We start from the raw sequence: 118,510 nt of genomic DNA, 5'->3' as shown, positions 1-118,510 counted from the left end.
AAGCCTTCTCGAGTACTCGGGGGACATATACAATTCCCTTTGGGGCCCTCCCCTAACACCTGTTGGCTGCGCTATGTGCCAACCCTCCCAGCGTGTCCGCCGCTCCGCAATGCCTTAGGTCTCCTAGTGAGCCTAGCACTTGATGAACGCTTCGGTAATGTACAACTGTATACAGTAAGCAATAAATGTACTCAACACGTGCTTGGAGCTTACACTTTTTCACTTACACGCATCTCACTTCAGATCCTCGCAATAACCCCCTGAGTGAGACTTTGAGCTCATGCCCATTTTACAGATGAAGAAATGGCATTTGGGCCCAGACCCCAAGGAGGCAGAAAGAGCCAGTTTTGGTTCAGATCTGGAGGCAGAGAGAGCTCAGAAGGAACACCTGAGAGCAGAACGAGGTTGGCATTTCGTAGGAACTACCCAAAGGACAGCGTGGCTGCTGCAAGATTTTTCTGGGGCGTGGGGTGGTACGAGCTGCCATCAGAGGACCGGCCAGGGACAGAGGTTTGGATTCATCCTAAACTTATGGGGGGGCCACTGCGGGTTCTAAGCAGGGGAGTGACAACATCACCGTGACTGCTCTGAAGCTTGTAAAGGGGGGATTCAAGGAACACTGTGTGTCTGTCCTTGTATTGTTGCCCGTATCAGTCTTTTTTCTTTTACTATTATACACAGGGCTTGGATGAATGTTAGTCGTCGTCTTCTAACTAGGATTTCCTGGTAGACAAAATTCTAAGGCTCTTGGTCTATCACAAGATATTTGAGGGGTCATTTAGATAACCCCCTATTAAGTTTCCCCACTAGTTCTGATGTAATTAACCCGAACCCTAAAATTCTGGCAGTTTCCCTAAGGTTTTGTTTTTTGGGGTTTTTTTTGTTTGTTTGGTTTTTTTTTTTGAAACGCCTCTAACGATTGGCCAACAACTTTTCACTCTAAAGAAACAGGAAACCATTGGCTAGTTACTCAGGAGGCGGCCTAAAGGGGGACTCTAGAATGTTAGGCCCGTGGTTTCCATAGCGACGGGGAGGCTGGGTAGCCCAGATTCAGCCCAGGGAGACCCAACGAGGTAGGAGGCAGTTCCTGTTTGGGAACGGGTGTCGGGGTCGTGGGGAGGAGGACCTGCTGGGCGCGTGCTGGTTGGTGTTCCATGGTGGGAAGAAGCCGCAGTCGGAGGTGCACCTCCCTGATGGTGTGCCCTCAAAGCCCCCACCTAAAGGGGTGCTGATAATCACGGGGTGCCCTCCCCATGGGGCTCCTGCGAGGGGCGTGGCCATCTGAATCCCCTCTGCCTCTGCAAATATACACACAGATGGGGGCTCTGGTGCCGGGCAGTGGGTGGACGAAAAAGAGCTGAGTTCTAACCCTGGGTCCGCTCCAGTGGGGGGGGAGGGGGGGGAGAGCTCAGCAAAATCTTCCCTGCTCTGTGCCTCAGTTTATCCATCTGTAAAATGAAAGGGTAAGATTGGAATTTAGCGGTCACTAGCCGGCTGCTAAAGCTCCTTCTCGCTCTCTGACATGCTTTCTTAGTTTCTCATATGAAAAGTATGAAGTGGATTGTTTCCCTGAGTGCGCTTTGAAAAATGTAAAATACTTTCAAGATGCACCATAGCATTATGTATAACTGAATTGATAAAAATCTCATGTCCTCAAAACTGTTCATGCAAATACCGTAAAATTCCCCATAAGGTATCAGTATACATGATTTAGTATGTATTGACATATACTGCACATTAATATGCATGTATAAATGTATAAGATATGTGATAATACTATAACATAAATGATAGTTTTTTTTTTAACATATAGTAGAGTGGAAACACATTTGTATTTATAGTCAGGTGAGTTAAATCCTTACAGAATGTAGCTCCCAAAGGAAAGAGTTGTATTATGACTACATCAGTATGCATTATGGCTAGAATATATCTACCCCTAGTATTCATTCATTACACAGATATTATTGAGCAACTACTATGTGCCAGGAAACAGACTGGGGATTTAGTGAGGATTCTATTCTATTGGGGAGACCATATACAAAGAAGTACGTATAAAATGTGATTTTGGGTAGTAAAAAGTGCATTGAGAAACATAAGGCAGGGTCAGGGGTAGAGAGAGAGGGGTGGTGCTCCTTAAGAGAGAGTGGCTAAGGAAGACATCCCTAAGACAGTTTGAGGAGAGACCCAGATGAATTTGATGACAGGGCCAAAAGATGATACCCAGCATAGGGAAGGAAAGAATCCCCATGCTACAAGGAGGTATTGCAGATGCTGAAAAGGTCCCATGTCTTTAGGTGGTGGGATATGACAGCTGCCTTCAAATACTTGAAGGATAGTCATATACAACCGTGGCTTTCAAACTTTTTGATGTGACCCATGGTAAGAAATGCATTTTATATTGTGGTCCAGCACATACACTCATGACAAAAATTTCACAAAAGACTGTAGGCTGTGACCTGCATTTTGAAAATCACCATTGTGGAAGAGGAGTGAGATTTACTCCAGGCTGATTCCAAGGGGTGGAATTAGGATGAGTGAAGGGGGAAAAAAATGAATCAGCTTTGATACAGGCAGGAACTTTCTAGTAATTGGAACTACACACCAGTGAATTGCCTCAGGAATTTTCAAACTGAGTTCTGGGGAAGCCCAGCATTCTGTGAAAATTCCGACAGCCTCAGATATTTGCTTTATATTTTGAAAACGCTATGCAATAGCCTAGTTTTAAAAAACCAACCATATCCACTCAGGGCTGCCAAATGTCAAAATTGAGCATGTTAACGTTTAGTGTATGCTGCCTTAGAGGGTATGATAGTGGTTAAGAGTGAGCAGAAGTCAGGCTTCCTGGGTTCAAAGCCTGATTCCACCTCCTACTTCTGCTGTGACCTTGAGCAAGTCACCTAACTCTTCCCTCTAAACTTCAGTTTTCTTATCTATAAAATGAGGATAATACCTCACTGGGTTGTTATAAGGACACCATTTAAGACTGTCAGTGTTCAGTAAATGATAGCTATTATTTTAAGCTATTACTACATTATTCCTGTGCACGTGTTAAAACCTAATATTCATAAAAGCCTACCATGGGGCGCCTGGGTGGCTCAGTCGTTAAGCGTCTGCCTTCGGCTCAGGTCATGATCCCAGGGTCCTGGGATCGAGTCCCACATCGGGCTCCCTGCTCAGCGGGAAACCTGCTTCTCCCTCTCCCACTCCCCCTGCTTGTGTTCCTGCTCTTGCTGTCTCTCTCTCTCTGTCAAATAAATAAATAAAATCTTAAAAAAAAAAAAAAAAAGCCTACCATGGACCAGGCAGCAGCATCTACTTCATTATATGGATCATTGTATTTAATCCATAAGCACCTTGAGAAGAAAGTACTGCTGTTACCATTCTCGGTTGATGGAGGGGGCAGTGGGCTCAAAAGATGAAATAACTCATCTAGAATCAGAACTAGGAAGTGGCAGAGCATAACCTTGAACCCAGGGATACTCTTGATTACCGTACAGGTGCTCACCTGGGAGTTGCTTGGACATATGCCATTGATAAGGAAGGTGGTATATCTTCATTACTCTTTTTCGAGATTGTAGGCTGTGACATCCTGTCATGAACAGTGACACAAGGAACTTCGCCAGTAGGGCACATCTGGGCAGTGCTCCATTCACACCTGGGCTGCACTGCTCTCATCCTGGCTTCACAGGTATGCATACCAACACTGGAAAGCATTATCAGTACATTATCAGAAACAATCAGTTGTGGATTGTTTCAGAAAGTCTTTTTAATTTCTTATCTTTTCTAAAAATTGAAGGGGCGCCTGGGTGGCTCAGTTGGTTAAGCGACTGCCTTCGACTCAGATCATGATCCTGGAGTCCCGGGATCAAGTCCCGCATGGGGCTCCCTGCTCGGCAGGGAGTCTGCTTCTCCCTCTGACCCTCCCCCCTTCTCGTGCTCTCTCTCTAGCTCATTCTCTCTCAAATAAATAAATAAAATCTTAAAAAAAAATTTTTTTTAATTAAAAAATAAAAAAAAATAAATAAAGCTTGAAACTGAATGAAATCAGCAAGGGAGTGAGTATAGACAGAAAAGACAAGAGGACCAGGGAGTGAGTCCTGGGCATTTCACTGCTTAGCAGATGAGGGAATGAGGAGACAACAAAACAGCAGTCAATGAAATAGAAAAATCAGGGCGGGAGACTGTCTTAGATGCCAAGTGAAGAAAGTATTTCAAGGAGGAAGGAGTGATCAGCTGTGCCACAGGCAATCTATAGGTCTAGTAAAATATGAGGATTAAGAATTGACCATTAGAATGGAAGGAATTTTGCAAATCATATATCTGATAAAGGATTTATACCTAGAATATATAAAGAACTCTTAAAATTCAACAATAATGTTAAAAATAATGTAATTACAAAATGGGCAAAGGATTTGACATCTCCAAAGACAGAGATGGCCAGTAAACACATGAGAAGATATTCAGCATCATTAGCCATCAGAGAAATCCAAATAAAGACCACAGTGAGATGCTAGTACCACCTCATACCCACTAAGATGGAAATAATTAAAAAAAACAAAACAAGGGGCGCCTGGGTGGCTCAGCCATTAAGCATCTGCCTTCGGCTCAGGTCATGATCTCAGGGTCCTGGGATCGAGCCCCGCATCGGGCTCCCTGCTCAGTGGGGAGTCAGCTTCTCCCTCTGACCCTCCCCCTCTCATGTGCTCGCTCTCTTTCTCATTCTCTCTCTCTCATATAAATAAACAAAATCTTTAAAAAAAAAATTGATAAGGTGCCCATATCGCCATTGTAATAGAAAGCTTAAATTTTTTCTAATCACTTGTAGTTCTAACATATTAGTGCATTTTAATTTATTATTTATTTATTTATTTTTAAGATTTTATTTATTTATTTGACAGAGAGAGAGAGAGAGACAGTGAGAGCAGGAACACAAGCAGGCGGAGTGAGAGAGAGAGAAGCAGGCTTCCCGCGAAGCAGGGAGCCCGATGTGGGACTCGATCCCAGAACCCTGGGATCATGACCTGAGCCGAAGGCCGACGCTCAACGACTGAGCCACCCAGGCGCCCTCATTTATTTATTTTTTAATTAAACTTTTGTTTGAGTGTAGTTGATAAACAATGTTACATTAGTTTCAGGCATATAACACAGTGATTCGCCAAGTTTGAACATTAAGCTGTGCTCACCTCATTAGTGCGTTTTTAAAATCAGAGCTTTGTTGTAGCTAGGGAAGTAGATGGTAGAAGTACTAAGTACTTAGTAGAAGTACTAAGACAACGACACAGCACTGTAGGGTGGTAAGGGAATGGTGGTTGCTTTTATAGATCCTAAAAGACATTTTTATACTGGAGTGGCCATGTTGCTGTGAGCATTATTGATTTCTGGTGCTTTGAATCTCTTAGCCTCTTGGAGTGTGTTGCCAATAACTCTCGTTAATATTAAAATTTCAGTATAGAGTGTTATACAGAGAAGCTTGAGCATTGCCACTGTGAGAGAGTCAAGTGAGGAACAAACACTGAAGGTGAAAAGGATTGGTAGAGCACGCCATCATTCATTCAGTCCTTCCTTAGTCAATAAATGGTGTGAGTGCTTGAGGAAAAAAAGATGGGCGAAATAGAACTCATCTGTCCATGAAAGATTAACTGCTATGGAAACTGAATCCTACTCCTGCTGTTAACAACTAAAACCCAGACTCTCATGAAGCAACTGGTTTTAGACATAAGATAGCTTGGTTTGGCATTTCCTCAGAAAGGAAAAACAAGGCGAGCCCTGCAGTCACCCGAGCTTCCTGCTGGGGGCAGTTTCCAGGCCACCGTTCAGGGAGAGGGGACCCAAACAAAGCCCAGCTTTCTGGGTTGGGGAGATAGAAATCAGAGTTAAGGGAGCCCAGAGAGGTTGGCAGGCGAGAATTCTACCACTGAACCACCCAGGTGCCCAGAGAGGTTGGAATCTATAAGGGAGAACGCCACAGAGGAGGGACCTGCACAGATAAAGTTCAGGAATAGGAAGAAGGTTCTCCTCAAGTATTTGACTGACTGGTGATGACCATGACAGTGAGATACTACCATTCAACCACTAGAATGCCTAAAATGAATAAAACTTATCAAACAAGTGTTGGTCAGGATGTATAGCAATTGGAACAACCTACCACTACACATATCGATGTGGAAGAATCTTAAAAGCTTTGTGTGAAAAAAGACAGTCACAGAACGGTACATACTATATGATTACATATATATGACGTTCTAGAAAAGGCAACTGTTGGGACAGAAAGCAAAGCAGTGGTTGCTAGATGCCACAGTTGGGAGGGTATCGAAGGCGAAGAAACACAGGAAACCCTTTGGGATGATGGATGTATTTGTGTGTGAATTGTGATGGTATTTCACACAATTGTAAACATTCACCAAAACTTAAAATTGTGCACTTAGAGCCAATGAATTATATTGTATGTCAATTATCTTGATAAGGATACATTTATAAAATTCAAGCCTTCAGTAGCTCTGTAAGCAACATCAACAATGAACCCTTACAGGATTCCTATTACAGGCAGTGCAATATGCTTGGAAGTTAGGGTTGTAGCACTAGGTAAATCTCCACCTCTACCCAGAAGATTGCTCAGTCTGTTCTGCAGATAGAACAGAACCCAATCAACATAGTTAACGAGAATGTGAAATGATCCCTACAAATGCTGTATTTTGCTGTTCCAGGTACTTAGAAGAACATGTAGTAGAGTTTTTCATCAAACAAATGGAACATATCACAGAACTTTGCTAAGATGGACAACTCGACACACAAAGACCAACACCCTGACAAAAAATATTCCAGCCATGCCAACAAATTACGGAAAGGTCTTGTGAATTTATTAACAGATATCTTTGAGGGGAGGAGAGAACTCTTTTTTTTTTTTTTAAAGATTTTATTTATTTATTTGAAGAGAGAGACACAGCGAGAGAGGGAACACAAGCAGGGGGAGTGGCAGAGGGAGAAGCAGGCTTCCGGCCAAGCAGGGAGCCGGATGCAGGGCTCGATTCCAGGACCCTGGGATCATGACCTGAGCCGAAGGGAGACGCTTAACGACTGAGCCACCCAGGCGCCCCAAGAACTCTTTTTTTTTTTTTTAAGATTTTATTTATTTATTTGAGAGAGAGAAAGAACATGAGTGAGGGGGAGGGGCAGAGAGAGAGGGAGAAGCAGGCTCCCCGCTGAGCAGGAAGCAGAACTTGGGGCTCCATCCCAGGACCCTGAGATCATGACCTGAGCCGAAGGCAGACGCTTTAACTGATTGAGCCACCCAAGCGTCCTGAGAACTCTTGACATACGTTCTTTCTGGCACGTAAGAACACATTTTAGAGGAATATTGTAAATTCTGCGTCATACCCACAAGGCCATCCTTAAGACATACCAGATAGATTGCTTTCAAAGGTGGCTCCTCACTGCTTCTTGGGTGATGACTGGGAAGAAACTGTGAAAAGAAAGGATGAGGAGGGAAGTAGGAGGAAGTCTATTCCCCACACTTGTTATTTCTAGGTATCTGGTAAAAATCTCAGTCCTCACACTTAAATGTGTAAAGAGATCTTACTTTCTCGATTCCTAAAATTAATGCAAGCCCCCCACGCTGCTGGGTTGGTGGCAAGTTGAACTCCAGCCATTATGGGTACAAATCCTATGTCCTCCTTGTTTCAAGTTTTGGATCTTTCTCAGTAGAAAAAGGTGGTGTGATGGCTGCGTGGGGGAGGGGAAGGAGCACTAGAGACATTGCTCATCCATCCACACGGGGGAGAGATCCACTGTCCCAGCCCACAGGCTCCCTTTGGTTTTGTTGGTATGTGCTAATTCTGGACCACACGTGGGGTTTCGGAATCCTTGCTGGGGCTGGAAACCTCATTCCAAGATCCTTACTCCACCACTTTTTCTTTCTTTTGGGGTATTTCCCCCTCTCTGGTGCACTTCTAGAGTCCCTGCTACTCTCCAACCCAGAGCCAGACCTTTCTTTCTTCCTCCCATCCTTCGATTTTGTGCTCTTTTTCTTTAATACTTTTAAAAATTGAAGCATGCAGAAAAAGTACACAAATCATACTTATACAGCTTAATCAATATTCACAATGAAAATACAACCGATAGAATCACTCTCTCAGACCAAGAAAATAGAATCACAGCAGTATCCCAAAAGCCCTGTCTTGTCGCTACCCCTTCTCGGTGAAAGAAAATACTACAGCTCTCCTGACTTCTAATATCATTAATTACTTTAGCCTGTTGAACTTTTTAAAAAAAAGATTGATTTATTTATTTTAGAGAGACAGAGACAGAGCGCACCTACACGGTGGGGAGGGAGGGACAGAGGGAGAGAGAATCCCAAGCCGACTCCCCATTGAGCTTGGAGCCCGTGGGGGTGAGGGTGAGCTTGATCTCATGACCCTGAGATCATGATCTGAGCCTAAATCAAAAGCCAGATGCTTAACCCACTGAGCCACGCAGGAGCCCCTACTCTGTTTTTGAACTTTAGATAAATTGGAATCATACAATATGAAGTTTTTCTCTCAGCCTTTTTTCATTCATGTTTGAGAGATTTAACTTCATGTTTCATATATCAGTTAATAGTTCGTTTTTGTTGCTATTAAGTTTTTCTCTGTTTGAATACAGCGCAATTTATTTATCTATCCATTCTACTATTGAAGGACATTTGGGTTGTTTCCAGTTTGGGGCTACTATGAATAAAAGTTCTTCTAACTAGGCTTGTACATGTTTTGGGGATGTCATCAATACCTCAGAGTAGAATCGATGGGTCCTAGGATGTGTTTATGATCAGCTTGGTGGATACTGCCATTTTTCCAAAGTACTTTTGCCAATTTTACTTCTTTACAAACAACGTATGAGAATTCCAGTTGCCCCACATCATCACTGGTATCTTTTGCACATAATGGTTTTAATTTGCATTGCTCTTTGATCAGTGAGATTGAGCAATTTTTCATATGTTGGTTGACCTTTAGAATATTCTCTTTGGAGGAGTGATTGTTCAAGTTTTTTGCCCTTAATTTTATTGGATTTTTCTTATTTTTTTTTTTAAAGATTTTATTTATTTGACAGAGAGAGACACAGCGAGAGAGGGAACACAAGCAGGGGGAGTGGGAGAGGGAGAAGCAGGCTTCCTGCTGAGCAGGGAGCCCGATGCGGGGCTCAATCCCAGGACCCTGGGATCATGACCTGAGCCGAAGGCAGACGCTTAATGACTGAGCCACCCAGGCGCCCCAAGAGTTCTTTAAACCATTCTAGAAATGAGTCAATTTGTCAGCTACAGGGAGAGTAAATACTTTCTTTCAGTCTGTGACTTTCCATTCTTAATGGTGTGCTAAGCAACAGAAGGTATTAATTTTAATATAGCCCAATTTATCCATCCTTTCCATTTTAGTGTATGTCTGTCCTATTTGAGAAATCTTTGCCTAGCCCCAAATAATTTCTTCTAGAAACTGCATTATTTTACCTTTCATGTCTAGAACTACAATTTGGTTGGAATTGTTTCTGTGTATGGAACAAGGTGGATGTGCAAATTTGGTGTTTTCAGGATCTGTATCCAAGTGACCCAGCACCATTTATTGAAAGGCCATTCTTTTTCTACTATTCTGCAGATCTGCCTTTGTGATAAATCAAGTGTCCATGTATATGCAAGGCTACTTCTGGATTCTTTATTCAGCTCAAATACTACACTTTTTTTTTCCCCAAATACTACACTGTCTTAATTACTGTAACTTTATTTTTTAAAATATTTTATTTATTTATTTGAGAGAGAGAACGAGAGAGAGAGAGAGCATGAGAGGGGGGAGGGTCAGAGGGAGAAGCAGACTCCCTGCCAAGCAGGGAGCCCGATGCGGGACTTGATCCAGGGACTCCAGGATCATGACCTGAGCGGAAGGCAGTTGCTTAACCAACTGAGGCACCCAGGCACCCCTAATTACTGTAACTTTATAACAAGCCTTGAATCCAGTAGCATAAATCTTTCAGCTTTGTACCTTATCTTGATGATTCTTGGCCCCATTGCATTTCCATATAAATTTTAGGATCAACTCATTAATGTCCTAAAGATAAAAATCCTTACTGTCATTTTGGCTTGGATTGCATTGATTCTAGCAATCAATTTAGGGATAATTTACATCTCTACAATATTGAGCTCTCCCATCCATGTGCATTTCTTTTATTTAAATCTTAATTTTTCTCAAAAATGTTTTACAGATCTCTATGTAAAGATCATGTGTATCTTCTTTATGTCTGTCTGGGCATTTGATTTTTATGCTGTTATAAATGGTAATATTTTAATTTCCTTTTCTAATTGTATCCTAATATAGAAATAAAACAAATTGACTTTTGTATATTGACCTTGATTCTAGTGACCTTACTAAATTCAGTGATTATGCCTCATAGGTTGTTTATAGATTCTCCTCAAATTTTTCCACGTATAATCTTGTCATCTGTAGATAATGACAGCTTTATTTCTTCCTTTCTGATCCATACATTTTTATTTATTTTTCTTGACTCTTGTATTGGTTGGAGTCCTTTGGGACAGTATTGAGAAGAAGAGTGACAGCAGTCTCCTGGTTTATCTATCTCAGGAGAAAGCTTTTAATGTTTCACTATTCAGTATTGTGTTTGCTATAGGCTTTTTAGCATAGATAGCTTTTATCAGATTAAGGAAATTTGCTTCTATTCCTAGTTGGCTAGGGTTTTTTTTTTTTTTATCCTAAAAAGACATAAGATTTTATGAAATGCTTTCTGTATCTACTCAACAGATACTTCACCAAAAAAAGATACGCAGATGGGAAATAGCATATGAAGAGATGCTCGGCATCATTAGTCATTAGGAAATTACAAATGGAAACCACAATGAGATACTACTACACAGCCCATGGGATGGCTGAAATGAAGAAGCCTGCCATTGTTGATGAGGATGAGAAGGAATAGTAACTCTCATACACTAATAGTGGAGAGGTGCAAAGGCACAACTTTGGGAAAGAGTTTAGTAGTTTCTTTTTTTTTTTAAAGATTTTATTTATTTATTTATTTATTTGACAGAGAGAGACACAGCGAGAGAGGGAACACAAGCAGGGGGAGTGGGAGAGGGAGAAGCAGGCTTCCCGCAGAGCAGGGAGCCCGACGTGGGGCTCGATGCCAGGACCGTGGGATCATGACCTGAGCCGAAGGCAGACGCTTAACGACTGAGCCACCCAGGCGCCCTGAGTTTAGTAGTTTCTCTAAAAGTTAAACATTTGAGGGCACCTGGGTGGCTCAGTCGGTTAAGCGTCTGCCTTCGGCTCAGGTCCCAAGTCCTGCGTCGGGCTTCCTACTCACTGGGGAGCCTGCTTCGCCTTCTGCTGCTCTCCTTGCTTGTGCACGCTCTCTCTCTCAAATAAATAAAATCTTTAAAAAAACCAAAAAAGTTAAACATTTGATCCAGCCATCCCACTCCTGAGTTTTACCCCAAGAGAAATGAAAATGTATGTCCACTCAGAAGACTTGTATTGGAATGTAAATAACAGCTTTTATTTGTAATATCCCCAAACTGGCAACAACTCAAATTTCCATCAGCAGTGGATTAATGATTGTCACATTTCTATACAATGAAATACTACTCAGCAATAAAATCAATGAAGCATTGGTACTTCAACAACATGGATGAATCTCAAAATAATTATGCTGAATGAAAGAAACCAGACAAAAAAGAATACATGCTACATGATTCCATTCTGCATCTACTGAGATGATCATATGGTTTCTCTTTTTCAGTTGATCAATATAGTGAATGACATTGACTTTCTTTTTTTTTTTAAGATTTTTTTTTTTTTATTCATGAGAGACAGAGCGAGAGAGAAAGGCAGAGGGAGAAACAGGCTCCCAAGGAGCAGGGAGCCCGATGCGGGACTCGATCCCAGGACCCTGAGATCATGACCCGAGCCGAAGGCAGACGCTTAACCATCTGAGCCACCCAGGCGCCCTGACATTGACTTTCAAACGTTAACCTATCTTTGCATTACTGAGATAAACTCCACTTGGTCATGATGTATTATTTTTTTTATATATTGTTAGATTTAATTTACTAAAATTTTTCTAAGCATTTTTGCATGTGTGTTTATGAGGGTTATTGATCTGTAGTGGTTCCTCCCACGCCCACCGTGACTCTGTCTCATTTTGGCATTAGGGTGATGCTGGCCTCCTGGAATGGATAGGGAAATGTCTTATCCTCTTCAGTCTTCTGGGATAGATTATAAAAAATTGATAGGTAGAGTGTTCTATAAATGTCAGTTAGATCAAGTTAGGTAACAGTATTGTTCAAGTCATATATCTTTTTTTAAATTTTATTTTTAAGTAATCTCTACACCCAACTCGGGGCTCAAACTCACAGCCCCAAGGTCATGCTCTGCTGACTGAGCTAGCCAGGCGCCCTCAAGTCTTTTGTATCTTTACTGATCTTCTATCTACTTATTTAAATTATTGAGGGAGGAACTTTTAAATCTGACTATAATTGTGGAATATTCTATTTCTTCTTGTAGTACTGTCAGTTTTTACTTCATGTATTTTGTATTTCTTGTTATTGGGTGTATCAGCATTTAGGCTTGTTATATTCTCTTGAAGAATTGACCCCTACCTGATTATGAAATGACCCTCTTTATTGCAGGTAATATTTTTTACTCTGAAATCTGCTTTGCCTGATATTAATATCTAGCTTTCTTCTGATTAGTGTTAACATAGTGTGTCTTTTCCCATTCTTTTATTTTTAACCTGTTTCTGGGATTATATTTAAAGTATATACATATATATATTTTAAGATTTTATTTATTTTATTTTTTTAAGATTTTATTTATTAATTTGACAGAGACAGAGATAGTGAGAGCAGGAACACAAGCAGTGGGGAGTGGGAGAGGGAGAAACAGGCTTCCAGCTGATCAGGGAGCCTGATGTGGGACTTGATCCCAGGACCCTGGGATCATGACCTGAGCCAAAGGCTTAATGACTAAGCCACCCAGGCGCCCAAGATTTTATTTCTTTTAGAGAGAGAGGGCATGCGAGTGGGGAGAGGAGCAGAGGGGGAGGGACAAGCAGACTCTGCACTGAGTGCAGAGCCTGATGCTGGGCTTGACCCCAGGACCCTGAGATCATGACCTGAGCCAAAGTCAAGAGTCAGACCCTTAACCAGCTGAGCCACCCAGGCACCTCTAAAGTATATTTCTTGTAGGCAGCATATAGTTAGGTCTTTCTTTCTTATCCCTTTTGACCATCTGTCTTTTGATGGGGATTTTTTTTTTTAATTTAATGTGAATATTGGTGTGTAGGTTTAAGTTTACCATCTTGCGGTTTGTTTGCTATTTGTCCCATCTCTTCCATTTTTACTTTTTCTGTCATCTTTTGCATTGAGTATTTTTTTTTTTGGTTTCTATTTTCTATTTTTTGTTTTTATTTCTATTTTATCCCCTTTGTTGGCGCCTGGCTTGCTTAGTCGGTGGAGCCTGCAACTCTTAATTTCGGGGTTGTGAGTTTGAGCCCCATGTTGGGTGTAGAGATTACTCTAAAAAAATAAAATCTTTTTTTTTTTAATTTTTTTTTTATTAAAGATTTTATTTATTTATTTGAGACAGAGAATGAGATAGAGAGAGCATGAGAGGGAGGAGCAGACTCCCCGCCGAGCAGGGAGCCCGATGCGGGACTCGATCCAGGGACTCCAGGATCATGACCTGAGCCGAAGGCAGTCGCTTAACCATCTGAGCCACCCAGGCGCCCTGGTCCGGCAATTTCTTCCTTTTTTTTTTTTTTTTTAAGATTTTATTTATTTATTTATTTGAGAGAGAGAGAGAGAAACAGCATGAGAGGGGATAGGGTCAGAGGGAGAAGCAGGCTCCCCGCTGAGCAGGGAGCCTGATGCGGGACTCGATCCAGGGACTCCAGGATCATGACCTGAGCCGAAGGCAGTCGCTTAACCAACTGAGCCACCCAGGCACCCAAAAATAAAATCTTTAAAAAAAAAAAAAGAGTAACTTTTTCTGGTGTTTTCTTAGTGGAGGCTTTAGAGCAAAGAGTTGGCAAGCTTCGGCCTTTGGCCGAATCTCACCCGCTGCCTGTTTTTATAAATTAAATTTTGGTTTTGATTGATTGTTTATCTTCTCATTATGAATTGCATTTTTTCGTCTTTGCGTGCCTATCAATTCTTACTTGAACACCATGTATTTTTCCTTTTATTTGTTGGGTGCTGGATCCTTTTGTAGTCCTGCAAATTCTTGTGCTTTTTTTTCTGCAGTTAAGTTACTTGGAAACAGGTGCATTTTTTCAAGTCTGGCTGTTAAGTGTTATTAGCTGGAACCCGGCAGCAGCATTTAGTCTAGGGGTAATTTTGCTCTATTTGTGAGGTAAAACTCTCTGCATACTCTATGTTCTAGGAATTATAAAGCTTTCCATTCTGATTCGTGGGAATAGGGGCTATTCCTGTACCTGTGTTCAGGTGTTATTGTTCACTTAATTCTTTCGGCTGATTTTTTCCCCAACCTTGGGTAGTGTTGTCATGTGCATATCCGGATCAATACTTAGGAAACTACCTGAGGGGAACCCCGGGCAGGTCTCCAGAACTCTTTCTCTGTGTTGCTCTCTTCTCTGGTTCTCGGCTTTGTGAACTCGAGAACACTGGTCTTTCTGGGCTTCCCGATTCATTTCCTCAACTCAAGAGGACTGCCTGGATTCCTCCTTCCTGGGCTGTGGCCTGGAAACTTCTCCAGGCCGTAAGCTGGGGGCCATCTTACTGCTGACCCATTTGCTTCCCATTTCTCACGGATCCCCATCCTTTGTTGCTTGATGTCCAGTGCCCGGAAAACCATTGTTTCATATATTTTGTCCATGTTTAACTTCTATTTCCACAGCTAGGAGGGCAAATCCAGTCCCATTTTGGTTGGAAATGAAAGTTCAATTATCCAGAGTGGTTTTTTAAAAATCTTATTTTTCTGGTTGTCTTCCTCAAGAGGGTTGCTTTTCTGCAGGTGGCTTCCCTCCACTTGTGCTCTCTGGCTCTAACTCTCTGTCAAATAAATAAATAAAATCTTAAAAAAAAATAAAACTTTAAGGGGTGCCTGGCTGGCTCAATTGGTGGAGCATGAGACTCTTGATCTTGGGGTTGTGAGTTCAAGCCTCAGGTTGTGTGTGGCGATTAGTTAAAAATAAAGTCTTGAAAAAATAACAAAATAAAACTTTAAAGTGCTCTTTGTTTGCTACATTTGTCAGTTCTCTGGGCTAATTTTTATTTTGTTTTTGTTGTGTAGGTTTTACTGCTGCATATCCAACACAATCCTCCATCCCTTTTAAAAGCCAGACTGCAACAATTCCGGAATCAGAGAAAAAGGGATTCAATAGTCAAGCGAAGAGATTTTATTATGAAAAGGTAATGACATCATTTTAGAGACTCTTAGTCTGGGTTTGAGCCTCGGGGGACAGGCGCACCAGTTGGGCAGGTGCAGACCAGTAGAGGGCAGTGTCACCCAAGGAGCCACAGCCTCCTCTCGAATCCTCTGCTTTGAGTTATAAGAATGAGTTGGGGAGGTATTAGATTCAGGGAGAACAACAGTGTCTGGACTTCCGGTGCCACATTGAACCCCCAAAAAAGTTTTAAGAAGGAATGTATTTTGAAATTTCTTATAAAAATATAAAATTCAAAAATTGCAGGTGTATGAAGTAAAAGGTAAAAATTCTTTTCTCTCCCCTCTCCCCCAGCTTCACTCCTTCTGACAGGAGAGGAAATAACGAGGTTTTCTTCAAATAACGTACTAGTAAAAATAAAAGAGTCAAATAAATTTAAAATTACCTTTGTGATGAAGGCCCCCCTCTTTTTAAAAACTTCCTTTAACGGTGTATTATTACTGTTCCTGTTTTTCCTCCATCCTCACCCTCTTCCCCACATATTTCTATGTCCCTTTTCCTCTTTGATCTGGAAAATTCTGCTTGGCTCCTGGTCCTCAGGCAGCTTGGGATTTCATTGGCTAAAGGCCCAAGGGTCTAACCTTCTCCTCTTTGACCAGCAGGGGGCTGAAGCACCTCACAGACGTCCATAGAATCTTTAAAATTCTTCATTCCTTCATTCATTTAACCAAGATCTTTAGAATAACATTTTTTTGAAGGAGTCATCATCTTCAGCTACCTTTTGCTGCATTCTGAAAATGTTTTTGATCTCATAACCTTGCCAAGATGGCGGAGCGGGAAGGAGGAGATGTAGATTTTGAAGGCAAGTGAGTCAGGAAGGACTTGCTCAGCAAGCCCCTTTGCCCCTAGGCCTGTTCCTGCTTTGTAAACAAGAATGCTGAACGAGAGAATGTTTAAGTTCCTTTTACTTCTAACATTTTAGGATTCTAAGAAAGCAAATAATAAAGAATATAGTATGTGTATATGCCCATGTGCAGACACACGCACACACACACTTTTAATTACTTGACAGTTTTTCCCAAAAATGATAAATAAGGTATTTGCTCAGGAGTTTTCTCTCTTCTCTCTCTAGTTTCTGTGTGTTTTAACTGTCCCTCTGTCTGTCTGTCTCTTCTGTTTGGTGTCTCATTTGTCAAGCCAGTGATAATATATTTTCCATCTCTGGAACACTGGCAATTCCAATAAAAATAATAGCAGCCACCATTTACTGATGCCCTCTATGTGTGCAGTCATTTTTAGACCATATCTCTAATCCTCAGAACAATGCTGAAAGGAAGGGTTTATTATCTTAACTTAATAGGAGAGGAAATTGAGGCTTAGGAAAGTTAAATGACCCACCCAAGGTCATGCAGCACAGGGCTTGGTACATAAGAGGCCCTACATAAATATTTGCTGAATCAACATGCAAAGAATTAGACCTCAAACCCAGGTCTAGCTCACTCCAAAGCCTCATGTTCTTTCCACACACTACCACACCCCCTTTTGTGGCCTGTGAAGCCACACATTTCATTTATGAAAGTCAGCACGTATGTTTCTGAATAGACCTTAGCAAAACAGCCCAAGCTCAAGAGAGGGAAAGATGTCAAGCAATGAGCGTAGGCACCATCCTACATGATCTAGTTCTGAAGACTCAAATCAAGAAACAGAATGGGCCCGTGTTTCGAGGTAGCTTTCCAGCTACTACTGCTCTTCAGAAAAGTTTCTGCTGAAGAAACCAAGGTGGCAGCCCGCCAAAGCTACAGGCAGCATCAAATATAGAAAAAAATCGTTCAGGGACGCCTGGGTGGCTCAGTCGTTAAGCGTCTGCCTTCGGCTCAGGTCATGATCCCAGGGTCCTGGGATCGAGCCCCGCATCAGGCTCTCTGTTCAAAAGGGAGCCTGCTTCTCCCTCTCCCACTCTGCCAGCTTGTGTTCCCTCTCTCACTGTCTCTCTCTGTCAAATAAATAAATAAAATCTTAAAAAAAAAAAAAATCGTTCAGAAATTCGATTTGCACTTTCCAAATGGAGCCACGTTGGTTTGACAATGTGGAAACTTTAAGTACTTGAACGCCTTCTGTAAATAAGTATGTAAATAATTTTGTGGCAAGAGCATGGGATCCGTAAATCAGGCTCAAATGAATGAATGCCCCCTTAAAGAGCTCTGTGCCTTTAGACGGGTCACTTGGCTTTTCTTTTTTTTTTTTTTTTTTAAGATTTTATTTATTTATTTGACAGAGAGAGACACCGCGAGAGAGGGAACACAAGCAGGGGGAGTGGGAGAGGGAAAAGCAGGCTTTCCGCCGAGCAGGGAGCCCGATATGGGGCTCGATCCCAGGACCCTGGGATCATGACCTGAGGCGAAGGCTGACACTTAACGACTGAGCCACGCAGGCGCCCCATCACTTGGCTTTTCTGAGCTTCAGTTTCCTCATCTGAAACATAAGGAAGATTTGGGCTATATAATTTTTTTAGGTTCTTGAAGCTATAAAAGGAGAAAAAAAATGTTCTTGTCCCATGCTCATTATTCTCATTTTTCTTGAGGGAAGCAGACATTGAGAAGTTAAAGATGTTGTTTAACATCACCCAATAATTTAATGAGGGAGGCAATACAAATTAAAAACAGATTTTAAAACTCTGGTGTTTCACCACCCTTCTTAGAACATTAATCGTCCATACCCTGTGCCTGAGCTCATAATTTGGTTGTATCCTCATATTAGTTCTGTGACCCATTTAACATCTTTAACACAGAGAATCGGTGTCTTGGAAAATGTGCACTTACCTTATTGGTCTAACCTGTGAGGAAACACTGCCCGGCTCACGTGCCCCATACAACCCTGAGTCCTGGGTACAAAGAATCCTTCACAGAGCTCGGCATCTTGACTGGCAATTTGCGCTGCTAGAAATGAAGCCTGCTTCCCTGCACAATTTATGATTGTTTACAGATGTGCTGGTGACTCCATGTGCATGAAGAGACATGCCTCATCTGGGACAGAACAGAGCCCAGGAGCCCGATGGACATTTTCTTCCTCCACCGCCCTGTTTCAATTCCTCTCTGGATGGTGGTCACTGCTTTCCAAGCCATGTAACACTAATAACGTCTTCGCATCATGTTAAGAGCAAGGATGTTATAACAGTTAGGCCCTTGCCGGGGATTACCGTTCCACGATTCTAAACCTGACTTATCCCTTCCAGGCTCAAATGAATGAATGCTGGTGGCATAGGGCACTGCATTCTCTAGATGGGCACAGCTTAAAAATACATGTTAATTTGGGAGGGTATGTGCTCTGGTAAGCGCTGTGAATTGTGCAAGACTGTTGAATCTCAGATCTGTACCTCTGAAACAAATAATGCAATATATGTTAAGAAAAAAAAAAAGAAGAAGAAGAAGGTAGTGGGAGGGGAAGAATGAAGCGGGGGAAATCGGAGGGGTAGACGAACCATGAGAGACGATGGACTTTGAAAAACAAACTGAGGGTTCTAGAGGGGAGGGGGGTGGGAGGATGGGTTAGCCTGGTGGTGGGTATTGAGGAGGGCACGTTCTGCATGGAGCAGTGGGTGTTATGCACAAACAATGAATCATGGAACACTTCATCTAAAACTAATGATGTAATGTATGGGGATTAACATAAGAATAAAAATTAAAAAAAAATACATGTTAATTTTACATGTAGCTTGAGAGTAAATCCACCTTTCCAAATGGTAAGCAGGCCCATGTTTAATTTGTGATGAAATAAAATTAATACTGTTTCACTCACTAACTTGACAAGGCACTGAACCAGGGATGTTTTACACGTCAAGGAGATTTAAGTGAAAGGAAGTTCAGTTTGCAGGGGCCACCATGTTCAAGGGGATAATTAGCCCAAGTGTGCACTCAGCTGCGTGTTTGAACCACAATGGGCTGTGCCTGACCCCTCTGCTCCGGAAGCCTGACTTCGCCCTGTGGGTCACCAGCACGCCTTCCTAAGGAGTCTGCAGTCCCTGTTCCTGGAAATAAACACTTGGCTGGCACTGACAGCATGCCAGGCACCCCTCGAAGACTTTTGCATTTATTAACTCATATAATCCCCCTAATAACCCTGTGAGCTGAGTCTCATCATTATCTCTGCTTTTCACATAATGACCCAGAGACACAAAGAGGGTTGAGGGACTTGCACAGCCAGGGTCAGGCAGAGCCTGCCGGACGCAGTCGGCAGCTCCTGGTTCCAGACACTGTTCCCCGCGTCTCCTGGGGACGGAAGCAGGGACACCCTCCTCTGTGCTCTGACAGCCACTCTCGTGCCCCCGGCCACCTTCTGCTTGGCCTGATGGTAGTGGGTGTGCACGGTCGGGACCCTCCATCCCATTCCTGGAACACGTGAGCTGCTAACAGGTCGTGCTTCATCCTTGCACCTTAGCCTGGGCTCTGGTCCGCCGTGGCCTTCCGTGTATGTTTGTTGAGTTCTTGCCGATATGCCACTCAGGGGACTTCAAGGGGCTGCTAATAAGCTGACATCAGATTTGAGCAAGAGGAGGGCTCTGAAAAAGAGAAGCAGGTGTACTCTCGGGGATAATACCCACAGTAACCAATGCTTCAAAAATGCAGGTTTGACTTCTCTTGTCTGTGTTTCCAGCCCAGCCCTCTGGGCCAGCTGTGGGCAAACAGCTGGTGCCCGTTTTCATCTGTCAGGTGGCCAGTGTCCCGCTGCCCTGGCTCCCCCAAACTTATCTGAGCAACGAAGAAACAATCTCTTCAAGAGACCTCATCCCATTTTCCTGCTTGCTCCCTTCGGGCTCCTAGGGACCTTTCATTGCTGACATCCTCCCCCATCCTGAACAAAACAGTGGTGTTTCCTCATGTGGAGTATGCTCGCTGCCTCTCTCCCTTTTCAGCCGTGACCAGAGGTGCGGAAACTTTGATGCCAGACAGAAATAGATGTGGGGTGAGGCAGGGAGGGAGAGAAGGCAAGAAGGGGGAAGGGCGTCTTATAAGGGGCACATCTCAGAGTCAGAGACAGTTTGAACCAGAAGGGCCTCAGTGACCTGGAATCCCCGGGCTCCGCAGAAGGGCCCTTTCTGTGACAGTGTCTCATGCTGAAGGCCACTGGTGGGCCAGGTAAAGACTGCTTGAAGCTGCTGCCAACTCCAGCCCCCTTTCCAGGCTCCCTGGTGAACAACAGGAATGTGGTCTGAACACCACAGATCTTGACACCCCCACGCGCCTCCCTGCAGGTTCACAAATGAGGGGCCTGAGGTCTGGGGAGGGGACGTGCCCTGGGGGCAGATGCCAGGTCTCCCACCGTGTAGCCCTCATCACTTTGGCCACATCAACCTGAGTAAAAGCTTTCTGACTTCAATGAAGTCAACAGGGTCGATGGACACATTGTCCTGAGACCTTAAGACTAGAGGCATTTGTAAGAAGTAATTGTTCCCTCAAGAGCCCTAAGTCCCTATGTGGTTTTACCAGTGGATTAACCACAGCACAAGCCTCTGCTTCCATCTCAGACATGTCCGCCTTCTGTTAGATACTTCTAAGCCCTTCAGCAGACCCCCAGTTTTCATTCATCTTGTGCACTCCTGAGAAATGCCAGCTCACCAGCCCCCAAAAGAAACCAAAGCAAGGTGGAATATCTTTGAAGAGTCAAAAGGCAGCTCTAGTGGGGTCTTTAGCCAATGATCCAAAAGAGACTACATTTCCCAAGCCAAGAAACAGTTTGACAAACCATTGATTTGAGAGTATTAATTGGACAGAATTTCTGAAATCAGGACTAGAAAAGTCAGGCTATGTACCTGGCTCCAAGCCAGTGGACTCCAAGCTTCCTATAACCTATGGACATATCTGGGGGGAGGAGATACATGCCCTGCTCCCTATTGCCTCCTCCTCATTACCTGTCTAACCTATACCAGGATCAAGTGAACGTAGACCTTTGTCCCACCCTTGGCACCTGCAGGGGCTGCCATTTGGGATTCTAATCCTTCAAAAGGGCTTTCAAAGTGCATTTCAACCAAATGTCACCCAGATGCATATTGGGTCGAGGGGTGGGAACACATCAGCCAGTCCTCCCTTGGTCAGTCCCAGTCTCAAGGTCTTTAACCCCCATGGGAAGGTTTGGCTCCGTTGCGGGCAATGGCAAGAGTAGCAGCCACACACTGGCAATGTGTTTCGATTCATTTAATCCTCACACGGTGGGGAAGGCCCGGGAGACAACAGTATGGCATCCACATCATCCTCTGGGCACTGGGCAGGCGGGCTGTAGAGCTCAGTTAAATCGTTCTTTTCTCTTCTCCCTCCCCACACCCATTTTTGCTTTGTTGGTTTATTTGGTTTTTGCCCTCTGGGGTGGTCTTGGCCAAGAAACCAAGGGTGGCTAAGTTCACCCCAGTTGCAATTACCTGGGTTCTTCTTCCTGGGATCTGCACTGAGAGGCCTAAACTCACCAAGTCACAAAAGGTTAGTCATCAGAACTGTTATCCCAGAGGTGAAAGGTCTGGATTTTTATTGCCCTCCCAGCCAGCCATTCACCAGCCCGTCCAGCAGTCGCAGGAGAAGGCCTGAAGGCTCTGCAGTTGGAGGTTTCCCTCCGAGGAGCTTAGAAACCTACCTGCGTGTTGTGTGAAGGTAGTGGTGTGCTGGTAAACCAGCTCTCCCCTCCACAAAGGAAAGTTCTGATTTATAGCGTTTGCCAATTTCTGGGGTGTAAATACTCCCACCTTGCTTTCAAGCTACCACTAGCAAAATCTCTGACATTCTAACAGTCACCCTCTCAAGCTGCCATCCATGGGCCAGCTCTGACATACTGCTGCCTGGACATCTCTTCTCAACAGGCAGCCCTCTGACTCCCTCCAGGCTAAGAGGTGCCAGCCCTCTTCATATTCGGCCTGGACTCAAACCAGTTTGCAACGCAGCAGAATTAAAACTTGATCAAGGTCCAGTGGGGTTGCTGGATTTAGCCAATAAGAACACAGGACTTCTAGTTAATTTAGAATTTCAGATAAATGACAAACAACTCTTTTAGTATAAGTATGTCCCAAATATTGCATGGGCCATGCTTACACTAAAATAGCTTTTCAAGGTTTATCTGAAATTCAAATTTACCTGGGCAGGGTGGGAGGGAGCAGCCTTGCACGCCTTGTATTTTATCGGGCAACTCTAGCTCCTCAGACACATGCCGGTGTCTGGAAAATGTGTGTGAGCTGATGGCCGTGTTGAGTGTGTGCAGGGGAGGACTAGAAGCTAGAGGTGCGTGTCTTCCTTGTTCACTGTTTAAACCTGGGAGAGTCATGGTGACGTGTCCTGCTTCAGCTCTTCCTTGATTTAGGGGCTCTTGCGAAGCTAAGAGGCACCCAAAGGCATTGAGTCCGATGTCTCTCATTTACAAATGAGGAAACTGAGGCCCAGCGATGTGACTTGCTCCAGGTCACTTAGCTAGTCGCAGCATTGAGACGAAAATTTCCTGATTCAAAACTCTGTGGGATTTTTTTTTTCTTTTAGCCTACACATTCTCATTTGAAAATCAGTTTGGTTTAATGGGTAAGAGTAGACTCTGTATGTTTGGTGGGGGTGAGAAAAATGGGTGAAGGGAATCAGAAGGCAGAAACTTCTAGTTATCAAATAAGTCAGGGGGATGTGACATACAGCATGGCGACCACAGTTAGTGAAACTGGATTGCATTTTGGGAGTTGCTAAGAGAGTAGATCTTAAAAGTTCTCATCAGAAGGCAAAAATGCTACAACTGTGTATGGTGACAGGTGTTAACTGGATTTACTGTGGTGATCACTTTCCAGTGTGTACAAATATCGAATCATGCAGTACACACAAAACTAATATAATGTTATGTGTCAATTATATCTCAATTAAAAAAAAAAGAGTAGGCTTTGTACTAAGACCACCTGGGTTCAAATTCTGGTCCTGACAGTCCCTGAAGCCATGGGACCTTGGGCTTTATCTCTTTTGGCCCTGTCTTCCCGTCTTTAAAATGGGGATTAAAGGGCGCCTGGGTGGCTCAGTCGGTTAAGCGTCTGCCTTCAGCTCAGGTCATGGTCTCAGGGTCCTGGGATTGAGCCCCACATCGGGCTCCCTGCTCAGTGGGGAGTCTGCTTCTCCCTCTGCTCCTCCCCCAGCTTGTGCTCTCTCTCTCTCAAATAAATAAATAAAATCTTTAAAAATAAATAAATAAAATAAAATGGGGATTAAGGGACGCCTGGGTGGCTCAGTGGGTTAGGCGTCTGCCTTTGGCTCAGGTCATGATCGCTGGGTCCTGGGATGGAGCCCCACATCCAGCTCCACACTCAGCAGGAGGTCTGCTTCTCCCTCTCCCACTCGCTCCCCCTGCTTGTGCTCTCTTTCTGTCAAATAAAGTCCTTTAAAAATAATTAATTAATTAATTAATTAAAATGGGGATTAAATGAGTTGCTGCATGTAAAATACTCAGAACAGTGCCTGGCACACAGTGAGCGGCCACTCAATAAATAAATGCTAGCCCCACGAACAGCCCCCTAGAAAAATGTCTTCTGGGTTTCCCTGTAGCTCCTTGAATCTGCTCCCACGTGCCGATGTCTTCTGAACTTGGCCTAGGGCGCTGGTGCACCTGGTTCTGCCGCCCATCTCATGGTCTGCCCCATTCTCCCTGGTGATCAGCCCCCACTCTGTGCACCTGAGATCATCATCCCACCTACAAAGTGGGAATTAGTGCCCTGCACCCACCTGCTTTGAGCAATGCTCAAAGGATCCACTGCATTTAAAATTCAGCACAGAGGAAACTGTTAATCTCACTGATGGCTCTATCCCCTATATTAAACCATAATCAGACACTGCTCAGGCCAGACTGGAAAGTCCTGGAAGGCCCTGGTGGCACCTTAGGCTTTCTTTCTGCCCTGAGGAAGGTAGTAGGGATGGTGGAGGCAGGATGAGCCTCGGGGGCAGAGGTTGGAGACTTGATAACACCCCCACTGCAGAGAGTTTGTGTTCATCATGTCCTTAGCACTGAATTCAGGTACTTGTGGCAGTGGGATATTGGGAAAATTCATCTCCACTGGCCTCAGTGTCTCCATCTGTAAAATGGGGACAGTAACCCCTTCCTCGTCAGAGGACTAAGTGAAGAAACCTTTGAAAAGCTCATGGCATCAAGTTGGCACCCAGTAAACTCTCAAGAGTGGAGCATCCCTGTCATTTCATGCCACTTGCTTGGCCAACTTCTGTCAAAAGCAGAAATGAGCTTCGAAATCAAGCTGCTGTTTATTCCTATCATACCTGCATCATTTAGCATCTGAGCCTCACGAGCCTGCCTCTTTTTGTTTGAGAAGAATTAGACATGGTCTTGTTTGGCATGAAGGTTGTTTTTGTTTCATTTTGCTTTATAAACAGAAACACTCCCTGATTTCTCTTCTGAAAGGTTGATGAGGAAGCTGAGTCAGGTGGGTGTGGTTAACGTGAAATCGGTCATCGTTCCCTTACCTTGGGCCTGGCTTCCCCAATCAGCACACACTGACTTGCGTATCAGCCACACTGAGCATCCCATCTTGTGCTCATTTCTCTAATGGCATGAAAAAAACAACAGCATTCTTCTGGAATGCAGGACGACGTGGTGGAGTGAGCCAGGGCTTTGGGGGTCCCAGACCCAGGCTGGAATTCCAACCCCCAGCACTTGGTAACCGAGACAGTGAGCGGGCAGGCTAGGCAATGGTGGAGCCAGACTATCTATCACCCATGAAGTGGTGGTGATGCCTAGCCTTGAGGATTACAGTGAGGCTGAGCGTTAATGGATATAAAGTTTGTGGAAAAGCACGGTGGAAATGAATGTACCCCGATGACACCCCATTCTCTTCCTTTCAGGATAGCATCCCAGGTCCGGGGTTCTACAACGTCATTCACCAATCTCCAGTGTTCAACAGTGCCTCGTTGTCTAAGAAAGGAACGTGCACTTTTCCCTCTATGGTGAGAAACCCTTCCTTGAGTAAGGCCACTAGCGGATCAGTCATTTCCTCCGTCCGTTGCATAAACATGTATTGGACAGCTGGTCCCTTCTCTCCAAAGGCCGTGGTTCTAATTAGGAGAGTAACTGCTGCCTCAGGTGTCATGCAGGTAAATTAGAGCCTGTGTCTTTAAGTAATTATCCCCCCACTGCTACACATTGGAGAAGAGAGGCTGGAGGGATATTTAGAACCTGATCATCCACATCAATTTTGTCATCATGGAGTGGGCTAGGCAGATGTTTTCCTGAGATTTTTAGGCACCAGGGAAAAACTCTTAGCCTAATAGGATGTATTACACCACTTGGTCTAATTGGGTTATTCAAATTATTGAGAAATCTTCTAGGAGCAAAAATAAAGCAGACAATGGCTGAAATGGAGTTATCTTCCTCCCCTCCCTACTTCCCTTCTTTGTAAGATGTGGGTCTTTATCTCTGTGGATGGCTCTAAGAATCAAGGAGCTATATGAAGTGCCAATGTCCCTGACTAGACTTGGGCAAGGATTTTTTCTTTTGTTCTTAATTTGAGTATCTGTAAATTGGCAAGAAGAAGAGATATAGCAAGGGAAAAGGGTCAAACTGGGATTAAGATTAGCTGAGGTAGGAAAGTGAAAAAGAAAGCAAACCCAAACTAGCATCAACAAAACTCATATGCCCTCTGTCCCTTTAAAAATTATAATAATCTCTTGCAAAATTGTATTATAATGCCTGACACTGGAACTGATTTCAAAACAAAACAAAACACCACACAAAGGATCCATTTAAGACACGCTGAATGCAGCCACTTACTGGAATTTGACTTTGGCAGAGCTGACTTTGGAGCTCGCTCCCCATCGGCGGAGACATGGAAGTCACCCATGCCCCCAGTGAGCTCACAGAACAACCATGCCTCTGCCTCATTTTCTGCCCCAAGCCCTGCAAATAAAGGGACCTGAAAGCAATCGGCAATAGAAGTGCCATCTCACGAAGTCTTGGCACAGGAGACAAGACTTAAGACCTAAGCCTGACTCAGCAGAGGATTCTCGATGTGGCCTCAAGCACGTCACCCTTCTGTGTCCCGGTTACCTCATAAAAGTGGAGACTCCCTGGAGGCACTGGGCAAATCACAATGAGTGAAATGCTCTTTGAAACTGCAGAGTATTATAAACACGTTAAATATTATGAGTGTTACCACCTGAGTCACAAACAAGATCTCCCGCACCTCCTAGGTTTTCTCTCTGAGAAATTCTTGGCCGTAGAGGGGCACTGCCCATTCATGCTTGGTCCCAAAGAAGGGACAGAATGAGAGTGCACGATCAATTCCCTACTAGGCTTTGTGTGCAGTAACTTTCCAAACGATGAGGGTGGGCCATCTGGAGAAGAGGCTCAGGGGAAGGTCCGAGTATTACAGAATCTAATCAGGCCTGTCAGGTCCTTAAAAAATTCAGACCAAACCAAAAGAAAACAGACATGGAGTTGTGCAGACTTTCCCTCCCTGTTTTGATGGATGGGAATTTATATTTATAGACATTTAAGTTCCTATAACCAGCCTGCAGTGGCTGATGGAAATCTGTTAAGAGACCCCACATCTTACCTACTTCCTTTCTGCGCCGATGTGAATTTCATGCCTTTCCCCCCCCTTAGTGACTTTCACATTTGGCACCTCTTCCATTTCTGGATCTGCGGACTCTGAGGGTATGAAAAGTAGACCTCGTCAGAGAAAGATCTGCCCGACTGACACTAGTGTAGCCAGGAGGAGTGTGATTGTAGGTGAGGGTGAACAAAAAACTCTGTGGATCAATAAATTCTAGAAACTTCCTGATGACTGTTGGAACCCCTACACCCAACCTTTGGAGAGGACCTGTCATCTCGCTAAGTCCAAATAATTTAAAGAACTTCATTAATATATTCTAAATCTTTGCTCCAGGATTATTCATGAGGCTGACAGAAGGTTAAATTAGGCAGGTGGGAGGAGACTTTCATGGCCTTTCTCTATTTGCATGGTGACCGGAGTGGTTCTGGAAAAATTAGTAGGTGCTGGAGAGAGGTTCACAAATGCCAGCATGCAGCCAGATTGGAGCCCACAGGCCCGGCAATTAAAAGAAAGTCAAGGGGTGGGGAGGGTTGTGTGAGTCAGTGTTACTTCAGCTATATTGAGACAAATTCTATCACAATGCTTTATGAAACTTGGCTTCAAATGAACAATTAGAACGATTTTTTTCCCCAAAAGTATGTTCATAGGTATTCTAGGCCAAAAAGATTTTATGACCTAGTTAAGTTTCAGGAAGGCTGGGTAAGTCAAGTTGGGTTTGTTTATGGTAGGACTTCTCAGGGTACTTAATATGATGGTGTGTATTATGAGTCTTCAACATGGGAACACACTATGAGGCTTCTCAAGTTTATTTGGCTCTGGAACTCTCTCCCTGCTGTCACCACCAACACTAACTTATCTTATAGAACTGGTATGCCAGGGAACACTTCGGGAAATAGTGCTTTAGAAAAACGTGCTTGCCTCATCTGTTGGGTGAGTCAGGATAGACATGCCACAAATGGGACCACCGGGGGTGGTGACCCTTCTTCTATGGAAGTGAAAAGGAAAGATCCCATTGGGCAGCGGAGAGAGAGGGTAGTGATTCTCCTTGAACTAGAACATCCCACAGTCATTCATCAGGGCTCCTCTTGTAAATGAAAACATGTATTACTTTCCTCCTTTTGACTTTTCCTCTTTAGAATGGGATATCTAATCTCTATCACATAGTGGGGGCTGACTGGTAATAATGTTGGTTCCACCCCTCAACTAGCAGACGAAGTCCAGTGTCTTCATCCGTAAAGTGGGGATAATCATAATATCCACGCCCCAGGTTTTTCAAGAGGATTAAACACAGCAGCCCATGAAAAGCACTCAGTTAACTATTCCCCATAATGCAAAGGCAAAGAGCGTAGAGGGCTGGGGTGATCTTACTTCTGGGAACATCAATGAATCCTGATAATTAGGAGAAGGCTGACATGGGACTTGAACCCAGGTTAGACTCTGAACAGCTGAGACTCTGGATAAGAACATGTTTGCCACTGGGAGCACATCCACCCATATACCATCAGTGGTCCATAGACTAGATGTTGAGAACCATTACCACCAAGCACAGGGTGAGGAGTTGGTGGGGGTGAGGGTTAATGCCTTCCCACAGTCTCACCTGCTTTCTGTGCTTGTGTAGTTATTGACCCCTATCCAGCTGAGGAAACCCAGGGCAATGTTCTCAAGCTTTTAATCATAAAATAATGAGAATTTTTGTTTGTTTGTTTTATCAGACTCCAATACTTGCCATACTATCCTAGGGTAAAGCGATGTTATCAGCTAGTTTCTATGGCTTTTGCCCCTTTTCATTTGGCAAACATTGATTCTGCTTGTTTGTTGTTTTTTTTTTTTTAACTGAAAATAGTTTATTACGGCTTCCAGGAAGGAGTAGGATTGGTCCTACTGAAAGAGAAAAAAAAAATTGTAGGGTTCTATGCAATCAGCAGTTAGGGGGCACCTGGATGGCTAAGTTGGTTAAGTATCTGCCTTCAGCTCAGGTCATGATTTTGGGGTCCTGGGATTGAGCCCATCTCAGGCTCCCTGCTCAGCAGGGAACCTGGTTCTCCCTCTCCCTCTTCCCCTCCCTCTGCTCATGCTCTCTCTCTTTCTCTCTCTCTCAAATAAATAATCTAAAAAAAAAAAAGAAATCAGCAATTAGGTGGAAGGTAGGAAGCATGGGTGGACAGGAAGCCCCATCGACCCTTGTGCCTTTAAGACATTAGAAGCAAACTTATTATTTAAGCAATTCAGATTACTTAATCTTAGAAACAAGATGTGAAGTTTTACTCAGAAGGAAAGCCTTGGCTGGAGGAAGAAAGTCTAAAGCTTCCATCATATAAATTACCCAACAGCTGATGAGTCAAGGGTAAGTGGCCTGAAACGGAATTGGGTGGCAATGCATTTATGGCAAAATTATTTTTGCCAAGTCCCAAATGTAAGATGAATAATTTGAGTTAGTTTATAGAAGTTAAAACAGGTCAGAACTTGTGTTCTCAAAGAGCAAATCCTCAAAGCCCAAGGTCAGTTTATCATTGTTACCTGCTGGAGTTTCAGCTTTCATACGATGCTTTCAGACCTAGCGCTGGGCACCATTCCTTTGACATCTGTCCTGTGGAGCCAAGAGATGACGTGAGGGCGCTGATGCCTTTGACTTTCTCCTTGCAGCGCGCCCGACTGGACACCATCGTTTCTAAATACCCTGCGGCTAACGCATACACTATCCCATCACGTTTCGTCTCGAAGAAGGACTTCAGTAATTCCTGTTCGAGCATGTTCCAGTTGCCGAGCTTTGCAAAAGTCCTCAAATTTGAACCCCCTGCACCAAACCAGTACAATGTAAGAACGTTGCGTGCGCTTGTTAAATATATACTGAATGAAAGCTTTCCGAAAATGAATGAAGGCGGGGGACGCTTTGGGGAAATAACATTCTAAGGCAACTGATAAACCAGTTAGCGTTTGTTGACTGCCCAGCGGGTAGAGGAGGCTGCGTGCAAGGCTTTATGGAGAATTTGCACAACCTGGACAAAAATGAGAGCAGCACAGAGGTCGGTGGGAAGCAGTGGGAAGACCCTGCCCTGGAAAATACTATAATCACTCCTACCACAGAACCTTTCTGGGACAGTATTCTCATCTGTAACAATTCTTATTTCCCACGTTATCTGCAGTTGCTTTCCATTTACTTCTTAGGTTTTAATAGGGAAAATACGCTTCCACATTTCCGTATCAGAAACTGGGTTTTTCACAGTAATGCTCCGCCAATTACAATCACTTTGTAGTCATGGAGGCAGAACGGTATGATTAACGGTTAAGAGATGAAGTCAGGTTCAAATGTCGACTCTGCCACTTTCTAACTGTGTGGCTCTGGGCATGTCCCTTCAGCTTTCAGGACTCAGGTTATTGATCTGCAAAATGGAGAAATGTGTCCACGTCATAGTATTAACGCAAATGTTAAATTAGGTCGCCTGAGCTGTGTGCTTAGCCCAGCCCCTGGTGGACAAGGACTCCGCCATCCGTGGAGATCCGCAGAGCTGTCTTTGGGGAAGTCACGTTACCTCTTGAGCCTCAATTGTAAAATGGAATCAATTATACTCACCCTACAGGGTTATTATAAGAGCCAAATGAGACAGCACATGTGGAAACACTCTAAAATACATAAGAAATGAATTGTATATAAGGTATTAATAGGATTATGACATATTGCAAGATATTTTGGTCTTAGAGTACTTCATTTTTAATTTCCTTTTTCTTTTATAATACTTATAAATAATATTTATTTTTCTGACTACAAAAACCCTGCCGATCTTCCATGATTGATCCAATCAATTATAATGTGCTCAAAATGATGTATGTGCCTGCTAGGCTGGCACTGTCCAATAGAAATATAATGGGAGCAACATGTATCATTTAAATTGGGCGCCTGGGTGGCTCTGTCAGTTAAGTATCTGCCTTCTGCTCGGGTCATGATCCCAGGGTCCTGGGTCTGAGTTCTGCATCGGGCTCCCTGCTCGGCAGGGAGTCTGCTTCTCCCTCTGCCCTTCCCCCAGCTCACGCTCATTCTCTCTCTCTCTTTCGCAAAAATAAATAAATAAAATCTTCAAATCTTCCCAGTAGCCACATTTGAAAGTAAAAAGGAACAGGCGAAATCAATTTTAAGAATATACTTTATTTAACCCAGTATATTCAAGATCTAATTTCAATGTCTAATCAATATAAAAATTGTTAATTATACTTTTTATTTATAATAATTATACACATAATTATAAATAAAAATAATGTTTTACATTCTTTCCATCTATCTTTACAGTCCAGTGTGTATTTTATACTTTCAGCACATCTTAATTTGGATCAGCCATGTCCCCAGGGCTCGAGAGCCGGTGGCTACCAAATTAGACAGCACAACTCTAGGTAGTCTTCCCCCGGGATAATCAGAGCCTGAAAATAATAATGATGATGAAGATGAAGTACTATTCCAGGCCTATGTACTGTTCTAAGCATTATGTTTTCATCTCATTTAATATTCACAAGAATCCATGAAGTGGGTTATCTCTTTTTTCAATTTACAGAAGAGAAAGCTGATGCTCAGGGAGGGGAAGGGATTTGCCCAAAGTTAGCCTGCTCAAAGGGACCGTTTGCATATCAGTGAGCGCAGGTAGATGGCTGGGGTATATAGCTGGAGAGTGATCAGTCAGCCTGTCCCAGCCCTGCTGGGTCTCCCTTCATGGAATCTGTGGCTACTCTGTGCTAGACCAGTGATACAGCTTAGATTTCAGCAGGGAATGCATGACAAACTAGTAAACAGGCAAACAAAATAATTACAAACTGTGGCCAGCTTTGAGGCAGACAAAGAGTTGGACCCTGAGAGACAGAATATGTGGAGAATATGGGGGGTTGGTAGCATCATGTACTTTAGACTGGGTGGTCAGAGAAGGCTCTAGGGCTGAGAACCTAAGAATTGAAGGAAGAGCCAGTTGAGGGAACAGCATGTGCAAAGGTCCTGGGACAGCAAGCAGCTGAGCCTTGGGGAACTACAAGAAGTTAGCTGGAGTAGCATTAGCTAGGAGGAGAGGGAATAAGTGGAAGCCAGACAGATAGGCAGGGGCCAGTTCATTCAGGCCCCTAAAGACCCTGGGAGGGATCTTTAATTTGGTTCTCTGCGGGAAGCCTTTGAGGGGGATGACATCATCTGATGTACTTTTTTAAAAAAACTCCCGCCAGCAGCCATATGGAGAATGGACCACCGTTTGGGTGAAGAGTGGACTTTGAAAAACCAGTTAGGAGGCTGTTATACTAACCGGAGAGAGGTCAAGGCCTGGTCCAAGAAATCGATAATGTTCTTGGCCATTGCATCTTTGCCATTCCTGAGAGAGGGAGTTAGTGTTTCAGGCATCTGCCTCCGCAACCCACTGTGTGCTCCTTCACCCAGCTTCGCATCTCCAGCGCCCCGCGCAGGTCCTGGTATACGGTACACTTGCAGTAAATGCTCATGACGTTGAAGGAATTAGCCCCGTCATATATAGTTGTTAATCTAGAAAAGACCGTTTCCCAAGTCAGGGCTCAGACCTTCTGCCAACGGATCAATTTTAAGTGCATGGTTTTTGTTGATTATAGTTTTAATGTGACTGTGAAAATAATTCATGCTCTTCATTAAATATATTCAAATATTTTAGAAATCCATGAACTAGAAAAGCAGAATTCTCTTACAATTCTGCCCTCTGAAGCAAACCACCATCAAAAACAGGTGCAATTTCTTTCATGGTCTTTTCCTCCCCCATCCCTACCTCCAGTATTAGGATTATGCTGGCCACGGTACACGTGCATTTTCTACTCAGCTATATCTTGGATTTTTTTTTCCCCCGTGGTGATACAGTAAACCTGCTTCATTTTTTTTTTTCCAACCTGCCAGTGAAGCTAGCTGACTGTTTTCCTCGTCTAATGGTGAAATCTTCCAGTGACACACACTCAGAGTATACAAAAATGCTCCCTCTTTCAGTTGTTTTTCTGTCTGGATGAGGAATAAGGCTGAAATCGTGTTTTGTCTACAGGAGGCTTTTTTCAGACCTGGAGAACAATGGTTGAGTCAACTGGCAAGAAGCAGAAATGTGATAATCCTGTTAGCCACACCACAGGCGAGGTCTGTTAGGGCTTTTCTTTGCCTTTGCTTACCTCGATTCCCCCACCTCTCTATTCGATTCCTTTTTCTCTGTACCATGTTATTACTTCCTCTCCGGCAACCTGGTTCCTGTCCCTCTGTCCAGTAATTAGCCTGCCCCATCTGATGTTTTTGTTTGCCCTCCCTGCATGCATTCTAGCCATTAGGACCCTGGGAAAAGCTAAATTCCTCCACCTTTGCAAACACAAAATCAAAATGCCATCTGCATTTCTTGAGAAACTTTTTTTTTTTTTTTTCACAAAGGAGTATCTCAGAAAAATCAAACCACCCTGGCCCTGGCAAATAGTTTCACTCATTCAGTAAATATTCCCAGTCACTACATTTACGATTTTTATTGCATCTTTATCTAATGAATACAGGGGCCTGACGGCAAATTGGCATTTAAAATATTTATGATTCACATATAGCAGAGGAATGATCTCAGGGTTCTTTTTTTTTTTTCCTCTCTCCTATTATTTTCAGAGTGCTGAACATGCTGTATATTGTGTGGACCAGTCAAAATTCTTAATTTCTGGTTGGTCCAGAAAAGTCGAGACAAGGGAGTAGTGTTACAGATCTGATCGTGATCTTAAATTACCTGATGCCCTTGTGTGCCCCAAATCCTGCGTTCATAGGAGGGCTGTTTGAACAGTAAGGAATCAGGGTGGGGATATGTAGGACTCAGTGTCCTGAAAGGAATAAAAGTCATAGAAAAAATAAGGAAAACAATGCGCATTTGCAGTGTTACGGACTTGAAAAAGACACTGTCCTATAGGCGATGTCTCTTGACTGTCGTCACCCTCACTGCATCAACTGGAGCAGGGCTTACCTGATCCGTTTTACAGCTCGTGTGGCAGACACGAGACCAGCCTGGCAGCCAGGTCTTCGGGCTCTCTTCTGGGCTCTGTCCTCTGTGCCATGGTGGGGGCGGGTGACCAGACATCTGCTGGTGATCACAAACTCCTCGGCCACTCCAGCTGGGGTGATGGCAAAGGCGCAGTCGGGGGGACCTTTTCCACTCTGTTCATTTTCTGAGGAATACCATGCTTGTGTTCTCCCCCCAGGCCTCTGTCTCTTACTGCAAGCAGAGAAACAACGTCTGTGCCCGAGCGGGGTTTATGTCCAAAACCCAGAGAGGATTTTTCACTATCGCTGAAACAGGACCTGCCCCAGGTAAGCAGCCACCTTGCACCAGCCTTGACCCAAGGGTTAACCTACCAGATCTGCTCTGTGGGGCACCATTGCTTCGTAGGGAGTCTCTTTGGAAGGAGTTCGGCTTGGGGTGGGGTGGGGATGTTGAACAGGTGCTGAACAAAAAGGAGAAAGCTCCGGGGAAGAAGGGCTGCTCTGGAAATGGCCCCAAAGCAGCCTCGTTGGCCTCCCTTTTCATGACCGGGCACATCTGCTCTGGGCTGCTAGATGGGGAAGTGGCTTCTCACCGCAGAAGTGTGCACATTCCCGTGCCCCAGGTGTCCTCACAGGCCCCCGGGGGCGGGGTGGGGGGCACTCAATACGCTGAGTGTCCAGACCCTTCCTTTCCTCCTGAGCCTGGAGGGGACTTCATCAACTAGTCCCCAAACACTGGAAAATGGCTCCGTTTACTGAGAGCCTACTCCGTGCTAAGTATTTTCCGTGCAGTCCTCACACATCTGTCTTCCTTGGCCTGTGCTCTCAGTCCTGTGTCCGGTGAGGAGAGGGGGCTCAGAGAGGGGAAGTGACCTGCTCCGCGTCACACGGCGGACGGATGGCAGGCCTAAGCCCAGAGGGGTCTGACCGAGGAGACTATTGCCCCCATCAGCCCCCAGTGACTTCTGAGACCGCCCCAAGAGCTGGCCTGCAAGTGTTTTCCTCTCTGGGCTGGGAGAGGTGTTGCTCCGTCCTGTTCTCTCAGACCTGCTCCCCACTTCCAGCCTCAGTGAAAGGTTTCCAGAGAGGTCAGGGGACGCCACCACTGGCACTCTGGGAGCCCTCGTCAGAGTAGACCTTCCCAGTGGGTCCTCCCCCCAGGGAGCCCTGAGCCCCGGAGCTGAGGGGAGGAACAGGGAGGGTTTCTGTGCAATCACACCTCTTGGAGGCGGGGTGTGGGTAAAATTGCAGCGGGGTGTGGGTAAAATTGATTTCACCAAATCCAGATTAAAGTTGAGAAGATCAGTCCGAAACTGAATAACAAAACCAGCCCTAATTAGGAGGCTAAGTCCGGGCTAAAGCTCCCCTGGCTTACATCATCATAGGCAAAGCCCCACCTTGTTTGTTTATACAGAACAAAGCCTGCATCCCTGGAGTTTGGCCAGAGGCCCTGCCAGTGAACCCCGAGATGTGGGCACCTTCTCAGCAGGCCACATGCACCCACTCCTTCCGGGAGGGTCCTCAGGGGCCCCTAGCCCCTTGTAATGGAGCAGAGGGGGAGAGTATGTGGGTACCAGGAAGTGTTAAACTCCTACTGTGCGCCAGAGGCTTTACGTTTCTCATCGAATGATCTCCAGACCCTGTGGAGGGTTTGGCCAGCACGCAATCATTTTGCTCAGAAAGCGTGAGGTACTATTATTATTGATCCCCATTTTTCAGGCAAAAATGATACTTAGAAAGCCAGTAATTGGCCCAGGGTCCCATCGGTGGATTTGAGTCCAGGCCCATCCCACTTGATACCTGGTGCCTCAGACCCTCCCCACCCAAAACTTGCCTGGGGAATCTGCCCCTGTGTGATAAACAATCAGCTTGGACCTCTCGGAAATAACGGGTGGCTCCTTCTCCTCCTGCTGGGGGAAAACAGTTGTGACTGGTGCCCCTGCAGGGTCCCTGTCCCAGCTGCTCCGAGGGCCCCTTCCTCAGGGGCTGAGGGCCAGGACTGGCCTACCTTCAACTCTGAGCAAAATGCTCACCTTCACACATTTGCTGGTTGGATTTTGTGAAGTTTACATTTGCTAAGCACATCACGAATGTCCTCCTCTCTATTTTTCCTTTAAAAAAAAAAAAAGCTATTAGATTGGGGGAAACGCAGATGTTAAAGAGTCACTTGAAAAACGTGGGTTTCATGGGGCACCTGGGTGGCTCAGTTGGTTAAGTGACTGCCTTCAGCTCAGGTCATGATCCCAGGGTCCTGGGATCAAGCCCCACAATCAGGCTCCCTGTTTGGCGGGAAGCCTGCTTCTCCCTCTCCCACTCCCCCTACTTGTGTTCCCTCTCTCGCTGTGTCTCTCTCTCTTTATCAATTAAATAAATAAATAAAATCTTAAAAAAAAGGAAAACATGGGTTTCAGAATGGGAATTGCACTGTGAGATCAACACTGTGTAGTCTTCCAACCACACTCAGGAAAAGACGAGAAGGAAATAAACACCAGTGCTTACCCTTGGTTCTCTCTGGGCCGCAGGAACATGAGTGTCTTTCTCTCCTTGCTTCTGTTTTTCAGGATTTGATAATCAAGGGGTTGCTTTAACCTTTCTGTGGAAGGGAAAAAATATATATTTTGTATATATATATAAAGTATACATATTTACACAGTCATGAGAGAAAAAGAAACAAAATATGAGAGAGTATACCAATATTATAAATATTGCTATACTGGACATTTGCCTTTTTTAAACTTAAGCATATATTGGGAACATCTTTTCATGTTATTAAGAAACCTCCTAAGAATATCATTTTTGAAACGGATGTATGGTATTCCATTGCATGGCGGTACTGTAAGTTAAGGACCAAATGGCCTCTTACTGGAAATGTAGGTTGTTTTAGGCAGCAAACATCCTTATAGCTCACAGCTTGGGTACAATCAAGATTATTTCCTTATATTAATTGCTTAAAGTGAAATTGCTAAGTCAAAAATATGTAAAATATTTAAGTTTTGGGTTTTGTTTTTTTTTTTTTTTTTTGGTGACCAAACTGCTCTTCAGCAGAGAGGTAATTTCTCCTCCTGCTTCTATGAGGCACCTGTTTCTCCTCACCTTTGCCACCACTGGGTATGGTCATTTAAATAGAATCTCGCTAATACGCTAACTTGCTAATGCGCCATATTGTTGTTTTCAGTACATTTGCAATGGAAGAGTACATTTTATTTAAAACGAAATCCATCTTACAATGCTTAGAAAACTTGAAATATTTTTCCAACCCACAATGCTACCACTTTTCTGGGCTCCCACCTATTTTTATTCAGGCGGATCCATTTGTCCCTAGATGTCATCATACTATATAGGGACTTGTAGGCATTGTTTTCACTCACCTTTATTTTCAGAAACATGGCCATGCGGCTTTATGGTCTCCATATTTATCAGACCGGGCTGCTAGTCCCAGCACAGGGCCCCTGGTCTCGGACCTTCTGGCCACGTACCCCTTCTCACGCTGCGGCTACTGCTATTGTGTGCGTCTCTATGCTTAGAACTTTCCCGGATGTTGAATAATTTCCTTAATTTCTGAGTAATGGGAAGGCTGAGTCAGAGGATCAGACATCCTCAAGACTATTGCTCAGTACTGCCTCTTTGCACTCCAAAAACGCCTGCACCCATCGACAGGGCTCCCGACAATTTAGGGTTGACCCTACTTCCTCTTCCCCCAGCCCAGAACCCTCTCTTCCTCGTGAAGCTTTGTGCGCAGCCAAATTCATTTTATTCTCTCACGGTTTCTTGAAACAAGGCATGGTGGGAAAGCATGGACTTTGGAGACAGGTGGCCCTGGGTCCACATAGTAGGTGCTAAATAAATACTTGTGGATTGTGTAATAGTTACTAAATGCCTACTATGTGCCAGGAACTTCAGTATTACTCAACTATCCTAACCACCCTGTTGTTGGAAGAATTATTCTTACCTTATGGAGGAGGAAGCCGGGCTTAGTTCCAAATTAGATGAAATCTTTTTGGCAAAACTATTCAATATCTCCAAGTCTCCCTTTCCTCCTCTTTAGAATGGAGGTGACAATGACCCACCTAGCTGGGCTACTGTGAGCATGTTTCCTAAAGGGTGAGTGTAATTTTCAGTTACTTCAGGCAGCCCTTCCATCAGACCATCGTGGAGTGATAGCCCCTTATAGTATTAAATGTATTCTTAGATGTGAGGCATTGCTTTTCATTAACTTGAGAAGAGTTCCTTATTCTGTTTTAAAATATCTTTCTTCTTAGGGCATTATAATATCAACGAATCCCTTGTGAAGCAGTCGCCAAAGGTATTAATGTCTTGTTTTAAATCAAAAACTGGACGTGGATTCAAACTGACATCAACAGGCCCGGGACCTGGGTATTACAACCCCAATGATCACACCAAGATTCTGAAAAAGACTCTTATCCCGTGAGTCCTGATTATTCTGATCTTTCTTTGGAAAGGAGGTTCTGGGGAAGGACCCAGCATAAACGGAAAAGAAAGGGGTGTCTCTGGTTGGCAGGACACAACTCCAGGTCACTCTCCAGGGGCCCTCGTTGACATAGTGGGTGCTCAATAAATACTTATTTAATGCATAATATTTATTGAGCAACTACTATGTGCCAGCAACTTAGCGTCTTACTCAACCATCGCAATGACCCTATTGTAAGAATTATTATTCTTACTTCAGAGACTGGGAAGCTAGGCTGCAATGAGGCTGAGGATTTGCCTATGTGCACACAGCTAACTTGAAATGCCACTGGGAATCAGGCTCAGGACTAGCTGGATCTTTCCACATCCCTCCTGATGATGTGCTTTCCTGGTGCTGACATTATTCTACTTTTATAACATAAAATCTTCACTGGGGTGGCAAGATATACAGCAGCATGGGGCTGTCATAGTTCTGTACTGATAGGTTGGAAGTGTAGACCGTGGAGTTGATCGGATCTGCTGGATTTGAACTTCAGCTCTGCTGTTTTCATGCAGTGTGACCTAAGGCACTGTACTAAGCCCTCTGAGCCTCCATGGTCTCATCTGTGAAGTAAAGTGGGGATAAATTCATGCCTCATAGTGTTGCTTTCAGATTTTATAGCATAGGTTTGGCATGGAGTAGGTCCAAATGGTGACGATATTAGCACAAATTTAAAAAGTGAAGCTGGGGATTTGTGTTAACATGATTAGTACCCTATGCATTTAATACTACTTTCATCAAACAGATTCAAGAACTCACAGGGCTTATTTATTCCTCAGATGGTTCTAGAACTAGAACTAACTGTAAGGTCATGCTGCCTATCACCATCTAAGACCTCACCCCAGTATAGTCCTCTCCAGGCAGGATTGGCCCCTGGGGGTCAGGCGGGTAGCCAGGCTCATACACACAGTGGGTCAGAAGTCCAGGCAACCGAGAGAGGCTGGCAACATCGAGCCTACTCTGACCTCCAGCTCAGGACAAGGAGACGGGATTGGGGAGAGGAGCAAGACAAGAACCTGCCGATCTGGAAAAGGGATTCAGAGCTCAGATGGAATCCACTGGGCAAGTCCCATCTGCCCTTTGGCTCTTGGGTTCTGCAGGTTGACCCCTCACAGGCTCCAGGGCTCAAAACTGGGGTAGGACGGTCTCCAGGAGCAGGCTCTCTCTGAACGTCGGGGTCCCCCGCCTCCAGGCGGGCTTAGGGCGTCACTGCACACCACATTTCCCCTGCTTTGCCAGCAAATAGAGTGGGTAAGGGGACAGGCTTTGGAGCTAGCAGAACTGGGTGTGAGTCACAGCTCTGTCCCTTGCAGAGGCTTCTTCTCTCTGAGCCTCAGTTTCCATGTTAGTAAGTGGAGAGAAGAGTCTTATCTCATAGGGGTTCTGTGAGGGTTAGATGAGAATTTTATCATTATAGATGTTGCTATTCGGTATCCAAGGCATATGAGCAAATAGGGCACAGCTCCTCTTTGGCATAGCCACTCAGGCCCCTAGCTTGAATCTGGAAGCTCCTCGAGGAAGTAGTGAAAAGGAGAGTAGAGAACACTCAGTGTTGAGCTGCTTTCCCCAGAGAAGTGCCATTCGGCGTTTGCTAAAGTTTGGACAAGCGGTTTGAAATAAGTCTCATTTTATGGCATTTGCACCTGTCAGTCAACAGGCTCTGTCGGTTTCTGGGTCTGTGCTGGAGGCTGTGGGGGTGCTCAGGTGAACAGGGCACCATACATACCTTCAGCTGGGTTCACCTGGGAATGACTCCAGAGCAAAGCAGAGGCACGTGCAACAAAATGCTGGATCACGTGGCCCCAAGGCCGTTGGCTACACAGATCCGGAGGGCAGTCTTTCTAGCTGGGTGCAATGCAGTGGTGCTGGTGTGTCTGGGGGTGTCTGGGGATCGCTGGCTGTTTTGTGATGCTTTGTGAATGACAGATCTTTGGTAACAAGTCTAGGAAGCACTGAATACGAACCCTCTGCCCCTGGGAGCACCACTGTGTGCCTGGCCTAATTAAAGGCTATGAGATGTCCCAAAGTAAAGAAATTTATTAAACCCAGTGTCTCCTAAACTTGGGTTCCCCCTGGTGAGTGCATGGTGCCCTGGGCAGGACATTTGTGTTAACTTCCCCCATGGTCTGGGGCTGCTCTCAGCACCTCCGTGGGCCTTATTTCTTTATGTGTGAAAAGAGGGGGAGGTCTTTCCATTTCTGACACTCCAGGCCCCCGGGTTTGCTCACCATGTTATTCAGGAGCACATACTAGGGGCAGTGAACACGGAACCAGCCTGGACCCACAAAGAAGGCCCAAAATACATACATTTTTAATTGACATGGAAAGGATACAGCTGAGAAATCTGTCATTATACTTAAAAAACAAGAAGATAAAACTCAAGTGTGCTCTGGGGTAATCTAAACAAACATCCATTGGTTTATGTTCAATGACGAAGAAATGAGTTAATATAAAGCAAAGATACAGCTAAATACCCTCTATTGAGGGAGTATCCAGACTCCAGTCTCTCAAATTGGAATTCTGTTTCCTCTCCTGTGTCCCTGAAGGGAAGAGAGGGACAGGAGTGGCAGGAGTGGGGGGGGGGGGGGGGGGCACCTGCTGGGATCATCAGGCCCCTAAGAAAGTCTGTGTTGTTTCTTCCCCATCTCTATGTAACTTCGTTGAGACTTTATCCACACCAAGTCTGAGCACTATTCGCTCTCCAGGGCTGCATGGGGCAGTGGCAGAGAACCTGAGAGTCATCACCGGGTTTCCTTGTGGCTAGTGCAAGCAGCCCAGGTTCCTTATTTGTCTTGAATTACAGTTCTTGGCTCCTTATTTTGGGGGAGGGTCCCAGCTTGCAAAAGTAACCTTTAGGCTCTGCTTTCTTGAGGATGCAGGAAGAATCGGGCGATATGAGTTGTCCCTAGAATGGCTGGTCCCATGTTACCCACCAACAAAAGTGAAGCCCAGGGAGTTGAGGGTTGGGTGATGTGCTTGGGAGGCCGGCAGGGGGCCAGGCATGGGCTTGTCTTGTCTCCGCTCTTCGGCCCCTAGAGCTGAGAATGAGCTACAGAGGCAATGTGGGCTAGGGGATGTGTGTATGCACAGGCTCCGAGTCAGACAAGCACTGAACCGCCCTTCCCCACTCCCCAGCTCTGGGAGCCTGGGGGTGGGGAGGGGGCCCCTTAACTCCCAGGAATTCAAATTCAACTCTGCAAATTGTGAAACGAACACTTGGTAATGTGCTTGCGAGGATAACATAAGATAACCCCCAGAACTCACTAGGTCTGGCGCACGGTAAGCTTTCGATACACGCAACTTGTATTTTTATTGAGGTATGTGAGCGGGTCGTCTGTACTCACCTGCTGCTTCTTGAGTGGCCCCTGGAGGGCAGGTGCTGTGCTAAGGGCTGGCAGGATGTTCGGATGACCATGTCTGGGCTCCCTAGCTGAAGAACAGCGCACAGCTGTCTCTTTGCAGTGGCCACCTTCCGACGCAAAGCTAAGAGCATTTATCGGCTTACAGGGGGGGCTTTCGAAGATAAGTGAGGTGTCCGCTTCAGGTCTTCAATACCGTCACAGTGATGAGTCAGTGAATCAGGGTGAGTCAGGATAAGGGCTTTTTAGAGATCAAACTGGTCCCTCCCGGGTGCTGCCTTCCACACACGCTCGCCAGCAGGGAGGAGAAACGCCCACTGACATCTTTCTAACCCTTGATCTGCTTCCTGGAGTTTCTAAGCCACTGGTTTTGCACAGACACGCTGTCCTGCCACAGCCAGAGCTGAAGAATCAAACCCTGTTGGCCCCGCGCCAATTTGGGTAATTATCATGGCCCACCTAAAGTTCCCCTGGGATTTTCAATTAGATATGGGATGCTTCTTCCCAAGCGGCTGTAATCTGTCACCCTCTACCCTGTTAAACAGATGCTGCATTCCACCCCAGAGGCAACCGGCTGCCCTTTAATGATGAGAAAAAATTGCCCCTTTATCCCTCCCAACCCTGGGAATCCCCGAGGCAGAGTGAATCGGTGCCTGGGAGTGTCCCGAGGGTCTCGGATGCCTTCCCCGAGTGACCTGCTGAGTCCTCGGAGACATTCATTATTCTTGGGTGATTTGCAAACAGTTCACATTGGGAGTTGCAAACATACTTAATCCAGTTGTGGCCAACTCAGAGCCTTTGATAGATGTTTTCTTTCTACGGGGCAGGACCAGGTTGGCTTTTATAACTGAGCAATGAGGCTCATAAAAGCCCCGGTCACAATGCACTGAGGGCTGCCCTGGGTCTGATCCAGCATGACCTTTGTGATCTGCCCAGCCCCACCCCGCCGTGGAGGGAGCAGCCCCAAACGATGTTAAAACTGTCAGGTGGGGTTCAGATGTCTGGGCTCCCCGACTTGCTGAGACCCCTCCGCTTTTCTCTGCAGTTCAGCAAATGTCTTGGGGAATAGGGATGGGGCCTCAAAGATGAGTCAGATGCAGTCCCCCGCCTTAAAGAGCTAGGCACGTAAAGAGCGTTAGAAAACCTAGCATGTTCTGTACAGAGAAAAGAAGAAGGGCTAGAACGTATCGAGGGCCCAGCCGCGCTGAGCTAAGAGCTTTTGTGGATGTCACCTAGCGTCACGCTGCCAGTTCCCCTGCAGGACAGTACTGTTACATAGAGTACAGATGAAGGTGGTGGAGCAAGGAGTGGCATGCAGGTCCAGCTGACTCCAGGAGCCATGCTGCTCTGTGGAGCCCCAGGAAGGGCAATGGGGCAGGGGGAGGGCAGGGGCCACAGAAATTTCCTGGAAGGATGTGAGATGTGAAGACTGATCAGAGTTGGCAGGGATAGGAGGTGATCCTGGCAGAAGGAAGAGCACAGGCAAAGGCAAGGCGTGGTCGAACAGTGTTGTGTTGGGGGTTTCCGGAAGGTCAAATGGGAGCAAGTGGCATGGGAGGTTAGGCTGGATGGAGAGGCCATAAATAGGAGCTATTCATTTAGCTTCTCATCAGGGTTTGTGAGGGTGGATGGTCAGAAACAGGTGGACATCCTAGAAGTCATGGGTGCATTGAGGGCTGAAGGCAGTCCAGGAGGCTCCGTAGTGTCTGCCTCCTTGTCCCAATTCCTGCCACATGCAGCTGCAGCTCATGCCTCGTCCATGCTCTTGCCCCTGCTGCTTCCTCTGTGGGAAATGCCCTTTTCTACCTGAAGAATTCCTGCTTACCTTGCTGGGCAAATGTTAGCTCTTCTAGGGTAGAGTTCTGGATTCACGTAATTGGAATCCCCCCACCCCCCCGACCCCACTCCCCAGTGCAGTGTTTTTACCTCTATTCTAATATTTCTTGCTTTAAAAAAAATAATACAAGTAAAGCACCAATTAATCTTCATAAGAAACCTGGATGGAAAGTATTATTATCGCCCATTTCATAGATGAAGGAACGGAGGAGCCTTAGGGAGGCTGAGACTTCTCTAAGGTCACACGGCTAGTGAGTGCGGATTCAAACCCAAGTTTGTGTGGGTGCAGAGCTTGTAGTTCCTATCACCAGCCACGACTGTCACTAGCAGGGGACTGTCAAGCCCTTGGGAGCATTCAGGGTCTGTGTCTTAGCACAGAACAGTCTGGACTCCCGAGAGTGCCTGGCACATGGCTGCACACGTGGCTGGTGCTCTTTAAAGATCCAGAGAGCCGAGCTGCCGGCGCTGAGCCTCTCCTGGGCACGTGGATGGGGTGGAGGGCAAGGAATCTCTCTAGGCCCTCTTGCCAAGAATCCTGATGAGACACTGGCCCAGCCTCCCGCAAACTGTCCCCAGTTAGGAGAGTAGACACCTCATGGCCTTCTCAAAGAATGGGGCCCGGGGGTGACCCAGACCCCTGGGGTGACCTCATGTAGTGGTTGGCTCATTCCGGCTCCAGCTTTTAGGACTCAAGCCTATCTCTCAGTGATGCCAGTCCCACACTCATCAAATTTCTGGGGGTGCTTTGAAGGGGTGACACAAGCCAGAACAAGGAGAAGCCTGCTTTCATTTCTAAGGGGAGAGGTGGTTGATCACACACTACAACTAGTTCTTCCATGTCAGCTGGAGGGCAAGAAAGAGGCATGGTTTTTTCTCCTTTTCCTGTGGGCACCTTTGTTCTAAATATAAGCAGCCCAGCCAGCTGTCCGTTTGTCCTGAGATGTGAGCCTCAAGCAGATTGAGGATGACTTTCAACAGCCTGGCAGTGGGAGTGGCCAGCTTGCCCCAGGGTGACTCTGTGCGAGGGGCCCCCTAGCCTCTTTCTGAGGCTCCATTGCTGCCCTGAGACCAAGCAGCGGGCTTGCAGGGCCATCCTACTAACAACAGCTGCTTTTATTGAGCATTTCCTGTGGGCTGGTGCAAAGCCAAGTGCCTTCTTTTCTCCACTCACCAAGTACCATACAGAGAGAGGGTGTTGTTGCTCCTTGCTGCAGGGAGAGAGAGGTCGAGGGACTCATCTGAGGTCTCACAGCCAGTAAATGGGATGACTGGAATTCAGATGCCGGTCTGCATGACTCGAAATCTCAAAGGTTCCCCTCGGCCGTGATGCCTTCCCCAAACTGCTAGGCCCTGGAGACTTGAGTTCTGGAGCTGGTATTACCACTCATTGGCTCGGTGACTTTGGGGGACTCGCTTCCTCTCTCTGGGCGCCAATTTCTTTAGCACAATGAGGAGGTTGGATAAGACATCCCTAGGCCCCCTCTAGCTCTCTGAGTTTAAAAATGCCCTCGCTTCCAAAGGTGTTGGCCAAAGGCTAGCAGGGCACCAATGGCCAGGAATCCCGGTCCCCTCCTCTGTTTGGGTGGGTTGGCTGCCAGCTGGGGTGAGTCTCCTGTGGCTATTCGGTGCCGTAAGAACTTTCCCTTTCCTTTTGGTGAAAGACCTTAGACGAAACCTCAGACGTGAGGTGGGAGTGGGCAGCCTTCTATTGCACGGCCGGGAGAGGAGTGGGATTCCCAGAACAATCCCAGAATTCCCTGGGCAACCAGTGGACCTCTTTGAACCATGGCCTGGTCATAGCTGGAAGGGACCTTAGAGGATATCATATCCAATCTCCTCATTCTGCAGATGGGGAGACTGAGGCCCAGAGTGAATTAGCGACAGAGCTCGGGCTCCAGCATGGGTTCCATTGACCTTTCATGTAGTCTCTCAATGCCGGATGTAAAAGACTCCTTTTCCTGAAGGGCAGGGAGATAAACCCGGAAAGGAACAATTTCAGTGTGAATGGTAAGTGTGAGGCAGAGGGCTCTTGATTTCCAACCAAGTATTTTCCCACTCGCACATCCTGCCTTGCCAGGAAGACATTTAGTAGGATTCTGAAATGTCAATGCTGGCCAGGTCTCTTGATCTGGAGTGGCAAATCCCTAGAATTCAGGAGGCCTTGTCCCATTTCCTGACCAGTTCAGCAATGACATCTGTAAAGTGCCTACTGTGCTCTCGCTCTGTGCTGGCCCCCCCCGCCCCATGACTGCTGGAGGTGCATCATCTCTTTGCAGCCTGACAACAAGCCTATGAGTTTAGTCCTGTGAATCCGCCATCGTGCAGAAGGGGAAAGTGAGGTTCCGGGCCCCCCTCCCCCCCACCGCCTCACAAGCAGCGGAGCCAGGCTCCGCCCAGGTCTCCTGGTGCCTGAGCAGTCCTCATGCAGACAACTCCGTACCGGCCAGGTCTCGGCTTGGTTGACAGACTGCTTGAGTGCTATCTTCACATATTGTCTTTTTTGAAGGAAAAACCCCATCCTGAACTTCTCGGCGCAGCCTTTGCCCCTGCCCCCGAAGCCGCCCCTCCCAGGTCCTGGGCAGTACGAGATCGTGGACTACGCGGGGCCCCCCAGGCACTTCATCTCCTCTGCGTCCTTTGTGTCCAGCACCAGCCGGTGGACAGCGGCCCCGTCCCAGCCAGGCCTGCCAGGCCCAGGTCAGAGGAGTGTTTTAAATGACTATAAAAACCAGATCTGGGATTGTTTGTCATTCCTGGGCCATCAGATGTCACTGATTTATAGGCTGTTTGCCAAACAGGTTACAGAGGTTAGAGTCGATCTGGGAGACTTTTAAGCTTGCACCTTTGGAGTATGAAAGGGGTTTTTTGTTTTTAGGTGGAAGGGCTCTTAGAGTTAATCCAGGCCAGGGATTTGTAACCAATGACCATGGATGTCCAAGAGGCTCAGAGATGGGCTCCAGAGGGGTCTGTGACCCTGAATTTGCCTGCAGACTTGGAGCACGAAGACACTAATTTTTGGAGAAAGGGGCCATAGCTTTTGTTAGATGGTCCAACAATTGCACGTTCTTAGAAATGTCTAGATCACTCTGGCCGAATCACTTGACAGCTGGGAAGGGCCCGGAGAGCAAGTTGTACACTGAGCCACAGTGAGAGAGCTGCAGGCCAGAGCAGCAGGCTGTCTCCCCTCAGTGCCCTCCGTGCCCTCCGTGCCCTGTTGTCACGAGACACGCCAGGGACTCTTCCCTGGAGCAGCTCCTGGGAACGGTCTAGTTCTGCCTTCTTCCAGATGGCTGACACGGGGGGGCCCTGTCACCTTTGGGACCTACCTGGAAGCTAACAGCATGAGGGACCTACTCCAGCAGCTGGTCTCTGAACTCCCTGACCTCTCTGTAGCTCTCTTCGAGCCCCTTAGCTATGCCACCCCCTTATGTCGGCCAGAGCTGGTGGCACTGGGGACCGACAGGTGTGCTGGCAGGCAGGTGGTGTGGGAGGAGGAAGGCAGAGCCGAGGGGGCTGCAGGTCTGCGTAATTCAGTCTTTCGGTGAACGCTGGTGACGCTCCCACCCTGGGGAGACAGAGGTGACTTAGCTTGGTGCTTACCCCTAGAGGCGTCAGTCTGGTAGGGGAGACACCTTCCTCTCCACACATGCAGGTGAGTAAAATGTAAGGTGGACAGGACGGGGAAAGCCATCCTTAGAGCTTTGGAAATGTAGAAATGATAATCCAGTCAAGAAGACTGCAGAGGTTGGACCTGGCGGTCACTGGTCAGGCCAGGCAGAGCTCAGCTTGGCTGGGCAAAGGTACTAACACTCCATACACACGGTAGTCTCCAGGAGGCCCGGGGCCCAGTCAGGATCCTTGTCTGAGCCTGTGTGACCCAGGCCTCTAGAAGCTTGTCCTGAGGGTCTTCTCCCTTCTGCACGTAGTGTGGGACACCTGGCGCCCAGGTGCAGACCACTTCCTGTTGCCATGATCACCTGCGCCAAGGTGGGCTTCCCTGAGGGGTGGCCTGGAGGAAGCCCCATGAAAATATCTGCCTTCTTGGCTTCCGGTGGGTCCAGATCAGTCTGGACTGCTTGGTGCTCTCATCGGCCTGGACCCTTGTTAGCCAAATCAGCATCAGTCTGAGAGTTTCCATTCACCCCCAGGTGGTCCTAGCACCTGGTCTCCTAGAGAGAATGTGCCTGCAGTTGTCATGGCTTTCGCTTTTCTGGAAATTTCTTTTTTTTTCCCTTTCTTTTTTTAAGTAGGCTCCATACCCAGTGTGGAGCTTGAACTCATGACCCGGAGATCAAGAGCCACAGGCTCGGGGCACCTGGGTGGCTCAGTCGTTAAGCGTCTGCCTTCGGCTCAGGTCATGATCCCAGGGTCCCGGGATCGAGCCCCGCATCGGGCTCCCTGCTCCGCGGGAAGCCTGCTTCTCCCTCTCCCACTCCCCCTGCTTGTGTTCTCTCTCTTGCTGTGTCTCTCTGTCAAATAAATAAATAAAATCTTTAAAAAAAAAAAAAAAGTCACAGGCTCTATCAACTGAGCCAGCCAGGCACCCCTTCCCTTCTGAAAATTTCTGAACTAAGTGAAAACAAAACCCCACCAAGGTGACACCTTGCTTCTTTCGAAGTATTGCTTTACTCCATGGTTTTTTCAAATCTGATAGAAAACTCTTTTGTAAATTTTCTTCTTTTAAAGAAGTTACAGGGAGTTAAAGAAGGCTGAAAGCCAGAGTTCAAGTCCTGCCTCAGCCAGGCCAGTCCCCTCCCCTCTCTGCCTCCCCATGTGTAAGATACAGAGGCCGGGACAGGACTACCCCTGGTCGTGCCAGCTCTGATGTAGAATGACAGGGGCTTGAGTAACTGGCCTTTGCTCTCTTAATATTGTCTCTCTCTCTCTCTCTCTCCCTCTCTCTTGCCTCAAAGCCACGTATAGGCCAGAATTCCCTGGAAAGCAGTCCTTTCTCTACAACGAGGACAACAAATGGATCCCAGTGCTGTAGGGACTCACACAAGCTCAGGGAGAACCCTGGCCACCAGCTGCCCCACCCAGGTTCCCCAGGACGTTCATTCAGAGAATGCCCATTTCATGAGTGACAGATGACTCCCCGGGGGGCAGCTCTGCTCCCGTCCCCTCCGCCCCTAGCTGGTGTAGAGCTGGGCTCCTGCGTTTGTCCTTGTCTTGAGCTGCCCCCTGGAGATTGGACTGGGTGGTTTCCTGAGCAGAAATGAGGAGTGGACAGAGCCTCCCTTGGTTACCTGGCCATGCACCTGTCCATGCTGGCTTTCGCAGGCCTCCCCATGGATGTAGGGGGCTGCTGAAGCTCAGACTCCAGGGAGAAGGCGGCCAACAGCAGATTCCACATCTAGAAGCCTGATGCTGAGCCACGGCTCTGGGGTCCAGAGTGCACCTGCTGGGTGGACCACACAGGACCGCAACACAGGCACACTCCCATCCTTCGGCCTTGACTTGCAGACTTCCCCTGGAGTCTCAGGAGCTGGGCAGGCCCAGAGGTGCATGTGACAGACATGAAGGGGTTGCCCGGGCCCTTGCCTCCAGCTGAGCCTTCGTATCTCATGTTTGGGAAGAGCATGGCAGCCAGTCACCGTGGTCACTTGTGTTCATTACCCGCCTTCAGGAGAAGCCACCACATCCACTTAGTGGCTCAGTATTGGGCAGCCCATGTGGGCAGGAGCCTGCCGGAGCCAGGGCCCTGGAAACTGCGATTCTGAGGGGCAGGGAGGCCACGCACCACTTGGCGCCTACAGGTTCTTTCTTTCCCCGGGACTGCCCTGTCCCCGGGCCTGGCCTCCATCTCCTCCCAGACCTCCTACTCAAGTGCGACACAGTCTTTAGTGGATATTTTCTGGCCCGCCAAATCGGTTTCCTCCTGGCAAGAGGAAGAGATTCCCAAAGAACCAAGGGGAACTGGAACTGAGCACCCATCCCCTCCTTCCCCAATCCCGTTGTTCCCGTCTGCAAGTGCAGGGCTCTGGTGCAGCCCCCTTCCCGTGCCCCACATAGTCAAGACCTCTCACTCCCCGGGCCCTGCCTCTGATTTTTCTCTGTGACCAGAGAACGGCCTTCCTGTCAGAATGGCTGCTGACTGGCCCTCCCTTTGGGGAGGGGTGGGTGAGGAAGAGGGAGGGAGAAGGATAGAATACCATAGCCAATTAAACTGAATTCTTGCATCTCACAAGAGCTGGCCTTTTTGTGAACCCCAGATTCCCGCCAATGCACGCTGTCTTGGGGTGCGTGGGAGGTGGCCTGGAGCACCTGGCAAAGCACTGTGCAAGGCTGGACCTCGGGGCAGAATGCTTTGTGTTCCCCTCCTGTTGGGTCCGTAGCTTCTCCTTGAAGGAGAAGAGTCAGATTCAAATTCCGGGGCTCAAGGTCAACACTTCCAGGGGCTGGGCAGGTAGTGCGTAGAGGAAAGTAGGTAAGGCTGGGATAGGGAGTGGGAGCTGAGGCCGCTCATCTGAAGGGGCATCCAACACGGCTCCAGCTAACTGTGGCCACATCTGCAGAGTTTCAGTGGAATCTGGGAAGTCTTTAAAATGTGAAATCTCCTGATTGGAGATGTTGACAACCATCTTTCAACTTGAAATTTTTTGTTGGGGCTAAAGGAAACTTCTGCAGGCCATCCGATGTCCCCTTGGGTTGTAGAAGTTCTGGAAGACCCTTGCAAAGTTGGCACTTGATGCTGTACCTTTCTTTGAACCCAGACTTTTGACAATGGGGCCAGACCCCAACGCCTTGAGATTTAGGTCCCTCTGACCCTGGGGGACATTTAGCAGATGATTGGGCTGGACGCCGCCGGCCCTGGGGTCTCTGTGGGCAGAGGCTGGGAAATGTATAGGAAAATGAGCCAGGCCTCTCCTGCCCTCGGGCAGCCAGGCTGAGCACCGGCAGGTAAAGGCCGTCTCTCCAGAGGAGCCCCCTCCACGTGGGGTCAGGAAAAAGGGGACTCTGGGAAAAAGAATGGCAGGGCTGCCCTTGGCCAGTCTGAATCCGGGTTCTATCAAAGCCATGAGTGGAGCTGAGGCCCTGAGCTTGGAGGGTCTGTCTTGACCATGTCTAGCCTCTCTTAACGTGTCATGAGCTGTCTACAGTGCTGTCCAGCCCAGCGGATCTCAGACCCTGGCCATACATTAGGATCACCTTGGGAGCTGTTACAGAGACAGACTGCCCAGGACCCAATCCTTAGAGTTCTGATTTAATTAATCTGAGGTAGGGTCTGGGCCTTGGTATCTGTATTAAAGTTCCCAGCATGATGATAATGTGTCCAGTTAGGGTTAGGATACAATGATAGTTTATTAAAGTATTTTCTGAATTTTAATGTGCATGCAAATCACTTGGATAGCTTGTTATAAAAGGCAGATTCTGTAGATCTGGGATGGGACCTGAGAGTCTGCATTTCATTTTCTTTCTTTCTTTTTTTTTTTTGAGATATAATTGACATAGAACATTGTACTAGTTTTTGGTGTAAGCATTTCTAGCGAGCTCTCAGGCGATGCTGATGCTGCTGGTCCATGGACGACCTTAGGGTAGCGAAGGTCTAATAAATACACTTAATTGCTCAACTCCATTTGGCTTCCATTTGCTCACTCGTCTGCTGTTCGCCTATTTATGCTCCTCCCTCCCCCCTCTTTCTTTCCCTCCCTCCCTTCCTTCTCTTCATTCCCTCACTCACTCATACCTCACGCCTGCTTTCCTCCTTCATCCCTTTCCCCCCTCACTGGCTTCTTATCTTCCAGGGGAAAGCCACCAGGCAGGGGATGCACTCTCCACCAGCTGATGGCCACCTTTCTAAAGTCACTCCTGTTTGGAAAGGAATTACTTTAACTCCTTTCCCCCTTTGACTCTTTGGAGTAAAAGACGGTCCTAAAATGGCAGCTGTCAGGCTCAGGAGGCATGCTTGGCCCCTCACTTCTCAGAGGGCAGGCCTCTCTTTGAGGCTCAAATGGCTTTTATAGGCATTGACAGCCCTGGTCTCATCATGTGGTGGCTTTGCTGAGGAGAACCGAGCCCTCATGGCTTTACTGCGGCTGCTGGATGGCGGGTGTGGGGCTGCCCGGCTCTCTTCCTGAACCCTGCGGCAGGAAGACAGATGCTCTGATTGGCGCGGATGCTGATTCCTTGTGTGTATTAATCCAGCCAGACCCTGGCAGATGACAAAGGCTTCAAGGCCTGTATAATTATGGCCTCTGTGGAGCAGTGGTTCTTGACCTTGACTGCACACTGTAATCACCAGGGTGCTTTAAAAAGTTTTGAGGTCTGGGTCCACCCCCAGAAATTCTGATTTAAATGCTCTGGGGCGGGGGCACCTGGCTGGCTCAGTTGGTAGAGCATGTGACACTTGATCTTGCGATCGTGAGTTCGAGCCCCACGTTGGGTGTAGAGTTTACTTAAAAACAAATTTTATTTTTTTAAGATTTTATTTATTTATTTGACAGAGAGAGAGAGACAGCGAGAGAGGGAACACAAGCAGGGGGAGCGGGAGAGGGAGAAGCAGGCTTCCCGCGGAGCAGGGAGCCCGATGCGGGGCTCGATCCCAGGACCCTGAGTTCATGACCTGAGCCGAAGGCAGACGCTTAACGACTGAGCCACCCAGGTGCCCCAAAACAGATAAAATTTTAAAAAATAGATAAAGAAATGCTCCAGGCCGTGGGGTCTGGGCAGTGGGCAAAGGGATAAAAGCTGCCCAAGTGATTCCAAGGGCGAAACCAAGCTGGAGAAGCACCATCTGCCGGCTTCCCAGCTGCTTCTGGCAGGAAGCTCAAGAAGGAAGGAAGTGAACAGATGCTGAGCACCTCCGGTGCGCCTGGCAATGTGCTGACCCCCTGCACACACCCTGCCATCCCACCCTCACGCCTTGTCCTGCGCTGACAGCTTGGGTGACGTCATAGCTGTCGTGAGGCCTGGAATGGACACAGCCATTTGGATGCCCACAGGGTCCCTCGAGCCGGTGACATGCAAGCCATACGGGTGTCTGAGGTCACAGGAGACATAAGTAATTCTGATCCTGGCTTCGAATGTTGATATTTTGTTCACTGTGGATTTGTTTTTGCCTTTATTTAAAAAAACAAAAAACCAAAAAACATTGCATTGATTTCGCTTGATTACTGAGCTCTTTGACTCCTCCTAATTTTTGTGCCTGAGATTCGGGCCTCGCTGGCCTGACCCTGGCCCTGGCCGTGACTCCAGGCAGGGCCGTGGGAATTAAGACCACTGGCTCCGACTGTCAGAGCTGAGAGGCCCTTGGAGGCATCTGTGGTTTACAAACGGTTTAAAAGTTTTGTTCAGACAAAAGTTTACGGGAAACCCTGATGTGTAAAAGGGGAAAAGCTGATCCACCATGAGTGAAGTCGGGAGGATCCTCAGAGGCTGCAGCTGTCCCCTCCCCCACATCGAGGTGGCCTCTGAGACCCACCAATCAGCTCTGGGGCTCTAAAGATGATAGTTACAAAGACCCACATAGAACCCTCATTCATAGCTAAAGAAACTGAGGCCTAGAGGTGGTGGTGTGCTAGGAAGCTGGCGAAGGAAGGAAGAAAGGAAAGAAGGACAGATGCTCTGATTTGTCATTTGTTCCCTAGAGGAAATAAAGGCCTTGATTTGTAGCAGTTGTCAATTTCTGGGGCATAAATACTCCCCCATGTACCAATATGATGTCATGACCGCAGAGCTGGGAAGAGATAGGAGCACCCATTTCTGTAAGCTGCCGAGTCAGCTGCAGGGAAAATGACTTGGCCCGGAGTGTGGGGGCAGAGGTGGCACAAGAACTCAGGCCACGTGGCTCCCAGCCGTGGGCTCTGCCTACTGGCCCCAGCTGTGCGGTCCGTGGCAAGGCCATCCTGGACCTTCCCGGGACTTCTCCGTCTCTAGTCAATGGTCCCAAGGTCATAACATTCAGCCTGTGTGACCACGCCGGACAGAGATCTCGACATCAGGATCCTGCTGCCTTCCAGGGGGCACCTCTGCTTCTCCAGTGCCCAGGATGCGCCACCAGCCTTCGAGTCCAGGGTAAACCACCCGCAGGACAGAAGGGGGCGGGCCTAATCTGCTTTCACCCTCTCTTCCTGGGAAGACTTTCACAAAAGGAACATGTGTGGGCGCCTGCGTGGCTCAGTTGGTTAAGCGACTGCCTTCGGCTCAGGTCATGATCCTGGAGTCCCAGGGTCGAGTCCCGCATCGGGCTCCCTGCTCAGCAGGGAGTCTGCTTCTCCCTCTGACCCTCCTCCCTCTCATGCTCTCTGTCTCTCATTCTCTCTGTCTCAAATAAATAAATAAAATCTTTAAAAAAAAAAAAAAAGGAACATGTGTAGTATTTGAAGTAATACATAGGGAGAATTTTATTACTAAATACCATGTGAGTATACAAAATGCATAACTGAATAACAGCTAAAAAAAAAATAGTCCAAGAATGTGAAATACACATTTTTTGAAATGATAAAAATGTATCCATGAAAAATATAAAATGTTGCATGTATATACAATATATACTTCTATATATATAACATAAATGACAATTGTAAATAAGAAATGTGTACATCAGTGAACAGGCATGGAAGTTGTTTCTTTTACAGCAGCTATTTTGTTCCAACCAATCAGCTTGATTATTTACATCTTGTATTGAGGAAATCCGTGAGAAAGAGAGTGTTTCCACTCTGGTAACATTTAAAAATTGTTTACACTGAAAATCAAAAGAGTTTTCCAGCTAATTGACCAGAGGGTCTGAAGTGGATAGAAGAATCAAGAATGAAAGCCGGACAAGAGTCAGGCAGCTGTGGGGGAAAGAGGGTCCGCTTCCACCATCTGAATAGCCAACCAGGAGATGGACTGAGAGAACACAGTCTTCTGAGGAGGAGACAGGCTGTGGGGACGTTAGCCAAGCTGGCGCTGTCTCTGGCTGGGCCGGCACTGGCAGGAAATCCAGCGTAGATTCAAGCACGAGTTGAGGTTCAGGTCAGGACACCTCCTAGGTCCCTTCCTGACCTTGGCATCTGTGGGTTTGCGATGTGAGGGCCTCTTCCCTCAGGGAGGGCATTCAAGTAACAGCACTGAGGCATGAGGAGAGGTTGTGTGTGGCGTGGGGCCACTTCCCAGACGGTTCCTTGCCTGGAGCCTACCCCTACCCCAAGGGGTCCGAGGGGGGTGGATGCTTGGGCCTTACAGCTCCTTGAGGATGATCTGAATCTTGCCATCAAGCTCCCCCATGTCTAGCAGGAAGGCGACGTGATTGCTGTAGTGCTGAATGATGTTGTTGTCCATGTTGACCAAGATTCTGGAAGAGAAGAGGAGGTGTGTCTAGAATGTGGCAGGCCCCTTGTTTTCAGGGCCTCTGGTGGTGAGGATGATAGTACTCCCTATTGGGTGCCCCCAACATTCCAGGCACCTCATGAACTTTCTCCAGACCGTCATAACAACAAAGGTGGGTACTCATTGTCCCACTTGGCAGTGGAAGGCACATTCCCCAAGTGGCCGAGCCACAGCTCCAACCACTGCCCCGACTGCACCAGACTGACTGGGGAAGACGCAATGCTCCTTCGTCCCCAGGCCAGACGGGACGCGGACAGGAAGTGAGAGTTCAAGCGCAAGAGGCGTGGTGGGTGGACCAGCGTGGTTTGGGTTCAATAGGAGGCTGCGATGTGTCCCTCAGGTGTGCCTGCCTGAGCCAGAGGCAGGTGCCACGTAAGGCCCCTCTCGGTTCCACCCCCATGAAACTGAAACCTCACGGGTGGCGCGAGAGACTCGAGGGGGAGGAGAGCCCTCTCTCCCCATGCTTTTCAGGCAGGGACCTGGGCCAACCCAAGAGGGACAGGGCCTCTGTGCTGTGGCCCCCCGCAGAGCGTCAAAGCCACAGTGTATGCCCAGGGCCCCCCGCTAGCAGCTGCCTTCCTGATGAAGAGCCTCCGGGCCCGACCACATCAGCCTCCCCTTTGTAATGGAGGCAGGGGTCTTCATCCATCCACCCCACTAGCGTTGACTGAGGCCTCTCCATGGGCAGGGTCTTGTTCCAAACAAAAACAAGGGCCACACAGAGATCCTAGACCCTGCCCTCCAGGAGTTTAGAATCTAGTAGGGCCTGAGAAAAGGAATCCTTAGAACCCTTTTACTCCAGTTGGTAGATGGGGAAGCTGAGGTTCAAAGAAGCGGAGTCATTTGCCTAGGGTCACACAGTTAACACATGGCAGAGCTGGGACTTGCATCCAGACTTTTGTCTCTTTCCACTGTACCATTTTTTAGAAAGAAAAACAACACTACAAATATAAGTTAGGAAGCAGCATATATGAGAAAGGCAAAATCCAGGCCTGGGGGAGAGTTCAGATGGGGGCGAGGTTATTTCAAGTGGGGCAGGAGTGGGGGGCTACAGATCTCAGGATAGTGCTCCTGGCAGGTAGCTGTCTGCTTTTCCAGAGACCCCACCCCCCCCACAGGAGGCGGTAGCCCCGTCCCTGCCATCCCCCAGGTCCGGAGGATGGAGACCTTGCCAAAGCAGTGAGCGTAAGCCTCTGGCCTACATCCCACATCTGTGCAGTAGCATCCAGATGCGGCTGCTTTCCGGAAGGAGGGCTGGGCTCAGGCTCCCAGGCCGGGGTGCTGACTGCCGGTGTCTAATTACAGGCTCCCACTTCCTCAGATCCCGTCAGCCATTCTTTCATCTCACAGAGGGATCTCCATCTGGGGGCTGCAGGCTGGGCCAGAGGGGTGAGCGCTTGGTCAACGGCCAGGTTTGTGTTGGTTTCTGATAGTGGCATTTCCGGGGTGCTTCTAGGTGCCGGGCACCGAGTGCCTTGCCTGCATGAACTTGAAGGCTGCCTCCCACCCACGCCCCAGCAGGGCTGCCAGCGGGCCCAGAGTGCACACCTCCACACCAGGCACCCCAGACAAGCCCCCAGACCCCTCCCTCTCAGAGGTCAGTGACAGCTGGGCCCTAGAGGCAGGGCTTGCTGGGAACCGCTGCCCCAGAATGTGGGCCTCTTGTCACTAGCCAGCTTCTAGCTGTCTTCTGTCCCGGGCTGCCCGAAACCCTTGGCCAGCTGCCAGCAAAACAATGTATTTGTTCATCTTTCAAGCACTCAGTGGTGCTTGTAAAGCTGATTGTTATCTACCTTTGTCCACAGGACTTTCGGGAGGGTTCTGTGAAAATAAGCGAGGCCACTGATTAGAATTTTCTGTTCCTCAGAGGAAGAGAGTGTGACATGAGGGACATGTGGCAGAGGAGCTTGGCCTCTCCTCTCCCGAAAGGTTTTTTTGCGGACTCTTCTCATTTACGCATCTCAGGTGACCTAGGCCTGAGGTCTTGGTGGTTGGGGGTGTGGGGTGCCTCTGAAGGGCCGCTAAGTGATGCCCTGGGCTCTGGGGCTAGGCACATAAAGGGCAGGGCCACAGCCCCTATTTGCACACTGCTTAGCGGTCAGAGGAACAAGCAGGAGGCAAGCTAAAGTAGTGGTTCTTTACACAGGCCTCAGACAGGCTAGGATCCCTCCTGCTGGTTTCTAACCGCGACCCCGGGCCCACCTGAACGTCAGTTTCCTCATCTGTAGAAATGCAGAAAGTCATACCAAACTCAAAGGGTCAATGAGATGATGCCTGGGAGTTCCTGAGCCCAGCGCCTGGCACATAGAAAGTGCTCCACACATGGCAGCTTTTAAATTAGGCTTTAAATAGCCGGCTAACGTTAAAGGGAAGGATCTGCAGTTCTGCCAGTGGGGCTGGGGCATCCTCGTATGCATACACCCGCCCCCAAATCACACACACACACACACACACACACACACACTTCCTAGCCCCTCGGCCCAGCCTGCCATGGGACCCATCAGGGAGGCCGGCAGCAGGTGGGGCCGCAGTGGGAGTGGGGGTGGGGGTGGGGACGGGCGCTGGCACCGAAGGGGCAGTGGGGCCGGGCTTGTCTGGGCAAAGCAGCGCCTGCCCTCTGCGAGGAGGTGGATTCCGCCCCAGAGAGTGTGTGAGCCCCAGTTTGAAACCGAAACTTGGAAGGAAAAAAACACACAAAAACTCTAGACACTCATACAACCAAAACCAAACGGGTCCTTTCCCAGGGGCTGCAGGACTGCACACCTCCCCCTCCCCCCCCCGCCCCCTGCCCTTCTGTGGGAGGCTGGGTGGGAACCAAAGAGGAGGGAGGGTGGGAGGCCAGCCCCTGGGCCTGCCTGGATGGGGCCTCAGCCTGGGTACAAAACCTGCCTGGCTTTGCAAAGCCTTCTGAAAAGGAAAGCCTGCAGAGTGGCCACGGGGCAATGCCCAAGCACCTTCCAGGGGCCACCAGTAAGTGTAGCTGGAGTTACACTGTCCAGAGCAGGAGGACAGGGTCTGAGCTGCAGGCAGGGGGCCGGGAGTGGGTCCTCTGGGCAAGGAATGACGCCGACAATTCCTCACTGCCCGGAGGCCCCACGCGGGGCTGGTGCAGGGACTTGGTTAGCAAGGGCTGTGAGGGTCCAGCTCGCTGGCTCTGACCAGGGGGACTAAAACCTGGCGTGGGGGTGGGGGAGAAGCAGTCACCACATGGCCCTCCATCTCCCCCCGCTGCCGAGGACTCTCCTGGGCAGGTAGTAAAGGGTGCTGTGGTGTTTAGCACTAACCCCCAGGAACCCAGAGTAGGTGCCACACTGCCTGGCCCTCTGGAAGGTAAAGCTTCACTCCCTCCTGCCTCATCCAGACCTGAAGGTGGAGGCCTGTGGAGCATCCGGGGCGGGTTCCCTCAAAACCACGCCCAATCTCCACACCCTTTCCAGACTCCTGGCCAGCCGCTCCCTCCTTGGGCCCCTGACTCGACCAGTAGCAACACTGCTGGGCCCTTCTGCCTCCGTGTCTTTCCTCTGCTGCTCCCGGCCCTGAATACTGCTTAGCACCTCTGAGCCTCAGTTTCCCTATCTGTGAAGGGTGGGTCATGGTGTCTACCTCATAGTGTGGCTGTGAGAGTTAAGTGGGGTATGCGTAGGCCCACATCTGACACATGGTAGGCGGACGAGGGAATGGTAGTCAGGATCACCAGCATTATAATCAAATGACTTGGCTATCCCGTGGCTTCGGGATTTGGACCCGGGTCGTCTGATCTCTGGGCCTCCACTGGCCCTCTACCTGTGGTCTCTACAAAGACCCTTCCATCTGTCTGCCCTTCCTTTCCTTCTTGGTGCTGGTCAATGTCTGGTCTCTACAGGTGGTCTTGCCTGACTGGGGGCTTTCGGCCCAACTCCAAGGCCTTGTCCTCGCCACAAAGCCAACCCACTGGGAGCAGCCTGAGCCAACATTTTAGATAGAAAGGGGCAGCAAGGGGGGGGGAATGGGAGGGAGAGCTGTACTGAGCACTTACCCCCGCTTACATTTCTTGTAGACTTTGTAAATGTTCTCTTCAGGGAAGCCATACTTCTCAGAGATCTGGAAGAGAACAGTAGGGGATTTGTTGTCTGCTGCCCAAACTGGATCTATTCCAGCCTTTTATACTATGACTTTATTTCCTGATTATAAAATATACATCCCTACTGTGGAAAAATACAAAGAAGAAAATTACAACTGTCTGTAATCCTGTTTCCCAGAGATAAACATCTGGGTACACTCTTTCCCATCTTTTGGCCATGGGTGCAGATTTTTTGTATTCCCCATGGAGCTTTATAGACCTTCTTTTACTTCACATCGTATGTTATAAGCCTTCCTGCATCACAACAAACTCTTGACAGACTGCACGTTTAGTAGCTGTAATATATCCCAAGGAGCATCCACCAGGTCCCCCAACCCCTGCCTAAAGCCAGACCCACATCATGCCAGTGCCGGGGGCCCCCCATTCAGCAGCTGCCAACTCTGGGCAAGCTAGTGGCGGAAATGGTCATGCCTGCCTACCTCATAGGGCTGCTAGAAGAAGGGACTAAACTGGCCCAAAGATTCTGAGTCTAAGTGACATTAATGGCCTTTTGTGAGGCCAGCTTCTGGGGCTGGTTCCAGCCAAGCAGGACGGATGATCCATGAAGGGACCAGTAGGGTACAGCAGAGTGGAGAGAGCTTGGGCTGGACTGCAGCTCTGTCACTTCTAGCCACTTTGGCAAGTCACCTGACCTCTGGGAGGCTGTTTCCTCATGGAAATGAACAGATAATAATAGTACCCACTTTTTGGTGGTATTACAAGAATATGGTGAGCTAGCAAACGTCGCATGCCTGACAAAATGCCTGGCACGTAGTGGGTCTTCAGTAAAAGGTAGTTGGTGTTACTACGGGTTCATTTTCCCTTCCCCAGCCCGCCCTCTTGGAACCCTCTGGCTGTCCTGTGTGGTTCAACCTTCAAGCCCAGCTGGAGACTTGTGTTTGCTCAGTTTTTAGCTGAGCCACAAAGCTGCTGTGGGTTTTGTTCAAAGCTGTTCCACCCGCTCTCTGGCAGTTTGGGGGGTTGGGGACAGTCTCCTTGCCCAGACGCCACCTTTCGCCGCCCCCCCGCCAGCGCCCCCCAGCCAACCACAAGCTGGAGGAATGAGGCCCCCTGGAAAAGAAAAAAAGAGTGTCTCTGGGGCCTGGCCTTTTGGGTTTCATTCCCATTAAAACAGAAACAGGTTTGCAAAGCCAACAAAAAGCTCTGGCCTGTCAGACAGCAGCCATCAGATTAAGGAGGATTTATGGTGTGTGTGACTCCCAGGGTGGAGCCAGGGTTCTGGCTGGGAGATAGCATCACAGAGGCACGCCCCCACCAGCCAGGCCTGTAGGCCCCCCCCACTGGGGTGGGAGAGGTGGACCATCAGAAAGCCAGCGTTCCAGCATATTCCTCCTCAGAGCCTTCCTGTGGGAAATCAGTACTGTGGAGTGAAGAGTGGGGGACAGAAACACAGAGTGGGGTCTGGCCAGGGCTGTGGGGGTGTCACAGAGCCTCTTACCGCATTCCTCAGTCCCTTCAGGTCTGGGGTCTTCAACATGAGAGCATCAAACACCTCCTCGGTCTCCCTCCGCACATACAACAGAACTGAGAGGCAAAGGGGTGGGGTTTAGTGGTAAGGGGAGGACAGATCAGCCCGGGAATACCTCAGGGGATGGGAGAATCTTTAAAAATATTATTATTATTTTTTAAAGATTTTATTTATTTATTTGAGAGAGAGACGGCACAGAGGGAAAGGGAGAGGGAGAAGCGGGTTCCCTGCCGAGCAGAGAGCCCCTTGCGGGGCTCAATCCCAGGACCCTGAGATCATGACCTGAGCAGAAGGTAGATGCCTAAGCTACTGAGCCACCCAGGCGCCCCCCAAAATATTATTTTTAACATGAGATTGATTTCTGCAGAAAGGGCAAATCCTTGCTGAGGGTCTGTACCCAGATGGGGAAATACCACCCAGCTCTGCAGGTCCCACTCCGACTGTGCTGATTTGGGCAAGTTCCAATCACCGCTCTACCACCTGCCAGCTAGGTGACCTTGAAGACATTTTTCCATCAGTTAGCCTCACTTTATCCACATGGGAAATAGAGGTGGCCCCGCCCTCTATTTCACAGAGTTGTTGGGGAATTAATGACATGACATTTTAAATACCAAGTGCAGTACAAGGCTCAATTGAAGGTTGCCGTAAGCTTTTGATCCTAGCTGCTGGTTGGTTTCTCCTTGATAATCAGCTACAGTCCCCAGAGGTTTGGGCATGTCCCCCTCTCCCAGGAAGTCACAGATTCAGGCTGTCAAAGCCAGAAAGCCAGGTACAGAAACCCAACTCTGCTCCCAACCCCCAGTAGAGAAGGCAGGGGGCTTGCCCAGCATAATGAGCCTGTTGCCTTTTCCAACTGCCGCAGGATGCCCATGTCCAACAAGGCCAGAGGAAGCAGAAGCCCTCCAGCTCCATGGACCTCTCTCCAAGCACTCTGGGTGCTCCCCTGGCCCCCACCCCACCCTCAAGGTTTGGCCCAACTCCAACTCAGAGGAGTAAGGTGGCCCCTTGTGCCCTCTCTGCTGGGACGGATGCTGCCCTGGCTGCCTGGGCCATGGTGGGTGTTTGAGGCTTTGGGGCAGGCCTCATGGGGCGCAGGGGGCTCTATGGTGGGCTCAGAGAACAGATGGGCCGGGAGTCAAGGTACCTCTCTGAAGATCATCTTCCTTGGCCTTTTTGGAGGGCAGAGGCTCAAACTCCTCCGTGAAGGGTGAGCAGGTGCGTTTCAGAGGCAGCCTGGCGGGGGGCGGGGAGGAGGCAACAGGAAGGGGCTCGTGAGGAACCCAGGGGGATCCCAGAGTTGGAAGGGGCCCCAGAGCTCAGAAGATCCCATGAGGGCAGGCCCAAAGCAGTGGGATGGCAGTTAAAGCAACAGGTTCTGGAGTTGGGACTGCCTAGGTTCAAATCCCACTCACTAGCTGGGTGACTTGGGGGGAGTCTCTTAGTCCCTCAGGGTCCCCATCTATCCAATGGGGTGACAAGACAATGACAACAAGACTTCATAAAGTTGTGAGGCTGCAGGAGATCACGCAAACTGCTTCTAGAACCGCGTGTGGTGCACAGCAGGGCCTCGGTGAATGCCGACTATTGTTTTACCATCGATAGGATTCTTTTTTGAAAGAATCCATTTGGCCAGGAGGCAGGGAGAGGGGGCAGGGCTGTGGGATTTGGAGTAAGGCAGACTTAGGGTCCATGCAGATGCTACGCAAGCACTGGCCAAGTCACTGCACTTCTCTGAGCCTCTGCTTCCTCATCAGTCAAGTAGAGCAATAAGCCCTGCTTGCCCGACCTGCTGGGGCTGTGGTGAGGGGATAAGTGACCTGATTTGGTATGGAAGCCCCACATGAAAAGTACCCCTTATTCGGCGGGGGGAGGACACCGAGGTCAACAACAAATGAGCTTTCCCTTTTACACGCCACCCTCTCGTCCCAGCCTCAGGCCCATGAGGCCGTGCTCCCACTCAGGCAGATCTCTAGGCCAAGAGGGAAGGACGTCAGGAGGGGCCAAGACGCCGGGCCCCTCCCTCGCCTCCTGGAGTCTTTGGGGGGGGTGGACCCCATGGTCAGTCCTGCGGCACAGCGTCCCCTCCCTGCTGTCCAAATCTGCACTACCATCTCAGAGGCTTCTTCCTTCCCTTTTTACAAGCATGTGTCTCGCCAGAGATTTGCCAACTTTTCACATAAAACAAACCCATAAAAACGTGGGCAGTTTCAGTGAGAAAGGAGCCTGAATCTAGCTTGGGGGCTGGGGGCAGAGTCTCCCGGTTGCCTCCTCAGCGCCCAGGCCCTGGCTTGGGGGGCAGCACAAGCAGTAGGGGGCCAGGCAGGGTGGGTGAGGAGGCCCCTAGCTGCTTCTCTCCGTACCTGTTGGAGCTGCTCTGACCCGCCGAGGGCACGGCCTGCAATGAAGAGGAAAGACATTTTCCATCACATGAGGAAGATGAGAGGGGCCCTCCACTGCTGGAGGCTTTCTGGGGGGAGGGGGCCCAATCTCTGGGTGTGGGGGGAGGAGGGGAGATGCAGTTGCAATGCGTTTCCAGCCCATTCCGCTCAGATTAAGTCCTCTTAAATGAGCTGAGATCTTGAGTCGAAAGGTAGGATCCAGCCCAGGTAGAATGAGTCAAGGACTCTGTGGACACAGGAGGTGCTGAAGAAATATGGTGGACTCCATGAGCCCCACCTGAGCCCCAGCTTGCCCAGAAGGGCCAGGACTGCACACTGCCGTGCAGCTGGGAACTGGGAAGTGGGAGCAGAAGCACAAGGGGAAAGGGGGGTGAGGGGAAAGGGCACTCTCTGGAACCCCCCTAAGCGCCTGGCACTGTGCTGTCTGGCCCAGGCATCACCAGTCCCATGACGGGAAGCACCCAGGCCTGCCCAAGAGGGTGGAGAGCCTCCCGAGGTAACACACCTGGTAGGAGGCAGATTCAGGATTCAGACCTCCCCGCCCCCCTAACCCAGGCTCACAGGGGCAAAGCCTGGGGGCCTCCCTCTTCCCCACAGAGCAGCCGTCAACCTGGCCACAGGGCCCTTAATCCCATGAGAGCAGTCATCTCCCGATTTGGGGCCTCTGGCTGGGGAGAGACACTGGGGTCATGCAGCCACCGGACTATGGGGCCACAGAAGCGCTTCCGGGGCCCGGGGGCAGTGAAGGGAGGACGGTGGACACAGGAAGGGCTTTAGGTGTGCACCAGTGGCCACATCAGTGCTGACTGCTCTTTTGGTTCCACAACCTCTTACTGTTTGAGGTGAGTGCACTGAACACAGCTTGGACAGCAAGAGCTATTTCTGCAAACGTTCCCACCTACACGGGAGCGGGGCGGGGGGGACCTCGATGGAAGGAAATAGTCAAATTGTTTAATATGGAAGCAAACTACTAGACAGGCTCTGCAATCCTGATTCCCCCACTGACCTGCCGTGCGGCCTTCTCTGGAAAATGGAGGGACAACAGTATCTACCTCAAAGGAGGGCTCCCCGGCCTGAGAGGTGGTGTAGCTGGGGTTCGCGGGCTCGGCTTCTGAAGCCAAGGTGCCTGGGTCCAAACCCTGGCTCTGCCCGTGCTGTGGGGTTTGGTCTCTGTGCCTCAACGTCCACCCCACGAATCCGGGGAGAATGACAGTACCCATCCGGTAGGGCGGTAGGGACAGGGAGAGGAGGTGGCGCGTGGGAAGCATGGAGAGCAGTGCCTGGTGCATAGTGAGCGCTCACAAGCGTTGCCATGACCACCATGATCCAGCTTGGATTCGGCCGCCATCTAATTTGGGGCTCAGAAATCAGAAACTTCCATGCGCGCCCCAAGCATGAACGTTTCGACGGTTATAAGGTCCGTTTCTTCATTGACCTTCTTCTCTTCAGTAGAAAAGGTCATTAATGTTGTATGAACATGCGTACGTTTTTTAATCCCATGGGATTCAATAAAAGCATTTTCATTTTGATGTAAAAAATATCGGACCTAAACACGTCTAAACTGGCCTGTAGTGGCCGAGTGGCAGGGTGCTTGCCACCGGTCTGCGCCGATCAGGTCCCACCCAGGGGCCGGGACCCTTTCTGGCCGAGACCCTCACCCCTCCAGGACGCTGCAGGCCGGAGAAATGCACGTTGGGGATGAAGAGCACCGGCGGGGTCTCCAGGTCAGCCTCGGGCCGCAGGTACGTGGTCTCGTTGCCCCTGAAGCCGGACAGCAGGCAGCCCTTGATGCCTGATGGGAAAAGGACGGCACTGCATCTGGGACCTCTCCGGTCACACCCCCAGCCTCTGCCCTCCAGTCTCCTTCTCCCTTCGCCCCAGGCCAGCCCAGCCCCTGGCCCATCCCCACTGACCACTGCTGCTGGAGTCGGGGCACTTGACCTTCCTCCGGAACTGCTTCCGCTCATCATCCCGCATTTTCCTTTCTGCTCCCTGCGGGGGAGGAGGGGGAAGGGGGTCACCAAGGGCCTTGGGAGGGGCTGGCTGCCTTGCATCTTAACTATGGGCCAGCCTTCCGGGGCTGCCAGCCTTCTAGGGCTGCTTTCTTCCCAGAGTGAGACCAGGAAATGGGAAAGTAGCAGCGCCCACCCCGCCGGGCCCAGCCCAGCCCAGCCCTGTCTGAGGTCAGTCCAGGCCATGAGAGACAGACAGACAGACGTGGAGGGAGAAGAACAGACAGAGAAACAGAGAAAAGGGAAGTGGAGTCAGAGAGGGACAAGAAGAAGAAAGAGAAACATGAGAGAGACAAGACACAGAAAGAAACATAAAGAGATCTTCAGAAAGAGACAGAGAGGGGAGACAGAAGTGCAGAGAGAGGGAGAAAAATAGACTTAGAGGCCAAGACAGACAATGACAAGCACACGGAGGAGGGAGACGTGCAGAGAGCAAGAAGCAGAGGGAGACAGACATGCCCCGCATGGCTGGGGAGGACGCACGGGTGGGGGCTGGCCCTTCTCCCTCCCAGCCCACCCCCCACCCCAGCTACCTTGTCACAAAAGATCTTGATCTGGCAGACGGCTCGGTGCACCAGGCGCTCAGCGCCTGAGCCGCAGTCGTAGGTATCGATCTGCAGGTTCAGGGGGACTCCCTTCACCCCCTTCTGCGAGGAGAAGTCTGTGCTGAGGCAGTTGACACCGATGAAGACCTGGGGACAGACAGGGGAGCTGGAGAAACAGCCTGCCCTGGGCGCCAGCCCTGCTGTCCCACAAGCACCCTGATCACTGAGCCTACTGTGCCCCTGGGGAGCGGCACCCCTGGCAGGCACCCATCACCACCTCTTTTATGGACAGCCAACCTGGTGCTCGGGGTGGCGCGCCGGCCATCCCCAGGTGACACTGGGTGTGGGGAGGGCCCAGGCTGGAGCCCAGGCTCTTCAGCAGCGGGTGAGGCAGCTCCCACCAGACTGCCAAGGGCAGCCCAAAGGATCAAGGCCCTGGGAGGGAGGTTAGGGGTCCTTCGTGGGCTTTCATTAAAGTCCAGAGCCTCATTTTTCTGCCAGCCAGAGTGAGGAGTATGGAAGGGCCATAGCCCGTTCCCCCCAGCCCCAGAAGACCACCTTCCTGCTGGCCCCGGGCCACAGGGGTGAGACCCTGCCCCTCTGCACCCTTGACCACCAGCTCCAGCCATCATTGGACCTGTCACCCCCATTTTACAGCCAAGGAAGCAGAGGCTCTGAGCAGAGGGGTGACCTGCTGATGTTTCCACATTCCAGCAGAATGAGCCCAGGCGTGCGGCCACCCGGACTTCGGTTGGGGAAGCTGGGCTCTGCCACTCACTGGCCACGTGGCTTGAGACAAGTGCTCTAACCTCACAGAGCCTCAGTTTCCTTATCTGCAAAATGGGGTTAATTAAACCTACCTCACGTGGCTGTGAGGGTGCGTGGAGCACCTACTGGGCTGGGCATGTAGTGACCTGTTGTGAGTGTGACTGCTGGTCTCAACCCAAAGCCTAGGCCCAGCCGATGGCAGTCTGGGCTGAGTCTCAGCTGGGACTCCCTGGCAGGCTCACCTGGTGATTGTCTACCTGATTGACTCCTCCATGGGGTGCCAGGGCCACACCCCACTCCAGACTGGCCACTGTTCTTTGGGACATTTCCCTCGGAAATGATCCTGACCTGCACAGGTAGGGGTGCGGTGCCTGAGCAGACCCCCTTCCCTCCTTGGCTGTGGGGGCCAGGCCCCTGGGCGCATGCCAGACATACCTCCCCCTCAGCCAACTCAGCCCAAATGCAGCTCCCACCCAGCTGCATGAGAAAGACCCACGCCCGGGGGCTTAAGGGGCTGTGAGAAAATCCTAGCCGAAACCCACCTCTCCCTTCCTATGAAACTCTTTCCCCCGCCTCCCTGCACCAGAGGCCCCAACTCCTCCTCCAGCCCCTGGCATCTGTTTGAATAATAATAATCCCTCACTTCTGTGCCTCCCTTTGAGTTTTCAGAGCCCCTTCAGCTCTATTTTCTCCAGGCAGCCTGGACAGCCCCCATAAGGCAAGCTCCCCAGCCTGTCCAGGCCAGAAATGTCCTTGCCATGCGCTGGACCCAACCCTGGTCTGAGAGGGTAGGCCTGGCGCAAGGAAGCAAAGGACAGGCCCAAGGTCACCCAGCCCCCGGCTCTCAGACCAGTGCCCTTTCCACAATGCCGGCTCTCCAAACAGAAAACCAAGGCACAGAGAGGCCCAGAAGCACACAGCAAGCTGGCCTTGGGCACTGAGTGGCTGGGATGAAAGAAATCACCAGAGGCTCCACTTTCAGGCCTCTCCCAAGGGTCTGGCCCTGTGCCCGACTCTGAGACATGCATGATCCCAGGGGATCTTCACTACAATCCCAGGAGGCAGACTACTGTTCCCTTCTACTGGACGCAGGAAGTGATGTAACTGCGGTTGCGGCCTCCCTTGCGGACTCCAAAGCTTCCTCCTGCAACCCTGACTGGCCTGCAAGTCGGCAAACCTGGTGCATTGGTGGCTGGCTATGTGACCTCGGTTTTCCCATCTGGTGAATGGGTGGATGGGATTGATAACAACAGCCCCCACTGCTGAGCCAGGCTGGGCTCTACCCTTTACTTAGCACATGTGGTCCTCATGTGAATCCCTCAGTCGGTGCTCTCATTGCACCCCAATTTTGCAGCCACGGTCACAGGGCTGGGACGTAGGCCTAGCCTTTCTGGAAGGCTGTGCTTCTCCTCCTCTCTCTATTCTGCCTCCTCCACGGGCACGCTCATCAAAGCAGCTGCCACAATCCTAGATCCCCACCTGGGGACTTCCGAGGGACCCAGCCCCGTCACAGCCATGCACTGACCTTGGCCTCCTCGTTGACATTCCACACGAAGGACAGGGCGTTGTAGGCCACCTCCTCGATGTGCTGCACGGTGTTGAAGTTTTCTTTGCAGTCAGCTGGAACCACAGGAGACCAGAAGGGAGAGTCAGGAGGAAAGGGATCTGGGGACATGCTGGGGAGGGGGCAGTTAGGAGCCGGGCTACCCTCTCCCCCAAGAACCAGGCTTCAATGTGGTGGGGGAAACTGATGGTTGTGCCCTGGGTTACAGATGGGAAAACTGAGGTCCAGCCTGGGAAGCAGGTGTGCCCAAACCCCACAGAGAATCCCTAAGTTGGCCGGCTAGGCCAGGGCCCTCATCACTTCTGGGTGGAGGTTCGAGTTTGCAGTGGGATTGGGACTTGGGGGGGTCTCCCAGACACGGTAGTAGTAGAAGGAGTAAGAGCAGTGCCGGTGGTGGTAAGAGCACCAGGAAGCGTAGCAGCTCTGGGACTCCTCACGCCGAGCCATCGCACGGACAGTGAGCGAACTGGGGGACGGCCACCACTCACTGAACACGTCAGTATGGCGAGCCCTCAGTTAATCCTCATGGTGACGCTATGAACACTCAGTTTACAAATGGAAAGAAAATGAAGCTCAGAGATGTCTGGTCACTTGGCCAGGGTGCCACAGCTTAAAAAAAAAAGGCACAGCAAGGACTGGAGCTCAGCTTTGGCCCCTGGACACAGGCTCCTACCCACTTGCTATGTGGCCTCTCAGACATGTCATGGGATTGTTTCTAGTGATATCGTGTTCTCCAGGGCATGCGACTCCAAGGCAGAAGAAACAGCACTGGAGGCAGGCAGGGTAGCTGGCCTTATTCCATTTGATAGTTGAAGAAACTGAGGTCCAGAAAAGGGAGGTCACACAGGTCACACAGTCAAGAAAAGAGTGACGGAGTCAGAACCTGGAGGCCCGACGATGGGCGGTGCCTCCCACACATCCCGGGGCCCAGGACAGGGATAAAGTGGCACCCCGTGTCCCTTCCCCAGGCCCTCTCCCTGCTTACAGAGCCCCAGGGTCCCAGCTCCCAAAGCAGAACTGCCCTGCACTGTCCTTCCAACCTTCCAAATCACATTGCAGTCTGCTCTGTTCTCTTAGGCATTTGTGTCTCAATGGGCTAAGCCCCCCACGGGGACACGCAGGCCAGTATCCCAGGGGTCTATTTATCAGACACTGCTGGGGTCTCTAGGGCACTGTTTACCCCAAAGCAACATAGAAAAGAAGCCCCTGCTTCCAGCCCACAGATGCAAATCCCTGCAAACCCCACAGTGCAGGACCTGGAGACAGGGGCCAGGCAGGAGGCTGGGGTGAGAACTAAGTCCCGGCGAGATCACAGGGGGCTGGGGAAAGGGGCAGGGCAAGAAAGACCCAACTGGGTGTGTGTGTGTGTGTGTGTGTGTGTGTGTGTGTGTGTGTGTGTGTGTGTGAGAGAGAGAGACAGAGAGAGACAGAGAGAGACAGAGAGAGAGAGAGACAGGGACAGGGAGAGACTGAGAGCCAGGGAGGGGGTTCTGGGGGGGCTCTCACCCACGTCGATGACACGCTGCTTGGCAGTGGGTTGCCGGGAATGCCAATGCTTCCAGAAACGCAGCTGTTCCACGGGCACCTTCTCGTTGTCAAAGACAACCATCACCACGCTCTGCAAGCACAGCGGCCGCTGTGACCCCCAGCCTCAGGAGAGGCCCAGGCAGTCCCGATCCCTTCCCAGAGCCCTGGTCCAGCGCCCCTGCCCTTTTGCCTCCATGTCCCCCCACTCCGTGGCAGTGGCACCGCCTCCCTAGGGTCCCTGTCAGGCCGGGCTGGCCCAACCATCCTAGCCCCTTCCCGAGCTGCTCCAGGGACAACCTACCTTGACTTTGTTGGAGGACAAGGCAAGGCCTTTGCCGCCTGCCGGGGTCCGCAGGGTGATGGGGTAGAACTGGCCCTTGTTGAGGTAGGCCATCGGTGACTCCCCCGACTTGATGTGGATGGCTTTGGGGGAGCCCAGGGTGTACTCAAAGTCACTGCAGGGAGGAGACGGGAAGGACAGAGAGGCTGAGCTCGCAGGCAGGAGTATCCCAGAGGGCAGTGCGACAGGAGGCTGAGGATGTGCTGGGGATTTACTGTGGGACTTTGAGAAATCATCCTACCCCTGGACCTCAGTTTCCTCATTTTCGGAGTTTCTATTTATGGTTTCATTGAGCCACAATCCTGCTGAATAACAAATAATGGAAACCAGAGAGACCCCTGAGGGGTGACAAAGCCCCAGGGGAGATGAAGGGCAACAGAACCTCAGTTTTTGAACAGGGCTCTGAGCTCCCTGTCACAGCCCAAGAAAGAAATGTAGAAATCTGTCTCTCTCCTTTCATGTGCTTTCACTCCCCTCTTTTCATTCACTGACGATGTCTGCTCTGGGGACAGTGTGAGGCTCTGTCTGTAGCCTCTGCCTACCGTCCAAGTGGCCAAGGTTCCAGAAGGGCTGAGTTACCTCTTGGGGCTGGGACAGTCCTCTGGACACGGGGGTTCTGGAGACGTTTTCAGGATATCCGGGAAGAGCAGCGACTGCAGAGAAACATAATTCAAAGAGAATAAATGGCCACATTCAGGCTGCTGGGGCCTCATCCCAGAGCTGTCCCATACAGCTGTGCAGGTTATGCAGTGCACAACTGGGACAACAGTACATGGCAGACCTGCCTCTGCTCTAGGACTTTTTATCCCAAGGATTCCAAACCTCTGACCTCCTCACTGTCTTCTCTCCTTCTGCACATGCATGCACATATCCAGGAATGCTGTGAGGGGTATGGGGGTGGGCCCTCACCTCCTGTGGGTCATCTTTGAAGGTGCTGTCAGGCTGCCAGCGCTGTGTGGGTGGCACCCCATGAATGCTCTCAAACAAGGAGTTGAGGGAGCTGTTATCATACATATCACTGGTGGGCAGCAGGTAACTGTCCACAGAGCCAGCTTCCAGCTTGCTGGGGCCGGTGGGGAGGGGAGCTGCCTTGCCCTGAGTGGGCATGGCCCCCTCCAAGCTCATCAGGTTATTCTTCTTGAGCACATCTGGGTACTCTGGGGTTTCAGACACATTCTCTGTCAGGAATTTCATGAGATGCGTGGGACTTTCAAGGGGAGCGAGGTCCATCTCATATTCCATGCCATGGTAGTACCTGGGGACAGAGGAGGGCTGAGTGAGTGCACCTCTTCTCTCTGAGGGGCGAGGGGACCCTCAGTTGGACTGGAGGGTGACCATCACGCTGACCCACTGACCTTCTTTAATCCCACGTAATGTTAGATCTTCCCGACGTGCATGAAGCAAGACAGAGTAACAGGCCAGTTTGTCACAGGGATGAGCAGGGAGGAGGGTGTCAAGAATGGAACCAAGTACAGGCTCAGGGTCGAGGGGAAAAACATCTGCTTTATCTTTTATAGTACTTGGTCATTTTAAAAACTGAAAGTTCATTTATTTCTTACCCAGAGTCAAATGTCCCCACCTTAAAACAACTGCACTGAGTCATCTACACGGGGGGGGGGGGGGGGGGGGGGGGGGGGGGGGGGGGGATTTTACTGTTAACACAGTACAGTTAATATATGTTGAGAAAAAGGTCTGGAAGGGTATACTCCAAACTGCCGGGGTCCGCAGGGTGATGGGGTAGAACTGGCCCTTGTTGAGGTTAAGCGGGGCAGGGGAGTAGGATTACAGGAAACTTTTACTTTCTACTTTATATATTTTATAGAGTTTGAATATTTTATAACAAACGGGTATTACTTTTGTAATCAGAAAAGCTAACGACATGTTTAAAAATTAGTTTTCAGAAAAGTCCCATGCACAACCCTACTGTTCCTAGCACGGAGGGGCCCTGAGCCAGCAGCATGAGCCATAATGCCTGCCTTAGCAGCTTGGATTTTCTGGAAGGCAGAGAGAAGCCCAGAAGGTTTCCCAGCAGAGGCCCTACATGGTAGGTGGGGAGGCGTGGGGGAGGAGGGTGGGGGAAGAGTAGAGAAAGGGCAGGGTCCCTCTAGTACCCATCTGGCCGTGAGCATGGCCTGGGCTGCCTTCTAGGAGGAGGGGAACATCAGCGCCCCGAGGCTATAATGTCAGGCAGAGGCCCATGAGAGCCAGAGGAAAGAAGTACCTGAACCCAGGTGTCCCCTCCCCCAGGCCAGGTCTCCCTCCCCGTGAGACTGCAGGGAGGAGGGTTTTGGAGCTAGGACAGAAAAGCTGCCTTCGGGGCTTTTCCTGGACCATGGCTTTGAAGTTTGTTTTCAGTAAACTCCAGCCCACATGGCCTGCAGGCTCTCTAGTGGAACAGGGTCTCATTATGACTTGGTGGGCCCTAGTCTCTTGCCTTCGGACTCTTTCCACCTTAAAAAAAAATATTTTAAAATACCTTTTTACAGTTGCATTGGTATAAAGATAGGTGTAATCCAGGTTGGATTATATTCATTATTTTCTTCTGATTTTAAAATAAATTCTCACTTCCATGGGCCCCTAAGAGTCCTGTGGGCCCTGGGCACTGAGCCTTCTGTGCCCGATTGTTAAGAGCCCAGAGGTGGAGGGGAGCATGAGGAAAGGGGCCGAGATGGTGGTTGAGCAAACCTCACCTCTTTCCTTGGTCGTTCCGGCCCCCAGTGCTGGAGGACAGGATCCGCTTCTCCTTGGGGCCCTGAGTGGAGAGGAAAGAGGGATTTATGCATTTATGGCAAGATCAACCCCCTCGGGCGGCCTTGGCCAGACAGAGGAACTACCTTGGTCACTGGGGGAAAACCTGCCAGTCCTTGGAGTTGGCTGGCCATCAGTCAGTCTGAGTCCCAAGTTAGAGAGTGAGAAGAAGTACCTCAAGATTAGCTGTTAGGCATCCTGGAATTCAAAGTCAGGCAGATCTGGCTTAAGTTCTAACTTTACCACTTAAAAGTGCTGTGTGACTGAATAAATGACTTCACCTTTCTGAGACTCAGTTTCTTCATATGGCAAGTGGGGGATTATAATACCTACTTCAAGAGTATTTGAAGATTTACTAGTAAAAATAATGCTTGCTAGTTTTTGTGGGGTTTTTTTTAAGATTTATTTATTAGAGAGAGAGAGAAGGGGGGTGGGGGTGGGAAGAGGCAGGAGACGGAGAGAGAAAATCTCTAGCAGACTTCCCGCTGAGTAAGGAACCCGACATGGGGCTGGATCCCACAACCCTGAGATCATGACCTGAGCTAAAATCAAGAGTCGGATGTTCAACCGACTGAGCCACCCAGGTGCCCCTTGCTGGTTTTTAAGATTTTATTTGTAAGTAATCTCTACACCCAACATGGGGCTCCAACACACAACCCCAAGATCAAGAGTTGCATTTTCTATCAACTGAGCCAGCGAGGCGCCCCTTGCTTGCTGTTTTTTAGTCTAGTACTTCTTGTGCACTAGGCCCTGTACTAGGTACCTTCTACGTGATCTCTAATTTAAGCCCTGTACCACTCTGTAATAGCTACTAATATCATCTCCATTATATGGATGAGGAAACTGAGGCCCGGAGAGGCTCTGTTGTCTCAGTGGTTAGGAGCGTGGACTCTGGATCCAGATTTCTTGGGTTCAGTTCCCAGATATGCCACATACTGGCTGTGTGCCCTAGGGGGCAAGTCCCTTAACCTCTCTGTACCTCGTTGTCCACATCTGTACAAGGATAATAATAGTAACACCCACTCCTGAGCTTGTTGTGAGTGCTTAGACCTAGCACATGGAGAACACTATCTAAATGTGACTTTTCATAATTATAATGTTGTTGTATCTTAGAACATCCAGGTCATTTTGACCTCTGGCTAATAAAGCCAGAACCAGGTCTCCAACCCAGCCTAGGGACTCCAATGCCTGGGCTCTTACTCACACCCCATGGGAGAGCATGCGGGAAGGTGCCAGGCACAGAACCTGGCATTCAGTAAGAAACCATACACTGTTATTTTTAGAAGTATATTGCCCAAAACCACACTGCCAGTTTGTGGCCAGATCAGGTCTCAAACTCCCAACTCCATCCCCGCCGCACATCATGAGACCCCGTCCTTACTATCCATGGGGCTGTTCTGAACCCAGAGTGCTCTGAAATGGGGAGGTGGGGGTGGGGCAGGTGTTTTCACTAAAACCACGACAGGTATCACCTCCAGAACCTGTGCCCACCATTCTGGCCCTGGGAATGGCCCTTTGCCTGGAAAGATGGTACTGGATTTTACATTATGGTCCAACCTCAAACTGTAAATCCCAGCCTGGGGGTTAAATCCAGGCCTAGGATTCTGGCTCTCACCCCATCTCCAGCCTGAGGGAGTCAATACAAATTTCTTTCCCAAGGCCTGGTCCAAACACTATCAGCACGCTATGGGTCTGCTGGGGAGCAAGTAAGGTAGGGTAACCACACCCCTCCATGGTGAGAACCAAAGCCAGAAAGAAAATTTGGGGCCTTCTCGTATCTGAGACCACACTTCCCATCCTTGGCCTGTGAGTTTACACGGAGAGTGTGCTTCCCCCCCTGGGGTAAGGTAGATAAAATATTTCTCGGGTCAGGAAATTTGAGGGCTTATTTACAAAGTGGCTTTAAATCTTCAAGTCCAAAGCCAGTTATCTCAATAATTGGCTGTTTATGTTTCCCATTCTCAAATCTGGGAAAGTCTCCTGGAACAATCACCCAGCCTAGGGAGAACGAGAAAGTTTGCTATCATGTGATAATTCAGACGGATGGGTAGGGGCTGCTTGGAGTACTGGCTTGAGAAAGATTCTTCAGCTTCCTGTACCCCCGGGGAGAAGGCAGGCTGGAGTCCATGGCATGGCACAGGCATGGGAAGGGGGGGCACTGTGTGTTAGGGATCTGTGATGGCCAACTGGTCAGATAGGAGAGGGCCTCATTCCTGTTCTCAGGTGCTGACAGTCTCCCAGAGTCAAGGCCAAGGCCCTGGAAACCATTAGAGAACCATAAGGACCGTTTGTCAGGAGGTGTTACATTACACAGAATGGGAGCAAGGGCAGGAAGGATAGTCAGACACTCTGGACAGGGACAGGTGACATGGCAAGTGAAAGTGGCCTTGGGAAGAAAAGGAAAGGATTCAAGAGCAGAAGGCATGTTCTAGGTGGTGGGGTTGGGACAGGCGGGTGGGGAGGACAGGGCAACTGGGATGACCTAAGGGACAGGGGCAGAAAGAAGAGGCTGGGGGTGCTATTGTGAGGGGGGGTGTGTGGCCAAGACATCGATCCATTCCATCAATATGCACCGGGTGCTATGTGTGTGGCAAGCAGTTATGGGGTGCTGAGAACTGAGTAATGATCACCACGCGGTTTCCGTCCTTCAAGAGCTCAGTCATGGGGGAATGAAGAAAAGTTTCTAAAGACTTGCTGTCCAAGTCTCTAAAGAGTCGAGGATAATGATGGTAGTTGCTGAGGGTACCTGGAGGCACAGAACGGGAAACCCAAGAAAGACTTCCCCTTTCTCAGTGAAGGAATGAGACCCAGAGCTGAGAGGAGGGTTTAGCCAGGGGAAAGGGAAGGGGGCCAGGCAGAGGGAACAGCATGTGTGAAGACCCAGAGGAGAGAAAAAGCACGGTGTGGGGCCGGGCGTGGGCTGTGGGGCCGTGAGGCCTGAGAGCGAAGGCGTGCGTTCAGTCAGAGGGGTACAGGCCCAGCGGGGGCAAATGTACCATGTAGTAATCATAGAGGAAGCTCAGGGCTGCAACACTGTCATCGTCCCCATTGACCCTCATCATGGCCTTCGTGGCGGCCGTCAACGGGTTTTCCAGGTAGGTCTTCCAGGCCTCATCCTCACTCGTGTAGGGGAACTTCTGGAAGTTGACCGGGTCATTCTTTAGCAGTCGCACAGACCTGAAACTGGAAGGCAAGTAGGGAAGGTCAGAGTTAGGCTGTCCCAGAGGAAGGTCCATGAATGCTCAGCCTCAGCACAATGCCCAGGAATTCAAAGTTACCAGTCTTGAAAACTTGAAACTGCTTCTTCTGTCCCGCTTTGGGCAGCTTGGGGCAGTAGAACGTACCTGAACTCAGGAGCTAGATGCTTTCAGTCTATTCCAAATGTTGCCATGTAGAAGCTGTCGACCTGGGGCCTCAGTCCCCTCATCTATGACACCAAGACCCTAACCCCAACCTTGCAGAGCGTCACAGAGGATTCAATTAAAATGCTTCCATGTAGATACTTATTCAAGGGGATTTAGCATAAGAAGGATAGGAAATCATGACAAGCTGCAAAGAACAAAATTTCCAGATAACCCAGAGTGAGAAGTTCCCCTCCAGACCATGAAAGACTCAGAAGGCTGGCCATGGTTGCCAGTTAGGGAGTGTGGTGAGGAAGCATGTGGGCAGAACCCAGTCTTGGGACGTGGCGTTTCAGACCAACATGGACTGCAGAGGGCCCAGGCAGCTGCCCAAATGCCAGGAACTTGGGCAGGGGAGGGGAAGGGGATGCTGCAGGGCACACGGACAAGGCAGAATCGGGCCCTGTGCGGAGAACTCAGACACATACAAAGCAGGTGGCCCAAGAGACAAGCCACCCGGGCTCAAAGGAAAGAGATCACAAGAGGCTCTTCGGAGGAAGCAGACACCTCAGTTGGGGGCCCTCAGCACTGAGGATTATATCATGCAGAAATGTGAGGGGGGGGGCACCGGGATAGGGACGTGATGCAGAATAATGATGATGTCATTATTAAAAGTAATATCTAGTCTTTATTGAGCATCGGCCACGTTTTAGGTGCTGAGCTAAGCACTTTCCATGAATTCTCTCACTGAATTCTCACAACAACCAAGTAAGGCGGGTACTATTCTTGTCCCTATTTTATAGACAAGGAAGCTGAAGCTCGGAGAAGTTAAGGGAATCGCTCAAGCTCCTGGAGCTCCAGCAGGATGATGCTGTGATACAGGATAGTGTTCTCAAACTTGAGCTGCATCACAAGGACCTGGAAGGCTTGTTTTTAAAAACACTGATTTCTGGGCTCCACCCCTGGCATTTCTGATTCAGTAAGTCTGATTCAGTTAAGTACTGCTGATGCTGGTAGTCTGGGGACCACCCTTTGAGAATCACTGGTGTAAAACATGCTCCTTGGTGGTGAGCAGAGGCACAGAGGTGGGAAGGTTCCAGTGTGTTCACTTTAGAGCAAAGAGTGTGTGAAGGAGAGTGGTAGCTGAGTAGATGGGAGGGGCTGGACCGGGACAAGAGAACCCCATAGATGAAGTGGGCACTTCATGGTCCGATGGCCCCCTTCCTAAGGGAGCCTCACAGACTCTCTCACGTTAGGGACACAGAATATGTATGAGCGCTTTCCATCCCTAAGCTCCGCTCCGTATAAGAACACTACGAGGTAAGGATCATTGGCTTCGTTTTGCAGATGAGGGAGCTGAGACTTGGAGAGGGTAAGAAAATGCCCCAGATCACCCAGCTAGTCCATGACACAACCAGGATTTAAACCCAGGCTTGTCTAGTACCAAAGCCGTGTGCTTTCCACTGAGCCGCCCTGTTCTACCATAATGCAAGAAGGGGTGGCATTTCAGACACTGTGGCAGGCTCGTGGGTGGGCGAGGAAGTGCCCCTCTGCTGGCCTGCGCTCGGGCCCACATTCCCAGACTGAGCTGGAACGGCAAGCAGCCCGCACCCAGGCAGACAGTGGGCGGCAGCTCTGCCGGGGCTTCACCCGGGGCCCAGTGCCACCCCCCTCCATCTCCCTGGGTCCCAGGGTGCGGGACGTCGGCTCTGGGAGCTGTCACACAGGAAAGAGAAATGACAGAAACCTTCCTGCTCTAGGGGTGCAGAAAGGGAGGCACACCCCGAGTTTCTGCTGCAATAAATCAAGGGCATTAAGACGGAGAAGTGAGAAAGAGACCCCTCCCTGCTGCCTCCTGGGCCTGGGGTTAGAAGAATTTGCAGAGCAGGCCCAGGGTAGCTGGCCCCAGCCCCTCCCAGCCCCAGGCTAAAGAACTCCCCGACCGAGGGGTCATGGGAGAAGCAGGGAAAGGCCCGGTGGACACCCTCCCCCCATGTCAGTTGGGATCCCCAGTGCTGAGCACTGTTCCTCTTTTGTAAAATGAGTCTCATAAAAGCACCCACCATGTAGGATTATGAGGATTGAGGGCATCGCCACACGAAAAATGATTAGAACTGACCTTGCCATGTAACAATGCTTAATACAGGAGAGCCATTTTTGGGCTCTGGACCCAGCTTGGAGCCAGACATCGAGGGGCTACGAAGTGGTTTCAGACATGGTCACCCCACAAGTCAATGGCAGATCTGGGCCCTACTGCCCCAATCCGCTGACTCTGGTGGAATGACCATTATCAGCTTTGAGGAGTTATTAGTTTTCTCTTACCCTATTTAAAAATTAAAGTTTTGAAGACAACGATAAGGTTGCATCAGGAAGAAAAGGTCAGTGTTTGCTGTTCATCTGGGAGGCTTTTCTGGCCTACAAGCGTCTCCAGTCCATCCTGCTGGGATCCCTGAGCCTGAGTCCTTGCTGCATAGTGGCTGTCAGACCTTCCGTGTTTACCATAGGCAGACACCGTGCCAACAGCTTTTCTGCACTCTCTCTTCAACTCTGGGCCCCTGCCCTGAGAGGTAGGTCTTGCGGAAATTGAGACTCAAACAGGTAATAGTACCTGCTCAAGGTCACTCAGCTGGTAGGTGGTAGAAGCTCAACCTGAACCTGGACCTGTTGGACTCAAAGACTTTTTTACCCCATGCTAGTCTCCTTTCAGGATGCCTTTCTTATCCTGGAAATTCCCCTCCTCTGGACTACATTGAACCAATGGTCCACTGACAGAGAGACAGGGATTTTCCACCCACGCAAGGCAGAAGGGACTGAGTAAGAAAGCGAGAGGACTGGAAGTTTCTGGCCAGGAGCTGGGAACCCTAGTGTCCTGGTCCCCATGCCTGCTCATGCTACCGATCCACTTCATGTTCCAAGGCTAAGCATTTGGCTTCCAGAAAGTCTTGACTGCCGGTAAGATTAGCATTGACTTGTGTGCCAAAGCCTGAAATCCAAGAATTTCTGGTACCCTGTTCTCTTAACACTGGAATTGAGGATTGAGGGCCCAGTGCGTGAGAGATGTGAAGAGTTCCAAGGACTGAGCCCTTCTTATGGGTGACAGAGCAAGAACAAGGTGGGAGGGGCAAGTGACCCCCACCGTGGGCAGTCACCTTCCCCAGGGACTCCACAAATTCTCCGTTGATGCCCCTGCCCAAGGCAGAACTCCTCAGCTACCAGAAGGAGGAGGGAGAATGGGGGAGGAGGAGATGGCAAGAGGACGTAGCTATTTCCTCATCTGCTAAATGGGTCTATTGAGCGTCTTCTGTGTGCCCAGTAAGGAACTCTTCTAGGCCCTGAGGAATCAGCCAAGAACAAGACACAGATAAGGCTCTGCTCCCATGGAACTTACAGTTTAATTGGGGAAGACAGACCATAAACAAGGAGGTAAATGAGTTAATTTTAGTCAGTGATAAGTGCTGTGAAGAAAATTAAAACACAGTCAGGTGATGGAGTCACCAGGGCTGGCTACTTTAGAGCGGGGCTAATCTCCTGGGCTGTTAGGAGAATTAAGCGTATTAACGTAGGAAATGGGCTTAGCCTCGAGCCTGCCAGAGAATAATCACTCAGTAAATAATAGCCATCATCATCACCATCATCATGACCACCATCATCTCAGAAGCCCCAAATGATAGTCAAGGGGAGACTCTGCCTGAGGTTCTTATATTAACATCCTCCCTAAGCCTCCTGTCTGTGAACGAGGTTCCAGGTCAAAAACAAAAAAGAGACAGTATAATAACCCCTTGCCTTGACTTTCACATTCATTATCTCACGGGGCCTCCCAACATACATCATGTGTTATTATCTCTACTTTACAGACCAGGAAACAGACAACAGGGATGTTCGGGGACCTGTTCCAGGCGACTGGCCAAGTGAGTTACAAAGCCAGGCCTCCTGGGATCTAACTCCACAACTAGTCACTTTTCCACAGACCACTAGTTTCCAAAAAGGGAAGTAGAAGAGAAGAAAAACCCAATAAATAGGGGTGGCATCCATCCCTCATTTTAACAACTATTTGTCAAGGAACTACTATATGCCAGGCCTTGTCCTGGGCCAACAAGTAAAGAAGGTCATCCCCCCTGTCAGGCTGCTTGCATTTTAGTGGCAGCAAGACAGTCATGAACACAAAAACAAACAAACGGCTAATGTCAGAGAGGCGAAGAAAGCTATGAAGGAAAGGAAGCAGAAGCCTGACCTGCCTGAACTTTGGGCAGTGACTAGGTGTGGTCAAGAAGAGGACCTGGGGGTGGGGGGGGAAGGGAGCAAGGAGATAGGGGGGGAGGACCTTGGATCTTCCTGAGGAGAGGAGCCACAGGATCCAAGGCATAAGCCTGGGACAGCTCCCAGAGCTTGCCCACCTACTGTGTGCCAGGGTTTTTGCATACGTTGCCTTGTTTCAAGGAAGGCCAGCCCCCTAAGGAGGAAACGCAAGTCAGAGATTTGATAATCCCTCACATTTGCATGGCGTGTTGTATTTTTCAACATGCTTCTCATACATTTGTCATCACCTCTGATCCTGCAACGCCCCTGTAAAGTAGGGAGGGAACGCATGACTCTCCCCCAGGTGATAGCAGGAAAAATTGAGCCACAGAGAGTGCCACTGGCTTGCCTAAGGCCAACCAGCTAGTATGTCATAACATCAAGCTTAGAACAGAGGTCTCTGGTTTCTAGTATCAAGAACCTTCTCAAGGCTGCCTCCTCAGAGCCTCCCTGGCCCAGCTTCTCCTCCCTTTGGGAGAGAGTTGAATAGAAGATCAAGAGAGAGGAGATCGGGCATCTAGCTGATAAGCTTCCCTTCCTGAGCTCCCTGTCTCTAGCCCGTGGGGTTGTGCAAACCGCCCATGCAGGGGCTCTCGTGTGGATCGGGCCTTGCCCTAGCAGCTCACTCTGGGCCCACAGCATGGGAGGGGTGTGCTACCAGCTGATCCACACCTAGCCAGACTCTTGGCCTCCTGACTCTACCATGCATCACTCTGGGCACCAGGATGGAGGAAGCCCAGGGTGGTGAAGTGGGTTTCATCCCAAGTCCTGTTGGACTCTCGATGCCCACAGCTTTCTGGCTGAGCGCCACTTGAAACTCCCAATGAGACTAAGTAAATGGGTCTCAGCCACCAGTTGAGGACTTTTAGGGTGCAAAGGGACTTTCAAACTCTAGTTTCTCAGAGAAGGTGTGACTTTGCCGAATGACACAGCATAGAGCAGGACTGAGATTTGAGTCTTTTGGCCTCCTATCTGGTACTAAGTTGAATCACTGCCCCATCTCAAAGGCACCTCAATAATTCAGAGATGTAAAAGGAAGGACTCTTACTCAATGCTGCTGAAGGGAGAAGGAAACTCACCAAGGGGAGCTTGGATGTGCCAAAGGACGTGCCTGACACAGGACAGATCTAGTGAGCTGGGTCCCACTTCCATTCAGCCTGAGGAGGAAGAGTTCCAGGGGCCACCTGAGCTGGGTGTTGACACCCAGATACACCCAATAACTTGCCAAACCCTGTCGTGAGCCACCCAGCCTCCTCAGCAGTGATCAATCACACTCAGTAATTACCCACAAGGAGGCCCTGCTACAGTTGCTCACGGAAGAATCATTTTTCAGTCAGCACCATGCAAGGTGTTCCCTAGACAGGACAGGAGCGCTCCGGGGTTCTCGTGCTTGCCAGTGGCCCATCTGATTTCTGGATGCCCAGGTTGTGAAATGTGCCTTGTCGCAGGCTGGGGGCTCTTTGGGGTCCTGGATGGAAACATGGTGGAGTCCATTCTAGGGCATGGCTCTGTAGTGCCTCCACTGTGAATGAGGTAGCGGGAGCTCATGTCTCCCGGGTGGGCCCCAGAGCTTCACAGACCTGGTTCCAGTTTCAGCTCTGCTAGTTATGAGCTGTGGGACTTTATGCAACTTGACCTCTCTGTGCCCTGGCTTTCTTCCCTGTAAAAGGGGGAAAGACAGGCGTACGAACCTCACAGAATTCATAGGATAGCTGCTATTCACTTGAGGGTTTACCAAGCACCAGGTGCTGGCCCAACAATTTCTAGTCATTGTTTTACTTCATCTTTACAGCTTTGTGAGGTACTACTGTTGGAAAATGCAATGAGATAATGCAGGTAATCAGCAGAGTGCCAGCGCATAATACCGTGAACTATTATTATTATTACTAAAACTCACTTTGTGGGGTAGCCCCCAGCACACTGCACGACAACTCACAGCCTCACCTTCTCCCACCTGTAAATGGGACATCTTTTCCTAGCAATAGCAGGAAACCTGAAGCTTGGAGATTCCCAGATAAGAGAGGCAAGCATCATCTGGCTTCGGGTGGGCAGGGTGAAGGTGGTCAGGCCCCGGCCAATGCTTCTAGTTGCATGGGAATGAATTACGTGCCATTTTCTAATTATACCAGAAACTCACTTTCTCCTCTTTGAAAAATTCTGCCCTCTACGGGAATTCATCTTTCATCCTATGCTCTTCCTTTGGTTTCCTGTCCAATTTTCCAGGGGTTTCTTTTTCCTCTTTCAACTGAGATGTGAAAGAAATTGAAATCCACCTGTAAACCCGGGGTGCCACGTCCCTTCATTCATTCATTCACTGATTCATTCAACAAACATTCACTGAGGGTTACTCTATAATAGGCCCTGTGCTGGGTATTAGGACACAAACGTAAATACCACGCTGTCCCTGCCCTCAAGAGTTTCCAATTCTTGCCGCCCAGGTGCTCCAACCACCAGGGAAATAACACCAAATATTGGTGAGATAATTTCCCTTTAGGACATTTACTATGTCAGTTGCTCTGACTTTTTAGAAGATGAAAGGATTGGAGGGAGGCAGCCAGCCAGGATTATTTCGCTCCGTTTTGCAAATGCTGAGCTCCTGAGAGGGGAAGGAAGACAGAGGAAGAAGGAAAAGGACTGTTATTTAAAAGCATCAGGCCCGGTGCCCCTGGGTGGCTCAGCGGGTTAAGCATCTGCCTTCAGCTCAGGTCATGATCTCAGGGTCCTGGGATGATCTCAGAGTCCTGGGATAGAGGCCCATGTCAGGCTCCTTGCTCAGTGGGGACTCTGCTTCTCCCTCTCCCTCTGTCCTTCCCCACCCCAACCCCGTTCTCTCTCTTGCTGTCTCAAATAAATAAAATCTTTAAAAATAAATAAATAAAAGCATCAGGCCCTGTGCCTTTTCATTCTCATACTTGCCCTGTGAGGGGTATGTATGTGTGTGTGTGTGGGGGGGTGTTAGCACCAATTTACACACAGCAACTGACACCTAGAGAGGTTAAGGAGCTCATCCAAAAGTCACCTGGTCCACATGTGGCAGAGCTAGACTCAAACATAGTGTGACCCCCGCAGCAAACTCTCAGCCTGCTGATCCAGTGACTACGTGGCAGGTCAGAAGAGGATCTGGGAACCTCCTGCCTCCCAATCCTCTGCCAGGTCTTCTAGGCCAATGGTTCTTAAACTTGAACATGCAACAGAATCGCCTGGAGGGCCTGTTAAAACATATATTGCTGAGCCCCACCCCCAGAATTTCTGATTCAGTAGGTCTAGGGTGAGGCTGAGAATTTGCATTTCTAACAAGTTCCCAGGTGATGAAGATGATGATGTTGGTCCAGGAACCATATTTCGAGAACACCATTTGTAGGTGAACCAATAATTCTCCCTTTGAAAAATAATGACTCCCTCTCCTCACCCTCCCCATTTCAAAAGTAACATAGGTATGTAAAACACAATATATAAAATGCAAAACGGAGAGAAAATTGGAAGCAGAGCTAGATTCACCTGCTTTCCTCCACTAAGAAGTAACCACTGTTAGAAGTTTGGCATGTCTCCTCCTTTTTCGGTATCTGTACAGATAGGAGGCAGGGTGACATATTGGTGTGGAGCATCATTTTAGCCCCTCGGTTAAGACCTAGTTAAGATCCCAGGTCTTCCTTGAGATCTTGAGCAAGCCTGGGGCAAGTCTCAGACCCCTCCTTGGCAAAACTGAATTTATACTCCCATCCTCATTGAGTCGTCCGGAAGGTTAAAGGACATAATGTATTTATCAAGCACTGGTCACTGAGTCTGCTGTGGAGTCAGCTCTCAATCAGTGCTTGGCTATTATTTTTTTTTCCAACCAAAGGGAAAGCTTCCAGCATATGCTATTTGTGTTTCAGCCCTGTGGCCCTTCCCCCCGCTGGCCTTCTTCTGTGTGGACTCCCGTGAAGCCCTCTGTGGCTCCAGGCACCTGACCGGGCCTCACTGTGCCCGAGCAGCAGGAACCTCAGGAGTGTCCTTGCACCCTAAGCCTCCGCCGTTAGGGTTGTCTCAGCTCTAGTCCGCCTGTTTTACAGGCGGAGCTTAATGAGGGCTTTTAACTTTTCATTCACCAGCAGCGTAACTCCGACTTTTAATAACACACCTTGTGCACGACAAAAATTTGCTCCTGGCAATCATGGTTTCGACCACAAAACCGCAGCGGGGAGGCGTTCCTGGTTAACTCTTTCAGCGCTCCAGGGAGTCTGGAGCCTGGAGCTCCTGGAGATCACATGGAGCGGAGACAGAGGCCTGTGGTCACCCACTGGGACGTTCTTTGTCCCCCTCCCACCCTCAGTCCTGTCTCTCCAAGGCTTTGCGGAGGGAGATTCCAGGCGGCGGGTGGGCTCCCAGTCTGCAGACTGAGCAAGACTGTAGAGGGGAATCCTGGTGCGCCTCGCTCACTTCTCTGTCTTCCACTCGATAGACCTACTGTGTGCTGATCACTTCATCTCCTGGCTCCTCATTTCCTCCCGGGAGGAGCGAGCCAGTGCAGGTGCGCCTGGCACACAGTGGGCCCCGGAGCACCACTCTCCTTGTAACTCCAGAGTGGCCGGGAAGACCCACAGCAACCGGCCTAAGACCCCGGCGCACCAGCGTGTTGCCCCCTCCCCCGCACGCGGGGCCCTGGCGGGCAGTGCGCAGGCGCGGGCTGTTTTCCCGCGAGAGAGCCACAGGCAGTGAGCGACTTCCGGAGCCTCCCCAGGATCCCTTGCGGGTGGCTTTAGCCTGGGGGCAGCCGGCGGCGCTGGCTGGCGGCACCCCAGGCGGCTGCGTTGGCCCGGTGGCTGGTAGACGCACCCGGCAAGCGCTGGGCCCGACCACATGAAAGGCGGGTGAGCTCCACCCGCCAGCTGCCTGGAGCTGGGATCTGACGCCGCCGCCGCCGCCGCCGCCATGCACCCCAGGACCCGGCCTTCGAAGGGCCGCCTTCCTCCCCAGGCCTAGGGATCGGGCTCGCGGTTAAGGAGCTCCAGCCCCGGGGCCGGGTGGCCCACATGTGGGAGCGCATTGTTTCCCCTGCCAGGTAGGTGTGTATAGCCCCTGTTGGACAGAGGAGGAAACCGAGGGTCAGGGAGGAGAAACAAATTCACCAGGACCCTCTGCGGTTGCTCAGTGGCAGAATTTAGCCCCTTGCAAGCTCGGCCTTTCCCACCACACCAAGGCCTAACAAGAGTTTGTCATTCTGTCGGAGCTCAAGATGGACGCTAGGACCAGCCCTCTAGCCTCGGCAGGCACTGTTGGGGGAAATTCGGCAGCCAAGCCAGGGGCCACAGCAGCACCAACCGCAACAGCTCAAAACTTGCAAGCCAAGCACTTGATCCCCCCCAACCCCCACTTCTCAGTAAGGGTAGCTGAGCCCCCAGGCACTGAGGCTCTGTCATTGTAATCTCAAATGGTCGCTTCAGAGCCTGTCTGCAATTACTCTGCAGGCACAGTTCCCCTCACCCCACCCCAAACGGAGAAGCCTCAACTGTCAGCGGATCTGACTTCAAAACCCAAATCATTAAGGAGGAGAAAATCAGGAAACTTTCTGCTGGAGTAACCCAGCTTCAGGACGCCCACCCCCTGAGGGGCACCAATGAATAGATTCTCTCTGTAGCCTCTGCAGTATTACCGGCAGATCCAAGTGGGATGAAGACACAGCCTAAGATTTTTGTCTCTTTTCAGAGTGTGGAAAAATAGCAAGAGGTTCAGAAATACTCACTGGTTATTTCTGTATGAAGTAACAAGGGTATTATTAGCTTGCTCCTTAGCAGGCTTTAAACTAAGTGGTCCAGATCCCCCAACAACTCGATAAGGTGGGTACCACTATGGCCCACAACCTACAAGTGAGGAAACTGAGACTCAGATAGGTGAAGTGACTTGCCCAAGGTCACACAGCTCATTAGTGGCAGAGCCGGGACTTGAACCCACATGGTGTCTCCAGTGCCCCTGCTCTCATTCCAGTTGTCAACACATTGTCAACCCCAGGGAATTTGTTCAAGAGAAATCTGATGCCCAGTGATTGTACTACGAACATAGTTGGCTAACCTAGGAGAACTCAAGAGCTAGCTGGTATCATGGAACACGGTCTGTAGTTAGGACCCACCAACTGCCCCCTCCGGTCTCACGTTCTTAAAACAATCTATTGAGGGGTAGCTAGAAAAAAAGATTGTTCAATCCTTGTCCTTGCTCACTCACCTCTGAGCATGTCAAGAGGAGGAGAGTATATGTTTTAGAAGCTTGGCTTCTGCCAGCTCCCTGAGCCCAAGCTAAAGCAGCCCCGAATCCCAGCCTTATCCCACCTTCTCTGAGATCTGGACCCGAAGTAGGGGGCCCGTGGTGAAGGTCAGCGTCAGCCAGTGGGGAGTCTAAATCCCAGATAAGGGCAGGAAGTCACCTGCATCTTGCCAGGCAATAGAGATGACCTCACTGAAAACCACATCTCAGCTTCTTCAGCCTTAGAACTGCCTCTGAATAAAATCAACTGCATTTTATTAATGCATCTTCAGACCTTGGCTCTGTGCCTAGCATTTTACAGCTTTTATCACACTTAACTCTCTCAGGATTCCTACAAAGCATTCTTGTACCCATTTCTGGATGAGGAAAATGAAGCTCCGGTAAGTTGAATGACTTGTCCAAGATCACATGCCCCATAAGGAGCAGAGTCTGGATTTGAACTTAGGTCAGGCTGACTTCAGAGGGCATATGTTTAAACACCACTCTGTAACCTTCCCACTTGGGACCCAACAAACAAGTCCCTTTAGAGAAACCCAACTCTGTGCCTAAGACAACTCTTAGAACTACCTCAAAGAAGTTCCTTTTGGCAAGAAGATAGAAAAGCCTAGATTGGGGCTGTCTCCGATTTCCAAGTCCTTTCACGGTATCAGAAAGTGGTGCCGAAAGCCTTCACAGTTTCAGTCCCGTGTTTCCCCACCTGGCTCGAAACTGCTCAGCAGACAGAGAAAAAAAACAAAAAAACAAAAAAAACCTATTTTCCCAGGGAAACATTCAACTCTAGCTTGAGATAGGGCTTGCCTCAACACGCCAAAGTGAAATCGTCAGCCCATTCATTTACCCTTACAAATTGCTCTGTGAATCCTGGCGCCGGCCTCCCTGCGCTTCCCCCTTCTGGAAACCCCATCGAGCCTCCACGCTCGGAGAGCGCCAGGCATCCACCAGTGTTTACTCACTCAAGTTCATTCGACATCTTCTTGCTCCCAGGCTCCCAGGCTCCAAGACCAAGACGCGCACCAGCACCGAGGCTCTGCTGACCCACCGCTTGTCTCTAATTCTTGCCTGACACAGACATTCCCTGCCCAGGGAAGTGTTTGATTTATGTTGAGGTTCGAGTGTCGGGATTTTGCTGACAGGTAGGTTCCCGGCAGCACTGGTGCTGATTGGCTGTGGGTACAGGTGCCGGCGAGAGCAGGTTTGCCTCAACAGGTGCAGCTGTTAACTCTTGGCCTGCCGCGTTGGGGGCGGAGCTAAGGGGGCCGGCTGGGTGGAGCTGGCCAGTTCCTTCCTAGGTGAGCGGGTGGGAGGTGGAGATGAGGAGGGAGGGAGGGCAGCAAAAAGTGTTGGAGAGAAGATAGCTAGAGGAAAAGTACAGAGACAGATACTTGGCTAAAGGAAATCTTGATTCCTGTTTCTAGTTAGTATCCCGGATACTCAGGAACATCCCCCCCCCCCCCCCCCCCCAATTCCGTTGCCCCTTCTTCTGCCCACCATCAAATACTTCACAGCCACTGGGGAATTCTCAAAGGAGAGTGCGGATTCACCCCTCCCCCTGGCAGGGGGAGAGTTGTCTCTGTGTGAGCCTCCGTCCTTTTTTTCAGAGCTTTCCCCTTAGGATAATAATAGCTTCTTTCTGAATAATGTTTTACAGTTATTCAAGTGAGTTCTTTGAGTCTCACAGTAACCCGCTGTGGTAGATATTGCACCCCTTCCTTCCCAACACACTTTACAGATGAGGAAACGGAGGCTGGAGAGGTAAATTGACTTGCCCAAGGGCAAAGCTAGTGAGTGTCAGAGCCCAGATCTGAATCTTCAGTCATCTCCAAGTCTGGCTGTCCCTTCAGTCATCTCCACTGACTGGCTCTCAGTGGCCTCAATTCAGCAGACACTTATTGAGCACCTGTTGGGTCCCAGGCCTTACTGTGGGTTCTGAGGAGACAGAGGCCAAGAAGTCAGGGGTCACTGTTCTGGAGGAGTCTACAATCTGGTGTGTGTGTGCATGTTGGTGGCAGAGGGGCGGCCGGGGATAGGGTGGGAGGCAACCTTTTATTTGGTGTGATGCAGATCTGAATGAGATATGAGCAAACCAGTGCCTCTGGCCAACACAGAAGGGATGGAAGGGTTGAAGTCGGCCGCCTCTGATGCCTTCGCTAGGTGGTCATTTCACCTTCTAGTAAGTGCTCTCTTCCTCATTGGAAACACAGGAGAATCAGGTGCCTGGCAGACTAAGAAATTGTGGAATAATTGCTGTGAGCTGCCCCTGTAAAGAACAAGGTTGGTAAACCCAAAAGATCCACAAACACAAGTAGGAGAATGCTAGAGCTATTTTTAGAGCTTCCACCAGGATTAATTTGAAATTAAATCTAAGCCAGAGATCTTGGTATCTGTTTTTTTTCCCCTCTCTCTTTCTGTTCTCTGCCCACCCCCTCTTCCCTTTTAACAAATTATCTCTTTGCTCTGTCTTCCTGGGAGCCTCACCTTGGCCCACTCCTTTCTCTCTCAGGGAAGGGCGGGGTTTCAGCTACTCCTGCCAATATGATGGAGGTTTTCAGGGTAAAGTCAGAATCCACAGGAGAGCTCTCTCATGGGGAGGTCAGGCCTATGGAGAAGGGGTACCAGGTTTGAGAACTGTCAGAGGTTGGCTTCTCACCGGAGGCTGTGTGTGTGGCAGCCAAGGGGGCCCTGACAAGTAACAGTAAAGAGTAACAGTAATTGCTAATAAAGCCACCAGCTCAGAGCAGGCCTTCGCAGCTGCCCTTGTTAAAGTGAACACTCAGTCACTGTATCACACCACTTTACTGGGTTCTCTGCAAAGCTCTTACAACTTTCTGATATTTTTCTAATTGTCTGTCTGTCTCCCCTTCTTTCGGAATGTGAACTCCGTAAGAGTAAAGACCTTGTCTGTCTCGCTCACTGGTGAATCTGCAGTGCCTGCTAGTGTCGGGCAGGCAGCTGGTGCTCAGTACACCGGGTATCGGGCATCGTGCCACGCCTTCACACGCCTCGTCTGACGTCAGGCTTCCAGCGACCCTGTGAGGCGGGCACTTTGGTGATCCTTGTTTTAGAGCTGAGGAGACTGAGGTACAGAGTGATTAAGTGCGTCACTCAAGCCGCAGAGCTTAGAAGTGGTAGAGCTAGAGCTGGGATTTGATCCAAGAGCAGAGCCTGGTGTCCAACCACTTCACAGATGTTACTGGTGGCAGGAGAGCCACTGGGTGCCGGCAGCAACTGCAAGGCTCACTGCAGCCCAAAGGACAGCACACTTGTCTGCCCGCCTCCTGAGAGGCTGGGAGTTTCTGTCAGCTGTGTTGCAACTCACAGGGAAAGGGCTGTGGAGGTGACTCATGTTGGCTGGGCTCAGACGGAGGCTGGGATTCCAGGCGGCGTGTCTGTGCTCGCTGGACTTTTTAAAATAGGTCCTCTCTCTACTTCCGGGTTTTGCCTCTTTAATCACCCGCACCCATCTGCCGAGATCAGCAGAGGCCCAAATCATGGAGCAGTGGGGCCCCAGGTCTGCAAACACGGGAGGGCACCCTGGATGGGACGGAGGGACTAGTGGTCTAGGACAGGTAGACAGGGACACCAAGAGACTATTTACAAGGTGGCCAGACCCCTCAGCAGGAGCTCTGCCTCCCAGATGTGAGGTACGGGCTGTCCAGCCCTTCATTAAACGAATGAGAGATGCCAGGGTTTGAGAGAGAGACTACCCCAGCTTTGCACCCACCCCTTTCATCCTCCAGTGTAGCATGGGCATGGCCCAGGCCTAGGCTGGGCTGCCATCTCTTCCCTTCTTTGGATCGGCCCAATTCTTGTTCTTCTTCGGCTGAGGAGGGTGAAAACAGAGACCAGCTGATCACATGTGACATAATAATTATATATTCATGAGAGCAACAGTAAATAATGGTAGCTGTTATTTTGCCCTTTGTATGTGGGAAGCACCGTGCTGAGAGTTGTCTATGTTAGCTGGTAGTATTGCTCTGAGTCTGACAGATCCGGGTTCACATCCAGGCCCAACCATGTCATGTTGAATAAATGACTTAGACTTTCTGAGCCTCCCGTTCCCTCAGCTGTAGAGTGAGGGTCATGTGAAGATGAAATGAGACGGTTCATGTGAGGTGCACTGGGCAGCGCCTGGCATGTAGCGCTCCATCGTTGTTAGGAAGGACCTTTTTTTCTCATTTAATATTCGTGTAAACTCCATGAGGAAGCTGTTCCCTCATGTTACAGATGAAGAAACTGACTCAGGGGTTAAATGACATCTCAGAAGTGAAAAGCTAGTAAGTAAAAGAGTTAAGATCTGAACCCACATCTTCCTACCTCCGTTCTTGTAGAGTAGATGAAGTCAGGGATCGTGCTAGGCTCAAGTTCTGCCTGACCACTTCCTAGCTGTATGACTGGGTAAATCTCTCTCAGGGTCTCAGTTTCCATCCCTCTGAGACGAGATTAATGAATCACTGTAAGGGGGGAGTTGCATATCAAATCATCTAGTTTTCCTTTTCTGGATTACTTCCGGAGAAGAAATGTTCCTCTTCTCAACACATGATCTGCCCCCTCTGGAAGCTGTCATGGTCCTTCATCCCTCCTCCTCCTCCTTTCCAGGATTATCTTCAAAAGAGTGTTAAACTCTTGGCATGTTAGGGAGGCGTGAAGGTTAGGACTACCGAGTTAAGTACGTGCTAAGAGCAAGGGCTGTTTTGTTTGTCTGCGAAGGTCAGGTACCGCACGATCACACTGCCATTGCACAGTACAGGACTTGGGCTACTGGACACGGTGCTAACGGTCCTTTGTTTTTTCCTAACACATTAAGGCTTCATGGTTATCCAGAACTTAATGAAAATCTCTTGACCTGCATAAAAATATTGAAAGGGCAAATTCCCAAATGTAACTTCTCTATAGGTGCAAAAATGACAGAATTTAAATTTTTTCCCTATTCCCTCTCCCCTACCAAGTTTCTGTACTGATCTGGCATTGCTTTGTAATTCAAAATGCTATGCAAAACCCCAGTTTTGTTTTGTTTTTAATATTTTTATTTTTTACCTTTTTAAAGTAATCTCTACAGCCAACGTGGGGCTTGAACTCATGACCCCAAGATCAAGGGTCACACACCCTACTGACTGAGCCCACCAGGCACCCCTATAAAAACCCCAGTTTTAATGCCCATTACCTAGGTGGTCCCGTGTCCCCATTCTTCCCGGAGCAAAAGCGGAGATAGAGCTAATAAAGATTCAGAGTCCTTGCTCAGAGCTTCCCTGTGAAGTGCATGAATGGAGAATGGGGGCTACCCAACTCACAGGCTCCTAGCAGGGAGCTCAGGAATCAGCTCTAATCTTGCCTTCATTCAAATTACTATCATTTATCGAGCACTCATCCCATGATACTTGCTTCAGATGCTTTATCCCATTACTGCCTGTCAAATGGGGTCACCTAATCCACCCCAGACGGACTTGGCTCCTGGAGTATTGACAAATTACTAAAGGATATCAACTCTGCAGTCAACTGCCTGAGACCTTGGACAAGCAGGTTTCTTCCTTGTTACCTGAGTTTCCTCCTCACTGAAGTGATTGCTGTGAGGATTGAAGGAGATAAGATCCTTAGTGTGTGCCGTCGTCACCGTCCAGGCCAGACGCAGGTCCAGGTGCTTTCTGTGCATATCCTGTCATTCTCCTGAGCTCCCCATTTTCCAGAAGAGGAACAGGCTCCAGGAGGTGAGGTAACTCAGCTAAGGTCACCTGTCTGTCTCCCTAGTGACAGAATCAGACCAATGTCCGCCTGACCTTAAAGCCTCGGAAACCGTTCTTTCAGCCTCCTGAATGCCTTTTTGGAACAAAGCCTTGGATGGAGGGGTGCGTGGAAGGAAGAAGGGCAGGAGGGAAGAAAGGAAGGAAAGTAGATAGGTTGGCTTGATAGGATTTGTAAGGTAGGAAGGATTTATAAGCTTCTGGACTGCAGAAACCATACCGGGAAAACTAAATCTTACGGGGCACCTATTCCAGGCTCAACATGAGTGTTCAATAAATACTTGTTGAATAAATGAAAAGTGGATGAACATGTATAATTTACACAAGATAATTGACATTCTGGCCAAATCAGCTGTTGCCTTCTGCCCCCACTCCCCAGAGAAGACTTCCAAAGTTTGAATTGCTGTGCTCCCTCTCATTAGCATATACCTTTGGACCAGTGACTCCCTTCTGGAAGTTTCAGTTTCCCCATCATCCCTCAATGGGGTTGACTTGAAGATTAAGTTAAATAAGATCTCAGGGGAAAGCCAATGGCAAGTAAACCATAGGTACCCAATAAAAGATAGCCAGGGTTATAGGTGAGCACCCAGCTTAGAAGGGGGTCCGCCTCAGCCACCACCTACTTACAGCCTCAGCACACAGCTTAGTTCCCAGCACTCAGCACTCAACCTCTGTTAACACCCTGTTTGTGTGTGTGTGTGTGTGTGTGTTTGTTTTGTGATTTTATGTATTTATTTGAAAGAGCACAAGCAGAGGGCGGGGCAGAGGGAGAAGCAGACATCCCGCTGAGCAGGGAGGCCAAGGAAGCGGGGCTCGATTGATCCTGGGACGCAGGGCTGAATCCCGGAACCCTGGAATCACAACCGAACCGAAGGCAGCCACTCAACCAACTGAACCACCCAAGAAACCCTGTTAATAGCCTGTTTGATGAGTGAAGCTCTTTTCAATTGAGAACGTGTTTTCCTATGCTTTACCTCCTCTGGTGAGCCACAGTGGATGGTGGTAGCCAGGGGGTGATGTATTTTTGGCCCCATTTGAACTCGATGCTCAGAGAAAGCATCCCTACTTAAGCAAAGGAGTTTGGATTGGAACCTCAGATTTTGGATAAAGCATTACCCTAGATACCATTACAAATCCTAATGGGTCCCAAAAGTGCTATCCTGGGCATGCACCTAAAAGCTCTGTAAACATTCCATCATAATATTCTTCTCTATCCCATCACTGGACTTAAGTAGAGGGATAGGCCACTCACTCTACACAGAGAATATAGCTCAAATTTAAAAGCATGGAAGGAGGGGCGCCTGGGTGGCTCAGTCGTTCAGTGTCTGCCTTCGGCTCAGGTCATGATACCAGGGTCCTGGGATTGAGCCCCACGTTGGGCTCCCTGCTCCACAGGGAGTCTGCCTCTCCCTCTCCCACTCCCCCTGCTTGTGTTCCTTCTCTTGCTGTGTCTCCATCAAATAAATAAAATCTTTTAAAAAATAAAAAAACATGGAACTGGAAGTTGTGCTTGTAGAGGGTCAGGGTGGGCAGCATCCAGACCCTTTTGTGTAGTGTACTTGAGATTTTTATCACAATTCTGCCATTAACACCACCTGTATTCCTTCCTAGCAGTGCTCTGGACAGGAAGAATCATTATGGGGTCTAAAGTTGTCCCCAAAGTATCCCTTAAAAAAACCAAGAGAAAGTCTCTGAATACCTGGAAAACAAGTTATTTTTTTGTTTTGTTTTGTTTTTCACTTACCAAGTTGATAAGGATGAAAGAAAAGAAAATGCCAAACCCCAGTGTTGGCAAGGATGAGGGAAACAGGCTCCCTCCTTGCTGGAAGGAGTATGAATCAGTCCAAATGTGGGCTTTAGATTTTAGCTCATCTTTGATCTAGCAATTTCATTCATAGGAATTTAGTCTAAGCAAGCAATCTCTGTGTGCAAAGAGTTATCTGCAAGGATATGCATCAGAGCATTGTTTATAATCCTGAAAAATTAGAATTAATTTACTCTTCAACAGAAGCTCAGTGAAATAAATAAGATACCCAAATGTAGTTGCATACTGAGCCACAGTTTGCAAGGTGCTGCAGAAAGCCCCTTAATGCTTGGAAGTTATTTACTGAGTTTATAGCACAGTTGTTAGCATTATGAGTCCTTACTGTGTGCAGGGCTCAGTGTTTAATCTCATATAATCCTCACACCAACCCTAGGAGGTAACTACTGTTAAAATCCTTTTACAGGGGCGCCTGGGTGGCTCAGTCGTTAAGCGTCTGTCTTCGGCTCAGGTCGTGATCCCAGGGTCCTGGAATCGAGCCCTGCATCGGGATCCCTGCTCTGCGGGAAGCCTGCTTCTCCCTCTCCCATTCCCCCTGCTTGTGTTCCCTCTCTCGCTGTGTCTCTCTCTCTGTCAAATAAATAAATAAAATCTTAAAAAAAAAAAAAAATCCTTTTACAAATGAGAAAGGGGAGGCCCATTCATGAAGCAACTTACCCAGGGTCATTCCAAGGAGCCTCTGAGTCTTGAAGCTGGGTTTGAGTTCCTACTTTTGAGTCTCAAACTCTACTTCTAGTAAATTAGTCCATTCCTTTTTTTTTTTTTTTTTTTACGTAGGCTCCACACCCAACATGGAGCCCAACACGGGGCTTGAACTCACGACCCCGACATTGAGACCTGAGCTGAGATCAAGAGTCGGTTGCTAAACCGACAGAGCTACCCAGGTGCTCCTAATCCATTCTTGTTTTTAAAATCCGTTTATATGAATAGAGAACAGGAAGGACACACACCAGAGAGTATCATGGATAATGGTATCAGGGGTCATTTATATTTTATTCTTTTGGCTTATCTGTGGGCATTATTTCTTCTGTTAATAAAAGAAAGAAAGAAACTACAGTTATTAAAAAGTAACAAATCAGAGAAGGCTTGTCCCTGAGCTGGGAAGGAAGAAGCAGACAGAGTACTGTCTGGAGATGTTCTGTGTTGCCAGGAACTGGTCAGAGCAGAAGGCAGCCAGGGAAAGCAGCCCCCATCCCAAGAGAGGGTCCACTGGAAAGAACAGAACCCAGCCGGCCCAGCCCTGGAGGCCCATTCTTTCCAGGCACCTGGACCCACCCCCATTGCAGGCCATCACCAGCCTGCATCTTAAAAGGGCCATTAAATAAGATACTGCCCATTTCTGGGGCGCCTGGGTGGCTCAGTCGTTAAGCATCTGCCTTCGGCTCAGTTTGTGATCCCAGGGTCCTGAGATCAAGCCCCGCATCGGACTCCCTGCTCCGTGGGAAGCCTGCTTCTCCCTCTGCCTCTCCCACTCCCCCTGCTTGTGTCCCTCTCTCGCTGTGTCTCTCTCTGTCAAATAAATAAAATCTTAAAAAAAAAAAAAAAGATACTGCCCATTTCCAAATAAAAAGAGCTTCACTGAGGAATGCCTGTTAATCCCCACCACCCCCGTGGCTAAAAATGTATTTCCCCCTCTCATCTATCTGCAGGGGTCAAACTGGGAGCTTGGAGGGTTCAGATGAGGGTTTCCCTAAGGAACTACAAGGAAAATGTCCAAGGCCTGGCTTGGACACAGAGCCCTGGTGTGTCTGTGCTGAACAGGAGTAACTGGGGTCAGCGATGCATTCCTAGGTTAGAGTGGGGTGGGGCGGCGTGAGGTGGGGCCTGCTCCAGACTCAGTGAGGTTCAGGTAGGCACGATTAACCAACCCATAAGGTCCGTTGTTGTTGCTATTTCTTTACAGTTTTCCTTCAAAGCCTGCCCCTGATGTTTGCTGAGATCTGATCTCACTGGGGAAGGGGGTGGGGAGGGATCTGCCAGGGTCTCCTGGGCCCTGAACCTTCTTAGAAAGGCAGAGGCCATGTAGTCACAGGTTAAGTGCTCGACCTTGGACCCCAGACATTCAGGTTTGGATTTTTGTGACTCCATGACTGATCTGCCTGGAAGATTTTTTTTTTAAAGATTTTTAAAAATTTTTATTTGAGAGAGAGGAAGAGCAAGGAGGAGAGGCAGAGGGAGAAGCAGACTCTCTGCTGAGCAGGGAGCCCAAGGCGGGGCTTGATGCCAGGACCCTGGGATCATGACCTGAGCCGAAGGCAGATGCTTAACAAACTGAGCCACCCAGACGCCCCTGCCCGGAAGATTTTTAAGGCCCTCAGTTTGGTGGCAGGTGGTCAGGCAGTGGGGAGTAGGAAGGGGAGGAGCTTCTGTGGCCTACTGTATGAATATGAATCATTAAAAATTATCACAGGAGCTCTTAGTTTTTGAGCACTTAAGTATATGCCAAGACTGTGGTAACACTTTCCCTGCCCTGTTTCACTCAATCCTGACAACCGCACAAAGATTTAGATACAGTCACCACTGCTAGCTCATAGATGCGGAACCAGAGGCATGAAGAGGCCAGGGAACTTGACGGGGTCCTACAGCCCTAGAATGACCATGCTGGGATTCGAACCCGGGATGTTTGTCTCTAAAGCTCAAGCCCTGCACCTCCAGTCTCCCCCTCCAGGTGACATAGAATCTGTACACAGAGCACCCGCCCCAAACACACGCATGTGCACACACGTGCGCATGCAGTAGGGCACCTCTAGCTGAGATCTTGGATTCTGGAGCCGAACTACTTGAGTTCGTATCTTGGCTCTACCATTTCCTACTTGGGTGACCTTGGGCAAGTACACTTGATCTTAGCCAAAAGGCCGAGAAGCGATTAACCTTGGGCAAGTACTTTGATCTCTCTGAGTCTCAGTTTCTTCATCTTGAAAGTAGGCATAACTCCTACCTTGGAGGGATTTAGATGATTTCACACATGCATTTCGCACCGCTCTCGTGCGCTAAGTCCTGGTAATGTCAGCTGTTGTTGCTGTCATTATGGGTGGCTCATCTTGCCTCCCAGGGAAACAGTGAGTTCCTTGTCTTGTCTCTTCTTCTGCTCTGGCCACCACGGCACTCAGCCCAGGGCAGATGCACCTGGTGATGGACGTTAGTCACCAGGCTCCTTCTCCTCAGAGGGGATGTGAGCATGAGTGTTCTCTCTGCCCAGACTCTGTCGAAATCTGAGTCATGCCTTGACAGCTGTCCCTGAAGAGATGCTGCAGCCTCAGCCCTCTCCCCTTTCACAATGAGCTCTGTCATTCACACCTTCCCCAGTCATGAGCAGACACCCCCAGGATTACCCGTTAATGGGCCCTGAGGACACCTCCAAGGAGGAAGAGACTCGGTAGGCAGATGACAGGGACCTGACTCCAGCCAGTGGCTTTGGCTGTTTGGCCATATTTCAAAACTATCAGTGGCCTCGGAATTGATCACCCAGTATAGGGCCACCGTATTTCATTTGGTTGCCCTTGGATAACTGACAACTTACGCTCGGCCCCATCTGGACAGGACAAGTTTGGGAGGCTTTTGTTTCACTCTCATCCACTCTCCAGGCTCCCGGAAACCTGTGAGGTGGTTTGGGGAAAGTTAAGGTCCTCAACTTAAAGACTTATTGTGCCTTAGATAGTTTAGTGTTAATGATTATAAGCTCCAGGTCTCTAGCCAGGCCTAGGTTTGAAACCTGACTCTTTTAGTTAGCTGTGACCCTGAGCTTCATAACTTGTTTCTCTGAGTCTCTTTCTTCATCTATAAAATGGCAACAGGAGTAGTATTGACTCCATAGGATGGTTGTGGGGATTAAATGCATGTGAAGCACTTACCACAGTGCCTGGCACATGGCTGTCACCCATTCTTTTGTTAAGCAGTGGGGGAGAGAGCACTGGACCAAGAGTCAAGAGGTCAAGTGTTGAATTCCAGTTCTGCCGCTCATTGGCCGTGTTGACCTTAGGCAAATTAACTCCCTTCGCTGAACCAATTTCTTCAACTGTGAAATGAAAAGTTTGGGTTTGAAGGTCATTCAAGTTCTTTTTAGCTAAGATTTGTGATCTGTGACTTTGAAGGTACCCCCCAAAAGAAAACAGAGTGGAAGAAAGAATTAGTACCAGATGTCTTTATCTGCCAGGATCACATTTCACAAGCCCCGGCAACTTGGCACCATCTTCAGAAGTCCCCCGACCCCGACCCCACCATCCAGCAGCGACTACACTGAAGCTTATCAACCCCAAGAACTGTTTGCAAGACCCCAAGAGGCTTTCTGGAGCCACCATGAGACCCCAGGGTAGGCACGGGGCTAGAAAGCGAAGCCTGCATCACAATGAAGGGCCAGCCTCAAACATCACACCCCAGAATGTTACCCTCAGTGCCTCAGGCAGCAGTTACTCTTCACTTCCTCAGAATGGATTAGTTTATGGCAAGGGAACGATGTTTCCCCTGCAGCCTGGGGTGTAGTGATCTGTTATAAAACCGGCCCCGCCAGGGAAATGAAAGGCTTTTTTTTTTCTTTTCTTTCTCTTTCCTTTTCTTTCTTTCTTTCTTTGTTTCTTCTTTCTTTCTTTCTTTCTCGTTCTTTCTTTCTTCTTTCTTTTGGTGTAGTGACCTCTGACACAGTCCCCGCCCCCACCCCCTCTCATGCAGTCTGAGTCACCCCCAGCAGGGGGACAAATCTGGGGATAGAGGAGGCGTCTGGCATCCCAGGGAATGAGAGGCCTTCCCCACAGGAGTGTCCGTTAGTGCAGAGTCCCACTGAGTTATTCTTATGCCCTGTTTGACCCCAGGGGGATGCGATTGGTGGGATTTACAGAAAATAAAAAGCAATTGGTTTCAACTAGTTCTACCAGTTTTCCCCCCTACAGTAAAACATCACTTAACCATTTTAACGTAACAAATTTCCTTTTACAGAGACAATGGGCTTTGGAGGAATTCATTGGTGGTAACAAACAGAGGCACTTTCTAGGAAGCCCTTAGTGCCCAACACGTGCCAAATATTTTATACCCATTATCTTATTATTTTAAAAAATTATTAGTTTCACCATGAGGAAAAAATATGACGATTTTCATTTTTCAGGTGGGCACGCTGAGGCCCAGAGAAGTAAAGTGATTTGCTCAAGGTGACCGGTGGAGCTGGGACTTGCACCTGGGCTGGAATCACCCCAGAACATCTGGCAGCCACAGCTTCGTGTGCAAACTTGCTGGAAGCCTTGTTGGGGAAGCTCTGCCCAGATGGTGATGAGACCCAGATCTGCCCATCTTTTGTGACATCTCAGACTCTTTTTCTGGAAGGCCCACTTGGTCATCTGGTCCCAACAGCTGGGACAGCTGTGGCACAGCGAGTGCAGGTGACTTGTCTGAGCCGGGCCAGGAAAGGGCAGAGCTCAGCCTCCCCTCTGTGAGAAACAGGCAGTTCTAGCAGTAGAGACAGTGATGGGGGACTCGGTTTCCTAGTCACTGTCATGTCCAATGGCCAGTAACCGTGAACTCTTTCCTCCTTTTCCTTCCACCCAGCAAATGCAACATCCAGATGCAGCCAGTTGTGAGGAGAATATTTCCATAGAAATTCTGCAATATGGATATCCTCTCTAGGCCCCAGTCCAGCCTGAGCAGCTCCTCTTCTGGCTGGGAAGTTTCTTTCCGCTCAAGCCCACTCCCTTCCCCCTTTTTCTCCTACCTTCCTCAGGAAGTAGCTCCCTCTTCTTCACAGCACCTGGCTCTACCCTGCTCTGGCTCAACCTTCCCAGGCAGTTTGCTCCATTACCTCTGCTGGACCCCAATCACTTATGAATTCTCTAAAGTCACGTCAGGGAATCCCACAGATGCGTCCTGGACAACACAGGAATGCCCAAGTTGTTCCAGGCAGAAAAAGTTCTGGGATCAAACCGCTTGGGCAAAGCTGCACAGCAGACCCTCTTCTTAAAAATGAACAATCATGGGCGCCTGGGTGGCTCAGTTAGTTAAGCAACTGCCTTCGGCTCAGGTCATGATCCCAGAGTCTTGGGATTGAGTCCCACGTCGGGCTCCCGGCTCAGTGGGGAGCCTGCTTCTCCCTCTGACCTTCTCCCCTCTCATGCTGTTTCTCTCTCTCTCTCTCTCTCAAATAAATAAATAAATAAAAATCTTTTAAAAAAAAATGAACAATCACAGTCAAGTCTCTGAAAAGTCCAGCAGTCAGGAGACTTGTTTTTTGTCGTTGTTGTTGTTTTTTGGGGTTTTTTGCTTTTTCAACCTAGGGTTTCCCAAACCGAGGTGTCCACATAATCATCTTCCCTGTCCCTGCTTCATACCTGTGATGACAGGAGAACCAGTGATCCACAGTGGAACACACTTTGGGAAATTCTACCTCCAGCCTTCCATCCAAGTTTGCAGTTAATCTTGCTTTCATTGATTTAAGCCTTTCCTGTTTCTTGGGGCTAATCTCACAAAATAATCTAAGGTGATTCCTGCCCAGTAGGGTCTTCAAGAAACATATACTTGATGGGGATGAAGATTTTCTTAAGATTTGATGATGATGCCCAGGACAGATCAAAGATTTTCTAGATTGTGGGAGAAGAGGGAGTAGAATTTGAAACAACAGCAGACAGTGTTTACCAAATTTTTGTTTCATAGTCAGAGGACCAAAGCCAGGAATGGAGAATAATCAAACCAGACCTTGGTCACAGATAAATTGTTTTTGAGTGAATGAATAAACAGACTTCCTGACTGGTCAAAAAGTTGGGAGACTGTGAATGAATGCTGCATGCACGCATGAATGAATGAATGAATGAATGAATGAAGATCGAAAAACTGGTCCCCAGATTAGAACCTGTCACCCATGTTCAATGGAAGAAGCCAGACATGAAAGGACACTATGAATGATTCCATTTATACGAAGGTCAAGAACAGATAAGCTAGTCTACTATGGCAAAAACAGAGCTGTGGTTGCCTTTGTGGAGTAGGCATTGACTGGAGCGGGCACAACAGGGCTTTTGGGGGAATAGAAATAGTCTCTATCTTGATTCCGGTGGTGGTTACATGACTGTATACTTTTGTCAAAATTCACCAAACTGTACATTTAAGATCTGTGCACTTATCTGTATTGTACATTTAATCTAAGAATAAAAATCATGCCACTTAGGTCTTCCTGGCAATAATTCACTCCCTTGCCCATTATTTTCTCAAAGCACTTTGTCTACACAGGCAGTACATCACTTTTTTTTTTAGATTTTATTTATTAGCGAGAGGGAGAGAGAGCACAAGCAGGGAGGAGGGGCAGAGGGAGATGGAGAAGCAGACCTCCCGCTGAGCAGGGAGCCTGATGCGGGACTCAATCCCAGGAGCCTGGGATCATGACGTGAGTCGAAGGCAGACGCTTAACGACTGAGCCACCCAGGTGCCCCTATTTATTTATTGAGAGAAAGAGAAAGAGCACAGGGGGGTATGTGAGTGGGGGAGGGGCAGAGGGAGAGAATCTCAAGCAGACTCTGCGCTGAGCACAGAGCCTGACAGAGAGAGCTGGATCTCACAACTCTGAGATCACAGCCTGAGCTGAAATCAAGAGTGGGGTGTTTAACCTACTGAGCCATCCATGGTGCCCCAGCACATCACTTTCATACAGACCGCCCTCCAGGAGAAGTCTTCATGAGTGTGTCTGTTTCCTTCCCCCACTGCATGTGAGCTTCCCCCTGGAGCCCACACATAGCAAGCAATGAACTGACATTGGTGAGATTGAGTTGAGGCCAGATTCATAAAAATAAAGGAAAACAACAGTAGATCTCATGTATTAAGCACCTGCTGTGTGTCAGGCTGTATGCTAAATTCCTCACACACTTCATTATATATACATGTGCTTATACATATATATGTATACGTACGTGCACACACACACACATATATAAAACCCCCACAAGATAAACAGAGTAGCCATTAAGTCTGAAAACAGGCAAATAAGAATAACAAATGCGAATGGTTTAGCTACATTACATTATAATACAGGCAAAAGCATAGTATATTTCCAACTTTCTGGTCAGTGTATGACTGTGTGCGGATGTGTCTGTATATTATTATCAGTCTCCGTTTTACATGGAGATAGTGAGACCCAAGGTCACAGAAACGTGTAGGACTGACAATAGCAGACAAACCCAGGGTGCCTCAAGGGCATTGAGCTGGACTATTTCCAAAGTGGCATCACATAAATCCAGAAGAAATGTGAGATCTTCCTGGCCAAGGGACTTGAAAACAGTTTCCTTGAAATTGAAAATGTGTGTGTGCGTGTGTGTTCTGAGGGGTGTAAAGGCTCTTACGGGCTCCCATGGGTCCCGGAAGGGGCTGCTTAGCAAGAGGAGGACTTGGGTGTCGAGTCCTAACTGCATGCACCATTTATCAGCTGCATGACATTACCTTGGGCAAATTATTCAGTACCACTCAGCCTGGGTTCTCCCACTTTTGAGATGGGTGTAATACCAGTTTTGAGGGAGGATTCAATGAGATAAAGCAAGTAAACCTCTCAGCATGTTTAAGTTCTCAGTAAATGTTTGTTGAGTTTATTGCTATCATTTTGCTGTTTTCAGTAGGATTTCAATTCCCTGCCCTCCCCCGCCTCCCACCCCCCTCAAACAATTCTTTGGCCTGCTTCCAGCCTCTCCCTTTCCTCAGAGGGTGGAAGCCCAGGATGGGACACTCTACAAGCAGTTGTGACAGATAGTTTGAATCAGGAACAGTTATGACTGCAGCCAGTCAGCTCAGGGAGTAGAAAGAGTCAGCTAACTCCCTGGCGGGTGGTGACTGGGGGATCCCTAGCTGATTTGGGAAAAACATGAAACTTTTTTTTTTTTTTTTTTAAGAATCCTTACCACCTGCTTTGGGCTTCTCCTTGCCTAGTTCATTCTTTTTTTTTTTTTTTTTAAAGATTTTATTTATTTATTTGAGACAGAGAGAATGAGAGACAGAGAGCATGAGAGGGAGGAGGGTCAGAGGGAGAAGCAGACTCCCTGCTGAGCAGGGAGCCCGATGCGGGACTCGATCCCGGGACTCCAGGATCATGACCTGAGCCGAAGGCAGTCGCTTAACCAACTGAGCCACCCAGGCGCCCCTTGCCTAGTTCATTCTGAAGTGAGGAATGGGGCCACAGTGACCCGAGTGCCCACCTTTGAATTGCATGCAAGATCCCGGCCTCAGAGGTCCGGGGCTGGTGGGAAGACTGGACCCCTTTGGCTGGAACCTTGCCCTTTGGGATCCTGTGAGAGGGGCTGGCTGGGGATGAGGTTCCCCTCATTGTAGTTCTGAAGACTAGCCCTTAGGGTTTCCTGGCTCTTAGCCTGAAACACCCCCTGGCAGGTGGAGAGCGTGGCAGGGAAAAAACCCTCTTGACAGTTCAAGTGTTCCGTCTTCTTGATTTGTAGAGTCAATAGGCCAGTGTTATTTGAAATAAAGTAACAACCCATGGTTAGAGAGAGAGAGAGAGAAAAGCAATGAAAATGCAGATAAGTATAATGAAGAATAAAATAATAATACATTTAATAAATAACTAATTTTTCATCCAGAGAGAACCACCGTGTTCTTCCCTACCTTTTTGTCTGCTTACAGGAAGGCCTTGGCCCCAGGATTAAATGCACAGGCTGTCTGAGCTGCACTCTAATCCTAGCTGTACACGTGTGGGCTAGTCTCCTAAACTGTCTGAACCTCATTTCCTCAACTGTAAAATGAAATTAAAGACAGCATCTATGATATTAAAAAGTTTATTTAATAATTTTTTAAAGAAATGATCTATGTTATAGGGTTGAAATAATGCCATGCTCTTATCATAGCAAATACATATTCTTTTTTTTTAAAGATTTTATTTATTTGACAGAGAGAGACACAGCGAGAGAGGGAACACAAGCAGGGGGAGTGGGAGAGGGAGAAGCAGATTTCCTGTGGAGCAGGGAGCCCGATGTGGGGCTCGATCCCAGGACCCTGGGACCATGACCTGAGCCACCCAGGTGCCCCGCAAATACATATTCTTACCAGAAAAATGACGTCACTCCATACTCTTTGTTACCTGCCTTTTTTCTCCCATTAGCAACAATGTGAATCTCTTTCCAGCATTAGGTCTATGAAGACCTTTGTATGGAAGACCTGGTCTCATTTACCAGTCACCCAAGGATGGACATTCCTGTTACATCCAGTATTTCATTATTATAATCAATGCTGCATTAATATAACTACAGCTAAATCTTTGCACCCAGCCACAATTATTTCCTTGGGACCAATCTCAGGAAATAGAATTGCAGCATTTTAGGGTAGGCACAATTTTAGGACTTTTGATACCTGTTACCAAACTGCCCTCCAGAAAGGCTGTACCAAGTTCCTTTCCCACCAGCAGGGAAGGAGAGTGACTGTTCTCTGCACCATCACCAACGCTGGCTTTTATCATTTTTGTCCATCTTTAAGCAATTATTCTTGAGCAAGGGATTTTCTTTTATCTGTCTAATTGAACTGGGAACTCCTGGAGGGCAGGGTAGGGAGGTAGCTCCTTCATCTCTGTGTAGTCCTGTGCCTAGTACATGTTCTACCCACAGTAAACACTCAAGAAATATTTGAACTGAGTCTCAGAAGCCAAGAGTGATTTTTGAAGTGCCCTGGCCAGACAATTCTTATTAAATGCAAGACCTAACAACGAAGGATTCTACCTAGATGAAATTCAGGGACTGTACACAGAGGAAGACAAAGGCATTTCCAAAAGCACTGCCCTGATATTCAGATGTTAATCAGCCAAGTGATAAGTTCTGAGATCAGCCTGGGTTGGGGCCACTGATCTGCCAGCAGATTTGCATGTGTAACTCGAGATCCACTCCAGTTTCAAATACTTAGGGGAGCTCTGAGCCGGGATACTTGGGTTTCGCACTGTCACCATTTTGGCGGTGGCCCAGGACACGTCACTTTATCCTTTTGGGCTTGGTGTCCCTGTCTGTTCAGTGGGGAGCTCAATAGTGTTTCCACTGAAGTATATCAACAAGCATGGGATTCTGCCTCCCTCTGCCTTCTAGTATCTACTGAGGATTTATTATGCCTCCTATCTGTGCTGGGGGTGGGTTAACGTGTGCAGCAGGAACCTTGGACAGCCTGGGTTCGAAACCCTTGCTCTGAAACAGTCAGTATATGTACTTGGCGATGGACTAATGAGACCTGCCTTGGAGGGTTTCGTGGGGAGATTAAGCACCCTCATCTGTGCAAAGCACTTAGGACAGTACTTGGTACCTAGTAAGCACTAAGTGTCAGCAACCATTATCTAATTTAAACCTCACAGTAACGCTGTGAGGGAACTATTTGCTATTGACTCCGTTTTAAAGATGGAGAAACCCAGAGCAGAGAAGTTACACAAATGGTAAGGAGGAAGCCGGGACTCATCTCACGTCTGTTGGACTCAGGACTTTTCCATTTACAATATGAAACATTCATACTTAATATAATATTAAATTTATATTAAGTATTTTAAAATACATTAACTATTAAATAATATTAAAGTTATATTAAATATTCAAGCTGGAAAATAGTCCAGATCATCTAGTCCAATCCCCTCACCTGACAAGGCCCGGAGTGGAAGGGACTTGCCCAAGGCCACCACCCTGCAGGGTAATGACAGCGCAGGGCCAAGCTCCAGGCTCCCGAAGGCCACTCAGGAGCCAGGTGCCTGGTGCCAGGGGCAAGGAGGCCTCTCCTGTTGCTGCCCTTGTTCCTGGGCTAGTGAGTGGAGCCCGGGAGCTTGTGGGGACCTGAGCAGCTCTGCAGCCCAGCCCAGGTCAGGCGCCAGGAGAAGCCATTGTTGCCATTGGCCACTGCAATTACTCCTTTTGCCCGTAATTCTAGGTTCGGGTCCCCTGCCAGGGGGGAATTAATCTACCAACTCCTGCCTGGACTTGCCCTCTCTGCCGCTGCCCTTGGTGCCAAGGCAGGGGGACCCCAAGCGGCTGCTCTGGCTGCCCAGCCAGCCCCGCTCCTCCCTTCGGGTCCACCACTGTGCCCGGTGAGCTGAGGATGAGAAGCTGCCCTCCTCCTCAGCAGCTTGTGCCTCTCCTGCCTTGTTTGCAGCCTAATTTCTTTTGAAAGATATATTTTATTTATTTATTTTTTTTAAGATTTTATTTATTTATTTGTTAGAGAGAACGTGGGCGAGAGAGAGTGAGCGAGAGTACAAGCAGGGGGAGCTGCAGGCAGAGGGAGAAGCAGGCTCCCCGCTGAGCAAGGAGCCCGATGTGGGACTCGATCCCAGAGCACTGGGATCATGACCTGAGCTGAAGGCAGCCGCCCAACCGACTGAGCCACCCAGGCGTCCCGGATATATTTTATTTAACTCAACAGATAAAAAATATGATTTCAACATACAGTCAACTTAATAAAGTATTACCGAGGTATTTTTATGTTCTTTTTTTGTACAAGTCTTTGAAATCTGGAATATATTTTACACTTACCACACATCTCAATGTGGATGCTACATTTTTTTTTTTAGATTTTATTTATTTATTTATTTGACAGAGAGAGAGAGAGAGAGCACAAGCAGGGGGAGTGGCAGGCAGAGGGAGAGGGAGAAGCAGGCTCCCTGCTGAGGACGTGGGGCTCAATCCCAGGACCCTGAGATCATGACCAGAGCCAAAGGCAGACGCTTAACCGACTGAGCCACCCAGGCACCCCTGGATGCTACATTTTCATGGGCTAGTAGCCCAAAAGTGGAAACAACCCAAATATACATGAACTGATGAATAAACAAAAGGTGGTATATTCATTCAAAGGAATATTACATATTCAGCCATAAAAAGGAATAAGTGCAACATGGATGAAACCTTAAAAAAAATATGCTCAGTGAAAGAAGCCAGACACAAAAGAGCATATACTAAATGATTCCATCTATGTGAACTGTCCAGAATAGGCAAATTTATAGAGGCGGAAAGTAGATTATGGTTGCCAGAGGCTGGGGGCAAGGGGAATGTGGAGTGATTGCTAATAGGTATGAGTTTTCTTTTTGGGGTGACGAAATGTTCTGGAATTAGTGGTGATGATTGCATAACCTTGTGAAGATACTGACAGCCACTGCGTTGTATACTTTAAAATGGCAAATTTAGGGGTGCCTGGGTGGCTCAGTTGGTTAAGCGTCTGCCTTCGGCTCAGGTCATGATCCCAGGGTCCTGGGATCCAGCCCCGCATCAGGCTCCCTGCCTGCTTCTCCCTCTCCCACTGCCCCTACTTGTGTTCCCTCTCTCCTGTCTCTCTCTCTGTCAAATAAATAAATAAAATCTTTAAAAAAAAATAAAATAAAATGGCAAATTTAGTGGTATTGAATTACATCTCAATAAAAAAGTTAATGATAAAAATATATTAAAAATATAATGTAGTCCTACCAAAACAATGAAGTGGTCCTTAATAGGAAAATATTTTATACTGATTCAGTTTCCAAATCTAAATAGAAATTAATTAAAATTAAATAAAATTTAAATTCAGGTCCTGAGTGGCACTAGCCTCCAGTCAAGTCTCGGTAGCCGCGCGTGACCAGTGGATACCATATTGCACAGGGCAGCTCTGTGGTATTGCTGCTTCGGGTGATGGAAAGAGGTTCTAACTGACCATCCTCGGCCATTCCTAGGTGAATCCTGAAGGGACGGGAGGCAGCTTGGTACAGGACAGGGTGGTGGATGAATGAAGCATTAAGAGAATAGAGACCCTTTTCTTCCCACCATGAGCAAAATCATATCAATTTTATTCTTCCTTTCCAACAACTTTTTTTTTAGATTTTATTTATTTATAATTTATTTATTTAGTTGAGAGAGAAAGAGAGAGCACAAGTGGGCAGAGGCAGAGGTAGAAGCAGACTCCCCGCCAAGCAGGCAGCTCGACCTGGGGCTCCATCCCAGGACCCCGGGATCACGGCCAGAGCCAAAGGCAGATGCTTAACTGACTGAGCCACCCAGGCACCCTCCCCCCCAACAATTCTCACAGGTGAGGAAATCCATAGTATGTCAAAACCAGGAGAAATCCTCAAGATAGCCAGTTTTTTAAAAAATTTACACAAAGTACAGTTCATTCTGTGGTGTATAGTTCTGTGGGCTTCAACAAATACATAATATCTCGTGTCCTCCACTATAATCAAGCTACAGAACTTCTCTTTCACTCCCCAAGTTCCCGTGTACAAGGCCCATCTCTGTACTGCATGTCAGCTGTCATACCTAATTCCCTCAAAACTCCTATGCAGTGGTCATTCGGTGCAATGTGAACCCAGAGCAACCAGCTCCAAAGTCCACATCCTTAACCACTGCTTTATGCGATTCATTTACTGAGTGCCCAGTGTGGACCTGGTATTCATTCGAGTCCTCCATTTCACCCATCACGCCACCTCACATAAGCCTTGCTGAGGGGCCGGGTACATAATCTCCTGGGAGGTGGGCCCCCTCTGAAGCTTGAAGCCTCCTATCTGCAATAGCAGCTTTGGGTCGGCAGGCCCAGGGGAGCCCCGGGCCACTCAGCCATGCCTGGCAGAAGGGAGGCTCAGGCGGACATCCAAGGAGCCTTGCCCAGCAATCAGCGGACTCCCCCGGGCAGCGGGGTGGGGGTGGGGGGGCTCGGGTGTTTCTCCCCATCCCTGGGAAACTATCACCTGGGTGTTCACAATCAGTTTTCAGGCTTCATCAGCCAAAAATGTTTTACTCTCAAATGGCCTGTTGTCATCTTCCTGATCTTCCAGATCATTTTTATAAACCCCTCTCTTTCTTTCCTCAGTAGGGGGATGTCAAGACTTTCCAGGCCTAACTACAGGTGGGGAGGGAATCAGGCTGTTTTTGAGGAAGCTGAAGAGAGTACCAGAAGCCTCTCTCTGAGGCCTTGCTCACCCTAGCTCCTGCTGAGAACACTGTCCCCCCACCCCCCGAGGCTCTGGTCGCCCCAACCCAGGTTGAACCAGCAAATTTCTATAAACACCCCCCGCCCCCCACCTCGGAGAACCACACAGTAGTCCTAACCCCCGGCCTTCAGGATAAAGCAGAGGCTAGGAGAAACCCAACTTTTGAGGTCTGTGGAAAGACAGCTGCGTACTTTGTGACAGTTCTCACTACGGGAAGAAGCCAGGACTAGGGGGAAAATGTACTACAGAGGCAAATACAATCAATGAATGATAATTTCTCATTAGCTTCAACTCCTGGGCTGAACTAGGAAGGGGATATAAAAGCAGAAATTAGCTATGACATCTAGACTTTTTGTCTGAGTTGGAGAGTTCGTTTGAGCCAAGATTGCGTTCGATTTACCAGGGCTATCCTGGGGGTTACTTTTCTTTTTTTTTCTTTTTTTTGGGGGGGGGGGTTACTTTTTTCTTGAATGCTCAAGCGTAATGGATGTTTGTTGAAGGAGTTTATCAAAATCTCTAAAGGCAATAAATAACTAAAAATTTTAAAATCACGTTACCCCACCATTCAATGCTAACATTTTCAACCTTCCACACGATTTTCCTGTCTGTAAGCGGACTCTTTCCCACAAAATTGGGAATGCACACAAGGTGCTATGTTTTATAAACTTGTTTTTCCAAAAAAACCAGATCAATGGTTTTTCTTTGTTGTTGTTTTCTTAAAGGACCGTCTCAAGAGTTCTTAGGCACACCAGGGAAATTGTTAATATAACCAGAAAGGCTCCCCTCCACCAGCTTCCTGGGAGATGAACATGATTAAGCACAGCAACTTGAGGGTGGCTTATTAAGGAGATAAATTCCATTTCTTCTTGTTAAGTGTGGCTGTTAAACACTCCTGGGCCCAGGATGAAAGGAAAGAGATGTGGCTGAATCAGCACTTTACGTTCACCATGCCGGCCACCTGTTTTATTAAGCGTGCCCGTGTGTCAAACTCCGCAGAATGAAAAGAAAGGTGTTTTTGTTGACTGGGACTGTATCTCCTCGCTCTGGTCCCTCCCTTGCCCACCCCAGCCTGAGAGAGCTTGAGGCTGAGGCTGAAAGCACCTCCCAAATCTAGCTCAGAAACCCAGAAGCTCAAAAAAGCAGTGACTATGACTCCGCTGTCTCTGGAGACCAGTTTCTAGCCCTCTGAATTTTATTTTATTTTATTTTATTTTACTTTATTTGAGAGAGAGAGAGCACAAGCAGGATGGAGGGGCAGAGGGAGAGGGAGAAGTAGGCTCCCTGCCGAGCAGGGACCCCCCAATGCGGGGCTCGATCCCCAGACCCTGAGATCATGACCTGAGCCCAAGGCAGACGCTTGACTGACTGAGCCACCTGAGCACCCTAGCCCTCTGAATTTTAGAAGAATGTATATACAAAATCTCCTCAGTTCCATGCTAGCTGTATGTGTTGGGTTTGCCCCTCCAGTAACGGGAAATGGTGAGCCTCTGGTCCTTGGGGATTAAGAGCCACCTCAGCCTGAGCTGAAGTAGCTCCCACCTGCCCAGTGGAATGAGCCAGCCATTTCTGTTCCTCAACCTGTCCCTTGTCCTTCCCAGTGAAGAAACTGAGTCGCCTGGGACAATGTCAAACTTTGCAAGGCCGCAAATGACCTATAAAAATCCTAAGACAGAATACTCAGGAAGGAGGAAACACTAATGAAGGAAATCCTGAATGTCCTAAGCCTGCTCATTAATATGAGGGACATAATAACAGGCAAAATGGAGAAGCTCATAAATTAGGATGAAGCCTCAGCCTCGTTGCAGGTGGGATCTGGCAGATGGGAACCCGAGGTTCGTTTCTGGGGTTAATGGAATTGTGCCTGGTCCTTGGGATTGCCTCATGGTTCCTTCCTGCCTCCCCGGGAGAGGTGAGTAAGTCTGAGAGAAGGGATCAGAGCACAGTCACCGCAAATCAGAGTGATACTTGCTCTGGGCCACAGACGGAAGTGGGTCACCGCAGATGATTAGAACTGCAAGCTTTGTCTTAGAGAGGTGCTCCCAGATCAGTGAATGAGATTCCGCACCCTTTCCCCCTCCCTATTGCACATCTTCCCCTCCCAGTCATTTATCACCGGAAACCAGGGACAGGAAACAGGAAACAGGAAACAAGGACAGGACTACCTAGGGCTTCTAAAACCCCTTTCCCTCCCAGAGCTCCAGGCTCTGCACTGTGGTCCCTATGAGCCTCCTGGCAAAAGATCAGCACATTCAGCTGGAGAGAAACTCATGGAACAGAGAGGTTCATCGATCGGAATCCACTCACACAGCAAACCGGGATCTATTTCATTCTGTGGCTTATAGAGATCCCACAACCTGATGGCTTAATATAAGCAAAATGGAAACCCCGTGACTCAGGCCACACTTTCATGAGTCAGAATCTGGAGAAAATTGGAAATGTCACATTTGGCATGTCCAATACCAAGAGCTTTCCTCACGCCCTGATGACTATATCTAGGTAGACAGTGATTTAGGGACACTTGTATGGTATCTGACCCTTACTGGACCCTTCTCTATCCCAGGCATTAACAGATACTTCTGTATCTTTATATTTTCTCACATAGTCCTCACAACAAACCTGGGGGGAGGGGGGCAGTGGGAAATCCAGGCTCAGGGAGGTGGTGTGACTGCCCAGGATCACACAACGTCAGAGCCTAGAATCAAACCCAGGGCTATTGGGTTCTAGAGCCCAGTCTCCCAATTGTTCAGTGACAACCAGATTTTGGTGCTGTTTGGGATACAAGCTGGGGTGGAGGTTAAGATCATAGGACATGGGCCAGAAAGACCTGGGAGCGGGTCCTGCCCACTTACTTTGGGGTGCGTCACTTTGCCTCCTTGAAACTGAGTTTCTTCATCTGTAAAATGGGAGAAATAACAGCCTTTGTGAGGATTAAATGAGATACTTCAAATAAAGTGCTCAGCTCACTGGGCTGGGAGAGCCGGCTTCTGGCAGCACGCAGGTGGGAGGGGCTGGGGAGGGCCCAGGCAGAGCTCTTAGAGGAGCTGTGGAAAGCGGTGCTCATCATATCCACAATTGCGATGAAACCTGTAATTATAACCCCTCCTGCCAGCCCTGGCCCTGGGGCAGTGATAGGATCTTTGCAGCTCTCCAGGGTCAGGTCTGATCACCACTGGATGGGCAGACACAGGGTGCCGCGGGAGACGGGTGGGGAATAGGTGGGAGGGGGCGCTTTTCTCTGAGTCAGGTAGCGGGGCACACCCAGAACCGCACCGTGGGGCACCCACCCAGACAGAGAAGCTGCCGCAGCCCCTTTCACGGGAGATTGCAGAGTGAGAGCCAAAGCCCTGGAGTTTCTGCCCATCTTCTGTTTTTTGTTTTTGGTTTTATTTTTCCCCCAAAGCTTATATGTCATATGCTGAATTTGAGCTGAATTCATATTAAATATCAGCTCCTGTCAAATGAATTTTGATCATATCCCAGGCTCTGGGCTAGGCATATTTTAAATATGAATTAATTTAATCCTCACAACAGACCCATGGAGGGCAGTATCCATTGCTCCCATGTATATAGCAGTTACTATGTGCCAGGCACTGTTCTAAGCATTTCATGTTAATTAATTTATCTATGAATAATCCTATGAAATGAGCACTATTAGCCCCTTTGTACAGATGGGGAAACTGAGGCTCACACAGGTTAAGTAACCTAACCTGCTCAAGGTCACATGGCTAGAAAGTGAGGGAGCCAGGCCTCAAAGTAGAGCATTCTGGACCTGGGCACATACTTACTGCTACCCTATGAGCTACTATTATTATCTCCATTTGGCAGATGAGCAAACTGAGGCTCAGAGTGCTAGTCAATGTCAGAACCAGGATCTGGTGCCAACTCTTGCTCAACTCTTTATACCTGACTGGCCTACATCCTGACTGCAGTTGGTCTTCTTTCAGTGGACATGAATGATGTGCAGGGGTAGGGGGACGGGGGGGTAGACAGCCCCGCCCCTCGGAATAATCACAAACCCGAGGCCCGTTGAGGTGCTCTCATTCTCATTTTATGGGCGAGAAAAATGAAGTCCAGAGAGGTGGGGTCCCTGCCCAGCCAGACAGCAATGGAGCTCAGATTGAACCCCTGCCTCCTGCCCCGAAGCCCAAGTGCACCCCTCCTCGCAGTCAAGGTGTCTGAAATTCTACTCTAAGGAATTCATTTTTTGGGTCATGAAGGTTTGGTTTTCAAATCATTTATTTTTTATTTTTATTTTTATTTATTTATTTATTTATTTATTTATTTTTAAAGATTTTATTTATTTATTTGACAGAGAGAGAGGCAGCGAGAGAGGGAACACAAGCAGGGGGAGAGGGAGAAGCAGGCTTCCCGCCGAGCAGGGAGCCCGATGCGGGGCTCAATCCCAGGACCCTGGGATCATGACCTGAGCCGAAGGCAGACGCTTAACGACTGAGCCACCCAGGTGCCCCGGTTTTCAAATCATTTAAAAGGTATTTGTTGAGCAGTGACCTTGTTCCCTACATTGTGCTGAATCAGGGGCTTTCAGATGTTTCTAGAGACTCAGGAGCTCCAAGGGAGGGTCCCAGGCAGGTTCCTAGGCAACCACACAGGCAGGGGTACCTACCCACCCCCTGCTTCAAGAACTGTTTCCCTCGTATCTGTTTTATCGAAAGATGCTCATAGAGTTTCTTTTGGAGAAAGAGGTCCATCCCTAAAAATGCTTGAATATTACCATGTTTGACCCTGAGGACACAGAGATGGTATGACATGTCCCTGGCCTCCAAAAGCCATCAGGGGACAGACACACAGACAAATCCACTGTAGTACAGCAGCAAGCTTAGTAACCCCCCAGGTAGGTGTGAAGTGTGTAGGCAACTCAAAAGAAGTGGTTAGCTCTGGGGCAAAAGAGGGTGCTGAGTGGTCAGGGAAGGCTTCCCCGAAGAGGGCCCATTGAACCAAGTTTGCAAGGTTGGATTCTCTGAGCAACTGTGGTGAGGAAAAGCATTCCAGATGGAACAGCATGGCAAAGGCACAGAGGTGCGATGAAAAATGATGTATATTGAGAGAGCCCTACGGAGCCCTGGCATTTAAGATCTGGGGACACCATCATACTATTATCCACCTGATGGAGCAGATAACTCACGAGACATGGACTCATGGAACAGATAACTTTTAAACTGTCACTGACTTTTACTGTCAAGATATTATCGTATCTGCAGGGTCAGAAATATTTTTGTTTACTATGCCAAGTACTGGTTAGACTGTGGGGACAAAGACATGAACTTCATAAAGCCCCTTGCTGCATCCTGCCCTCCAGCATCCCAACATCTGCAGTGAGAAGGGGTGTGAACATGCAGCCCAGGCTGCTGGTCAGTGAGAATTTCCCTGAGTACGTTGTGGGGGTGGGGGGTAGGGGTTGGGGCTGATCAAGGGTTAGCTATTGAAGCCCAGAGGCTGGAAAGGTGTGATGTATTCCAACAGGGACAGCCAGGGAGGGTTTCATGAGCAAGGTGGCATCAAAGTTTGACTTGGGACGTGGGGAAGATTGCAGTAGACAGGGATGGGAGAACACATTCTGGGCCAAGCAGGGAAGAGCAGCAGGGAAGGCCTGGAGACAGGAATGCACAGGGTGTGACTAGGGAACGGGGAGCATCAGGGCTGGACTGGGCTGGGCTGGGGCGCAGAGTCGGTGCAAGAAAGGAAGGGGAAGGAGATAAGACCAGAAAGGTGTGTTGGGACAGGCTGCAGAGAAATGAGAAAGAGGCAAGGAAGGGAGTCCGGACCTAGTGATCTGGGCAGTGGAATCTGGGCATGGTCCTGAACAAGGCACAACCCCACCCTAGTGTTATCATCACCCTATGGGATATGGGATGTCTACCACCTGGAAGTGCCTCTGAGGGACAAGGGCCATCACAGCCCAGAGGGACAGTGTCTCATAGTGACTAGGAGGGCAGCTTCTAGAACCAGCTGTGTGGATTCAAGTTCAGTCGCCTGCTACCCCGCCCTGTGACCTTGGGCAGTTTACTTTGCTTCTTTGGAGCCTCGGTTTGCTCATCTGTAAGATGGGGCCAGTAATATTTAATCTCCTAGGATTAGTGTGGGGCTTAAATTAGTTAATACACTCAAAAGCCACAGCACAGAGCCAATCACATGGCAATTGCACCTGTTATGCTAATGCCTGTTCATATCTCCCGGCTCATTTCATTGCTTGCCCTTTCCAGCCATGGTCAGAGGAGGAGAGCTACGCATCTCTGTCTCATTCGTGTGTTGGTTCACTTGACTGGTTGGTTGGTTGGTTGTCAGGCATTTTGCTTCCTCCTTCCCTGTGTCCCTTTTCAGAAATACATAACGAGTGCTACCACTGTTCATTGACTCCTCCTTTTCCCCATTACTGGGTTTATTCTCTTCAATATTAAAAGTTTCTTAAAATTTAAGTTCCCATTATTCTCCCAGCTATATATTCATAGTTTTATTAGAGTGAAAAAGGTATTTGGGGCCACTTCGGATTTTAGATACACTCGATTAAGCTGAAAATATCAGTAGCATTGGATACCACTTATGAAGACAATTGCTACATCGTATCTACTCTCCACACGTTCATGGCTTTCTACTTGTGTTGGGGGAGGTCTGTGGTAGGTAGGAAGCTCCATTCACCCCTGGATCTCTATTTTTTCAACTCAGCTTTTCCAGGGCACCAATCTGTGCTGGGCTCTGTGCTGAGCCCGAGAGCATTAATGAGTATGCAGCCCTGCCCAGGGTGAGCGGTTATTCTGACCCCAAGCCTGAGTATCCTGAGCGTTAACCATCACCCAGTGGGATCTGTGCTGAGCAGTCTCATGGGAATCCCAAGGAGAGAACAGAGCCCCAGGGCCACCCCAGAGGTGATAGGAGCGGAGAGGAGATGGCATCATTTCAAAGGGGAAATATCCTGATTTTTCCTGGTGTCATGAAGTGATTTTATTGACTATAATTTTCAACATTCAGAATGTTGTCTGGTTTTGTAGGTACAGCCGGAAAGGGGAAGGATGGGCCAAAGAGTATGTCAGAAGGATGCCGGCCTGGTGCTCTGGTGCAGATGAACTTCTCCAAACCTCTGGCCCAACCCCCGCCCCCCCCCCCCCCCCACCAACCCTCCCGCACAGTGCACAGATGCAGGGTCATAGGATGACGGTGATTATAGCAACAGCGGCCGGTTTTTTGAGTACCTACTATATTGTCAGGCACTGTGCCAGGTAGGGAGAGAAAACCGAGCTCAGACATTGACAGAGTCAAGATCACACAGCCCCCCGGTGGCCTGGCCCAGGTACCAGGGAGCTTGCAGAATGCCACACTGAGCCTTAAAATTGAAAGATGAGAATTATCCTGGGAATAAGGAGAAGATGGAAGTAAATGCATTCAATCCTCATTATTCACAGATTCTGTATTTGTGAATTTGCCGACTTGCTAAAATTATTCTCAATCCCCAAAGCAATACTTTGAGTCACCTTTATGGTCATTTTTGGACATGCAGAGTGTGGGGGGAAATAGGAGTTGCTCAACACGCACTTTCCCAGCTGAGGACTAAGAAGGTGACACTCTGCCTCCTTGTGTCAATTTTTATGCTATAAATAAGAGTCTTTCTCGAGGTCAGCTGAGTGCCACACTTTTCACATTTCCGTGCTTTTCCTTGGTCATTTCGCTGCTGAAGATGGCTCCCAAGTGTAGTGCTGAAGCGCTGTCCAGGGTTCCTAAAAGTAACAAGGCTCTGATGCGCTTTACAGACAAAATATGTGTGTCAGAGAAGCTCCATTTCGTCTTGAGTTACAGTGCTGTTGGCTGTGAGGTCAGCGTGAATAAATCAACAATTTATATTAAATAAGGTGCATTTACACAGAAACACATAAAGCAAGGTTACAGTTTGATCAGAGGCTGTCAGGAACGTGCGCCTGTGTGTCCCCTAGGAGCAGCAGCTCAGTGTTCGCTGATGCTGTGTCTGGGGTGACTTTACGGAAGACCGTATATAATGAAATGGGAGTGCTTCTTCCCCCACCCCACGGAGATATGTACATACATAAATACATATATATACATATATTCTCCTTCTTTAAAAATGTTTTAACAATTCAGAAGAAAATTAAAACATTGAAAGTCCTCTTTTATTTCCCTATCCAGACCCCTAGCCAATCGCTCTTTCCCCATTAATAGTTTTTTGATGGTTTGTTTTCAGACTCTTAAAAAAAAACATTTAAAAGATATATCTATGATTTTTCTGACCAAAGTGCAATGATTTCTAAATCTTTTACATCAGACTCTTACATATGTTTACCATCATATCCAAGGACATATGCACTTATTTGGGGTTGTTTTTCAGTGAACCCTAATGGGATGCTACTGTCTATGTAATTGTGCAGTTCCCTTCTCTCACGTGACAGTAGGCAGTGCTGCACTTTCTTTTCTTTCTTTCTTTTTTTCTTTCCTTCTTTAATTTTTAATTTTTTTTCATTTATTTTAGAGAGAGAGAGAGAGCGTGTGCGCGCGCACGCACAAGTGGGGGGGAGGGGCAGAGGGCGAGGGGGAGAGAGACAATCTCCAGCAGACTCCCTGCTGAGCAAGGAGCTCAATCCCACGACCTGAGCTGAAATCAAGTGCCCCAGTGTGGCACTTGGGGTTTGGTACCTACAGACCTGCCTCACCCTTTTTCAATATCTGTGTGGTGTCTTCTCTCATCTCCACCTTAGAGGGTCACTGAGGTTGTTTCCATTTCTTGTTATTACAAACATTTCTGTTCATGACAATGGGTCCATTGGGCCCTTTTGCAGATGGGGCTTCCACTCCTTCCCAGAAGTCCTCCACGGGGGGGGTGGGCGGGGGGGGCAGGGAGCAGGGAGACCGGGCAAAGGCTGGTGCTGAGATGGGGCAGGGCCAGAAACAGCGCTCCGGTTGTGAGAGGAACAGGAGGGCAGGGCGGTGGAGCTGGGAGGGCTAGGAGCCTCGCTCCGCTCCGCTCTGTGGCAGTGCGTGTGGTCCCATTCCTCAGGCCCTTGTGCAAACACCTGGCTTTGTCACTGGCTGAATAGGAAAGTCAGCCCCAAATTAGCACTAATGTGAGGGCGTTTAACCCTCTGTGAGGCCCTTTGAGAAAACACAAAAGGACTTTTGCAGGGGCTGGGCTGTCCAGCCCAAACAGGTCTGACTTGGAGACGCATGCCCAGCAGGAATGCCAGGCCCTAGGGAGACCCAGCAGCTGCCCTCTTCAGGTAACCCAGAGGGTGGGATTTTGAGCACAGCCCCCCCTTAGTCCTGCCGGTCTGCGCTTCCAGGGTCATGTCAGGCTGGGGCCACCGTGCAAGGGGACAGGGTTTCAGGGCAGGTTAGCCCTTGGATATCAGAGAGGCCTTCTGAGCCTCAGTTCCCTCATCCGTAAAATGGGGATGACAATAGTAAGAACGTCAAGAGTCTGTTAAGAAGGTTACAGGAGAGGGTGCCAGGTCACCTTCTCAGGGAGGCCTTTCCTGATCACGCTGCCTAGAACCTCAGCGTCCCCCGGCCCAGCCCCCCATTTCCTTCCTATTTTATTTTCCTCCATAGCACCTGTCACTTTCTCGCCTGCTCTAAGTTACTTACTTACCACCTGTCTTCTCCAGCCATAAGCTGCACAAGGGCAGAGCTTCTTCCCTCTTGTTCGCGGCTGCATCCCAGGGGCCCGACGCGGTGCCTGGCACCCAGCGGGTCTGACAAAGGGTGGCTTTGGTGGTAGCGGATGCTGGTGGCTTTACTCTTACACTCAGGGTAACTCCCCAGGGCACACAGACAAGCCCTGCCTGTGGCTCTGGGCCATGCTTCTCAGCATTACCACCCTCCTCAG

General features: G+C 48.9%; 2 protein-coding genes and 1 long non-coding RNA gene across 8 annotated transcripts; 2 read left to right on the top strand and 1 right to left on the bottom strand.

The window, feature by feature from the left end:
• Positions 1-6,772: 6,772 nt before the first annotated feature.
• On the top strand, positions 6,773-48,558 carry STPG1 (sperm tail PG-rich repeat containing 1). 2 transcript variants are annotated; one of them, XM_021683555.1, is made up of 8 exons: positions 6,773-6,845; positions 15,282-15,400; positions 25,224-25,325; positions 29,576-29,746; positions 34,124-34,232; positions 38,165-38,330; positions 46,075-46,265; positions 48,482-48,558. In XM_021683555.1, the coding sequence occupies exons 1-8, from the start codon at positions 6,773-6,775 to the stop codon at positions 48,556-48,558; spliced, it is 1,008 nt and encodes a 335-aa protein (XP_021539230.1). The 2 variants fall into 2 exon arrangements, 1 of the variants encoding a protein (XP_021539230.1); XR_002479983.1 differs by lacking the exons at positions 6,773-6,845; positions 25,224-25,325; positions 29,576-29,746; ... (2 more) ...; positions 46,075-46,265; positions 48,482-48,558 and adding an exon at positions 18,358-18,442 and having other exon boundaries at positions 15,386-15,400.
• Positions 48,559-54,025: 5,467 nt separating this feature from the next.
• GRHL3 (grainyhead like transcription factor 3) lies at positions 54,026-87,316 on the bottom strand. Of its 3 annotated transcripts, none has more exons than XM_021684133.2 (16): positions 87,197-87,316; positions 75,366-75,552; positions 72,312-72,373; positions 70,531-70,876; positions 70,201-70,274; positions 69,583-69,736; positions 69,261-69,372; positions 67,716-67,810; positions 65,411-65,569; positions 64,779-64,857; positions 64,524-64,657; positions 62,827-62,861; positions 61,611-61,699; positions 60,437-60,522; positions 58,894-58,958; positions 54,026-54,843 (listed from the first exon to the last, which is right to left on the bottom strand). In XM_021684133.2, the coding sequence occupies exons 1-16, from the start codon at positions 87,211-87,213 to the stop codon at positions 54,729-54,731; spliced, it is 1,809 nt and encodes a 602-aa protein (XP_021539808.1). In that variant the 5' UTR covers positions 87,214-87,316; the 3' UTR covers positions 54,026-54,728. The 3 variants fall into 3 exon arrangements, with proteins under 3 accessions (XP_021539808.1, XP_021539810.1, XP_021539809.1); XM_021684135.2 differs by having other exon boundaries at positions 54,789-54,843; positions 58,904-58,958; XM_021684134.2 differs by lacking the exon at positions 54,026-54,843 and adding an exon at positions 56,078-56,254.
• LOC110575184 lies at positions 84,895-99,460 on the top strand. Of its 3 annotated transcripts, XR_002480009.1 has the most exons (4): positions 84,895-85,047; positions 87,228-87,376; positions 98,896-99,166; positions 99,333-99,361. It is a non-coding gene; the product is annotated as an uncharacterized LOC110575184 (long non-coding RNA). The 3 variants fall into 3 exon arrangements; XR_002480008.1 differs by having other exon boundaries at positions 98,896-99,460; XR_002480011.1 differs by lacking the exons at positions 98,896-99,166; positions 99,333-99,361 and adding an exon at positions 88,305-88,384.
• The last annotated feature ends 19,050 nt before the right edge of the window (positions 99,461-118,510 follow it).

This window comes from Neomonachus schauinslandi, chromosome 4, assembly GCF_002201575.2.
Source record: "Neomonachus schauinslandi chromosome 4, ASM220157v2, whole genome shotgun sequence".
Taxonomy (NCBI): domain Eukaryota; kingdom Metazoa; phylum Chordata; class Mammalia; order Carnivora; family Phocidae; genus Neomonachus; species Neomonachus schauinslandi.
The sequence above is the reverse complement of the archived record's forward strand: the minus strand, read 5'-3'. Positions and strand labels throughout refer to the sequence as shown.

Excerpts from the sequence above, each read along its gene's own strand:
- STPG1 (XM_021683555.1), top strand. The coding sequence starts at position 6,773 with ATGGACAACTCGACACACAAAGACCAACACCCTGACAAAAAATATTCC. Across the intron at positions 15,401-25,223 it reads AGAGATTTTATTATGAAAAG|GATAGCATCCCAGGTCCGGG; the intron begins GTAATGACATCA and ends TCTTCCTTTCAG. Across the intron at positions 46,266-48,481 it reads GCCAGGCCTGCCAGGCCCAG|CCACGTATAGGCCAGAATTC; the intron begins GTCAGAGGAGTG and ends CTTGCCTCAAAG.
- GRHL3 (XM_021684133.2), bottom strand. Across the intron at positions 70,877-72,311 it reads CGGAACGACCAAGGAAAGAG|GTACTACCATGGCATGGAAT; the intron begins GTGAGGTTTGCT and ends CTCTGTCCCCAG. Across the intron at positions 64,858-65,410 it reads TCAAGATCTTTTGTGACAAG|GGAGCAGAAAGGAAAATGCG; the intron begins GTAGCTGGGGTG and ends CCTCCCCCGCAG.